This window comes from Eleginops maclovinus, chromosome 18 (genome assembly GCF_036324505.1).
Source record: "Eleginops maclovinus isolate JMC-PN-2008 ecotype Puerto Natales chromosome 18, JC_Emac_rtc_rv5, whole genome shotgun sequence".
Taxonomy (NCBI): domain Eukaryota; kingdom Metazoa; phylum Chordata; class Actinopteri; order Perciformes; family Eleginopidae; genus Eleginops; species Eleginops maclovinus.
In genome coordinates this window covers 19,882,323-20,026,501 of record NC_086366.1, presented here as the reverse complement: position 1 = coordinate 20,026,501, position 144,179 = coordinate 19,882,323, and the positions used below count along the sequence as shown (strand labels likewise).

At 38.0% G+C, this 144,179-nt stretch overlaps 1 protein-coding gene across 3 annotated transcripts; it reads left to right on the top strand.

The window, feature by feature from the left end:
* The first annotated feature begins 68,427 nt into the window (after positions 1-68,427).
* On the top strand, positions 68,428-142,390 carry cntn5 (contactin 5). 3 transcript variants are annotated; one of them, XM_063907825.1, is made up of 23 exons: positions 68,428-68,540; positions 78,195-78,401; positions 83,432-83,555; positions 83,665-83,840; positions 93,587-93,682; positions 97,421-97,624; positions 104,123-104,225; positions 108,792-108,973; positions 113,496-113,632; positions 113,774-113,903; positions 116,717-116,861; positions 121,752-121,879; positions 122,281-122,456; positions 124,455-124,575; positions 126,294-126,452; positions 131,148-131,297; positions 132,198-132,268; positions 138,181-138,415; positions 138,510-138,619; positions 138,921-139,107; positions 139,257-139,369; positions 140,904-141,072; positions 141,524-142,390. In XM_063907825.1, the coding sequence occupies exons 1-23, from the start codon at positions 68,486-68,488 to the stop codon at positions 141,625-141,627; spliced, it is 3,282 nt and encodes a 1,093-aa protein (XP_063763895.1). In that variant the 5' UTR covers positions 68,428-68,485; the 3' UTR covers positions 141,628-142,390. The 3 variants fall into 3 exon arrangements, with proteins under 3 accessions (XP_063763895.1, XP_063763894.1, XP_063763893.1); XM_063907824.1 differs by having other exon boundaries at positions 122,281-122,468; XM_063907823.1 differs by having other exon boundaries at positions 122,281-122,480.
* The last annotated feature ends 1,789 nt before the right edge of the window (positions 142,391-144,179 follow it).

Genomic DNA, 144,179 nt, shown 5'->3' with positions numbered 1-144,179 from the left:
GTTTTTGTGATCCTCCAAATACCTGTTTGAGGGTGAAGACATGTTTTTTAGTTCAAGGCTAGATTTGAGCTTAAGGTGAAGAATGTTTTGCAAAAATTAGGATCTTTTGAGACAGTTATAGTGCAATAAGCAATGGAAATACAATGTCAGCACTTTCTGTGGAAATTACATTTGCCTTTGTTTATTTCAAATGTGTTTGAACAATGTTTTGGTTTGATAAATATATATATCTTAAAAGCATACATGATTTGTGTAAATATTATTTCTCCGTTGTTAAAAGGACTCGAAAGGAATTGAAACTCAAACGGTAGGACTTGGGACTTGACTTGAGACTTGTCGGTCTTGACTTGGGACTTGACGCGGGACTTGCTTGTCTTGACTCGGGACTTGAAAGCAAAGACTTGAGACTAACTTGTCACTTGCAAAACAATGACTTGGTCCCACCTCTGTCATATACCATCATCATGTCCATTCATTATACAAAGCTACTGCTCACTTAGCGTAGCATGAAAACAGTGCAAAGACAGGGACCAAAGCTATCCTTTTTCAGTCTGGTTCCATTTACAGCTACGACTGAGTCCTGCATTTAACAATTTTGGTTTACTTACTAATTAATTAAAAAATGAATTTCGTTCAAGATGTATCTGGTGGGTAGGTTGACTTTGTTAGCTCTGGACAGTTAAATGCTGCTATTCTGACATACCTCTACCCCGACATTGAGGTCTAATTGTCAGAGTAGCGGCATTTCCATTTTTAAAAAAAATGTGCCACTACTCCGACAACATTTTTTCTATTGTCGGAGTTGCGGCACTTTATTTTTTTTCAAACATTCCGCCATGAGCATTCGGAGCGGTAGTTGACACTGTCAGACAGGCAGCGCCCCCCTCCTCCCTCATGGACGCTTCTGATAACCTTCCTCCCTCATGGACGCTTCTGATAACCCTCCCGAATCCACCGCCACTGCTCCTCCAAGTCTCTCCATCGTCATCCAATCAGCTCTGGTCTACAGTTCCACAGAATTGGAAGCAGCCTCGATGGCTTGCATAGCTTTAACTTTCTTTGAGTGACTCCCTTGCAGATCGGATGCAGAGTGCCAACCAGTCAGTGCATCCATTACAACAATAGGCTATATTATATTATACAAAATAAACTGAATATGTTAAAAAAGTATATATTAAAAAGACACAAAAACAAAAATAAAAGAAAGACGATGCCCCGACGCGCCTGGGTAGACTGTCGGAATGGCCGTACTAAAATTGTGTCGGAATAGGGGGGATGTCGGAATAGAGGTCGCCCCCCGTTTGGACAAGCTAACCGCTCCCTTTTGTTAGCTAACATAACTTGCTTCGTAAACTAATCCTGAATTTACAAATATATTCCTGCACTTTAAAACATTTACAAACAGATTGCAAAGCCAGATGTTAAACAAAACATATAATCTAAATGAATTTAAACACTCAGCCTGAGCTCATATGCAACATAGAAGCTCCACAAATGGCTAATTACAGCTTGTCCATTCTCCGTGCACGGATTTGAGCAATTCTAAGGCTAGGGGTTAATGATTCATGCAAGCTCCATGTCATTTAACTCTAATTTAATGTTCTGAGATGTGACTGGGCAGCTTTAAATGGCAGAGAAAAAAAGAGTCAAACTTGATTAATATTCGCGGTCTTCAAAAGCTATCAGCACACAGCAGGACTAATAAAATATCACTGGCTTGAATTTTTATAATGAAGTGTTGCCTGCCTTTCCCAACACACTAGGCACAGTGCATCCTTATACCTGCAGACCTGCCCGTAAATCTCACCCAATGCCTATTGCTATTCCTCTTAAAGATTGTCCCCATTTTGGGATTTCCATATAAGGCCTGGTTTATTATACCTGGCAAAACATATTAATAAAACAAAACCATTGGGAGGACATACAGTAGAGAAATATGTGAAACTGCTGAATTTCAAAAGACCTGAGAATCTGTGTTGGTACTGTGTTTATTACACAGCCCAGTCCAGCAGAGGCCTATAAATAAGTTGCAGATTGCTATGAAAATGCACAATGAAAATAAAAATGTATCAGCCCAAAGTGGTTACCAAATACATGGGTTTTCACTTTTAGAGCAAGAAACCAAAGACTGTCTAAGAACTGATTCTATTATTTGGTTCAAATAAAACACAAATTAATTCAGTTAACAGAAATATATCTTCTACAGGGCCCCTGCGAAAATGAATGTTAAAATCATGTGTGCTGTATGTATTATGCTATATGTATTTCTATATTACCGTATATGTACTATATTAGAGCTGCGGCGAATAGAAGTTAAAATGATCTGTCAAAGTATTATTATCATTTTGCTCAGAGGGCTATTGACTTCATGCTCAGGTGGCTGTTACAACTTTGCCCTTCTTGTTGTATAGGACTTGGTCATTCCTGTCGATAACAGACCCCCTAAATTCGGACAGAAAAACATTTTAAGTGAGTGTTCATCCCCTCAGTTTAGCGATAGGACTTGTGCAATAAATGCGGTTGCATTGTATACGCAACCTGTATCTGTACACTACAGTCCATGTGTGTGTGCCTGTACTGTAAGTGCTACATGAGTCATGTGAATGTGTTGGGGGTTTTAAAATTGTTCTATGGACTCTTGGGATGTATCAGCCATTGAATTACAGAGATCTAAATTATAAACACACATGCAGATGTAAAAAGCAAAAGTAAAATGTGTTCTTGAATCATGATAATTCATCATTTCTTTATGTTGTTTCATATCTAATGAAAAGAAAATGTATTGAACATGTCCCAGGATGTATTATTATGTCTTTATCTTTTTCACATGACTTAAAATACAGTCAAAAGTTCCATTAAACTCATTAAAACTATACAATCCTCTCTATCCTCCTAGGGTACTTAAGTCTGTTTAACCTGACACTGCATAATACCTAACACCTAGTATCCATTGACACTTAATAGTATGCCTTTGGGTTGGTATTATACTATGAACCCCTTCTGGTCATCATATTGTAGCATATGATTTGCTCGAAAATATTAGAGAAATTGTAGCTACCCGACTTCACACTTAGCTCTCACTTCCTCATTATACAGGCGGCCTCCTTCCTTCCATTTAATGAAGGAGGTGTCATACACGCTTTCCTTTAAATCCCTCTGCAGTTCAACTCTTAAGCCTCTAGTTGGACCTGAATGAGTAAAAATGAGATGCTTTGCTCACCCTGACCAATGAACATGCACATGTTTATGGGCATATTAATTTAGCTTGCAGCCTTTCTGCACCCAATATTCAGTTTTTAATTACAAAGACTAATTAAAAGTACCTTGTAATGAAGTCTGTGTAGGTTCCCCCCTCAGGGCAGTGCACTTTGTGTTATTTTGCATCATTAATGGAGACTACACTAAAGGATGACAAAATCTCTAAAATTGTAAATGAGACATTTCACTCCACTTGCTTTTGTAATGTCGGGAGCTAAGCGAAAGGGGGGCACAATGCTGGGGGAGTCATTTCACGCCCAATATACAGCAGTAATAAATGACAGATCATATAAAATTCATGAAAGTAGTAAAAAAGTGTTGTGGACGAGTAAAATAAGAGAAAGTGCGCTGAAGTCATTTTTCAACTCTGTCTTGTCCCTGCAGGAGGAGCTTTTATATGTATAATGCACATTCAAATTCACCTTTTCAAATATACAGACACATGGTCTCGTTTGTAACACTACACAGGGATGAAAGCACATTTGAAACAATATAAAATCCAAGTGTTTTGCAAACTTCCTCATGCATGTTTCATGTTTTGACTGCCTTTGTGATGTCCAGTGTGCCTCGCCGTGTGTGTGTGTGTGTGTGTGTGTGTGTGTGTGTGTGTGTGTGTGCACATTTTTTATCTGTAGCTTGGCATCTGTCTGGGTTTGACAGTGTTCTGCCATACAAATGTCAGGAGAGCATGAAGCTGCACTGGCACTCAGATAAAAAATATGGAGGAAATGTTGTGTTTGTTTAGTTTCTTTATTTTCTCTGCACATATGTTATTTAAACAAGAACGATATGTTTTATACCACAGTATTCCACAACAATGGAAATATTTGTACTCGCTTTGAGTCAATAGGGGAGATTGCAAAACCGAGAATCTCCAATTATAAACTTCAACCAATAACAGGTCATTATTTCTTAGGGTCATATACCTAATAAAACATGTTGGGAGGTAAAATAGAGCTGCATCTATTATTACAGTTGTAATATTAACATACACGTATTTCAGTTTACCCTTTATGGTTATTGTTGTGGTCATTGTGATTTCATTATTGTCATTGAAAGACATGACATCCTGTCCATCTGACAAATGTACACATATTATTCTTTTTTCTTTCCATCTCTTGTTTAGTCTTTTGATACAAATATCGGAGTTTATAGCTTCTAGTTTGACTTTCACTATATTTTGTATTTGTTTATGCTAGAAAGCAAGTACCATACTTAAATGTGCTGTATAATGAACTATGAGAAGCTAACTAGCTCCACAAACAAGATACTAACTTTTGTGACGATTTATTTGATTCGCTTCCATTTTACCATTTTGTTTTAAGACTTTTAATTATTTTAAGGTTAACAGGAATGTCCTATTTGAAGTTCTGTTCTGAGATTGCGTGGGTTTTTGCATTATTTGTACCACAAATCCTATCATGATCACAGGGGTATGATAGTTGAAGGAAAATTGACAGCACAAATAATGTTTGAATGCTGTCTGTGATAGCCAGAAGGAAAACAAATAAGTTGTGGGAGACAATGTTTCTGAGTCTTTTATTTTCTCTTTGCTTGTCATTTTATCTGGTATCCAAAGACAAAAAAAACAACACAGCAGAATGCCATGCAACAAACATTGATGAAGATAATTTCTTCTCATGCGGTGAAGCTAAAATAGTCTCTGTGTGTTTCTGCTGCTGTGTGGCTGAGTGATAAGGAGCAGACACTGATAAGAGACCTCAGCGGAACCACAGGCTGTCGCTCCCCTCGCTAACCTTGTACTTTCCCAGCAAGTGTAGTAATACACCTGTTTGTGTATAATACATGTCGTTTTGTTATCAAACCGGATCCACACATGTAGATTATGTATGTTTGCAGCAATTTTGTCCCTGCTGTACTCTGCAATGGTTATGCACATACAATTTTTTCATTCCGTCTCACACCCGCAGCTCATTGGCGTAACAAAGAAACATGATAACAGCACAATCTATGCCTTGGGAATTACCATAAAGTAGCCATATCTCTGTGAAAGAGCCTCAATGAAAAAACATTATGAGCTACACAAAGGCAGCGTTGAGAGGTATCTTATGGGGTTGTGTTACAAAGAGCTAATGCAAAAAGAAGAACACAAGGACAGATGGTTGTATTGAAAAGGACATCTTTAAACACCTGTAATGGATGACTAATGATATTGATTCAATCTAATTACAAATACAGGACTGATAGCCTCACTTGAGCTCCACTGAATTAGAGAAAAAGTGATGGACAGCAACAGCTTGGGGTGTTAGCGGCAAACAAGCTTTTAATTTACATCTACATTAACATGTACAACCCGTGCACCATACTCCCTATAGGTGTCTTGATCCGAATACAATCTCCATGAGTTTCGTGCTTATTTAATGGATGAAATATCAACTATAAAATAAATGATAAATATGTATCATGTGGAGCACAGCACATTCCATACAAGGACTGAAAAGACCTATGGCACACAGACAATCAGTGCTTTTCAACTCCAAAAGTCCAGAGTCAGGATATTCTCGACTTCTCGGATCAGGAATGTATGAAATTCCCTGCTGTGTTGTTCTCCAATTACTGCCACTGATGTTTACCCCTGAATTGGCCCAGACTCTCACAGCATGCCCTCTTGGTCTCGGACTCGTACAACTGCTGCCTGCAGCTCCTCACCAAACGGGGCCTTGACTCAGCTACACAACTCCGGGGGAACTGCCACTCTCATGCTCCATTAGCCCCTGCGTCTCCAGTGGATGAAGAAAAATGCATTCCCTACTGGGATGCTGCTACCACAGACATCTAAATAGCAACCATTCGTCCTTTGTGCCGCGTCCTGGGCGCTCTGGTTGACCTTGTGACTGGACCTGTACGTGTTTAAATCAGGTGAGTGTGTTTACAATCCCAACATGTGAAAATCAGATGGTTGACAATGATTTTATTTTCTGATATTGCGCTGAAAGATGAATCTGGGGATATTTCATGCAAACACAAAAAAGATGAACCAATTGTTAATCATCTCAAGCTGTTTTAGAAACGTTTGCAGCAGGATGATGGCATTAGGAGTCACTATGTAGATGTAGAGGTGGCCACGTAAAGCGGGTAGGATTTGCCATGGCTAAATCCAGAGGGAAATCATGGAGTTGTCTCCGTCAGACAGCCAACCCTGTGGCTCTAAATGGGATGAATCACAGAGCAAACGCTCAGGTCACTGCTGCAGTATTGATTGCCAATAGAAGATGTCTGATTCTCTTTCTCAAGTCTCACTCTCTCACGCCGCCACACACACTCAGATGCACACAGGCACGCAGCTGAATTATACTCAACTCTTAGTTAGAACTCATTTGCAGGAAATGCTTATGCACAAGTTGTAAAACTAATCCACCAAACAGCATGTACTGTACATGGTGATTGCTTCAAAACCCATTTACACTTTACAGAGTAAGTGTTTTTTGCGATGGGTATTTGTTGAACATACAGCATCATTCATCGGGCAGACATTAAATCTGAAAGCTTGGTGGGGTGTTTATTGAAGTCCTGACCCCGTCCTCCACTCATTAAATTGATTCATGGATTAAATAAGTGGGGCGCAGGCGGCAGGTGTGCATGTCGGTGTGCGCACTAGGCTCACGGGCATCCATCACACTGATCAGGTATCTTCAGCTGCCTCGCCATTAAACACTCTCACAAGACCCCTGCAGATGTTGCTGGCATACAGCCCAGCCTGACCTAAGGCTAAACCCTATGCAGGCAACAAACATCCTCACAAGCTTCTGTTTCATTACACTGACTACCAAAACGCCAAATGAGGTTAAACTGTGCTCTGGAAAAAAAGAGATCATTCATGTTCCACTGGACAATAACAGCCTGATCGGAAGCCTTGCAACTAAAAATAGAAATGATTTGAAACATGTTCAGTCTTCAGTGTACTGATTCGAGAGACTTTTTGATGTCTTGTTGCAGCCATCAAAGGTTCCTCCTATAGCTACAATATCCACAAACAACAAAGAGCATGCAGAGAAATGCCAGTTGATGTAATCACAACACCCCTGGGCTGTTTGTTTGTGTGTAAAAGAGAAACGTTTTATCTCAATTGAAAAGAGAAGTTCAGACTTTAATCTTTATGAATGATAATAATATTGATATTCTGCCTGTTTGGACAGCCATAGCATTGCAGCATGAATGTACATTTAACTACTTAAATGCAATCTCAAACATATTTGTATCACATACTGCATGGTCCAGTGTTCATTAGAGAAGACATGGCTTGAGATTTTACACTAAAAACATTCAGCAGGGAGGAATTAAATGCCCTGCGGCACTTATGCCAAAACAGCTTACACTGTACATTACTCACTGTCTAATGAAAACATTCTATGAAATCTTGCTTGTTATTTTCCTCATTAGCTTTGTAAAACCAAAGCTGGTGTTTACTAAAAGTTTTGAAAAATTCTGAACTTGTAACATGATTTATGCAATTGTTACCTTACTTTGTGCTGGAAAACAGTATGCGAAATGTCCAATCCCTGCAGAAAAAGGTTTTTACAAGACACTTTTATAATATATAATATTATATAATATTTTCGGCACATATTTTAATGAGAATGACTGAAAACGAACCAAAGACCAAACCATTAGGCTCTCCCTTAGCACCACCTTACCATTCAGATCGAGAATTAGGTAAACCTGGATATTTTACATGCAACAACGTCAATTATTGTTATTATTTATCTTTATTTTCATTCAGTTAAAGTTAGATAGAAACATATTGCTTAGTATCATCAATTAATCTTCTCATCAATTTTCTTTACAAAAGTCAAGAATGCTAGCCAAAGCCACCAATCACAGTGACAGCTTTTTATTAACAAACAGCTAATTCAATTCACTGGCGCAGATCTCCCTGATGGCTGCAGATTATCTTCCATTGGGCTTTGTTTGCCGTGTCCCTTATTCGGCAAGGTAGCCAGTGAGCTTCTCTTGCTGTAGCCCGTGGTGCTTACAGTTCAGCTTGTGCTGATGACTTGGTGGGATTGTACTTAGAACACAAATTGTGTTAGCTAAGCTTCAAACTACAGACAAGAAAAGGAATAAAAGATTCTCAAGATGCTTTTCATCTCTGGTGTCCCAAAGTACAAAGACAGACTGAATCAGTTTAAGGTCTCGGAAGTGAAGTTTATTTATAGCAACAGCAACAATCACATCACAGAAGAGGAGAGGATTTAAGAGAAAAAGCTCTCTCCTTAACCTCTAAAGCAGGTGTGTCAAATTCAATTTCAACAAAAGCTAAACTCGGAAATAAGAATCCCATCAAGGGGGACAAATAGTTTATTGACATGCTTTTATTTATTTTATATTGTTCCATTCCTCAGATAACCTTCTTCCATACAGAATTGTCTACATTAAACCCTTAAAAGTCAAGCAAAATGATATGAACAAATGTAGAGCCAAGTTAAGGAACTGGTGTCTAAATTATGGCTTGCAATCATCAGTAATAATCACTAACACCCTAAAAAATAATAACAATTTGCAGTCAAACTTAACTCACGTGTATTTCACAGATGTAAATATGACGCAATAATGTCGGCATGGTCGTTAGCCACAATGATTGGCTTATTTCCATACACCTGACATATTTTCTTTCACGCTAGTTCATCACTTCATCTTCAGGTACAACAATGCGAGGCAAATGTAGTGAGTACCCAAATTGATATGCGGGATGGATCAACATTTCTAAGGGGCCAGATTTCGCCCACGGCTCTTGAGTCTGACACATATGATCATTGGGATGATGAAAATCTGGGTTTGAGAGTCTTATCTTTTGTATGTCGGACCACTGCTGTCACTGCAAGTCACTGTCTACTCTTTGCCACAGGCACTCCATGCTGTGTATGATAGGCTGTAGACTGGAAAACCCACGGTGTCCTAATCAGAGCCTCAAACACCTACAGTGACCAAAGCTCCGGGCATGCAATTACGGTTTAAGGCAAGCACCGGTGTCCTTCGAGCATTAGGTGTAAGTCTCCCTCTCCCCTCTTGGATTGAACATGCTTGTGCTTGATTGCTAAATGTTGACATCATGTTAAAGTCGGCTAGCATTGTGGTTGGTGCAATCACTTTCCCCACTGAAATCTGTATGACGCAGAGGATGCAGGGTAAACTGAAGGGGCGTAGAAGGAGAGCTGGGTCCAGATTTATGGAGAAAATAAAATGTATGCCGTTTCTCCCTCCTCTCATCATGGGCAATGTAAGATCACTGGCTTATAATGGCCAAGCTGACGGTGTTAGCCAGGAGTTAGACAGCATATCTAGACTGTAGTTGAATGTGCTTTAATGAAATAGGCTGCACCAGGATATGCTGTCTCTGACAACAATTTCCATCGATTGCTTCCAGACTGTTTGCGCAACATTTCCAACAACAAATTTCCAGGGTTTTCTTGGATGGCTTCTGGACTTTTTAGGCTGACAAGGATTGCATCAAGAACTTCACCATGTCTTCACCATAAACCTGAGTCTTCAGATGTCCCTGTGCTTTGGAGTATATGCCCTGCCTCGGATGCTCTGCCTAAGACGCCATGCCCATAAATATGTGTGTATTTTATTCACAATGGTGCAACTGTCATGAAACCTAATTTCCCCCTGGGATTTGCAAGTTATTTGCATTGATTGATTGGAGGATTTTCAGTTCAGATTTCAGCTGAGTGCACTCGTCATAATTGTCTCTTTTTTTTGTTTTACTGCAATTTAGATGTAAGGAGCCATGCTTTCCTCACTGTCCCCCACATGCACCAACATATAAGACTCTCTGCACATTACAATTGAAATGTCATTGACCAGCTGAGTAATGCGAACACAACATCTTTTACTGAGGTAATGAAGTAACAACGTGATTATCAGTTGGAAAGTTGTGACCTTCCTAAGGGCAGAAGATGGAGGCATTTTCTGCAACACTGAATACATGTGTTTTAGAAAACTCTTGTATGTGTAGAAATAATGTCACATGTCTATATTGTAAAGGCCACTGCAGTGTATAATTATATATCATACAGCATGTGAATTTATATTAACTGTTTTACTATGTTGTGCATTCATGCATGTTTATTTTACTTTAGGTCTTTTTATTTACATTTTTTTGCACTGCTAAATGAAATTGGCACATTGCAGAGCAGAGACATGCTAAAATGATGACATGTGTGCAAGTCAGCACTAGTCAAGTGAGGATAAATAAGACTTCAAACGGATGACATCCACTAAAATTTCTAAACAATCAAAGTCCTTGAAAGTAAATACTGTAGGGTACGACATTCAGTTTTTTTCCATTTTGTTATGTAAATAGCGCCTCTTATAGAATATTTATTAAAATGCAGGCTGTGTTTTTAGGAACTTGGAATTCTCATTGGTTGTTCAGAGTCACATGATCAATTCAAATGTTTGCAGCCATTTTCCTGTCTAGCAAGCCAGAGAACAACATTGTTGAAGACCTCATTTAATCCTGTTCCATCTGCCTGTCATGGAAATGCTTATTTTGTGAGTAGTATAGTTTATCTATGCTTGTCAAATTTATATGGTAATATTCAATACATTTGTTTTACAATGTTTTATTGTTTATTAACACATTCTTCTTTTGCTACACACAAATTCATCACATATGAACACTGTGTCTTTGATAAATGGACACACAACGGAGTATTGACACTTTGAACTGCACTTTAGTGAAGTCTAACTCATTGCAATATTTGTTTTATGCTGTAAATATTGAAAACATGAATAAATAGAGGAAGTAAAGATTTGAATGTTGTAAAGTAAGTGGTCCCAGTTGCCCATGTGTTTTATGTGATGTCAATGCTGAAGCAATATATGATGCAGCAAGATTGAAGCTACCTAATGCTACTTCAGTGTTTTTTGCTCTCTGCTGATGTGTGCTACGGGCTTAGCTTGATTACATATGCTCACATGTATTGTACAGAGTTGTAACATGCTCACATTCTGAAACAGGCTATGGTACATCAAGAGAAAGCAGATGCAAATGACACTGGAAATAAGCTTTGTGTTGTATTTTGTAGCTAACAGCTAAAAGGCCTTGAAGCTAACAGGAGCTCATATCTGTCCAGGGCTGGTGTGGTAACCCTGGCAGTACTCTACTGACACACTTCTGGTGTTTGACAGACAACCTCACGGCTGAAACACCTTCTATCTCATCTAAACTGTGACTTACACTTTCAGCTTGGAGACAGCCCAGAACAAAAGGTAAAGAGAAATGCATTCATGCTCTTTGTGCGTTTACACCGTTTGACTAGCTCCAGGTTTCCAGCTCCCACGACTGAGGCATGGTTGACCAAATCTGACAGGCCTGTGCTGGATAAATTCTCTGTGCCGTCGGGAAAAATAACAAAGCTCATTGTTAATGCCTCTATTGTTAAAAATCCTTTCCTTGTGTATTTAAATCAAAATGAAAGCATCCCTCTGTGCTGTATTGCTGTTATGAGCCTCAGAGATCATGCACATTACATCAATCATTAATTACTTGATTTGGTTGGTGTAAGCTGATCATTTGCTGGCCTTCAGAGGCCAACAAGTAATTGTTAAACACAATTTCTTTTGCTGCATCTTAGTGGAGCAGCACTGAATTGTGCTCATCTGATTAGAGACTGTCTTTGAACAATGTGGGCATGACCTAATGTAGAACTATATCCTTAATAACTTGTTTTAGAGGCTGACACATTGTTACTGTAAGGCTATACCAGCACAAAAAAAAGCTAACCCTTTCAACACACAAACTAAACAAATATTAAATGTGTTAAAAGAAAGTTAAGTGTATTTCACAGTTCAGAAGCATAATGTTTTAAAATAAGTAGAATGGATGACACTGATACAAATTATATTTGAACATGATGTTTAGGCTGGACTGTAACGGGTTTATTGAGTAACAGAAAATGTTTTTACCTCTGAGAATTGGGGCTTAGTTGTGTAAATACTAACGTATATAGAGTAAAAAACTGCAGCATGCTCAGAAAAATAGTTTTCCATACAATGGGGTTTAAAGTTATGTTTTAAAGTGTGTATCATTTCAAACAGAATAGTAGAGTTTGTTAAGAGAAATTTGAAAGATCCAACATGTGTTTGAAGTAATGAATCTGCTAAAGCTGAATGTGTCTAGTGTTAAACTGACTTGCAGTTTGTAATTAACAATCTTTTTCATCCATATCTCACATTTTAAATGCAGTGTTTTATTCAGCAGAGTTTTCAAAGACTAATCGATGAGAATGTACATTTTGGATTCTTAACTTTATCAATATTCATGTACTTCTGCATACTCTGATATTCACATTTATTATCTCACAGCCAGAATAGAGAGAAGTGCATCTTAAATGTTAAAAGTAACATGGTTAAATTATTGAACTACTAGTGACAAATAAATATTGGTTGAACAAATTCGATCTAACTTAAATTCAAAATGATTGTGATGAATATGGAGTCAACAACAGCCTGCTTCAAAATGTATATGGATTTCACTCTAATAAAAAAAAAAAGTTTGGAGGAATGAACATTTTAATCAGAAATCCATATCTTAAAAAATGCAAATGTGGAGCTTTATGTGCATAAATATATGATCAAAGACGATAGAAATTTGAATTATTTTAATAAGAGGCAACTGGGGAGCTTAAAGGCAAGCCCTGATATGCAGTTTGACTGATTTTAGTGTTTAAATGCAGAAATATTACATGATTAAACATAATATTTTTATCTTTATTTTACTGAAGAAAGCCTCGGGTCAGGAGGTCTGAAATCAGAAGCGCTGCTAAATGTATTACAAGTCTGCATATGAGGAAAATATCTCTAAGTTTACTCATTAAATGACATTTCCACAAAATTGCTGTTATTTGCAAAAGACCATTGCTGTTTTCTCTGGCCGTCATTTGGTATTTGTTAACGATACATGAAACCACAACAGGACTTTTTTTTTTTCTTTCTCTTATATTCAGTGGTGGCCCTCTGACTTAAAAGCCTCATTCCTCACCCCAGTAACTGTAACATAAATGTCTGGATAACCATTATAGTTATTGATGGCTTTGATTGGACTCATCATTATACATGCTGTGGGCAGCATATGCTCCTCTAGTGCTCTTGAAAGTAGGAAGCATGTCTAGATCTCAGTGTTTACATCAAACCAATACTATGCCTGTATTTTCACAGCAATCCCAAGCATGTGCAATGACCTGTGTATTTAAACTCAATAAATCTATATGCTGCTTTGCTCAATATGAAGCTGTTACTGAATTGATATGTGCATGAAAATGTCACAAAATATCAATAGAATTAACATGGTTTAGTGTCAGTGTATCAAACCATTTTTTTCATAGATGAGATGTAGCACAATGACGCCACATTTTATAATAATATCATTTATTGGATTATAATTACTGATGCATTGTGTAACTTTAATGTTGCAACAGAACAAGGTGGAGCCACTTTGAATGACTTAATACTCTAGCTGCTTAGTAGCGTAATACATAATATAATTTTATCTTATTAAATTATTTGATTTTTTTATTTGAATATTAATCTGGATCTTCAACATCACTGAGATTATCATCTGGTTAGGTAAAAACACTGGCTTCCAAATGGTAGTCGAGTACATTTGTATGAAGTAGCAGAAAAAGAAATCTATTGTAATAAAGTGCGTAATTGTAGTTTACATCCACTATGCTTATTGATTTACTCTTGAATACTGACTGTCATTTCAGTAAATTGTGTACTGTGATCCTTAGCAGCATAAATAACTTGAATGCATTTATTAATGACATTCTTCCAAACAGGTTTCACACTTTGATAAAATGTCCTCATTTATCTGAGAAAATACTAGGACCAGCATGAGTTTGAAGTTTGCATCTTTGAGGGAGATGCATAAGCATCTATTGGACGTTTCATAAAATGTTCTACATACTGTATTTATCATGTCAACAGGAAGAATGAACAAGAATCACTCCTAACACTATGATGGGTAAAACGCAGCACATAAAATGTCCCCTCTGTTGGACGATTAAGGGTATATTCTTCTTCTTCTCTAACAGTACGTATCAGCACCACCTCACAGAACTGCTATCTTAACTGTAGAACTTGTTATTTTTCTAAGATATGTATATTAAATAATAATTGTATTTTAATTAGTTATTTTAAAAGTATATCGATCTTAAATTGTTGCTTGACCCCTGGCCTAACCATCAAACTCCTCCAGATATCATTTCAATGTGTACGTTTTTGAGATATTACACAATCAAACCATAAAGGTTACTGAGAACTCCTTGGCCATTTCCTATTGGGGAATAAATCTTTGTCCCTTTTAAAAAATGACCTCTACATTTTGTTGAAACATGGAAACAATAATATGACATGTAGCCCGTCAATCATTGCAGGATAATATGTCTGTGTCTACTTTCACGGTTGCTGGTTTTCAAACAGTTGTTCCATTGGGGAAGAAAGACATTGCAATTTCAAGCTACATTTGCTGCTAGTGACTTAAAAAAGCTGTGATGTTATGTTATGAGTGATCACTGTTTAACCAGGGATTTGCTGACGTGCCCCAAGCATCTGTTCCACTCGTCTTTCTAGGCGATATCTCCACTTTTGATTGAGATGTCAGATGTAAGCAATCCACTGCAGACTAATGGATAAAGCCGGAGTGAAGATTTGGGTATCTCAATCTGAAATCCAGTGGGGAAAGGGCAAGCATGGTCCAAAAGTTTTGGGATAATGTGCTTTCCCATTACAGAGTGAGCCACATGCAGCTGTGGTTTTAGTATACATTTATTCATAGGCCTCCTAACGGAAACATAGGCTTCATGAAAAAAACATTTCGGGGGGGGGGGGATTAATTCACTTTTCCTTTTAAACGCTCAAACAGCAACTTGACTTTGCTTTTGTTTTTCCATTTCAATTTTCATCGTGACATGGTCGCTGATCTTCCTCACAAGTACTTAACAAGTCTAAATGAATAGCAAATAATTTAATTTGCATATTAAGTGCAAAAAATGTGTCTTGAGTGCACAATGCTACATTAATGAGTATGACAGACGGACATTAGGAATTAGATTTTAATACATCTTAGCATAGTTGTGGCTTTACCACATCAGACAATAACAATTGAAGTTAATTTATTGATCCATGAACCCATGTCAATGATAGTACTAACATTGGTGTCCTCCAACACCTTTTAACAATACAACATTTAATTATAACACACAATACATTTATAAGAAACTCCTGACAGTCCTATATTTGTAGCCCCCAATATGTAAATAATAACACTCACCCTCCATGAAGCCACATGACTGTGAGAGCTGATCGCAGTCCAGCCTAGTCAGACACTTGGTACAACTGAGAATAATTCAGTGTTGCAGATGAGTGACATTAAGTAGTTTTGTCTCTGACAGAGGTGCCAGATGGGGCACTTTTTGAAGGTCAAAATCTATTTGTAGTTTTTTACGAACAAAGCTGGGCTAATAACACACTGTGTGAAATTGATTCTTGCCGTGGGTCTTAGGCTGGTGTCATGCACCAACTTTTAACGCTCTATGATCATTAGTGTTATGCAATTCTCCTGCAATAGTTAAGTTTAACATTCATGCAGTTCTGGGAATGTTATGTTGAAGCTAGCCTGCGGACCAACCTCATTTGTCTCCTACAATATTACTTATTTTGTTTGCAGTATTACATTTGCACAAGCGAAGACAGGTAAGAGAACAACATGCAAATAATCACTGCAGGTTTATTTATTTTTTAATCTGCTTGGCAAATGTTTTATGCTGAAGGTAATTCAGCATAAAATGATCTATGATCAGGTGTAGGAGGGACCATAGGGACCATAGCGGGAAACTTTCAACTCAGATGTTAGGTGAGACTTCATCAGGCCCAGAGGCTCTCCTTGTATGTCCATCCAGAACACAGTCTCCATACATTATTTCTGCAAGGAATATAGCTCCCTCTCCTATCCAAGAAAACACAAGATAGCATGGTAATAGGTGTCAAAAGTAACACCAACACAGACCTGCCATTCTCTGTTGCTGGGCCAGTCTCTCAACTCCTCAGCTGCCTCGTGTTCAGCTTCCGATGGTGATATCGAAAGGTGTGAAAGCCTAAAGGTTGGTTTGCATGAACCATTACATCAGCTCTATGGACCACTGAATGTTCAGCTAGGAGCACTGCTAAGGAACTTCATGAACCTCTAACTTTTCCTGTTATGCAATAACTCAAATTGGTCCTAGTTTTATGACTTAGTACAAGGGAATTGCATCTGTGTGTACTTTGTGTTTAGAAAATGCTAAACTCATACCTGTGCAAGCACTAACCTACCTCTACTTAGCCAGGGTTGCCAAAACCACACATCTGGCGTGTGACACACGCTTTCACTATCAATCTCATGCTCTCAAGCTGCCCAAACTATTCTCACTCCAAACACAAGATGGACCGGGGATTGCTTTTGGTTGGTTATTTACAGTGTTGAGTTGACAGCCGCTCAAGCTGTCGATCCACTCCGTTCCCTCCCCCACCACTCTTAACAACGATAACAGACAGCAGAGCAGTGGGAGCCGGTTGGTCAATCCCCTTTTTAACGCCAGGCTTTTCATCAGACGACGGCAAACTCTACTGAAGGAAAGGTGGGTTTGTACAATGCAAAGTGATATCGGTGAATATGTTTGAAAACATGATTAGAGTACGATAACCTATTCTATAAAAGCCACGTACTGTATGTATGTGTATATATATATATATATATATATGTGTATATATATATATATACACATATATATACACATGTGTGTATATATATATACACATATATACAGTGGTATGCAAAAGTTTGGGCACCCCTTAGGAAAACCACTGCATCAGTTTGTCACTTGCTGAGCTTTTGAAGCAGCAACTTCATTTTAACATATGTTATACCTTATGGTAGCAGAAACATCTCAGTAGTGAAATAACTTTTATTGGTCAAACAGAAACATGTTTATGTGCATTCAAACAAAAATAGGCATGTGCATAAATTTGGGCACCCCTAAGAAATAATTCCATTAATATTTAGTATTGCCTCCTTTTGCTGCAATAACGGCCTGTAGACGCCTCCTGTAGCCACAGACAAGTCCCTTAAGCCTGGCAGGTGGTATTTTGGCCCATTCTTCCACACAAAACGTCTCCAGTTCAGTCAGGTTTCTTGGCCTCCGTGCATGGACAGCCTTCTTCAAATAAATCCATACATTTTCAATGATGTTAAGGTCTGGGGACTGGGATGGCCATTCCAGAACATTGTACCTGTGCTTCTGCATGAATTCCTTGGTGGATTTTGATCGGTGCTTAGGATCATTGTCCTGCTGAAAAATCCAACCCCGGCGTAGCTTCAACTTTGTGACTGACTCTAGAACATTCTTGTCAAGAATCTCCTGGTACTGTAAGGAATTCATGTGGCCCTCAACTTTAACAAGTTTTCCAGTACCTGTGCTAGCCACACAGCCCCATAACATGATAGATCCTCCACCAAATTTTACAGTGGGCAACAAGTTCTTTTCATTGAATGCAGTGTGTTTTTTTCGCCATGCATACCTGTTCATGTTATGACCAAATAACTCAATCTTGGTCTCATCTGACCACAGTATTTTGTTCCAAAATGCTTCTGGCTTGTCCAGATGTGCTTTTGCATACCTCATGCGACTCTTCTTGTGATTAACACTCAGGAAAGGCTTTTTGCACATCACCCTTCCAATGAGCTCTTCCTGGTGCAAAGTACGCTGGATTGTGGAACGGTGAACAACTACACCATCAGCAGCCAGATGTTGTTGTAGTTCTCTGGAGGTGGTCTGTGGCTTCTCTGTGACCATTTTCACCATCCTTCGCCTGTGCCTTTCCCCTATTTTTGTCGGCCTACCACATCTTTCCTTCACACGGACTGTTCCTGTGGCCTTCCATTTCACAACTACGTTTCTGACTGTGGAGACAGACAGTTTAAACCTGTCAGATAATTTTTTGTACCCTTCTCCTAATTTATAATGTTGGATTATCTTAGCTTTCAGGTCAGTGGAGAGTTGTTTTGAGGTCCCCATCTTGCCACTCCCTAAGAAAGAACCTAGGCCAGGCACAGCCAGCTATTACCTATGTTAAATAGCCTTTTTCATGATTGATTCCACCTGTCTTTGTAATTGAAGGTCTAATGAGCTAATCAAAGCAATTTTGTGCAGCCACCTGTCAGCTATAAATCCGTACAGGTGTTGAAATGAATGCTATTTATAAGGGTGCCCAAACTTTTGCACATCCCATTTTTTGCATTTTATTTTATTATAATAAAACTATGTAATGCTACCCTAAGAATTTTGGTCTGGAAAACACTAAAACGTCTACATCTTTGTAGGAAAACAAATGTTGTTGCTGTGATCTTCTATTATAAAGGAAAAGCAAATTGTCATGAAATCTCAGAGGGGTGCCCAAACTTTTGCATACCACTGTATATATATTTATATATATACACATGTGTGTAAAGAGCTGGACCTACATGTATGGGAAACATACCACATACTAGCTGAGGCTACATGCTAGGGGCTTTGTTATGGCCACCACTTTAGGAGTTTAGTTATACTTTCTCATTAGCATATATTGAATGTTAGAAAAGCTTAAAAGTGAAATGTGGATATAGTAGATTAAATATTTTTGTTTCTTTGACACTATTTCTTCAATGCATTTTAAATGTAACCCAAGTATTATAAGTGAACACTAGTTACCTAATTACCTAACTAGTCCCTAATATTATAAACAAAGAAAGGTGGCTTAATTAAGGTTAATCGTTAAACCTGTGCTTTCCTTATTGTCATATGTCAAAATAGGAACAGAAAATCTTTATTTTATTTTTTGTAAAACCACAAATGTTTAATCAGTTTGAAAAGCATTTTATGCAATTCAGTTCGGAAGTGTTTATTTATTTCCTGGCAAAAAAACAACATAATTAGGGGAAAACAACACAATAACCGTGTTGTGATGGATGTGACAGCTAGTTTTATTACATTTGATGCTGTTTTTGTTAGCCATTATTGGTTTGTATAAACATGGATTTGTTTTTTTAATTGCAATATTGAGATAGTGGGGGTCCGGCATGCTTCATTGTTTTTTAAAAAAAAGGACTTGCATCACTAGGGGGCCTGCATAGCTTATGGACTTTGAATCAAAGAGCCCATTTGGTGCAGTACTGTATAACATGAGCTTTGAGGATGCAAAATAATATTAAGAAATCCATTAAAAAATTTCATCTTAGCAACCAAAACTGCATTTTTAAACAGTTTGCATAATTTCACAGCAAATCAGGGAATTCAGAATGAATGAGAAACATGTTTTATTGCAGAACGCTTTGACCCAGCAACAACTTCTTAAGCCTGAATATTTCTGAAATGCACAACATGTTTCTTAATTGAAGAGTTTTTGGTTTTTGGTATTTACTGAGGGTATGATTTACCTAAGTTCACAGTGTAATAGTTTCATTCCTGAAAAAACACTGACTTTACATTATAAGTTTTACCTCCTGTAAGATGAAAGCAACAGATAATTTAACAACACCAAGACAGGACATTTGAACTGAAAACGTTCCTTGGAAATAGAGATATAATACATACTACAGCAACACATACTGTATTTTTAGTGTGTCAATTTTGAAACATATGAAATGTTTGAATTTAAAACAGACCATTCATACATCCATATGATGCCCAGATATTGTAATCAGTCAATTATGAAATTCAAATAATGCCCTACATTTATAACATGCTTTTGTTCCAATTAATTTAAACTTTAGTATCTTTTTCTTCTCTTCTTGTATAGCTCTGTTATTCCCAACAGTTGTGGTTGATTATAATTAAAGACAAAGAAAGAAAATGAGGATAAGTTGAAGGTCTTATAAAGTGGAGATTCTTCAAAACCAAACCTATACACAGGGATAGTCAAGTCGAGGTCAAAATTCTGCTGTTTATATTTTCCCATTGTATGTACCTAATTCACACGTTTCAACATTTAATTGTCGGTACACAAACGTGATACCTCCTGTGAAGATGATGAAATGGCTAATTTTTGCTTCATGCAGAAGGCATGTCAAATTATGCGTTATTCAGGAACAATTCATTTTTTCATGGCTTTGTTTGGTTATGTGAAGTCACTCTGCTCTCTCTACACCTTTTTCTTTACTGTTCTGAAGGTTCTCAGTTTAATAAAACACCTTATCCTCCATTATTTTGGCTTCCTTGCCCCCTCAGATAATTTTATTGTAAAATAAATCATTACTTTTGGCCCAGTCTGGAGTTTTATTAGTTATGCCCTCCTGTTTGAGTCATGCTTTATTGAAGTCGTAATGTATGCCATATAGCCTTTATGCTTTGCACAGGCTTGAAATATTATTCTTGTTTTGATAACTCATTTCTGACTCCCTGTCTTTTACTGTGGCATGAGCAAAAATAAATAATTGTCTATTAACATAAGGTGATTATTTTGACAGTGGTGCTTCCAGCTATCAGCTCCTTTTTGAAGTAGTTATTTATCATTATATGCTCTTTTTATAAGCGCATGTTTGACAACATTCGCAGTCCACTAGAGGTGTGATGTTTCCCAAGGAGTGGCAGATTTCTCATGCCAACATAACTGAAGCCCCATTTTCTTGTTCAGTGAATTGGAAGTGGGTGGTTCAGCACTGTTTGCCAAACAGATCTTAGATGCAATTAGAGCAGTGTTGGATTCTATAGCACATAAAACTGATTGACAATCGAAGAGATGCATTGTGCTAATCTCTAAGCTATGGCCTTCTCTGAATGTGAAGACTTATCCTCGGAGCTGCAGGTTATCTTTCCGAAAATAATCTGCAAGCCCCCACAAGCTTTAGATTTAGTCAGTTGGGGCGAAAAAACAGATATCCAACTTTTGCTCAACTCCCACAGAATCCTATCACCCCCCAAAAAAACACAAATATGGAGGCCAATATTAAAATATGGCAAATACCTGGATTCACACATACACACAGAACACAATTCTCACACTTCATTTCCTGCTCTGTTCACTGCACAATTTGCATTGCGTGAGCCTAGGAGCCCCCTACAGCCAGCCTCTTTGATGTCGGTCAGCTACTGGAAGTAGCCCACTGATACTTATATTGATTGCTGTGAACCGCAAGTGAACATCCTGCTGTTCTGCGTTTCTATTCCTTTCTTTCTTCCCTGAGCTTAATCTCGATATTGATATAGATAAAAACAGACTGGCCTAAAAATTGCGAAGACATGCTTTTAACAGTCGAGTGAAAAGCCATTTCTGTTAGAGAGTTTTTCTCCAAGAAAGCACTTTGTTCCCCAAGTAGAACAGGTTTGAAGATTGAATGAGGTGTTCTGTTTATTATTTTCTTTTTTAATACCCTCAATCTACTGCCGACATGTCTTTTATGTTTTAGCACCCACTGAGGAGGGCTTTTTTTGTCAAGTTATTTTTCATGTCAAATTTGTATTAATAACTTATTAAGCCTTGTCAGTACGTAAACTTGTCTTCCCTGAACAACCTTGGGCTTCATTAAGATTTTTAACATTGGCTATGTTTTTTCTCGCTTGGTTAACTCTCTCCTCCGGTGCCGGCTCAAACTTTTATTTTTGTCCCTTTTGAGCTTCAGTGAGATGACTATCAACTGAGAGTGTACACCCCGACAGGTTTAGTTAAAAAAAAAAATTGCTCTGATGATTATTTATAAAGCGTAACAACCTACACTGAGAAAAAACAAAACAAGAACTTGTCACACATTATTGACACATCAGTTACACAGACTGCACATGGTGTTCCACATACCAGGCACCCTGTCAAGTGAAAATTCACATGCTGATAAAGGGACAACTAAACATGTTTAAAATAAACGGAATCAATCAGACTACATTATGGTTAGTAGAAGTTGTAGCTAAATGAAAATCGTGTTAGTGATATTTGAATGTTTAAGCTCAATATCAGCTCCAAAAAAGATATGGGCGCAACATTTAGGTCCTATGGTAATTTGGAACTTATCAGAACTCAAATATTTGCCCGTTGATGCTGTCCAGGGAAGAAAGGAACCCGAGAATGAAGAGAGACAGCTCTCTGCAGGCCACTCTGTTTGCTCGATACTCATGGGAAGTCCTAATACACACAAGTCAATAATGGAGGCACCAAAGCAGATGTCTGTTCTGCTCTGGAAGAGGCTGGCCTGGCCAAATGTCTTTAAAGAGAACGTTTTCTTCAAGCACCGTCACCCAAATGAAAATAAAATATCTATATTGTAGTTTTATTAGTGAGTTGTGTACAATAAGAACAAAAAGGGCTGCTATTAGTTTGAAATGGTCTGAATGGTTCCATTTAACTGAGGGGATATAGACGTGTATTCAATTTCTGTCGCCACAGAAGCTTAGTATGCTGCTCCTGGTCAAAAACAGGATGCACACTGGAGCGTTACCTCCATTCATGAGCTGTCAATCAATCAAGCTCACATCCCTTCAACGCAGTTGGTTAACCTTTTCTATGCCGATCTTTACAACAACCAGATAAAACACAGATGGATGTAGTGCGGTTGGCTATGATAGATGCATCAAGTATATGACATCTTTAAAATTCTATTTATTCTTTTATAACCTTAGATTTACCTTTTTTAAGGTGGTCTAAATGATGTTGAATATCTATTTGAAAAATTGTAACCAATTTAAACATATTTACTATGTGACAAAAAAAATATTTAGGGGTTATCAGTCTGAAAGATGATTGATTTTCAAAAATGATCGGATACATCCATTGTGTGTGACACATCAACACGTCATTACGATAGATCAAGAAGCCCCTTTCATTCTCAATAATGAAGGGTCTGTCTGTGTGGAGAAATGTGTTCTCTCTGCTGATCTCCGTGTGTTTGTTGGCCTATGTTTGTCTGCCGGACACCGGTAATCGTTTTAACAAGATATTATGATCGTGATAATTTAGCAGCGGAGCTCATGAAATGTAGCCCGAAGCCTGATGTTTACGGAAGACAGGAAAGATATATTCCGACTGTGATCGGATGTTTCTCGTCACCTCACAAGCGGTGCCAGTTCTACTGAAACTAAGTGGCACCTTATGGTTGAGGCAAATGTTACTTTAGCGCAAAAAAGGTTGGGGACCGCTGCTTTACAATACATGTTGGCACAAAACTGGTACTGCACATTTTACCTTTATTTATAAGTGCATTAAGAAATCATGCACGAATGACATAGGAGACACCCTAGCAAAACCTGTGTCAATTGTATAGAAGTCTATGAAGCAAATGACCCTATTTCTCAATCGATGACCTACCTCTGTAAACATTTTCCTAATGAGCTAATGGTCTCAATCATTAGTCTAAAGTAATTTTGCATACATCATAATGATCAAGTGAAACAGTTGGTAAAGTGGTGTATTCTTTAGGGGGAGTTTGATTGTGATTGACAGAGTGCTAGCACAATTTGGGTAGGCCTACTATGGGAAAACCAGGAAATTATTTTTCTAATAAATACACTTTTTGATGGCCACTTATCGGTCTATCTATGGGATAAACAGGAAATGTATTTTAACAAATGTATTTTTAAACGTTTGTATTTATTCTGCATTCAGTTGGAGAAAATAGAAACAGGGTAAATGTAAGTGAGAATGTTGATGACTTAGAATATGACTAGCTCCCTACATTTTCAGCAAAATATCACCCTGTGTAACATGCTAATTTTCTTTGAAAAATGAAGTAGTATCTCTAAATGAAAATGTATATATTATGTTGTATGACAAATAGCAGTCACAAGGTGTTTCACACTGTGTATTTATTCAGCAATATGTTGTTGTGAAGAAGAACACTTAACAGGGATGGGATTAATGTTTCGGAAGTCTTGGCTCAGGAGACACAACAGCTCTAAAATGAGCTGCAAAGCATTTGATGAATCATTCATCAGTCAGACCAATGCATTTAGTGGTAGCACTCAGTCTTATAAGGCCCCCCTGAGGGTGACTTCATTTGTTTAGTTTGCTGAAAAGCTGTGATATTGTACAGGAAGTGCTATTTAGGGAGTGCAATGGCTAACAGCCGCCAAGAGGTTAGGTTCAGGGATATCACTGTGTTAGCGTTCAGGGTGTTCCTCCATCATCTTTAAAATAAGACAGGACAAGAAGATGTGTATGGGAGTATCCACCTTAAAAGAGAGGAGGGAAGAGGAGATATTGATTTATGACCTCCTGCAGCTTTCCCCCCTCATTTATCATGCTGTCCCTGCGCACGCTGCCTTCACTCCACGGTAGCGAGCATCTCTTCCTCTCTGGAGCTGGCCACTCATCCTCATGTCTGGGTAACAAGCTGTGTGCTCAAAGACCCCCAGTAACCCCCTCTACCCCTCTACCCCCTTCCTCCCCGCTTAACTGTCACACTCCTAAACCCAGAGACGCACCATGACAGGATTACTCGCAACACACTAGGCTCGGAAATATGGCAGAGCCAGATATGTGGGGACGAATAACTCCTGTCATAACCCATCAAATAGCATTTTAATTCCAAATTCATTAACGGAAGGCTATGTTTGTCAGCTAATTTGTTTTACTCGATGTTGGTCATAATTAAATGATTGGGTTCAAACAGAATTGTGTCATTCCAATTGAGAATGTAGAGCTCTGTAGAGATAACGCATACAAGTGACATTTGTTTCCTTTCAGAGAGCAGCTCTTGGTTCCTGCTACAACAAGTAACAAGCCCTTAAAACAAATGTCAGCTACTTCATTATTACAGAAAAAAAAGAAGTGACAATTGCACCTGTGTGATACTGGCTCCTCTCATCACACTGAAGTAGTCTGATGCTAATTAGCACCATTTCTCTCTGCGGGAGGTCTAAATAATTTAATTGCTTAACTTCACAGCTACATTCAGAGAGCTATTTCTCTAAAAGGATTTATTATTCCCTCAAATTGTAATGACCTCCTTCAGAAAGGCATACACTTTTATTGCATTTTTACTGCTGCATTCATTAAAATAAAAAAAACAAACACATTTTGTGTTTTATTAATGCATTCGAACACAGAGGTCTGCAGAACGAGCTGCTTATGCATATTCAAAACGGGCTTTGCCCTTTAAAAAGAAAAAATAGAAGAAGATTGCACGGCCTTTAGATATGCTGTCAAGGAGAAAAAGGAGAGACATTTCTCCAGGATTATTAGAACACTGGGCTACATTCTCTAGTTGATCATTTTCATGCTTATTTTTTGCAACTAAAAAACACAAAATGTTATGAAGCAAGGTCCCGCACACTTGTTGTTCTTGCCTCTTGGGTCACGGATGAAACTAGGTTTGTCAACTCAGTTTGACGATGCTGTTTGAGTACAATCTTCCTCTTTTTTCCACGGCATGCCAGTGGCTGGGGTCATTTGCCCTTCACCATTTAAAAGGTTTCTTGAAAATGTGTTGCTTCCCTCACCTAACATTACCATTGCTTCTCGTATTCCATGAATATTATCCTGCAGCAGAGCAACAGCACATTCTCATTCCATTCCCTTTCCCTTCCTTCAAGGCCCTCACAAAGTCAACCCCAATTTATTCGCCAGGGATGGACTCATCATCGCTCTGGCCTGCCTCTCTCCAAGCTCCTCTCCGCATAGGGATAACACAGCCCTGCTGCTCATTCACATGCAGCTGTTCATACGGTATTTCATACATCTTGACTCTGAGTCACAATGATTCCTGTTCAGTCGGAGTAAATTAACAACAGCAGCAGCATTCAGATTACTTTAATAATTTAAATGATACCGTAGAGTAAATGCCTGCATTTAGTTGAATTTTACATGCCTTTAGTATATTTTTTTCCACCAAAAAACAACTATTGAAACGGCATTTTAAGAGTAGCTCCTGCTAAATTTAAATAAAACGGATTTCCTTTGAAGTACAGACAGTTTCGGTTTCATTAATCTAGACTGAATTTTTTTCTTTTATGATTCTTTACAAGTACATGAGCACCATAAAATACATTCAATTCATTCTCATTTGACTAGGGTGGAGGCTGAACTCTCTGAGGCTGGTATTTCAGAACTCAGGTGCAAATAAACAAGGAATATATGCATGGCCACATACCTCTACAAGTATCTCAGTAAATCTGTGGTTTACTTTTGTGATTTCCATGAATTGACCATTTAAATGGGGTTTTTTTTGTAGGAAAATCGAAATGTGTTTTCTGTCTATTTTCAATTTTCAATTTGCAGCTATAGAGGACTTGCAAAACGTCTTTGTAACTGTTTAGTAAATAACGTCAGGCTGTATATGTCTATCACCAGCACCGTGGAAAATAACATGGCTGTACTCCTCTTGACTATTCAGAAAGAAAACAGAGGAATGTCGAGCAACCAGTGGGCTGAGACCCTTCTCATCCTTTATTTACCTTTAAAACAAGCTTGAGTTGTTTTTTATCTGCTAGACGAGGCATAAGGGTGGAGAGGAAACGCAATTTCTCCCCAGGATCAACTCCCCTGGTTAGCATAAAACATATTTCATTTCCGCCATCACCTCGTGCTGGAACAAATCTTACTAGCTCCATGATTCTCCATACTTTTTTTAAAGTCTCTGAGCGGACATCATCAGGCGACAGAAGTAAACACATATTTTTGAGGGGGGGGGATTTTCTTTGTATTTGAAGACTGTAACTCCAGTTCTGTGCCTCACTCTTTGATATTTCCGTCTGAATAGCATCAACCTGGGCCAGCAGCTGCTGCTTCGAGATTTGCTGCATTGGGTGACTGATTCCATAGCATGAAAAAACATTCAGATCTTCCCCTGGATTTTACTGTACCCACTGTGCCCGCATTCCAATTCTGTGGGTTTTATGTCCTTCAAGAACAATTCTAGCCTGACTAATGAAGCCAAGCTGATTTAGAGCGCCCTGGGCTTTACAAATTGAGCACAGCTTCCCCTTTCATTCCATCTCCATAGCAGAAACAATATTCTTGTTAAAATGTATTTTGAGATTTCTTTTGTGCACTATTGTGTGACCGGACTCTCCTCTTGACAGGCTCCTGAAGCCAGAATGAATATGTTTGCTTTTTTTTTTAAGTGTGTAAGATCCAAAGCTGCAAATAATTGAATCTTATTGTGAGTGAATCCATTTTAAGGTGTGGTTCATCTTGTCCACACCAGTTGCCTCCCCTATGATGGAGAGCATGTGTCTGTGGCCACGCGTGCTGTCGAGTGCTCCAGATCACCCGCTGCAGGCGTGACCTTCCCTCTCTTGCTGCTTAACCTAATCAATTACGGTTCAGAACAGAAGCCAAGAGAGAAGGGAGACAGAAAGCCCATGACCTTGTCAGAGCCCTGAGGAGACTGTGAATAATTCCCTTTGAGGCCCATAAAGAAGGTTTCCATGGCAGGAGGACAAGAGTAAAGGTTGCTTGTTGAGCAAAAGAGAGGGAAGCTGAACAATAACATGTAAGGTGTTAAGGAAGCATCAGGAGCTGCTCAATATTCGGAGGAAACCTTAATCAAGTCAACTGTTTGGGTCTGATATTGTCAGGCAAACATTTGAACTGTGAGTTATTCTGCTTTTACTGCAACGGTCCTCAACCTGCCTCAGAAAAACCTGTTGACTTTATTTTCATGAAAGTTGTTAAAAGGGTGTAGCATGAGGCAGAGAGGATTACCGATTACATTTAGGACCATATTTGATTCCTGGGGTGGATTCACACATTAAGTTAAGCCCTGGTTTACATTATGAGATGGGGCTTTTTTCCTGCATTCACGTGACATTGGGATAATGACAAATAAATAAGTTCCTAACTAAAAATGTATGGAAACAGCTATCAATGTTTGTGGAACGCTCTTAATTATAAAATACCACACATTTACTCATGAGTAAGAACAACTACTTCCAATCTCAGAAAATAGACATCTATGCTGAAGCGAAAAGAGAAAATAAATCCATTGTAGTCCTTTGTTTACTTCCGCAACATAGTGACATCACTACACAACCCCCCCGCTTCTATTGACGAGCACACCAACACATTGTCTGTGATAGGCTAAGGGGCGGTACATTTCAAAAAGGTTGACAAATGAATAAAGCCAGACAGATAACTATTCAGAGCAGACCGGGCTCTGGTTTCAGACAGAGGGTGAAAAGAGGAGGTGCAGCACAGGCAGTATGAGAAAAATAAAGAGCTTTTTGAACATTAAAGGTTTCCTTAAGGTCTTTATTGTTTTCTAAGTCCAAAGTCCAGGAGCATACTGTATATGTTTCAACATTTCTAACAGTCTTTTGTTTAAGAGATTAAAATGAAAGATAACATTCACCTCAATGCCTCCTATACCTTTGCTTGAGAACATGTTTTGTGAAAATGCAAGCACTTTTTCTGCAGTGCTTATTTCACACTGAACTGGCCCCACACAGTTACATCTGGAGGCTGCCCAGTACAACCATAGTCAGGGCTGATATTAGCAATTCAGGGCTCTGGGGAACCATCTCAAACAATACCTCTGTGGTTTGTGTTAGAGGAATTTGTGTGGGGTTTGTAACCAGCAACCCCTTGCAGTCCTTATCTTCAGCCTACATAATGCAGCTTTCCCGGAGTCATCTGTAATGACTGCTTTGCTCTCCTCCACAACATGTGTAAAAGGCACTTTAAAGACAAGGGCAGAATAATGTGAGTTTATGGTTTACACAGCAGTTATCCATTTGAAATTGTTTGGCTGAAGGGTTTGGTGGTAATGCAACTTAGAGCTATTTCAACAGCTTGTCTCTGCGTGAATTCTTGTCTTTAGTGCAGCTTATTACCTTGTGCTGCTCTATTATTGCCTGGGGAGGACAGAGTGTTGAGTTTGCATTACTATAAGACATGTTTCTAAAAGGGTTTCAAACCCTTTCAGTGCAGTAGGTACTTTAAATCACCAAAATGTATTTTTAATAGACTAACGCAACACAAAATCATGAAGAGTGACATCGAATACAAACCGTGTCTTCGCACATGCAAGAGTATACTGACTTCCATCCTCACTCCCACCCCCTCCAGGACACCCTGTCCGGCTGTGCAGCTCCTTCAGTGACAGGCTGCTGCACCCACGGTGTCTCACGGAGAGATACCGCAGGTCCTTCCTTCCTGCAGCGGTCAGACTTTAAGACCAGCATGGCCCCTGGTAGACCCCTCATACATACAACAAAAAACTGACTAGTTGTGCAATAACAATTTATGTGCAATATATAAATAGAAATATACCATTATTAATAACTGTGCAATATTTACCTGGCTACCATATTGCACAACAGGATGTGTATTTTGTAAATTGTTCTCTATCTTCCGATTTTTTAATCGCATATTTTCTTTTGTAAAGCTGTCTTTGGCTCTGTTGCTGCTATAGCAAATTTAAATTTCCCCTCTGTGGGACGAATAAAGGGATTCTGATCCTGGTTCTGACTTGTACTTTGTCCTTTTGACTTGAAAATACTTGACACGTTTCCCCAATCCCAAATATCAGTGACCAGATCAGCGTTCAAGTACTCTTATTACTATTTTAGTATAAACTTAAATTGCCTTGACTTGGACACCTTTGTCCAACTAGTGGGTCTTGGTTAACCGATACATCCAACATAAGAGAATTATCACAGTGTCTTATGTGATAATGTATACATTTACCTGGGTTGAAAGGAGTTTTCACTAACGGATAGCTGAAGCTTATGAGGGAAAGATATATGCATGATGCATTGAGATGAATCCCTGTTGCTCTCTCTGTGTCAAACGGTGCTGATTCCAGATGCAGGGCGCAATAGAATTACAGGACATTCACCATTAACTAGTAACAGATCTGGGCTGTTTGGGCAGCAACTGAAATAATGAGTAGAATACGATAAGTGTTTCTAATAATATGTAGATTATTCTTTGCCCTTTTTATTATGGAGTGTGGTGTTACCCACTGTTACATCATAGACAAGAACTGGTTTCAAGAATGGCAAAATTATCCTTTTTTAGGATATAAACAGCCTTAAATCAGAAAGACATTGCACATATTGTTGAATGAATGCCCTGTCTGCTTAATTCTGCAGTTGGTTTACCTGCAGTTTGTCTGGCCTCCACACTGATTCTGGCAGCAGCTTGTTTGTTTCGAACGCATCAATCATAGTCACCTCCTAATGCCTTATTCATTAACTTCTCCAAAACACACATCTTGATGATGAGACTGGAAGGAGCATGTTTTCAAGACACACAGTTGCTCGGTCTGCAGTCAGCATTCTGTGGAATTAAAGCCACTATTAATCAATTTTAGTCGAGCTGGAACAGATCCCAGACGCATGATCCTAAGAGCAAACGACCGAGGGAGGTGGGGGTGGAGGGGGAGGAAAATTCAAATACTAATGATGCCTTGTAGACCACAACTAAACCATGATAACATTAGATAGATACATAGATACTGTTGGACAATCTGATTGAAATGTGGCTCGATGTTTACTTTAAAGATTCCCTGGTGATTCTACAGCGTCTTATCTGAAATCATTATTTTCATATTGGTGATCAGGAGCTTATTCCACCCGTATCCACTGGAAATCACACAAGATGAAAGCATCTGATGCATGGCTAAAGCGTTAGCTAAATGTGAAGTGATCGGCACCAGGCATCTTGCCTTTTGCTGTAATTTGTTTTCACAGCTCTGGGACAGAGATATTGCTGTGATCAAGCATGGATTCAAAGCATAGCTCTAGGACACAGAACGCCTTTGCTGAGCTTCCTGCAGGGAAAGGAGAACAACATGTGTCCAGCTGTCAGGCACAGCTGCTGGCCTCTGAAGTGTTACACAGGGTGGGTGCAGCCTGCAGTGGGTGGTTGCATCACAACTCATGAGGTGGCCCCATCAATTGGGCAATGGCACTGCTGCAACCCAAATATCAATGTGTCCTTGGATTTGTGCTGCTGTGCTGCTATTATTGATCATATATAATTGAAACATTATGGCTTCAGTGTTTTCCTCTTATGAACCAATCCATGTAATTTTGTGTAAAATTGCATGCAGCACAAGTACAACTGAATGAATACATTGGAAGAAAAACAGCTCTATTTGGATGAGGACAAGTGTTTCCAAAGCAGCAATTATTGTCCCTGTTTGTATGTTCTTTCACCCCCTAGGATAAATTGGTTAGTTTTTTCATTGGTTGCCAAGTGGAATATGTTGTTCTTGTCTTTGGGGACATAATTTTCATTGTTCAGACTCTCGGCACAGAACCAATTTCGCTTTGCCTTCAGTTCTCAAAAATGGTGCTGAGACAGCTTGACTTATAATATACTTGTCTCTGTGAAACACTGCCGATCACTTGACTTTCGACAAAGACTGCCACACATTCTCTCTGGCATATGCTCGGTTTATCATCTGCCATGTGGAATGGAAGTCACAGGTGGAGTGAGCAGTGCCTCTCTCATTAAAGTGGCTCTTGGCTGTGCTGTGACACATGGATAATCCAACAAGGAATCAATCATTAGATAGTTACCACGGTAATAGGTGAGCAAATATGTTTCCTGGTGGTTGTCCTTATTATTCTGGGGCTAGTGGGGCCCCATGAGACGGTAGAGCCAGATGGAATTGAGGTGTTGTCACTACTGAGTGAACAGGTAATGAATTACTCCAGGACAAATGGGCCGCCACATGAGAGATGAGGAATCCTCTCACAAAGAGTAGAGACAGAGGGTGAATGGCAGCATCCACTAACGCCCCAACCTCATTCCTGTATAGATGTTATTTTTTTCCTAAATTGACTCAGAAACATTGAATGGTGCGGGTTTGAATGGTTAGCAGAGCGATGGAATTGGGAAAGAGGCCTCTGAGATACAGACAAAGCGCAAGACAAATATATTTCCCACCTTTGGCATTCTAAACCCAATTTCAGATGCAACCGAAGGGATTTGGACAAGGCTTTATCAGAACTGCTTTGAAATGACATTATACATATGGTTCTGAACCTTTCCAATTATAGTGTCCAACCTCCTCTCCCTTTTCCTTTTTTGGGTTCCTGTTCTTCAAACCAGCTGATTTGTTATGACATTGGAATAATGGCATTCCTCTGGTGACAGTCATTGCTGAGGGATATGATTACACTGTGGTAATTATGATTGTTATTTCCAATCACAGCTGAATGGAGTCGCAGTGTGTTATTTCAGACAGTACCAGAGTGACTATCTGCACTAGATGATTCTGATGGGGGCGATTTGAGACACAAGCGTTCTGCTGGCACAAGCACTGACAAATGCATTCTGTATTTCTGCTGGGAGAAGGCAGACAATCTCTCACTCTCTGCAGGTGGATCTAGTGGTCGCTGAGGCAGCTGGATGACTTCGACAACACTTTAGTGAGGAGAGAAAGCCGCACTGGGTGGAGTGTTATCTCATATTTGACATGAACATGAGACATTGAGTTGTACTCTTTGATTCTGTGGCTATAATGCGTTTACACTACAAGAGATATCGAGATCCTTTTTAAGTATTTATTTATATTTGCTCAGATACGTTAGCATAATATGGAAATAGTACCTTTTAGGTTGATATGGTGCACACATTCGCACTTTTATGAATAACATTAGTATTTATTTTTAATATTGTTTTTCCTCCTGGTGAGTTCAAGTCCAATAATCTTCCTTAACTCTGTTTTGGTCTCAACCAAGTCCTGTGAGAATTATCATGAGCTGCCAAATGCTCCAGTATTTTCACCAGCGAGATGCTAAATATCTGTCTGCAGCATGGTGTTTTTTCCACTTAAAAGAAAAAAACCTGCTGTGGATAAAAGCGACACTCTGAGAGGGGTGAGAGTGAACCATAACAACAAAAGTCATGTCCCATTTAAACTTAATTAAAAAAAAAAAAAAAGAAACAGCTGACTTGGCTTAATCAGCCTAACTAGCTCTTTTACATTGAGTCCAAACAAAGGAGAAGAAGCACACCCGGGGACTTTAAATATGATCATTTGGATAAAGGATAATTGATGTTTTTGCATTATATACTGTATATACATATATTTCTTTTTCTCCCCAGAGTATTTAAAGAAATAATGTATATCAGAGAGCCTTTTGAAATGCTTTTGCTTTGTCTTTTCGTCTTAAATACTTGACAACATAACATGCTTACCCAAGAATAATACTAGTGTAAGGTTTAGGACATACGTTTTATTCAATTGATGCATATAATTGAGTTGATTCACTAAGAAACTAGTTATAATGCTCCAAGTAGATGCAAGCCAGGTGGTGACAACCAAGGGGTGGTGAGACCAGTCAGTTTCTTCTCAAAGAAGTTTAACAATTACCAACAACATTACTCTGTTATTGATAAGAAAGCGATGTCACTATTTGGGCCTTGCAGCAATTCAATGTGTATGTGGGAGCAGGAGGACCGATATGGTTAACCCAGATCACAATCCACTGACTTTCTTGCATTCTATGAGATGTCCAAACCAGAGACTGACGTCAGGCTTACAACCTTGACATTAGGCATATTAAAGACTCGGTAAATGTTATTGCTTATGCACTATCACGTATTCCACTGCACTAGTCGGTTACTAGTGTGGCCTTAAGTTTAATGGATTGATATTCATACTGTTTTGATTCATCTTTCTTCTCTCTGCCCATCTTCTTAAACTTGCTTCTCAGGTATCTGTGTTTCTGAATATTTGGTTGGTAGCTAAAGGCGGGGTTTGCAGTATGAAGGTTGTATATCAATATTGTTGTTCTCCTTGAAAATTAAGTAGTGGGATACATTTTGATGCTTTGGGTTAAACATTTGTCTTGGTTCGGCATACAACACCTTGCAATACACCATGCTCACACATTCACACCCACAATACTGATATTACTGACTAACACACCTCATTGTGGTAGCTGCCTTAGTTTGTTGATTTAATAATAATAAATATCTTTCTTTACATCGTGTCCTTTCTACATTCTTTTGTTATGGCCAAGAGCCAGGCCATGACAGTCCCTACATTTCAAATAATCTTGTATTTGTAGATTTTGGCTATAGTTCAGTCACTTGGGAAATAATAGAAACAAGGTACAATGTTGTTTGTAAGCTGATAAAGTGTGAGCAACAGGAAAAGCTGCTTAAAAGCATTATCCGTCTCGGTCCTGCTTTGTCTTCTCATTAGGAGCGATCCAACCACTGCAGTTACGTATATATACTGTGTTACGTCATGCTGAAAGAAAAAAACTCTCTTAACATGAATAAACTGTATTCTGCGATAGAATAATCTTTTCTCAAGGTCCACTTGAGCTTTCTTTGAGCTTGCAGCTGTCATTGTGTGACCTAAAAATGGACAGCCTGATGCTCCTGCACAGCTCGCTCGCCCAATCTGACTTTCAGTGTTTCAGCAGATATGTTATTGTGTTGGATGGTTTGCAGTAAGCCCTAGATGATTATATATCTCAGCCATGTAACTCCAAGGGGTCCCATCAAGATCAAGAAAACTGTGAGATGCGGTTTAATGCTCACAAAAATGTGGACCTGGATTTGAGACTGTTTTGATCCAAAGGACAAGAAAGTACTTAAATATTATGTCAGGGAACTGGTAATGTTTTACGGTGCTTTCAATATTAGCATACAACATACCCATGCAATTAAGAGTTTAATGATAAATAAAAAAAACTGTACACATGTCTTTAACACCGTGAGGAGTTCCAAACTATGCTCTGATTACTGTTCTTCTTCTTCTTCTTCTTCTTCTTCTTCTTCTTCTTCTTCTTCTTCTTCTTCTTCTTCTTCTTCTTCTTCTTCTTCTTCTTCTTCATCTTCTTCTTCTTATCACTTCCTTTTAATACACTTTAAAATGTTCCTCCCTCAATGAGACTTCAGGCAGCCACGTGCATACCCGGCAGATGTTGGTGTTACTAATAATGAAAGGAATTAGTCTACCAACCAAATTATAATTTACCACCTCTATCTAGTCAGCATCTGCTGAGCCATAAATATAAATTGCTTAAATTTGCTAAGCATGTAAATGTGACTCACCATCTGTACTAGTATACCTTTACGTTCTCCTGGCGCTTACACGTCCGGACACTGTGAAAGCCAGACAGATGCAAGACTTTAGCTCAGCTAATAAGCAACTCAAGCAGCTCTAGCAATTTAGAAATATTCTTTATAAACACACTTTGAATTAGATTGTAGCAAAAATGACACTGTTTTGAATCAGAAGTTGGTGCAGCAGTGTGTACAGTAGTGAAGTAAAGAGCAATGTAGCGCAACACAACACTTACGGTGTGTAATGAAGATAAATTAAGACGATTTGTTTGTGGATAGTGCTGTGTTTGCCCAAATGCTGAGGATTGCCATCTCCTTAGCCTTTTCTTGCTGAATTAGATTCAGTCAGCTGCAACATCACACAGCATCTTTCCAAACCGCAGGGATGTCAGATACTTGCGTAGTTGGTAGTGTAAAACTGTTCATTCCCACACACTGAGAGAAAGAGACAGCCTTGAATGAAGGCAGATTATGTAAAAAGCAGGTACTGCCAGGTGCTGTGATAAGACAGGTGTCTCAGACATGCTGTTGATTCCTATAAGACAGTACTACAGTAACTCAGAGGACTGAATGCTGTCAACACAGTTAGTTGAACTTGCATCTTAATTATAAAGAAGGACAATTTTAATCCTTATACTGTGCGATTCAGAGAACAAAATGTATACTATACAAGTCCAGCTTAGCAGTTTGTTCTCTGTTGGGGACAAGAAGGACATTTCTTTCTTATAGATGTCATGGTTCTGCGAGCAGCTTGTCAATTTAAACCACCAACCTCCAAAAAGGTTTGGTTAAGTTCCGAGAGTTCTTCTTTACAACACGTTTCAACGCTCATTATGAGAGGCCACGCCCTCATTTATAATAAATGCCTTGCTACAACGCACCACCTCTGTAATTATGAGACCTCTAATCTGTCATTTTTTGCATCTCCTAGGACAGTTTTATTTTGCATCAATGGTAGACACCACTTAACTTTAACAGAGAAAATGGAAGCTTTACCTACATATTATAATCCTTATCTGTAATTATACATCAGACAATATTTGCTTGCAGATGGTTACAAGTTGCAAAGTCTTAACATTGTCGGAGAGAAGAAAAAAAATAATGCAACTGTGTAAAATCAGCATGGGAGCTTGGTAAAGGTTGGCTGAAACAGTCACTTACTCAAATTATAACTAACATAGTATATCTAACACGTTTAAGGTTTTTTTTTCAGCCCAATGCTACAACAACTAATTCCAAATGAGTCACAGCAACTTCTAAAGACCATTTAGTTTCCATGGTAAGGTTTGTTCCAAATGTCTCAATCTTTCAGGTCCTAGTCTCTTAAGCCTTTTTGTTCCTAACAAAACCAAAGTTGGTGTGTTCTCCCAGGCAGTATGGCTGATTTGCTAAAGAAAGAGCAATGCTGCAGTGGACTTTGATGTGTGAGCAGGCTTGCCCTCTTGTTCCTGTTGCCGGGTTAACAAATGTATGTGATTAGTGGTGCTTTTAACATGTGGATTTAAGAGGTCATGTTTCTGGTTTATCTTCAGTTTAATTACACCTTTCTTTATCTTATGTTCGCAGTAGGTGTAGAATAACAAGACAAATCATTTACAAAAACAAATCAATGCACTAAATCTGTTCCCTGGATGTGCAAAGACTGTTGTTTCCTTCCACATTGTAAATCTACTGCATCCCAAAAATATTACTCTAGATGCAAAACATATAGTGTTTTAGTCAGAACAGCAGTATGGCTGAGAGAACAGCATATTGATGTTTGAGGATGATTACTAGTAGTTTGACTGCTTGTAATTTCTGCTTCGTGTACTTTTTTACCACCTTTGCATCAACAAGAAGAGGACTGCTCTGCTGGATGGACACAACTAGAATAATTGTATAGTTTTCATTGTTTTGAAACAATAATAGTGAACAGTTTATTTCCTTGAAGTGTAATAGTACAAAACAAATTGAATTTATCACATCCTTCAATCAAAAACAATATTCAGCACTGGGAGGTAGAGCTTAAATAGACTACGCTTAAGGTAACAGATGTGAAAAATGTTATTCCTGTCTGCTGAAATATATTGCACCATATATACTATGAGCCAAGCTCCCCAAACAGTATTGATGTCAACAAGCAAAGCTGTAAAAACGACCCTCAAGATACTGCTTTTAAAAAAGATGCCATCTAAGAGCTGATAAGAGCTACAAGCATTGGATTGGATCAATTGTACAATAGGAAGAGCACTCAGTCATGGGTTCTGTTTAATTAATGATGAGGGATAGAGATAGGCTGTTAGCTCCATATTGTCAGTCAAATACTCACAGCAGAGGGTGGCAATATGAGCTGTGTAACTGATACACGAAACAGAAGGAGCTAATCTATACTCTCCAGTCTAGTACCATCAATGTTTTTTCTTAAGATATCTGCTGCATGAAACACATACACTTTTTAATTATATATAAATGCAGTAGAACAAATTCACTAATAACAAACATATTGAATTTTTGTTTCATTCCTTTGTTTCAAATCCTCCTCACTGGACCTCCGATATACTGCCTGTATTTCCATGCATTGTCATTTCAACCACTCCTTTGAATATCCTTTTTTTTCCCGCTACCTGACCTGCTCTTGTCTATCTCACCTACTTCCCTGTTTGCCTCATAACGGGTCCAATTTCATTAGTAATTTGCAATATGCACTAAGATCAACATAATTAATTCCTTGATCCTGATTCCTGATTCTTGATCCTACCTGTTTGTCTGAACCTCTGCCTTTATCCTGGAATCTGATTCCCTGCCTGTTCTGCCAAGGAAAAGTTTACAGTCTCGGCTTTAGAATAGTTTGGCATTTCATCATTTGGTGTTTGGCCATTGAAATGTTTTATTGGGTCCAGCATTAACCAGGAGGGTAAAACTCTATGCTAAACAAGACATTTTTAGACAATATGATTTTTTGCAATGAACTTTCATGAAGTCAAACCACAATGTTGAAAGTTTAAAGTCCTGAGATGAAAACACACAGAATACATTTAACCTTTAACTCAAATACATAACATCAACAGTTTAGGTTAGTTGAAAGCAATAATATTAAGTTCAACTTAATATTGTTTCTTTTTTTTTTTTTACAGTTTTGTAACATTTGTATAATACATTTATTTAAAGTCCACGTTTCAGTTTTTGCAGAGCAGACAGAGTTAACAGAAGTTAAGCACATGCACTAGACTAGAGCACACACTGGTTTTGCTGTCTATTTTACTGTAAATCTGACACATTTAAAAAAAAAAAATGAACATCATTCTTACGAAATACTTAAAAACAAGCAATGTATTTAATAAACATATGTTTAAAATATTTTCTCATTGATTCATAAAAACAAATTTATTTTCGCAACCAGCACAGTCAACCCCCTGGCCATTAGAATTGATATTTAGAGAACTTTGCAGGATGCTGCCTTTTTAAGATATTGTGGAATCTTGCACATTCTGTCAGTGAACCTTTTTCTGAGATGTGAGGAAAAACGTTATAGAAATGAAATCAAAGGACTGTTCATCTATTTTTTTTATCTAGTCCACCCTTTTTCACTTAAACAGAAAACATCCCACATTTTATTCTTGACATAACCCTTTATAATGGTAAAATCCAGAACAATCAAGTAATCCAACCATTTAAAAAAGTAACAACTCTTTAATTGAATCTGCCGCTTCACCTTTATATTCAACCTCCTCTTTGTAGGACATGACTCATTGTTCTTTTTGTACAAGTCTCTAAGTGAATACGTACTGTAAGGTTGAATAAGCGCTCAGCCCCCCCTTCACGCCAAGAGAACTGTTTCAAAACAAACAAATAATTAAACATAGGCAACACATGGGACAAGAAAGAAACAAAATAAATTACCAAAATGTTTAAAGCTTTTGACAAAAGTCCTTTCCATCAAAGAACACTCCATATCTGATTTTGGAGATCAATGGGGCAGTAAAGTGGCCTATTGATTGGGGAGGCATGTATGGATTTACAGCCAATTGTGAAGATCGATATATCCTTGTCCTGTCAAAAATCCTCAGACAAGGAATTAAACCCCTACTTGCCACCCCTAGACTAATAAAAGTGAATTAGATGTCTACAGCTGACTTGTAAAGATAATTTGATAATAAACCAAAACGTGATGGTTGGAGAAAGGTCACATTGTCACACAATGTTCCAGTGGTCACACTTACCTCTCTATCCTTTCAGAATGTTTGATGACTTGATGTTTGCCATTTGGATGTTTTCAATGGAAGTATCATACATGTATTAAAGAAGTACTATTGTGTTACTGTGTCTGCCATTATAATAAGAGAGGACATTAGGCCTAGCTCTATCAAGTGTCTCCATATTGTAATGTTAGCCTTATTACCATTGATGTGTACAGCTAATAAGCTAAGTCTCATAAGTGATGATGGCCATCAAGCCGGCATCAGTGAAGCAATTGTACAGTATCATACCAATACTACATTAACCAAGCTGCCAGAATCAAAAGTGAACTACAAAAAAGACAATGGCATGCTAGCACTTAGATCACCACTCTCCTTAGTAAGCATAACACAGATGTTGGCAAATACACTGAATATGTATATTCTGTAAATAGTCCTAGTCCTCATGCAAAAAGTATTGGTATTAATAATGTATACGTTTGTTCGGAAACATTGTTAAAGAAGACATAATGCACAGCTAGCAGGCTTAAATATTGAATCTGTGGTAGAGATGCTGAAGACTTCCTGTACCCCTGTGGTCACAGGGAGTACAACTGCATGCCACTAGCTAAAAAAGAAAGACAAAAAAAAAAAGTAATAATTACAACACACAGGTAGTTTGGCACTGGACTTATAGACCACTGCTCTCTAGCCATTGGTCAGACTCAATGGTAGCATAGTATAAATTCCAATTATCATTTTTAATATCAAGAGAACGGTAGCCACGCACTGTGACCACTGGAGGACACTTGTTATTATAAGGGCTGAGATGTATACATATGGGTTGTTCATAAAAACAATAATTAGAAATACATTCACCTGTATTTCAATAATAATACATTATATATATATTTAGTTTTATGACATCTTCAAAGTAAATGTTAAGTTATTCCTTCAGACTTTTGGGGCTCTTTCATTGACATGAATGAAAAAGCCCTTTGATAAAAATAATAATAATTGACAATTAGAACTAAGGACTTTAGGCAAAGGGTCAGGTTAAGTGCCCCCCTGAACCCTTATACATGTGCCCTGGACCTGGCTTTTCTCTAATCAGCCCATGGCTGTATAGATGCAGTTAAAATTATTAACTTTATCTATAGCTAAGGTTTAAGTAAAGTTTATTAACTGATGCTACTACGTAAACTTAGTAATGGTTTACTGTCCATGTATTCCATTTTGCTTACCAGTTAAAATGTGTTTAATTTCTTAAATTAGCCAAATTCAGCCGTATTGACTTGAACACGTTCACGACACTTTTTGCTCACGGCACAGGTTGTTCTCGTTTTTTGTCTTCTTTTTTCTCTCATTTAACCAACTTTTGCATTATCAAAGGCAACAACTGGCAAAAAAAACAACACACTGACAAATTCATTCCTTTAGAAAAATATAACCCTGGCGCTACGCTGTGGCAGAAAGTGGTGTGATGCCACTCCTCATAACTAACTAAGGGCCACCTTTTTTCCCCTCAGCAGTGAGACGGGATGCTGCGCTGCAGGGAGAGCGTCAGCCGGCTGCAGCGGTGGAGGCTGACTGAGAGGAGACCAAACCAAAGCTCCGTGTACCACGACGCACAGCTCCGACGGAAAGCTCCCTGAAGTGGAAGGAAAGGTTTGATTTCGCTCGAGCGGGGACGAGGTGGTCACCGAAAGAAACAATGTCTTTGTATTGCTATTTTTTTACTTGAGGATGTACTGTTTACGCTGGCTAGCCAGATAGAGCGACAGAGACGAGGACCCGGACTTGATACTGTTAATACCGCTGCCATTCTGCCGTTTGGGTCGGGAAGGAGAGACACTACCGCGGTCCCCGCAAACCGGATCACCTGGGAGCGAAAAGAAAAACAAAGAAGAGAACGAGTTTTTTATTTCTGTGAGTAAAGTATTTTACTTTCGTGTTTCCTTTTATGTCCATATTGTAATGCAGCCACAACTGTGTGAGTGAACGCAGGTTGTTCATAGAGAGACAAGTTCTCCTGGTAATGCTGGTGATGATGATCTTAATAATACCTCCTGATGATAACAATCGGAATAGTTTGTTATGGTGTCATTCATATATTACATTTTTAAAGTTTTTGACTGACAACCATAATGTTCTTCAGTCTGCCTCTTGTGTTCATGTAGTTTCCGATAACTTCTGCCTTTTCCTAAAAAGTGACTGGAGTCAAAGTAGCTAACGCATGTGGGTGATGAAGCTTTTATTTGTCAAGATGCCCATCACAAGGTGTTAAAATGAAAACATATTTGCAGTTTATTATGCCTTGGGAAAATAATCTTTACAGGTTCAAATGATATGAATCCTCCACTGAGCCCACACAGCAGCTTTGAAAAGAGACACTTTGAAATGTATTTACACTGAAGTGGGGTTGAGGTCTAGCTGCTTTTGATAGGAGCTCAAAGAGATCCATGGAAAATATTTTTTTGTGTAAGAAAAAAAGCTTGCCTGCAAGGTCAGAGGCAGGTCTTTTTTAGGTATTTTTTGGGAATGCATCTTTGGGTTAGCAGAGCAGGAAACATCTAACACACCACTTACCACACAAGTAGACCCACAGGAATTATCTAATCAGAGATATGCTAATTTCCCACACTCTAATTTTGCAGCTTGCTGCGGTTGAATGTTTAGTATAATGCTATCATCTGAATGTGCTGGTGACAGTGGGGTTGTGCATTGTGGCTCGAGGGCTTGCAGGCTCTTGTTTGATCTTCTTAATTTGGCTTTTTCAGGGCTGTGTTTGGATAATGCAAAGAATATTATTAAACCATTATTCTTTTAGGAATATTATCAACGATTTTTAAAAAAAAGTTTGTTTGGCTTTCTTTTTCCATGACAACAATTAGCAGAGTAGTGGGACACAGAGCAGAGTCTGCCAGAGGAAAATTGTACCTTTAAAAAGTGTGTCTGCTGTCAGTAAATCCCCCTGCTGCTTTTGCGTCTCTTTAATACAGGTCCACTCAGAGGCATTAAGAAACATTGTACTATTTTAGGCCAGTTACTAATTCAAAGCCACTAAGTATGTCACTACAATATTCAAGACTCCTGAAGATTCAAACCATGAACCTTTGAACTAGTTTCAGTTTCTAAAAATACAGAAACTAATTTGTGCATACTTCTATCACTATAGATTTTGACACAAATTGTGCTCAAATATAGTGGTACTTTAGAAACATTGCAGATGGAATCATCACTGATAGAAACATTATCACAACACAGGACCGATAGAAACCAACATGTGGTTTAGAGGCGCACATTTCACATGAAAAATAAATGAAAAAACAAAAGAATGGTACAATGTAATATTTTTTTCAGCAGATCTTTTTTTGCTATTTTAAGAATTTAGATGTTCAAAATAGTTTGTGTAGAAGTGAGAGTGGGATATGGACAGAGGAAAGAAGCCTACTATGTCTTTTTTGCTTCAAGCACAATTCCATTCACATCCTTTGAAAGACTGCCAGTGGAGCACATCTATATTCAAGCGTTATGTCACATACTGTACTATAGTTGTACTATATGGTTTGCTACATGTACGCAATCAATATTCAATTTCCCTCCAATGTAAAGACAAATATAGCTGGATCAGCAAAACATTTTTCCTTTTTGTTTCTATAACACACTGCTCTCTTTACATTTTGTCAGTTCTCAGCAAGAAGCACAGTATAAAACTTTGATTGAGTACGTCAGCTTTAAAGTCATGTAACCTACGTCTCAGACTGCCACAGTTTCCTGTTAGTGTTGCACAGTGCAGCATCCATTAAGACTTAATGATGGAAGCCTTACTTGAAGGCACGCTTGTGATTTTAAATGGGCCATAATTTGCCATAATGTTAATCTAGATATATATTTCATGAGACTTAATGTGCTTAAACAATTTTTAATATTAACCCCTTTTCACCGCTGACTTTAATTTCCTGGGATCATCTGAAAATGGTCCATCTCACCACGAGACGTATAGTTAAAGTCGCCAGGCACGGTCCTAATCAAAAGAAGCTTCACCTGCGTATCAGGGGAATAGATGGAGGAAGTGAACAGCTGTGCTTGTTTCTCTTGGCACAAATTAGAGGTTACCCCTATCCTTATCGAATGGAAATCAGTTATTTGCTTGCAATACATGTTTTCAAATGTTTGTACATCCACTTTGGGGCAGGTGTGAGACGAAATGCAAATTAGTAGATTGGCTAACCTTGATGGAAATGGAATATGTCTGGAAGTTACAGCTGTCCAATCTTCTTAAATTAAATGATTATTGACATGGGCCAACAGACATGGGTTTAGAGTACAGCTAATTGGAAATGACAACTCTGGTAGAGGCCCTTGGGACACTTGAGAAAAATGCATACCAGCACTGACAAGAGAGAGGCTGGAGATAGGAACTGGCTCACCAAGACAATGGCACCCAAGGGATTCTTGTTTTCACTGACAAATCTGAGACTAATAAAGGGAAAATGGAGATCCCATTTGAACACATTGTGTGTGGTTCATACAAATGTATGAACAATTTTCTTGGTTCTCCTAAATCTCTCTCTCTAAAAAGAAAAGTAAATAAAACCCCACAGTTATTAATCAAATCCTTTATAAATACTCCAGTACACCTTAGGATCTTCATTTGATTATAGTATATTTGTGTTTTTTTATACTCAAATTTAAATCGCATTTGTAAAACAATTTGTTGATTTAAAAAAAACGTTTAACTTTATTTTCTTGTTAATAAATCTCCCCACCATCCATATAGAAATAAGAAAAAATAGCAAAACTAAGAAAACATTGATTCCAGAAATCACTAGGCACTTAGAAAATAACAATTCATTGTTGCTATGTGAACCAAAATACGAGGGGAAATATATTTGTATATGTTTTTCCACAAGAGGACATAACGGTAACTAAATATGTTCAAAGACAGTGATACACAGCACAGGGTGTATGAAGAATTCCTGTAATTCTTATATGCTGACGAAAGTGAAGCTAGGAACTGTGAGGACATTGCTGGGCATCCTGAAATCTGTAAACAACATGTTTGTTGTGTCCAGTGAATGCGAGGGTGGGATTTTACTCTCAAAGAGAAAACAGTGACTAAGAATAGGATCTGAGCATCGTTGCCTGGTAAGAATTGAGATGACACATGTTTGTTAGATTAAAGAGAAAAGTTGTTAATGTTGAGAGTGACTGACCCTTCCTTGGCTGCCTTCCTATCGTGCACTTTGTTTGTTAGGCAGGCCCGCTGGTTTCGCAGAGCCTGGAAGACAAACGTCCCCCAGGACCCATCTGACAACTTAATTTATATAATTGCTTGAAAGCATCTGCGTACGAAACACTGACTTTCCTCACCCTCCTCCACTTGTCACTGTTATGAATGACTGGGATTTGATGTCCAATGATTCAAACCGTCAATCTCAAGTCACAGTGGTGTTGTCACACTCATCTCCAAAAAGAAGCACTGTTATTTTGATTACAGTATTCCATCCATCACTAGGAAAACAGTTCCTGCCAACATCTTCTTCGTTTTGCTGTTTTTGTAAGTGTGATCTGGCTCTTGTGATGCAGCCAGCATGTTGTACAATACATCTTAGCATCATGACAAATGTGTACATATTTTAAGCAGTAATCTAATTAGGATGAGTGACATGACAGCATCAGCGTGGGGCCTTTCTCTCTTATTTTTGTTTTACTGCTTCCCACTCCTTCAGTCGTAAGCAGCTGATCTCAATGGCTGAAAAAACTTTTTTTTCTTAGCTAATGTATCCCACAGCCTCAGGTGGGTTAATAATGCGGCCACATTATCTGTTTGTCTTTGTTCTGTCCTCATTGTGTTAACGTAGCACAAGTCATCTAAAGATACCTGCAGGCGTCCTCTGTGCCACTGCCTCGAATGGAGCTTGTAAAAATGTTTAAGGTTATTAATTACATGTATGGAACAAAGCAATTGTCATATATAAAAAAGGAAAGCATGCACAGCACTGATTGAAAATACGTGGCCCCTTGTAACGATTTGGCAGTTATATGGACAACAAATTCTCTTGTATATTTGAATCTGAACAGTTGCACCATTTTCACAAAATAGTTCTGGCTGAGTCACATTACTCATGTGTTGTAATGGTGGTTGTAGATTTGATTTGTCTCTGGAAATAGTTTGTCAGTGAAGTGAGCACCAAGTATTTGTGGAGATGGTAGGACTGAAGGAGAAGTGATGATGGTGATGGTGGGGTAGAGTCGGGGGATGGAGTGTTTTTCAGCAGGCAGCTCCTGATTTTATGTGACAGTAAAGGGCCTTATCTTCCAGGGCCATGATGAAGCACAACACTCTTTGATTTGTTATCTTCCCTACGTCTAACAATCTCATGCTCTAGACAGATTAGTGAGATGAAGGTGTAAAAAACGGGCAATGCAGTTTCAGGGGAGTTAAATGCAGTCAAATGCGGGGCCTGAAGCCATATCTGCATCATGCTGATAGTAAAAAATGAAAGATTACCTGAAATTACTCGCATACTTTTGACCTTGAGGTTCAAGAAAGTCGAAAATTACAATTCCTCAAATGGCATGATTTTTTATTATTGTTACGTCAGTTAACAAAACTACATGTAACGGCTAGTAAATAGGATAAAGAGGGGTGCAAAAGAAAAAAAATGGCATAACATGCAAAGTTTTTGCAGGATCTTTAGTTCAACTTTTAGCAAAAGCATATTTCTGTTCCCTTATTTTTTGCAGTTTGTTTGCTCAAATATGTTTTATATTTTTATATTGTTGTTAAGATGTCAGTCGTTTTTGTACTCTGCATTCATTTCTGCTTCGCATTACCATGGAGAGGGCATTGATTCTGCGAAATAATACATTTTGTGTGTTTATTTTATCCCACTTAAAATTCACTGGAGCCCAAACTATTCCTTAACAAGTCTCTCACTATGTCTGTGCTATCTTAATAAGCGAGACCTCCAAAGACATAGAGAGTTACTCCGGGCCAGCATCAGCAGTGTAGACAGAAATCAAAGGCACCTCGAGAGATCAATGAAATTTCACGTAACATTTGCTATCATACCCGATTATGTATAATTACCTTTTTACAATTTGATCTTTAACCCTAATGAAAATGTCCTTAGGCCGTGTTGGTTAACAATCCTCATTGCTTGCTCATTAACGTGAAATTGCTTTTTAGCCTCTTGTAAAGGCATGTCCTTAAACAAAGAACTCGCAATGTCCTTGCAGATTATGTTCTTTATAATTAACTGGATCCTAAATGTTGTTTGTTTCATCGTTTATGTGTTTTTATTGGAATTCTATTCTCACACGCCTTAACACCTATTGTTTGTGTGTTATGGGTTTCTGTTAGATTGACAGACTATTGAAAAAGTTTTTTTTTTTTTTTTACCTGAGCACACCTTTCCAAATGTAAGACCTTTTTGCAATCCATAAAAAATAACCTGTAAAATGTGGTTCAGTACTTTTGGATGTGTTTTAGTTGAGGCCTTCTTAGTGTTCACTAACTCATGGTGAAGATGCACAGTGATGTCTCTTGTGACCCAGTGAGCATTTTTGAAAAGAAAGCAGGAATTTCAGACATTAATAGAAGAAGGGAGTGTTTTAGGGTCACCTTTCTTACAGCACTAAGCCATGCATCCTGCAGGCTCATGATGAGTTGCTACGTTCCACTCTCATGCCTCCTTTCTCCCGAGAGATGAAATGTGTACGGTGGTATCTGTCAGAATGAGCTGCTATGCTTAGCTGTGCTTGTGCAGAACCTCCCTGTTCATCGCCATGCGACAAGCACTGGATTTATTCTACCAAACTGAGGGAGAATCATTTCCTCAATATCATTCTGTTATGCCATGAATGGATAGTTATTGATTTTCATGTTTTCTACCAGAGACTTTCTGATGAAAATCTTGATCTGATACATTGACTCTACAAAAAGTGAATCATCAGTTTAATGTGAGCTGGCGATGTTTAGCAGAAAACGGCATCAGGAATACATCAGTATACAGAATGCATTCCTTATACGAATTGAGGACTTAAAACCCGGTAAAATGCCCCCCAGATATTAGGATGGTGTAAAGCTTCATTAGGCATTGAGATAAGATCAAATCACTGATGGATTTTACAGGAAATAAAGAAAAGAAAGCTGCTCTATGGAGCTTTCAGTGAAAGCTAGTTTTGTGTGGGGAGTGCTGATGTTTGGTTTCACACAACTCCAGCTGTCAGTTTGCTGTGCATAGCCTCATGGCTGCAGTAAAAAAAAGAAGAATAATCATATCATAATATTACGCCGGTTTGTGCCGTCATGGTATAGGCCTGTGACTATGATTTTAAGTTATTGCTCTGCATTTCATGATAGCTCTGCCATTATTTCAATATGCATAGTCATTTATCTGCGATGTTGACATTTTAATTCACAAGTCAAAGCTCAACCTTCCTTGTAACGTCTCAAAATGATTGTGTCTTATTAAACTGATAAGGTAAGCATCCTGTGACCAATGGGTGAGAGGCTATTGAATTGTCTCATTTTACTGCTGTCCGGAAGATCAATATATGTAATAGTTAACTTAATGGGAGATTAATGGGAGACGTGACAGCAAGGGATGTCGGTACAATATTGTTAGCAGCAGAAATCAGAAACAATTGAAGCCCTTTGCAAAAGTGTACCTAAAAATGCAGATTTTAGATGATTCAGCTGACTTGCTAAATACTCATCTGAGCCTTTGATAAGCAGCTTCCCATTGGTCAGCTGGGGGTTTGTAAAAAATCAGCTTCTTAAAACATCTGCTGCACAGATAAATATGGTGTTCTGGAACAGACACATATGTCGCAGTATTTAGTTAGTTTTATTTCAATGGAAGAACATTCATGTCTCAGATGGTTTGAACCCCTCTCTTTTGTTTTGATATTTTTTGTTTTATCCTATTAAAGACAAATTGGGCATAATTTGTGGTAAACCCTTTCACATAGCCCTTACTGTATGGTTCAGATGTGTGACTGTGCTTTACATATATTTTATAGTATGATATGAAAATAATATGATAATGATCCTGGAACAGCTAGATTCAGGAGTGCTGAGACTGTTTAAGGTGCCCTATGGAATTTTTGCAAGCAAACAGAAGTTTATGTTCAGTGTTACCAGGCAAAACACATTATGTCTATCCTTAATGTCTAACAATATGCAATATCCATTTGTATAAGCAAGAGGAATATAAAGGCACAGTAAAAAGATTGCAATGGAGTTTATGGCATGATACAGACCTGTGCTAAAGATCAGAAGTGCTACCAATTATTTTCATTACGTTTAGGTTACGATTATTACAGATACATTACAGATTACTATTTTGATCTATTAAGTTTCAAAGTCCAATGTTAGAATTTTACATGTCTTGTTCTGTCAGTAAGATACCCAAACATATTCAGTTGTATATGATATAAAGCAGTTTAAAACCAAATACCACATTTTTTATATTTCGTCAATGGACTCATTGATTATCTGTAAATGAGGACAATCGGGCTAATTTTCCTTATATTCGGTCTGTATGGACTGTATGCTAAAGTTTCTGGTGCTTTACTGCACAACAGTAACCAACACATATTTAAAGTACGAATAGAAGAATCATTTTATGGAGCCTTAATTTTGTGTTAATGCATACTACTTCTGTTCTAGTGGGTTAAAGGTCCAGTAAAGTTTCTTGACTGTGGTAAAATGTCTTCAGTTCCAACTAAATGCTTTGGTTCTTAAGTGATTTTAAATGAGCTTTTGTGTTGTAAATACAGCCAAAAGAAGAGTTACATTTCAGTTAAGTTGATTATGTTGTTTCCCTCTAATGTAATGGCCTAATGTCTATTGCAGTTTCAATGGCTGAGTCCTGTTTTTGAATCTGAGAGTTTAGGATAAGATTTATTTTAATTGCATATACATGAGTGCATCTTAATCAGACTTACCTTGATCAGTTGTTCATTACAAAAATCAATGATAAAAAAAATGTCTATCCCCAAATCAGTTGTTCATGTTAACAATGCGGCGAGCAACCTCACTGTATTCTCCACAGATGAAATGGAGGCACTTGATCACCTAGGGAGCCAGACAGTGGAGATCACATTCAAATACATTGAGAATTAATTAGATCTATTTATCACTGCCACCAATGTGCCATGGGACTGTACAGAATTGCGATGCGGATGAATGTGCTACATGGGAACTCACAGCTACATTTCAGTGGCTGTTGTGCTCCGTTTTTCAGCCCTGACTCTTAAAGTGACCAAACGTTAGCATTGCTGATCTCCGTCACAACACTATCATATTTCTATGTCAAAGCCTTTTTGAAAAGGAGGAATGGACAGTGCAATGCTTTCGAAAAACAACCTGTATGCTGTAGTTAGCATAGCAATGTGTGACCTTCAATTTAAGCAGCAAAAATCAGGTCAAACGATGTCTACTTCAGACAGGATCTTTGCTTTAAAACTAATTTAAAAGATGGTTTCCCCTTCCAACCTGCCACTCAGTGTGCACCTCTACTTCTTACCTTAGATGTCTGCATTCTGCCAGATATCAACATCTTTCAAAACATAACTTATTCAGGACTAAAAAGCATTTGTACCATCAAAGCAGGGAATTTTAAAAGACAATCTGTTCTCGTTGCCTTCAGTATATCATCAGGGGATATCTTAGTTTGCTCCTCTGCTATTGCATTGTTTTATGGATTTTGGAAAAGACAGATACAGTAGGAGTAAATAACATTGAATAAAACAAAAGGAAACAATGTAAAATTCAGATAGGATTTTGAAACGTAATGGAAAGAAAACTCTACAAAGCAACCAAACGCATAAAGGGAAAATGCATACATGGACCCGCAGTTTCCTGATCAAACAGACTGGTTAGTTTAGAAAACCACCTACTTCACTGTAATGCAACCTTTGATGCGTCCATTTTTTTTTTAACAAAATATATTTTTAAACATGGTGCCTGGGTCACAAACGCTCTCATTTTAGGGATACATATCTTATGAATTTTACTAGTTTTTCTTTCTTGATGTTACAAGAAAAAGTCTGAGACCTAGCTATTTAACATCGCATCTTAGCTAGCTATTCCTCCTGTTTTTTTTTTCCAACATCATCTTCTCTTCTTTGTTATGTATAGGCATACAGTTACATCCAGTTAGTTCCCAACTTTTTGCTGAACCGAACTTCCTTGCCTGGATTCAGATGAATTCATTTTAAGAATGCCTGTCACTTTTTAAGTTAACAGTGTAACATTCATGCTCAAGTGGTTGTATTAACTGTGCTAACCCTTAGCTGTTCAGATCCAACAATGAGCCTTGAGACAGTCCCCTCGTGTGCCAGATCACACTCATTAAATCTCAATTTCCAACAGAGCTCACACAGTGCTAGTGTGACACTCAGACCTGTGTTCGGCGTTTAGGCAGAAATTCAAGTGCTACGCTTCAGGTGCTCAAAACTGGAATGTGTTTGCCGCAGCCAACGATGGCCAATCTTCTGACACTGTGAAACTGTGTAAAGTGTGTGCACAGATGTGAAGTAGATGCTTGAAATACCCTATGTAAATATGACCTATATGATGCGTCTGATTTCATGTTTGAAGGGATCATAGGTAACAGTTCAAATAACACATCACCAACCTTGAGATATATTACACAGTGATATTTGAGTTGGTGGGTTGTTTATTGTGGGTGTATGCCTCTCTCTGTATTGGGGCTGGGCGACAGAGAAAATAAAATTACCATTATATCTTTGACCAAATACCTCAGTATCAAATGTACATCACTATATTGTATTACAGCCTTTGACACAGAAGTTTTTTTATTTTCGTTAAAACAATTTTGTATCACATTAGCTAAAAAGGTTCCTTTATCCTAACGGTATTGAATTAGATGGATCATCTGAAAAAAAAACACTCAACATGCCGCCTGGGTCACAAACACTCTTTTTTAGGGGCTTTCTTTATTGGATATTTCCATATTCCAGATCTAGGACCAATCTATTACCTTTACAGTAGGACATTGATACAATATTGACATATTGCCCAGCCCTAAGCAACAAACTGTACATTATCCAAGAAAAGAAATTGTCCAACACCTTCAAGTAGCATAATGCCTTGAGGGATTGTGCCTTTTAGCAGACCTATGTATCATACTGGGAATGTATTTAATTTGAATTATATGTATTTCAACATTTAATTGATATCAGGCTACATTGCATAATCTACAAATTGGCCGTAGCAATTTATTGAGCATGAGCAGATGTAGCCCTGCAAGCTATTTTAGAGCCGGTTAATTCACCACATTGCATGACCTGTCTACCCCCCCTTAATCTGACAGGAAACTTGGATTTTACTGAGATTTCAGTCAATGTTTTAAAGTATTAACACACCGAGCAGATAGCCAGCAATCAGGTGCCTGTGGGCCTCAGTTGATTATCTATGGCTCTAGTGTTTTAGAGAAAACACTTTTACCGGCTGACATGCTTATTATTAATGAATACATTTATAATTCAACATGAAATTTAATGTGACATGGTTTGTTCTAGACTGGTTTCATCTCTCTGAGCCTTGTTCTGTGTGAGCCGTTTCTCTCCACAGTCAAGTGCTGCCCTTTTGGTTGTCAAAGGGCTCCAAACAGCTGAGTTGGCTTATATATCGTCTCTGATTTGTACAGCAGTTTCTTATGTACAGAATCCTTTCATTGTAAAAAAGGGTCAGCGGTCCCATTACCTTTTCATCTATATGAAAAGTATTAGGGGGAAATTCTTTGGTGACCTGGCACATGTTAAATATAAGCAATACTTTTTCTCAAATATTTGCACTCCCAGGACGAGATGTAGCACCCGATGTAGAGATAAGAAATAGCAAAGCCATGCATTCATGTGTTGTGAGGAATGAGCCTGGGTTGGTGAATCAGATAGAGCAAGTGTTCATGGTGTAATTTCTATTTACAGAATACTGACTCCACAGTGGATCAGCCATTTACTCAACAACTATTATGTGCTAGTTAAGGCACACACCTGCTTTCATGCCGTTTTCTTCCACTTGTGTTATTTAGAAACACTTTGCCCACATGCTGCTTTCTGTTAGTGTGCTACCACATACCTTCCACTTGAATCTAAACTTTGATTGCTTTTAGATGTTTTCAGCTCATATTTCAGCACTGAAACAAAAGCCTTCTAAGAGTATACTACTGTTGGAGTTAAGAAGAAAGAGAGCATTTTGTTCATCTTCCTGAAACTAGTAAATATGACGTGTTGAAAGATCCCTCCGGAAGATGCACCACTCTGAGATGTGGGAGGTAGTGCTGACAAACAAAAGAAGCGTGAGCGGTGCATCCTCCCTGGGGAATGTCTTTGACTCTAGTGGGCATGCACAGAGACTGTAGATTTTTGTAAAACAGGGTCTTAACGACAACAACATTGTGCAGGTTTGGAAACTTCTTTTTTTTTTATTATTGGATCAATTGCTTTGGTTCAGCTCATATTCTGGAATAAAAGTCTTGTTTCAGACCCAATGATAAGGTTGATATGAAAGTTGTAAGGACGATTAAATGCAACAATGAAAAAAAGAGGGGATAAAAATGAAATGATTGAAGAGTAACCTAATTGAGAATTCCTAAAATGACTTACCAGCTGCTCATTTGATCCAATAAACCAAACGAATGCTGTCTCCTCGATTAGACTCAGGTGTGGGTAACCAGGCTGTGGCTGGAGGTAAACACGTGTCATTGACGACAATGAAAGTCTTTCGTAGCACTTGCCACTTCACAATCTGCTTTTACCGTGTCACAGATGTGTAATCTAGTAAAATAATCTTCCAACCACAAATGTCATCTCTAATGAAAATAAGACCACTTCAGCTGGACTCATTCTCATCACTTGTTCACTCTTAACAGAATCTCTGACATCTGTGAGAAATGATCCTGTTGGCTGCATTTGTTCACCTTCTTTTGTTGGATAGATTATAGTGGAACGATACAATTAATATTGCAATAAATGATGATTGATAAGTGAACTGTATGGAGGGATGCACAATTTTTCTGAGCTCCTTTTGGGCACTGCTGCTGTTACTACTACTACGACTACTACTACTACTACTACTACTACTACTACTACTACTACTACTACTACTACTGCTACTACTATTACCATCTAAGATAGGGAAGGTGTCTCTGTCCAGGACAATAGGGTAATTTATTTGCTCATATAAACATTATGTTTAATGTTGCTCCTGGAAAAAATGTGAAAATGTATCAACCTGCCCTTCAGTCCCTTCACTGGACTTCTACCATGACTTTATTTCATAGAGTTTTACGGCACTAGTATTAATAATTATTTAGAAAGTCTTTGATTTTGTTTAACGCTACCAGGATCAGAAATGACTGTGATACAGGCGTAAATCCTGGATTGAGTTGCACCAAACTGATATAACGTTATGATGTCCTTAATCAGGATGTTTATGTTATGCAGGAGCAACACCATCACTTTCTGCAATATCTGAACTTCCTGCCCTATTGATACTGTGCATGTCCATCACTGTCAGAAATAACAAAGATGCGTGAAGGCTCACTCGGAGTAAATTCATCCTCTAAGAAGAGGTTAATGTTATCCAAAGGTAGCAAAATGTCCATACAGGGTTGGTAATATACAGCTGTTCAGGTATTGGAATTCATTTTGAGGACATGTAAAATAGTGTCAGAAAGTTTGCATTTAAAAAGAAATACTATTTAAGACTACTTCAAGTTTAGCTTTCTTAACTTAAATTGTGTATGAGGAAAATCATGTCTGATAGCTGGTATACTATATGTTTCTTAGTGGAAGAAAGCAACACTATGCCATTCAATTTAACAAGAAACTGCTTTGGCAGAACATTATCTTGTTTTTGTCAATGTACATCTTGAACACAATAACTTGTTTTTACTCAGGTGACTTCTCAACAGTTGGTTGAATTTTTTAAACTACAGCAGCAAAGATTTCTTTTAATGACTGATCTCTGCACAATAAAAGAGCAAGACTTGGTATTTGTTGGGAATGTTGTTATCTAGTGCTTGCTTTTAAAGAGAAGATAGCTGAGGAAAGCGCACAATGTTGCCCTGCCACAATAAAATGGAGTGGGTTGGGTGTATCAGCGTGACTCAGACACAGTAGGTTCCAAAGAAACTTTTCCTCAAAGGTTTATTGATCCGTTTCAGGATCTTTTTTTTTTTTTTGTAAAAGCACTTTGAGTAGAGAAAAAGAACAGTTCTACCTCAAATTTCAAATCAAGACTGTTATTTTGGAAAACATTTTGTATTGGATTTCAAAATGAGCTTTGTCTGTGTTTAATTTCATGGGTTGACATGAGTGTCATCAATTTTTCTAGAAAGTTAGAATGCTGCTGCATCCTTTAGTGCTAAATTGCTTTAACATATTGTAGCATTATTTTGCACAATGGGGCAATTTAGTATCATGAATGGTATTGTAGATACAGCCTTAAATAAAGTTAAACATAAGCATGTATATATGTGTGGACAGCACATAAAACAAGGGAAATCTGTTTACCTTTCATTATGGTTCTGAAGACTTGGATTCATCAACCATGGAAAAGTAGATAGGTGCATTTTCTTTGTTGCGACTGTTAAACACTGCTTCCTGATAGTATGTGCTCTCTTGGCAACTGTCTCTCCCTCAGGTCTGTGTATCTCCCTAGGTGGGCCCTGCAGTGAATATTACATTAAAATGACTCTACATCCCAATTTTTCACAATATATTCCATTGTTTAGAACAGGGAGGCGGGTGAGAAAAATGTGACGTTTTAAAATATATCAAATGTGAAACTATGGTATGCCATTGTGTAAAGTAAAAGTTTTTTAAATAACCCGACTTTTCCAAAAGCATCAGAGTTTTTCATTTTTTGTGACATGGATTTGGCCATCTCTTTATGCAAATGACAAATAACAGTTTTCCTATCCGATAATCCCCAACAGCTGCAGAGATGATGATCACTTGTATGGCTTCCTCCTCCCTCGGTCCAGGAAATGACAGTCTTTTGAGCAGCCTCAGTCTGCATCCCGTCATTGATTCCTGAAACAATGATGGATTTAAACAACCTCAGACAATGCATTTCACAATGATTTAGGTTTATGGGCTTTGCCTCATTCTTGAGTGCAATGACAATCTGCTCAATTGATAATTTGCGGACTGTGAGGCAATGTCCAGAGAATTTCCAAACTCAGAGTAAAATTAGTTTCAGTTACTTTACAAGAGAGTGAAAAATCACAGTCCCTCTTAACCTATTTTCAAACTCATCTCCGCTTGCTCTGAATTCTTCCACATAACTTCATGTATGCGGGCCACTTCAAACAGTAGCACCTTGATCATTTTGCTTTGAAGTGTCAGTGTGTTTTCATATTCACTCTTCTTTAAGGACACATAAGCTTTTCAGGCACATAAGTCATGCTCACTTCTTCACCACGGCAGTCGCCACAGGCTGCACATGTAATTTTACCACTGTGAACGGTGCTAGCTCCATTCAGGTGTGCTCTATCTCGTGTTGAACACAATAATTGCCTGTGCTGCTCCTCTCTTTGGTAATTGCCTTTTGATTGAGGTCATCAGGACAATTAAAACCATTGAGGGGTGAAAAGTGGAAGCGAGAGACCTGAGACAGCTACACTAGCTGGTAGACAGGATGAACAAAACGGGGAGAACACATAATTGTGCGTCGGGAGTCTTACCAAAGTCAGGACAGGGCACTGTTCAGAATGGCTATGTCTGCAGTGAATAAATCATACCTTTATTTTAAGATCTATTGAAGGTAGCAGGAGGGTGTTATCAGTGATCACTGTATTCATTCTCACTTTTTAAGATGTCACGTATTCACTTAGCTGAATGTGAACAAAGGTTGACTCTAAATGATCATGATCTGGTGATGTCCCTCTAACATAATACATAGAGCTGCTTTGTTGACAAAAAAAAGCTGTCAACTGGAAATAATGGCAACATCCACTTTGTTTCTACAGTTTGGAAAACACAATCACTTCTGTCAGTATGGGGACATTTCTCATGATGATTTACATCTCTACAAACGATGGTATGTCAGACGAGATGGGATATGTTATTTCCCTTTTTTGCTCAGGGGCCCTTTAGGCAAATCATTGTAATTTTGTGAAATGCGGGTTCTTAAGTACACTTCACTCAGGCAAGTTTTGTCAAAATCTGGTCAGTAGTCTTGGATGTCGCTTGCAACGAAGGAGCTAGAGACAGAAACACTGTTCCAATAATGAATAGGAAAATGTTTCTGAACATTCAATCATGAAAATCAAATTTGTTATTTAATTCTTATCCACACTAGCCATTCTCTGTGAGTGTGTACCAGTGAAGCATGGGCAGAACAAAGTTGTCTCTCCTGTCTCTGTGTAGGAGATGGCTGTGGATCTGCACTAATACACACTAAATGGTGTGAGGGTGTATGAGGAACATCTTTCAGGGCCGAAGTTTTGCGGTTTTCTTTTTGTCATGACGTATTACAAAAAATAAAATATAGCCTTAATTGTCTGCTTTAAAAAAGCAGATCCAACCATCCAGCTTACAATTTCACTCCAATTTACGGGGTTTGGGGGCATGATTTGACACAAACTTCTAGACATCCTTTCCAGCTGAATGGATGGCTAAGCATCAAAAGCAGCAGTGAGCAGATACACGATTACACCAATTGAAAGCAGCTCACTGAGGCTTTAGGATGTAGCACTGATGTTTATTACATGACATACTTCACAAAGACCAAATAAATAACCAAGTGTTTACCCCAATTAGAATTTCATTAACCATTTGGATAACCATCAATGACTCGATTTCAACACACTCCATTTCCTGGAATTGGGCTGAATATTGTCTTCAAGGGTACGGCCTGTCTTTACACTTAGTGAAGAATTGTTATGCATAACTAAAAGGCTTCGAAGTGGAAAATGTCATCTCTTGGGGATGCTGATAGCTACTATTGTTCCATTCATTTGTGTATATCTGTGAAGCTTATCAGACACAATACCACTGATCAGGACTATTCATGTTGTTCTTTTTAGACTGGATGTGACAGCGTTATATCATTCTCATCAGTGTCGGACTGTAAATAAGGCTGAATATGGGCGTAAATCATTGTTGAATACCAGGTTTCTGATTCTCCTTATACTTGTTAAGGTTTGTAGATGTCACCAGTATTATTCTTGAACACCATATTCAGTATCTTGAACCAAATGCTGTATATCTGAGCATCAAGGCTTGATTCATGACGTCATCAGGTGACCTTTTTGGAGCTTATCCAGCGAGACTGAATTAATGAAAGTTGCTTGGGGCTCAGAGGATTCTCCTTTTAAATATTGCATCCAAATGAGTTTTATTTGAATATAGGGCTTTCAGCACTGATTCAGAAAATGTCCCTGTGTCCCAGAAAACTCACCATGGGTACTATCATGGCTTCCCGGGAGTTGTGTCATTATTCACTGTCTGTGAGAGCTCCAGGATCTGTCCGCAGATGACATCATCACTACAACGTGACTCTGCTTTTCAAGGACAGACTGTTCATATTCAGTTTATTTAACTGTCGAGGCATTATAGCAGAGAACAACATGTTTGAAAGGTGTATGTCTATTTCAGCAGTCAGTAAATTAAAGGCAGATAAGGATATTAATAATCAGTAACAGCCGGCTTATGATCCATAGATAAAAGTCATTTTAGGACACTCATTCATCGACGTTTGAAAGTTTTATTGTGTTCCTAAATTTTGTCTGCCAATATAACTTCTAGATATGTTCAAGGATCCATAAAAAGTAGGGAGGGGTGTTGGAGTTCTAAAACTGAATGACATTGCAACACAAACATCCATGGTCTTGCGTTGTAGTCTGACTGCCTGTTGAGCTCATTCAGCAATGTGTGTATTGGTCATCTATATTAAGTTAGTTTATAAGAGGTTGATTAATATAACTAAATCTATCTGAGGGTTCTTTAGTGTGCTTCTAAGTGATTTATTAGAACCCATGTTTTCAGGTTTTATTACAATGAGCAGTTAAGGGGATTTTGGTAAGATATGCTTTTTTACCTGGGTACTGAATGATTGTCATTCTTTGCCAAACACACACACATACACACACATACACACACACACACACACACACACACACACACACACACACACACACACACACACACACACACACACACACACACACACACACACACACACAGATATCCAGATAGTCCTGCTTAGTTTTTCTTCATCAATAACAATAAAGTAAGCATTTAAATTATATTTGCAATATTCTTCATAAAGATAGAAGATATGTCGTATTGGTAATATTAAATTATCTCGAAGCCGGTTCAGTGTAGTTCTGAATACCCCAAAGATCATGTGGTAATTAAATAAACTGGTTACCTTTTAAAATTGTTTCATTTTAGTTTTCTGCATGATGTACCTCTGGTCTGCCTCACACTGCAGATATCCACAGTCATGTTGGCATATCAGTGCCATATCAGAGGAAGCTTTAAGCAAAAGTATTTGCTTCGTGCTACACTTGTTGACCTTGCTTTGACGATTTCACCATGCATCATCATTTGCAGTAATTTTAGTAAACTGTTTTGCAATACTCTCAACTTATATAGTTTTTCCTTTTGATCACTAACCTCCATTGTTTCAAACACCACTTATTATTTGCGCTTTACTTTCTACACATCAGAATACCTTTATTAGTCCCTCAGAGGGGAAATTTAGAAATGTTACAGCAAAGAGTCAAAGACAGCTTAATATATATCAAGAAGCATGCATGAAATATATTTATTTTTTTAATAAAAAAACTAGAATGTACACAATTTATAAGATACACATCCAGTACCAATAACAGTTTAGCAATATAGCAGCGAGGTGGTAGTATAAATTGGACAGTTATTTACGGTGTTTATATATACGTGTGTGTATTGCACATAAGTAAAATTGTGTAACAGAGTGTAGTCTTTGTTGTTATATGTGTGTGTGGGGTCTACAGGGGCCGTGGTGGTTTTAAAGTCTGACCAATGCATGAAGGAAGGACCTATGGACCTAAGTGTTTAATGCTAAAAAAAATCCAGCATTTATTATCATATTCCCACATGCTTCAAAACAAATTAGTAGCGCCACTTTACTCCATATTGAAATACAAACACAATTTTTTCCAGAGCACATACTAACAAGTGTTTTACCGTACATTGCTTCACAACATTTTCCCTTCACTGAAAAAAATACATTTCTAGGAATTGTCATTCACATAAATAACTAGTTCTAAGAATAGCAACATGTGAACATGGCATTAAATGTTTAATGAGTCATTCCCGTATTCAGTAACGCTGCTTAGATTACTGTACAAGGCAGTTGCAGGAAATTCACTTTTACATTAATGCAGGTCTCCCACCGGCCTTCATAGTCCAAATGCTTGCTAATAATTGATGTGAAGAGTAGGGTCTCCAAGATGACACCCTTGTACTAAGAACATATAATGAATAACTTAACTTGAATGTATCGGCGACCTTCGAGGTCTTCCTTCTCGATAGCACATCCAATAAATGCAGTGGACTTGAGATTTTTAAGCTCAACTCTAGTCAGACCTAATTAGAATGTTGAGAAGAAGTGAAAACTTTTCTAATCTATGAAATACTATATTTGAAAGCATTTTCCACAAATCAATAATGCAACAAATTAATTTCACCTCCCACTGTTTGCCTGCAATTGGCTTTTCTATGATTTAGCTGCATTGAATTTCCTGGAGGTGTGTTTCTGATATGGGCTCAGTCTGGTGGACACAGTTAGGGACAATGCTTAAAATACAGAGCAGAATGTGTAAATATGCGGCAGACAAGACTTGTTCTGAAACAATATTAACGTTAGCATTGCCGCAGATTGGCTGCATTCACCACCTGCCTCTACAACACCTTGCTGCTCTATGCTGTTTTTCTCACCCACAGGCTACATGCTATTTTCAAGCAGACAGCTCATCAAGATGAGTGACAGGTGAAGGAGTGGGAACTTGACCAACTGAGGGGGCAGATAGTGGGACAAATGCTCCAGAACCTGCCTCAAAGACATGCTCAGCTATAGCTTAGAAACTATTTTTAATCTGGAACGGATCTCAATTGTTGGCCCCTGTGAAGTGCCTTTGGTACAGTTTGTGCTAAAGAAAAGACATCAATTTAAGTTACACATCAGTGTTGCCCTGTAGAGAAAGTGAAAATCCAATTTAAAAAAAACATTCATTATCCTCTCCTGGACCTTTTCCCTGCTATTAGTTGTTTTTTAAGAGTTTGCTTTTGCTTAAACATGACTTAACCTGGAAAATGTGTCCATTTAACAAAAGGCTTGTTTTGGTCAAAGGAGTGAAACTGTGGTGAGAGTAATCCCCGTATTACCATGTTTTTATTCCATCCCCTTGCACTCGGATTAAAACCTCCAGGGTGTGTAACAAGACTCATTCTAAAGAGCTAAGAAGCTTTCATAGGCTGAAAGCGGAAAAAAAGCAATGTTTGCCGTGTTTTTAAATGCACATTTGAAAAAGTAGATTTTAGATTGGATTAATTATGCAGCAGGAGTGCTTCTGAAATGTATTTAAAATTGTACTTTTTATAAACTGTATTGCACAGAAACTACATTTTGTCTGTGGTAGTAGCTTGTAATCCTCAACATTTTCAACATTTAGTACATCATTTCTAGTCTTTATCAGACTGACATAACCTTGTGTGCTTTACCCTTGCTGCTTCTGTTAATGGAGCCAAGACAAATCGACTCTGGCTCCTGTTTGTAGACAATGACCTGTACATTTGTCTTAACATTTACAAATGAAAATATGTGTGGAAAGGGACAGAGAGACCCTGTATTGTCCGGGCTTAAGTGTCACTATAAAATCAAGTTTTTGGAAGTAGGTCAAGGAATGCTTGAGGGCAGCTCTTTAAATGAACCCTGCTATACTGGCATGTGCTGCTTCCGTGTCCACCTAGAATACAGACCATTGTATCGTATTGTACATTATTGTGTAAACAATACTAACACATTTTCAATGAAGTACCACATTACTATGTAGTAGATACAGCAAATGTAAATCTGACATTCCCATTAGTAGCGACAAATACAATTATATTGACGAGGTCATCGAGTGTTCATGTCACAATATCCACAAATCGAGGATATAAGTAGAGAGCAGCAAAATGCCTTTTAATTACTACTCTTTTCTCTCTAAAATAATTTATTTTAATGGTTATTGAGGAAAAAGTAGATGTTTGCTCATATGTACTTGTGCTCCTGCTATTGTAGCTTTACAGAAGGCTACTAGAGCTATGCTATTACTATCATTATCACCACTGTAATCACAACTACCACTTATTATTGTAATTAGTGGAAAAGCAGTGGATGAAAGCGCTTCCAATCAAACAATCGGAAGAACCATAAGCCAACATCATGTTTTTAATTTATTATTGTTTAATTTACTCCTTGTATTTCACATAGAATCACTCAATAACGCAATTTTTTGCAAATAAAAATACTTGAAGATTGTACAAAAGCAACAAAAGAAAATAAATAAATATAAGAGCTCCTTATGGAATCTCGCAAAAATGACAAGGACAATTTCTTTCCGCTGATTTGTCCACTTCTATTTTTGCTGTTGGTTTGAAGCTGTGTGCAAGTGTGTGTGTGCACATGTCTTCAGTAACAAGTGCTGTGCTAATTGGAGTTGGTGACAAGGTAAGATGAGGCGGTGTGAAAACTACAGTGTAATTATAATCAGGATCTTGGTTTATCTGGGTATTAGATTTGTCAACCCAGCCCACGCTTGCCTGTATGACTCAACCTCTGTTGCTCCTATACCTCTGGGGGAAAGTAAAAAGGTTTGATCCATGACATGTTTGTGCCTAACCGTATAGAGAAACCAGTTGTTGAATAATCCATAATTCCCTCAGAATTACACGAAATGTCACTGCTGAAAATCACGAGACATACAGTATGCTATGCCAAGTTTTGTCAAAATAGGGTAACACTGCAGTGATATCTTTCATTCATGCTGCTGTCAGATGCACATTTCTACAGTATGTGGCTGTCATGTATTTTGTTGATACTACACAATGGGTTGCTGCGAGTGGCTGATGAGAAACAGCTTTTCATATCAGCCGATGTTTACCTGGTTTGGTTTAACCATGTCTGCATTTGTTACATGTGTAACAAGCTGTGGAAACACAGACATGAGATTAAGTAGAGGCATCACACTCGGAGCTGTCAGTGCACCTTGTTGCTCCCTGCACACTGCCTCATTAATAACCATCTGGCTGGGCTCTGACCGCCTGGACTGAAGTGTGGCACAATCCAGCTCCACTGTCCCCGAATGTATAGCATATACACTGTTATCTATATACCACACATCTGGACAAATTGCAGTTCACTATATGAAAGACCAAACAAAAGATTCCTGGTTCAGAGAAAACTGCGACATGAAACTAATCTCTAGGATACATGATTCCAGTCTGGACCATTTGACTCTGCTAAACAGTGTGTTTGCATTCCTAAAAATGGTAGAAGAGTGTCAACGTGATATATATTGAAAAGTATTTTCAAATTAGATTAATTTGTCCAATAATTGGTGGAATTGGAAGATGGAAGGTGTCTCTGATTATAAGGGGTGTTTCACATCTTGAAAACAAACTAAAACAGTTGAACTATATCTTAGAAATTCATTTATTTCTTTGTCAGAAATGTAATTTTTGAAGTTTGTATTTTTTATTAAGATATTATCTTTTTCCAACTCACAGAACTATCGGAAAAACCTAAGCACAGGCTTTATTCGCAGATTAGTTTCACTTATAAACACATTTATGCAGTTAAAACAACCAGTGATCTTAAAGAACAATGGCCAGGAGCAATGTACTGTATAAGAAAACACATTTTGTACAAAGAAGCCTAGTTAGTATGCAAAATGCTAAGAAATGCATCCACTATTTCATTTTACAGAAATATTCCAAAAATGTGCTTTTTAGTCAAAGGTTGTCAGTATACTCAATAATAGAGAAGTGCTGCTCGAAGTCCTGTGCTATGCATACAGTAGGATGTCTCTTTTATACTTTTCCTACGTATAAAGTATATGTTTGACTGGAAAGTGTAAGCTGAGAGCACAAAGGAGATGTCTGGCAGAGTTCTGTGAGGCACTGAGCAGTGAAGGAGGGTGAACTTTACATTGTCTCAGTGCACACCAACTTTATTTGATACACACGAGGGACCCTTGTTCTCTTGAAATACTTGACAGTCCACAAAAGAGATTCACTCACTGAACTTCAGTTACTGTAACTCCTAGGTCACTAAATAAGTAATATTTTAGGATAATACATGTTGTCTAAACGTGGTCACGTCTGATATTTTGTAATTGATGTGCTAGGATATGCTGTATTTTGTAGTTTTGCAAATACAAATATAATCTAATCAACTTTTTGGAGGAAACTGCAAGGAAATCACGCCATTTGCTTTTTTTTGACTTTTTTCCTGCTTGTATTTGTATTTGGATACATGTTCTTGCACAAAGGCTATGACCTCATTTTAATATGGATTTAAGTACAATATGTTGACTCACTGACTTCTTAGCAAACAAATCTATCTCCGGGTCCGGGTTAATGCGACCCCGCTCAGTAAACTGTATTTAGTGTATATATAAATCAGTGTCAAAGCAATCATGCACCAACATTTGGGCTTGTATGCTAAAGACTCTCTGAGTATTCTGCAGGATGTGGATTACCTTTATGGCAAATCCTGGATGAATTTGTTAACTGGGGTGAGCAGTCTGTCTTCCAAATAAATATGGTGAACACCAAAGAGACCTTTATTGATTTTGGGAAAAGGACCCTTCCCCCTACCCTGCACTCTGTGTGAGCCAGTTGAATCAGTGCAGCAATACAAGTGTTTGGGCACCGTCAAAGAGGAGATGCGTTTAATATGTAGACAGGTGACCTTTGTCACCTTTATGAAGTTAGGGTAATTTCACAGGCAATTACTCCTCTTCCAGGCCCTCAACATGCTTTAGATGTTGGGTTTCGCTTGTTTCAACGAAGGCGAAAGGTCAGTTAGCGCTAATAGAAACAGATCGTCTTTTGTGCATCTTTTTTATGATTCACGGTGACTGTAGGAGATATGGATCTTGTGCTGTGTTGAGCAGTGTGTTTGATGTATTGCATGTATTTGTCTTGACTACTGTCCGTAAAGCAAATGTATCTTGCATATCTAATGATACTGATACCATTCCATGAGATATACCAGTAGTATTTATCTTAAGCAAATTATTTCTTGCTTTTTTTTTCCAAAGCATACATATATATAATAAGCCATTTGCACTGTCATTTGTACTGTCCGACTAAAAGCAGTGTAACTGATTACTTTTAAAAAAAGCTGTTCATGAAGTGCATTGTTGATAAGTGATGTAGGAGATTGACTAAATTGTAAGCAAATTCTCTACATGGGAAAAACAATATCAAATGTTTGTACATCTTTTCCAAAAGGTTTGGACACATTTGAGCTCATAACATCTAATTTCTGTTATTTAGAACAAATAAATCCTTTCTAAATAATAATAAATAGTGTCAGTCAAAACAGCACCTGACACCTAACATAAACTTTCTAACTTTCTAATAAGCACTTGGAGTTTTTCCTTTTTACATTTTTTCATGATTTATATTCTTGTTTACAGTCTCACATTATAAATAGCATTTTTCAGATTTTTTGTTTTTGTATTTTGTACTTGTTTTTACTTTTTAAATTGAACAAACAGAACCTGCATAGTTGACAGTTTTAAAACGTGTTGTTGAAATAATTGTATCTTGTGTTCTGCAAAAAGACACTGCTGGCCAGAGATGATAAAACAGAGGAGGTGTTCGTGGGTTTCCGTAGGAAAATATGTTTTTATTGAACACAGTTTCCAACTGAGCACTGATGTACAAGTTGTACAGTCCAACACATTCCCTGCTGGTTTGTTTAACAACAAGCTGACCTTTGCAGCCACATTTAGACTGAAGTGCTAAAAAGAAGACAGAGAAGGCTTTCTTTTCTGGAAGGGGACTTGTGTATTCTAATGTATGCAAAGGGACTCTCTTCATGTACTATCAGTTATGGTATATTTTATTGCTATGCCTCTGTGTAAGTAAAAGGTCATATTGAGGTTTAAGGAGGTAAGAACTTTCCCGACAATGAGCCAGCGTGTGCAGACTTATGTCTAGACAGTAGACCTTCAGCTTAATTCTTTGTATTGGTGAGAAAGAGAGGGACCATCACAGGGTGTGTTAACATGTTTCCAGCTGTAGAGAAAGGCTTGCAGAGAACACTAGCAGATTACATATGGCAACCCAAACAGCTCATATCACAAGGAGGGAAATAGATAATGATGCTTGTTTATCTCCCTTCTTTTTTCTCTCTTTGTTTCTTTCTGTTTCTCGAAAACAAATAGCCTAATTGCTAAATGACTAATTGTGTAATCCACAAGTTTTACTGCTGGTGCATTCTGGGAAGATAGGGAGCAAATGAGGTGAGGCAAAGACAAGGAGGCATAAAGGATTAATGAGAGACGACTCCTGCTGGATGTGGACATGCTTCCCTCAACCCACAGTGCTGTCTGGGCCACTGTATTAATGAGACCGATGACAAGTTAAATGAAGATGAGAGAGCCTGTTAGGAAGAGAAGGGAGGAAGAAAGAGAGCACCCATTCAAACATGTTGACTATAAATATCAGATAAATGGAAAAATACCGCTCTTTGTGCAAGATGAATGGCACTGAAGGAGCATTTCCAGGTCAGCTGGTCTTACTCCATTTATATACACATGCAAAGTATTCCATTAGCATTGTTTCAGATAGAATTGCATCCATCACTACGACATGTTTTGCATGAATCCAGTGTTTGTCGCTGTGTTCATGTTTTGATGGTGCATTTATATGGGTAATATTGAGGATTATAGCAGTGAAATATCATTACAACTTCAACTTTAGGACTCAGCATTTATTTGGATTTATGTGCTGTTTTTTTTGGATTCTCAGTTCAGAACATAGGAGGGCCACGGATCGTTTACATTAAGCTATTTGCTTATAAACATGAAAATAAATAATATATGGCATGTAAGACATGTTTATTCATTCAACTAGCACAAATAAAAGGGTCAATAAAAAGTGCTTTTTATACAATTATAAGTGACCACAAGAATAAAAAATCCATGCCATTAAAAAAATGTTGCTTGATACGCAGTTAAAGTAGTAAGCTTAGCTTAGCTTTTTTATTTATTTCCCACATACTTGCTAATTTGCCAAGACGGATTTTTGTGCGATTTTCTAAAAAACCTCATAGCAATGATTAATACAACTTTGACTTGGTGTTTGAAGGGGTATTGCAACACATTATAATATATAGTTGTGTTTGTAACAGACATGTATATATATATATATATATATATATATATATATATAGCCCCAGAAAAAGAGACCACTCCACATTTTTCTTAAATCTTTATCTCTACATGTATGGTAGCCATTCGAGTGTTTGTTGAATTCCAACACAGAGAAGAATTGTCAGCAGTTTATAGAATACAATTAAAAAATATATATAATAATTTAACTCAAAGAAATAGCTATAAATAATAAAACAAGAGAAAATGATAATGCTGAAGTGGTCTCTTAATTTTTTCTGGCCCTGTATATATATATATTTGATGGAGGTTGTGAAATGCAAACAACAGAAACCTAAAATGACTGGAACAGAGAAGGCAATGGGATGATTGTGTGTGGGCATGTGGCAGTGGTCAGTTTATAGGTCAGGTGAAGTGACTGTCAAAATATATTAAGGCATCCCTGTCGCTGCACAAGCAGCTGGTGTTGTCATGGTGTCTGCATGGATTACTATTCTAACTCAGTGTGCACAGTGTTTTCATGCAGATAAATATAGCAAAACGAATAATGTAAAATGAACCCAACCACAGGATAAAACTATTAAAAACTTTAAAAATGAAACGATGGATGACTTTATCGATGACAGTGGTACATGTTCAGTTGTCTCTTGATACAGATTATAACAAACTCAGGCTATTCTGTTATATAGAAGCTCCTCAAGGTACGAATTGTACAGATTATTTGTATCAATTTAAGGAATACCTTTTATTAAGAAAAAGGTCTGGAATGTTTGTTCAGTGTCATTTATGTTTAGAAGCAGCAACTGATTTGCTATAAATCCATGGACTATTTTCTATTCACAAAATACATTCATACTAAGCAATAAGCATACATGTAGCATTAATACCATAAACAAAAAAGGCCTTGTGCTTGGAATTGTGTGGTTGTTTGTGATTGTAATGTATGTAATTCCTCTACCATTTCACTTTTTACCTGCTTTGAAGTAAGTAATCATCCTAAAGCAAAGCATGTGTGTAAAAACGGAACAGTTGCTGTACTGTAGCTTTCTGTGTAACATGTATTCAAACATGAGGCATTACACAGAACAGGTGTGTTTATGGTTGTTGATAACATTTTCACATCATTGCAGAGCCTTTTTAGTGCTGTGGATTACATAATGTAACTGATTCTGTGAATTGTGTGAGATTCCTCTATTTAACAACCGGTATGATGTATTTGAGAATACTGCAGGTCGAGTTCAGGAAATCCCATGGAAAATGTTAAATATTTATAAAATATATATTTGGAGTAATGCTTTGAACCATTTACCGTATGTTCTTAGAATAACAACAAATACGCTGCTTCGGTGGACTTCACAGGCCTCTCCTTTTGATTTATAAATTATTTCAGAGGTTACAAAAACTGCTGTTCAATTCTGGATCACCCTTATGACCCACATGTATTGATCCAAACACAAATATGTCATTTAATGAGATTAGGGTGAGTGTGTGGAGTTTACAGTGTGCTTCTGGGTGTATGTGATAGCAAGATATATAGCCTCCTTACCATTGATGTGTTTCCCTGTCTGTAGGCACAGCTTTAATGAAGAGGCAGACCTGCTAACATTCTTGCAGAAGGGACCCACTTCAACAAGTATGGGGTCACCATGGAAACCAATTCTCCTCCTGTCAATCATCAGTGGCCTTTCCGGTAAGAAATTCAAAAAGCATTGTTGAGAGATTTTGAGATATGGTTGTACATAATATTTCATCTTGAAGCACGGACATTAGATGAAGTAGACAGAGCACGGCGAAATCTGCTGTAATAACATGACAGTAGTGAATGTCACACAGCTGGGGGATCATTATTTATGCATGTGAGAAGTGTCTTGTGTCTTTTCACTCTTGAAGAGGAGGAATCCACATCTGTGAAATGAGGACTTTTGCATGATTAGAAGTGAAGATGCCATGGCTCAGTGAGCATTCCCTTTCTGTTAGGCATTTGAGTCTCAGATATTTGACAGGGTTTACACACCTTTTCAGAAAATATCTATGGTTGCTGTAAACTTAGAAAAAGCATCAGCCAGTGACAAGGCCACAGACCTCACTACTTGCATAACATAATTTGAATAGCAGGGTTGATAACCCTGACACATACTGCTAGATAAGTAGAAAAGGATTCTCCATTAGTGCCCAGTATGTATCAAAACCTCAACACAACAGGACTCTGCTTCTTCCACTGAGTTCTCTGTTTAAATATATGTTCTGGTGCGATTAGCAGTGAATGCACAATTTGAAGTTCCAGATCAAGTGTCTCTCTTGGTCAGTCTAGTTCATGTGTTTGCCAGTCTAATGGATTCTGTACTTTTTAATGGTTATTTCAACCCACCAGAGGAGGGTTCCAGTACTGTGGCTCTCCAAGCTTTGATTCTGGGTGTCAAACACTCAGCTTGTCTGCTCATTAAACCATACTATTAAATAGAAACAACTGTTTCCTAACTTTAAAGCCTTGTCTTTAGAGACTCTTATATTCTTAAAATAATGTGAACATTACTAGACTAGATAGACTTTCATTGCAATGTATGTTGGGAATGACACTTTGGAAAGGCAAAACTGCTATAATAACCACTACAAATACGAAGAGGTTAACAAGGTCCCACACTACCATACCTAACGTTGCCAAATTTTGAAAGGTGATACTGCAACATGTTTTTTAGCCTGCTGTTTTGTGTTGTTGTCATGGCAAGCATCACATTGGCATCACTAATAGCTCACTAAAGTCTTTTAAAGGGCAAAGTCAGTATGAGGTAGTACTAAGGTTATTTATTGTAACCCCGGTTCTGTGGAATCTCTAAAAATGTCACACAGATGTTCTTTCAGTCACTACCTTTGATGATGCTGTCTTTGTGAAAGACAACAATTATTGTTTTTTGTAGGAATGTTTGTAATCCATATTGTGTATACTACAGCGATTCACTTTCATCCATGTCTTTGTAATTTCATTGGCATTTCGCTAAGCTAATATTTGTTTTCTCAAGAACCACAAATAAGTTATACTGTACCTGTTATCAGTGTCCTCTCTATGATTCATGGTGTTTTATATTCAAGACTCAGATACCTAACTTGTATTGTTATGGCTTGGACCATTGGGTCATAGTAATTGAAATATTCCTGCTAAGACAGGATAATAATGCAATGTATAAAAAGCAACAATGCAAAAACACAACAAGCTTTTTCACAGTGACACATCTTTGTTCCAGGATAAGGAGCTGTGTAAGGCCTTTATAAAGTAAAACACTTGTTTTGAAAGCTGCCAGTGTTAATCTAATTTGGCATACCATGCTGCATGTTGTACTTTGTATATATTATTGTCTACACATACTCTAAAGGGATCACAGGCCTGTGGTTTTGTTTGGATAAGCACTTGATGTTGTATAATCGTGAGCATTTTGTCGTTGTAAATGTTGCCTCCCCAAGGACTTTGTGGAATTGATTCAAGAAAGGAGAGCTGTGCAGTAGAAATAGGGAGGCTACATAAGGATATCTTTCAAATGTATATTCACTGAAAATGGACTATAGTGACAAAACAAGAAACTTAATGTCCATATTTTTTTATTATCCTCCACTGTCATATTTTTTATGTCACCCCTACTTACAAGGACCATCTGGCTCCAAAGATAAGGCAGACATAAAACATTGTGTTTGATATAAGAACATTTAAAGTAATTATCTAATTATTACATTTGCATTCCTTTAAGACACTAGGCAATTACCGCGTATAGCTACAATAGTGGCCTCCAAAGAGTATGGAACAAAGACCTTGGATGTTTCTTGTGGTATACAGTACTGACAATTTAACTCCTCAGTCCTGGGCGGTCCTTTAAGCGCATCAAGGCATGGTAGTCTAACATTGAATTCCTCAAGGGAAAGCAATGAATGCCTTCAAAGCAATGAATGCCTTCAATGATGCTTTGATTGACACGTCACCATCTTTGTGCAGCCACCATCAAGTATCAAGTATAAAGAAATTAAGGAAAAAGATATTTTCTTTTTGTGTCATTCCGCATTAAATTGTTGAAAATGGACTTAAATGGTTTTGATCACATTATGTAAAAAACACATTCAGTCAGTCCAAGTCAGTCAGACTGAAGAATGACTCATATACTGCCAAATACATTAAAATAAAATAAAAAATCCTCTGCAAAGTGCAACAATATAAAAAATGTTCAGACTTACACAATCACTTAAGAGATCTTTAAGGTCCTGTTGCTCTGTTAAGTACGGATGGTAATTACAGTACGGCGTAACTCTTCTTATTATTTGCATAAAACTGGAAACATCGTGAAAAGAGTTGAGTTTTTTTCTTATGAACTCTCAAAGTTCATTGAACCTATATAAAAGGGAAACACCAAACATTGCATTGAACTTCGAATAATGAACTGAGCCTAACATTAGCGGCAAGCTTGAGGAGTTCTGTGTATCAACACTTTAAGTGGTTTATAAAGTTAATAAACAGAGTCTTGGTAGCTTTTGCAGTCAATTTGTTTCAGCTGAGTTCATTCTGTCCATTGATTATTTCTACTTAGGATTTGCTTCTGTGGTACCTTGGATGCATCAATTTGACAGAATTTGCTCCGTCTGTTCATTAAAGGTATCTCACTCCTCTTATATTGGCTCCTGATGTGTGCTGCTTTGCAATATAATTGGCTTTATATACATTTATTTGGATGTTTATTTATTTATTTTTCCTTCCTTACATTCGAAACTCCTGTAGAGATAAATACATGACCATGTCCACATTTGTCCTCAGAATGTATCCTTCAGCCAGTGTCAGTGTTTGAGACAAACTGGTTTTGAGTTTTTATTAAACCAATAAATGTTCACACCTGAACCGTTGGTAACAATAATACAATTCCACTAATGCACTAATTCATGGTCACAATATCCAGGAAATAAAAACATAGAAGACTATACAATTTCATAGACATAGCACAAAAATAAATTACAAACCATTCATCTGTATCGTCCTTAGGCATTTGTGGACTTTCACCAAGAAATGGCATCTCTTAACTACTTCCTGTTATATTAGACGGATGACTTTCAGTGGACCTTTATCAGATCTCCCGAAGAAACTTGTATTTTCATCATCCATCCTGCCATTAACAGTGGAGCACTGCCTTATCAAACTAACAGAACACATCCGTCAAATTAGTGTTGTACATTTCGTTTGCATCAATGACACCATCATGAAAATGTAGTTTGTTTTATTGTGAGAAAAAGAGAGTGTTATTTACTTTACCCAAAAATAATTTCTAATGTTGGATCATAGGTAAGAAGGAAAATCTATAAAAGTTGTGCTTTTCCACTTCAGTCAAAACAGCGCTTTGAGCTGAGTATGCTTTTAGAGATCACAACTGTCAGAAAATGTGTCACATTTTAGTGAGAGTGCCGCACTTCAAACTGGTTTCAATAATATCAGCAGCAGGAGCGCTGAGCAGCCTCTCCCAGGGGTGTAATGCAGTCTTTGTCTGTTATGATACTTCTGCAATGACGGCTTGTGAAACGGATTATTGACCTGCTCTTCTCTGAATATTCTGAAGATGCTCACTTTAAAGAACATTTGGGAGGTTTTTTTTCTATCTGCTGCAAGTGTCTAAGGACAGAGTGTGTTGTATGGTGTACATAAGGCATCTTGAGGCACATTTATAATATTTGCTATTGTGCTAAATGGGATTGATTTATTAAAGTCAATTGCTACCAGTTCTATTTCATTTCCCTCTCTACCTGCCTCCACTGGTCATTCCTTATTAATTCAGATATTTAAATCACGCAGTCGCAGAGAGGCAGCACAATTAGATTTCTCTCATGTTAAAGTGGGCTGGGCAGGAAAGATGTCTGGGGCCATTTCTTTCCTCCCCCCAGTCCGCCTCTGATTGAAATACAATGTAGCTCGGAGTGTTAAGCGTGGAATGGTAATTCAACTGCTTCTCAGCTAATTCTGAGGTATCTCAATATTAAAAGTGGGTTGCAGGGAAATTTAGATGTGTGCTTCTGTATAAGTGATGCATGAAGTCATTTTCACCAAGGGCAAAAGAGTCGCGCTTTAGAAATATGGTTGCGTATAGGGAAATGGATGAGGATTTGCATGCACTACACAAAGCTGGACCATGCAATGAATATATTGCTGTGATTGTATTTCTTGATAAATACACATAAAAATACAGAGCTTTGTTCAAATTCACTCCCAAGCAAAGAGGTTAACTGCAGTTCCCAATGGCCCAACAGCCTACTAACCCACAACACATAAACAATGCCTAAAAGAATGATAAGTACTTGCAGGTTTTTTATTTGTGTGTGTACACAAACTTTGGGATCTATTTTTAGGGACCACCATTAGGAACGAATGGATTCTCTCCAACTGGCAGGAGAACATGAGTTGCAACCGCCTCTCTTACACTCACAACTTGAGCCCAGAAATGGAAATGAAAAAATGAAGAAATACTGTTGATTTCTGTAAGGATGAGAAGTTGGGCTCAACAATCAAGTCTTGGCAGTAAAGCGTCTTTGGTGTGTTCAGTGATCAACACTGTAATGATTACCCGGGGATTTTAAATTTGGCATTTCATTGTACACGATTACATAAAGTAAGCCTGTGTGCTGACGCCAAAGTCTTAATATTAAGAGCCACAAAGCGTGAAGGCAATAACAAACGTTTGTGGTCAATGATTCATGTTTTTTATATGAAAGGAAAGTGTGTGACATCAAATTTTGCTTCATTTAACTGCAGAATATATGTTGAATATCAGCTATTGGCATTCAATTAAAACAATAAGTAACAGAGCAAGCTGGATTATTTTTATATTTCCCATTAAGAGACATGACAGCATAATATTAGAGCTGCAACGATTAGTTAACAAATTGATTGACAGACAAATAACTGGCTACTTTTTTGATATGAGAAAGTGGTTTTAATTGCTGCTAGTCATTTTTCATGCAAAAATGTCAGTAAATTGTTTTTTTTAAATATATAAAATATGTAGATTTCCATATTTTCTGTTTTATATCATATTAAACTGAATACATTTGGATCAAACACGACATTTCAGAACACCACGACATTTTTTAAACTGTTTTCTGCCATTATTAGACCAAACCATCAATCATGAAAATAATTGGCAGCTTAAAGGATAATGAAAATAATGGGTAGTTGCAGCGCTACATTATAGCATACATCATAGTGTGTCTCTATCGTAACACTGGCAAGGTTGAATAGCTCATGAAATCTCAATTTTACACCACGGATCAGGAAAAGAGACAGGGTTTTAGTAAGTAGTCAGCTGTGATAGGAAGTGAGCTGAGGTTGCATATGATGTATGGATTGTTCTATCTGTAATGATATTCTGCTGAATAAATGGTCTCAAGCATAATCAGCTTCAGTCAATATAATCTCCCTGTGAAGGTCTTCATTAATCTCACTGGCTATGGATAATCATGTCCATCTACTTTAGTCCCCATGAGCGTCTCACCTACTTACTGTATGTTATTCTAATTAATTTTTTCCCTCTATGGCCTTCCATAGGCTGGAAAAAAAGCCAGAGACTTGCAGGTTGTCTCCTGAGCTGTGCCAACCCAATGACCTAACACAAGTAGATGAGTTTTTTCACTGTTCCCCCAGGTCTTCCCTCGGTCTGCTTAAAACATGTCATCTTCCCTTAGCCTCACCTTCACCTCTGCTGTTAGTTCAGATGTCCCTTGTCTTTGGGCCCTATAAGTCTCCTCAGTCGGTCATGCATTTGTTTATCGCTGAATTTCTGTAGAATATCAAAAGGTCATCACCATTTGAGTAAACACACATTCTAACATGATAAAGACAATGGAACAGGATTGCCTGGCTTTTTGTTCTTTGTTCGAGTATAAAATGGCCCTTGTCTCCTTTGGTGATGTTATCGTGAAGGGTGGTGTTAAGACCTGAAACGATCACCGATGGCATTGCTCTAGAGCTCCCTAAAACGCGGCAGGTGCAGCCCTTTCAACAACAATGAGTGTTTCTGATTGTGCACCCGCTGAAAGATAGAGATCAGCGGGATCTGCAAGGGTCATTGCTTTTATCAGATGAAGGTGACAGCTGACAAGAGCAAGTGCCTGTCGGCTTCAGTAGTCAAACAAATAAAAGAGACTATTTCTTTTCAGTAGGCTGTATTTGTCAGGATTTAGCCCCAGCCTTTGAAATTTGTTTTCCTGGAATAAAGGAAAAGAACCTTTATGACTTGCACAATATGCTAAATGTATAAGGTTATGTTTACAGAATAACCCCGTATGAAGTATAAGCAAAGACTCATAGAATAATAAATCGGAAGAATGTCATTGTATTTATTATTTATCAACAACATGGAATAAATGGCCAATGCTTCGTAAAGTTATTTATTTATCTTCAAGATTCCCTCATGAGTTGAATGTACATGTTTGTGTGTACACAGAAATGCTCTAAATCTTGAGTGTTTTCATTGAAAAAAGCAACCAACAAAATGCTGTATAAAAAATAACCGGCATATTGTTTAATTTACTTTTCTTTGTCCAATGTTTCTTCGGGGTTGGATTCTTAAAGTATTCATTTGGCCCTTATTCAGGGTGCAATGATTCAATTCAAACTAAATGAAACTTTTGCCCTGTCTGCATTTTAAATACATAAAGTCAGTTCAGCTGACGTCTTTTAACAGGATCGATGAATTTTAACAAACGCTGTTACCCTGTCATCTGCTGCGTAGTTCTGTATGACATCTATACTGTACATGTGCGCCACAACCTGCTGCTACTCACATATTCAGTGTGAGAAATGGGATGATTAGCAAGAAGTGTTAAAGCCCCACAATCCAAATGTGCATGGCATCTTGAAAAGTTAAGTCAAACTATAGGGGACAATTAATGTTGAAGAATGAATAATTTATTTACCATGATTGTTTTATCCTTTTTTTGGATTATGCACCTAACCAAACTTCAGCAGTGGTGAAATGAACATTGTTAAACTAAATAAATGTGTATTATGTAAAATCAATAACTGTGTTACCTCCCCTATTTTCTGCTGAATAGTATTCCAATGCAGAGACATAAAAAAGTTCCCACTGACATTTTGGTAGAATTTTGGAATGCAGTGCACTTGTCTCTTGGGAGCAGGCCGATTGCTTGGACTGTGGTATTGCTGATTGCAGCTTTCTCGAGAAGTTCTCATCCAAACAACTTTGACTGCTTCCTGAGCAACACACCCGCCATTTGTCAAGTCGATAACATTAAAAGTTGTCAAGACAATCGAAAGACACAACAGAAAGACAGACAGGGACTGCTACCAATCTGTTAAGACTGTGTCAGTCCTGCACTTTTCAAAATAAAATTGTGATTGTGATTTTGGTTAGGATCTTTCATTTTCTTACTCTACATTTTTTATAATTGCAGTTTGTTTTCACAACATCCTTTAAAAATGGACCTAAATAGAAGGTATAGGGCGCAAAACTGGTTAAACTGAACTGCCTGAAATGTGCCAAAATGTGAAAGACCATGCAGTGAATCGGCATTATAATTCTCAGGAGGCCTTTACATTGCAAAAGAAAATCTGCAAAAACAAAAATAGGTTAACATTTTTTTAACAACATATGTAATGTAAAACAATCATTTACAGAAAACAACAATAAAACACATTCAAAAGGAAAAGAGCCTCTACAAAAAATAGGGAATTTCTGAAAATTTAAAAAAATGTTTTAGTCAACCATGAACTAAGCAGCAGAAAAATAGTCGACACCTCAATCCAGCTGATTCCAGCAAGATAAATGATTAAACTGAGTGCCAACTAGGTACTAATTGCTTTGCTTATCAATTTTCAAACTCACAATACCTTTAATTTCAAACGCCGTTCCATATTCTGCTTCTCCCCATAATATGCAATACAGTAATTGCCTGCTCCCCATTTGTAGATAGAAGTACTTTTGCAGCTGACAACTCCCCAAGGGCACATAATTATTTCTCAGTTTTGTTCAGTTCTTTTATAGCACTTTATCATGTAGTGCAAAAAACACTCACACCACGCCTTTACAGAACTCTGATTAGACTCTTGCTGGGCTTCCAGCTTCTAGTCTTTTGCATTTTGTTTAAGCAGAATTAGTTCCATATCACCAGGGAGTTCTAGGTATTTGTTTCAGCTGTATGGCGCAGCCGCTTTTGGAAAATATGTACTGATGATCAGCTGTCACGGCTGGAATAATTGTGCATGTAATCTTGAGTTGTTACATTTATAGCATCATAAAAGACAACACACTGGCACATTAGCCTACTTAAAGTGGATTGAATACCTCAAAAATGAGTAATAGAAGAATACAGTGACAGAAATCTGCAGTGACAGCCTCAAATGTAGTTTACATTTCAGAGAGGATTTTAATGTGAACCTCCGGTGACTCTTACATTAAAGGATGCCGTTGCTCATACTGTTTTATTCAATTTGAGGCTTTGATGACAGTGATTTTCAGAGTCATCAAAGCCGCATGTTTTCACCTAAGGAATACCTCTAATGGTGACTATATGTTGCTGTAGATGCTCCAAAAAAAAGATGGAATGTTTGGAAGCCGAGCGGAGAAATACTCCAAGCATTGTTAGATAAATGAAAAAATATATATATTTACAATTTGAGGTATTTATTGATCATTACAAGTCTTTCAAACAGGTGTTCATTTGGAATACTTGTCAAGTGGATGTCATGCTTATTAAAGGAATTATTAAAGACTTAACGAGGCTTCAAGGCTTCAAATCTTCACCCTTTTGCCTGGATGTAGATATGTATTCAGAAATCCTTTACATCACAGATACTTTTTCCACAGTATATGCTTTTTCTGCAGACTGCAGGAAATGATTTTATGCTTTTCCACCTAGCTGTCTCTGAATTGTGACACCTCCTTATCCTGCTGTCTCTACTCTTTGTTTCTGTTCAGCAAGATCCCTGCATGTAGAAAACTATTTGTTGCAAACTACTTCTTATATAGTAGCTAGGTAAACTGGATGGTTAAGAGGACTATATATCACAGAGGCATTGGCAGAACTATTTCTTTTCTTTTTGAAGATTAATTTAAATGACTTTTCCAAGAAACCATTCTTCGGACCACTTTTGACTAGTAAACCATTTTTACTCAAAGACGAATGACTATCTGTTTAGAATATGAATCCCTGTTAGTAGACCTTCAGTTTTGATAGGCCCAAACACAAATGTTACCTGAAAAAAAAAAGGGAAAAAGCATCTGAGGAGGGATCACTCTCCCAGGACAACAAACAATACCAAAATCACAGAATATTTGATCTAACTCATCACTGTGTTTCTTTTTTTCTCCAGACTTTGCAAGAGCTGTTGCAGCGCGGCCTATATCATATGCAGCAGTATTACGAATGAAAGCAGACAGCTCTTCAGTGCTGGGCTCGCGCAGCAGACCTCGACAGCATCGCAGTGGTGGGCTGGGGACTCCTGACTGGCCTGCTTTCTCCAGTCATCCCCTTTCAGCCCTGAGTCTGCTCAGCTCTCAGGAGGACTACAGGAGTGAAGGTAAAACTAATGGTGCGGGCAAACCTCCTGTTTGTTTGCTCTTGTCTGAACCAAAATAAAAAAGTTTTGGGGGTTTGTTAAAGTTTGCACTTACTAGCACTTTGCATAAAATAGTTGACTAATACTTAAATGTGTAAACTTTCTTTATATATCTAATTTACATCTCAAGCCAAGGATAATGAAGGCATAATTGGCCAACTGTGGTGTTCATTAGTTACGAAGGCGAGGCGAGGAAACTGAATATAATTATCTGTTATTGTGTTAAGAGTTATTGCTATCTTAAATGTCAACATGTGCCTCGTCCTTCGAAAAGTGGATGTTCCTGTAATTTCCTCTTATAAACCCTGGGATTTCGTTTTCTGGTTACAGGAAGTGAGAATAGATAGTGTTTCTTGAATTCAGATGGCATTGTTCCGGCGTGCCAAAATGAACCAAAGTAAAAGAGAGGATACTCCAGAGTTGGGGAAGAAACACACTCCAAACATGATTGGTGTTATGGCACTCTGCTATCTCTGCCAACACTCTGCCGCCTCTGCATTCAAGTCATGTGTGCAGGCTTCCTGTCTGTTAAGATTGGTCTGGAAATGAATATCATCTATCCATCATCACTGTGCATGGTCTGCAGTGACCAGGGTCATGCCCTCTGTGAAATTGAGGTGGGATCATGGCAATATCCAGCTCTCTCCGTGTTCCTGTCAGTACAGAAACTATAGATATGATGGATATCTTTGTCAAAATGGAAGATTTAATATTGAACCGTGGAATCACACTGTCATAAATCTACCTGGGTCACATCCTGACTTACAGTATGAATAATTCTAGAGGATATAATGACATGTTGATAATTTAATATATGATTAATCACGCCATGCTTATTGTATCCCAAGTGCTTCATTAACGGAAATCTGAAGTCGCTGCTGAATTGGCAGGACACATTTGGAGATATGGGTTAATCACAATTAAAACAGGAAGAATTAAAGAATCAAATTGTTTTATTTTTCTCTCTGGAGTTTCAAACTTTCACTATTTCTAGCTTTTTGCTGCTACCCCAATCTTCCTGTCTTTCTGTCAGCATTATCACCATGGAGCTATCAAACGACTTACGTCTCTATGACCAAGGTGAGAGTAATGTCTTGCCATTGTCAGTGGTGACAAGAGCATTATACCATAGCTCTGGATTGATGTTCCGTGGATGAAATGGATGCCAAAAAGTAATACACCTTTCGCGGCTTAAAGGGAATATTGCTTTTTTGGGCACTGTGACTGACAGATGGCCATGGCACTTGAAGTTAAGTGATGTGTTTGTAGTTTGTACATACACACAAACACACACAGACCATGTGTCCTTTAGCAGCGATATATGACTCTTTCATCTGGCTCTTTAATGTTTTCAAATGTTAACAGATGTATTGTAGGTGGATACAGTTTCAAGTGTCCTAAAAAACTGAAAATAACAATGACTTTGTCAGCCGCATTTATTTACATAAGGAAACATCTCCTTTGATGGAAGGTAATCCAAAACGATTCCTTTTGTTTTTCAGCTACAGCAAAAGCCGTAGCTTTATTCATGTCTCTCTGCAGTTAATCTACTAATTTAGATGTGGTTCACCTATGAAGAAAAACAGGTATTTAAAAAAGGAAAGAATAGGACATTGACCAAAACGTTGTAGGAATGTTTGACCTTTTTAAGCAACATCCCCCAATGTTTTTGAAAGAAATCAATGGGAAAATATGACACAGAGTGTAACTGAAAGTCCTTGTATTTAATGATATATAATTATTAACAGTTAATGACTGCCTGCAGCCTATGACCCGTGGACATCAGCAGACACTTGTTATCTGCATTAGTGATTCTCTGCTGTGTGGTACCTTTACTTGTTCTTTGTTTAACAACTTAATATCTGTTCATTTTCCTCCAATCTTATTTCAAAGCATTTTATTTCTCAGTTCTCAGTTAATTGCTGCGAAAGGGTTGGTAAGATGTACATACCCTGACGAAAGAAACAAAAACATGATTATTTTTATCATCATATTATTCCTAAATAGGAGAACTACTTAAGAATGATGATATTAATGCCATTCAACCCTAAATGCTTAATAATATGATAACGTCTTTTAAAACAAACACATACTGCCTGAAATTCCACTGCTACATCATGCTACCGCGAAGAAAAAGACATATCCACACATTTTACTGTCTGTTTACTGGGCTTATATTCTTCATAAATTATATATCCTACAGAGAAAGATTTCTTTTGAAATACACAAGATGCAGCTGTCTAGTAGAAGCAGAAACTCTGAGGTGCAATATAATGTACCTAGGAACAGGAAGCCTTCTACAATAAGTGCATCACTTGTGTGTTAACATCTAGATCAAAGAGTAAAAGCACTCAAAATGAGCAGAAGAAATTGCAACAGGGACTGTCAAGCAGAAAATACTGGAGCAGCAAGCGTATCGATATGTGGGCGCATTTGTGTTGAAGAGAGTTAGAATCTTACATGAAACCACTTCAAATGGCCAACAAGGGCACCTTAGATCAGGACATTGCACGGCCTAAGTGTACTGATACTTGTGATGTAGGTCTTCAACGCACTTAAAACATGTTACATTATATAAGCCAGCTTTAAATGGCCTCCTGCAGCAAAAACATATACTAATAATATACTTTTTACCACATTTACCATAATGCATTTTAGCAACTCAAGTGATTTATTGCTACACAGAAAGCAATGTAATTTAATTCTTAAATGTTTATGTCTTAGTGTAAAGTATTTACCAGGCCTTGGAACTTATTTCCTGTTTAATCTACAGTAGAATTGTGTGTTACTTTGATTTTTTCCATCCTACTGATATTGTATGATGTCTTTAATTATATATTAACACTTCCACAACCATGATTTAGTACTTACCAGTGTAAAAACCAAATTGATGGTGTCTGGGATTATTTATGTAGAGCTCTCCCTCCTTTTCTATGCCATTAAAGCCTATTTTATGAGATTCTAGTAAGCATGTACCGCTTTTAATGGCCATGGTCAGTAGCAACTCCTGGTAATGTATCACACTATTTCCATTTGGGCTCCGAGTGCAACACAACCTTCCAGCCACAAACAAAAGTGTGTCAGCACTTCCCTTGCCCACTGTATATACTGTTGCACAATTGATAATGATTGCATCCTGTGTCTTAAATTACAATCTCTGTACTTTTGAAATACCTGCTATGATATACAGTAAACGCTATGAGAACCACACTAATAATGCCCAAAGATAAGAGCCAAGTACCAGAAAGTCCCAAATGGTGGCAATTTTACCACAGGCTTGTTTTTTTCCTGCGATTTTGCCTGTAGAGTTAGTAAAAAAAAAAGAAGTCTGCCACAGAATGTTAGGAGGAGAGTAAACAATGTTGGAGCACTGACAAAAATAAAAGATTGGATTACTGTAACATTCCCTTCCTGAAAAATAAAAAACAACATATTGTCAGTAGTATGTCGGCAAAATTATTCTTAAGATGAATCCCTTATTATTGTTTCCACTCACTGGGGTTCACACCACTGTTTGAACATGTAATATACTGTCAACTGTGAATCTGGGTCATAGTGGGAAACAAGCCGCGTAGAGAAAGATGTTTTCACCCTCAAACCTGGCCAAGAAATATTACTTCAAAGCTGGAACACAGAGCATTAAGACCCTTGTTATTAGCGTTGTTGGCTCATTACCCGGCACCTCAAGGCAAACAACAGTGAGCCCAGAAGATGTAATCAGAAAGTTATCAAATGACACCTTTAGGCTTGAGATACTTTTGTATCTTGTATGTGACATTTCCAAACATATGACATGTCCAACCAATAGGAACGCCCTTGAACGTTTTGGTCAAGACTGGCCTACTATTATAAACCTATACATGTATATATTATAGAATTCAATTTGCCGTGAAATAGTATAGATGTATATATATGTTTTTTTTGTCTTCCTTAAATTACTGTGTGAGGAAATGTTCTCATTTGTTTGGATTAACTTGTTGATAATCATAGCCATTCATGCATAACAATAAGTTCAACCTTTCCAGTGTGCAATTGGTGGGTTTACAAAAAGTGAAATTTGTGAGGGCTGATTGTTAATTACAAATATAAACGAGCTAATACAAGGAAAATGTACTATAATGGATAAAGACACCTGGCAGTATGAAAAGTGATTCAAATTGTCCTTCAACAGCTGAAAAATGTGAATCATGAAAACATTACATTATCACTAATCCAGCGAAAATATAAATACCACTTTAAAAAAAGGAGTATACATTTGTACTTGTACTAAAGAAATGTTTTGAATGTAGATATTGTTAAATGTTAAAAGACTTAAACAAATGTTTCCAAATAAGACACCAGATTTATCTGAATAGCCAGCAAGCCAAACACAAACCTTGCCAGTCATCCATTCTGTTTATGAGTGAACCACCAGTTGAACTGGTATTGTTAGGCTCACTGGGCCGTGCTCTCCCTCCTCTCCCACCTCTCTGCTGCCAGTGCCTTAAGACTCACTAGGCTGTGGGCATTTATTGGCAACAGCGCAACATGAATAATTCGTCATTTTCAAACATTTGGCTGTCTCAGCCTCAAGAGACTTATACCTCTTCTATCTTAGATTTTCAGCTCCACCATTATGGGTTTTTTTCTCTTTGTTTCTCAGTCTTGAGCCCAGATAAAGTAAGCATGGTCAAACCAAAAGTAACTGGCTGGGAGAGAGAGGCTGACATTATATCCAAACAACCTCCAACCAGTAATAAACTAACAAAAGTCAAAAAACAGGTCTCTGAGGCTTTAATGCTACCTATACTTAAGGCCTTATCGTTGTTAATAATTGCATCTCAGCATGGAGCCTCTTCTCTTGTTACCCATAACAGATGTTGGTTTGAAATATGCACTTGCACTAACCAAACTGGGGAATAATAGATATGTAATTGGATGTTAAAACTGAGCGGCACTCATGTTGTGATAATTGCAATCATCCCTGTCTTTATCTGTGTTTTTCTTCATAGAAAGTGAAGAGTTTGGGCCTGTTTTCATCCATGAGCCAGGCAATGTTATTTTTCCTTTGGATTCTGATGAAAAGAAAGTGGTGATGCACTGTGAAGCACGGGGGAATCCACCACCCACATACAGGTGTGACATGTGTTTGTCCGTCTCCTGATTGCTCTTGTTCCTATGCAACACATTAGCGCAGCATTACTCACAAATGTATTAAAATATCCTATTCTCATTATTTTTCCAGTTGGTACATCAATGGGACTGAATTGGATACAGAGGCAGACTATCGTTACAGCTTTATCGATGGAAACTTAATTATTACCAATGCGAGTGAGATCACGGACTATGGGAAGTACCAGTGTAAAGCAGAGAACAGCTTCGGGACTGTCCTCGGTCGAGAAGCTCTTCTGCAGTTTGCATGTGAGTAGACTCTTTCCTACAATCCAATAGTATATGATATAGTTCGCTGTACAGAAGCATGTAGCCCTCTGTCCATGTTGGAAACGTGTATGTTTTCCTTTGTCAGGGGGCTGACAAAAAATCAGCTCAAAGCTCTTTGTCTCTCTGAGTTAAAACAAACCTGTTTGGTTTCAGGCGTAAATAAACACTTGGCTGTCTACAGTAAGATTTTAGTTCCCATCGGCTCAATCTGATACTGTTGGGTTGCACTGCTAACAGGTATGTGCCCTGAAAGGCCATGTCTCAATGGTAAATGAGTGCAAAAAGCACATTTCTTCCCGAGTAATCTTCTGGCCTAACTCCAAAACAGCATCACAGGCTAAGGTGGCACACACACAGAGACCAGGGTTACTCTACTCAGAGGGAAATGCATTGAAGGTTTTCTCTACTGTATCCTCTAGAGCAATGACCATAATTGCCTTGTTGGTGTGTCTTCAGGGAACATACTGTTCGCACTCCTTGAAATGTTGCTAAAAGTAAAGAATGTGGTCTCATGTGTTGTAATGGGGACTTGCCGTCATTACAGGAATTACAAATGGCTGGAAAAGCCTGAAACAATGTTGAGAGAAAAAAAGAAAGAAATGGAGTTCTGCTTTAAAGCACTTCTTTCTTCAGGCAAACACAACAAAAGTAGGTTTTTTTGGTCTTAGTTTGTTTTCTTTCACAAAGTTTCAAAGTTGCATGATAGAAAAAACCAGAAGAAGACTTAAATGAAATATAAGCAAGATTGTGTTGGCACTTGGCAGGCAGAAATGTCCAGATGGTAATGCTGTGACACACGCTTTAAAATATGAAAAAAAGTGATGCTAGTTTCTGAAGGACAGAAGCTGCACCTCAACATGTACTCTTATCTGTTCTCTCAACTATCCAGATCCCTTCCTCCCCCTCTCTCTGCTCAAGTTGTCACATTTGTATGCAAAATAATGAGATTAGCCTTTTTTTCTGATCATTTAACTTGGAGCCTGGAAATGAGCAATAACATACAGAAACTCATTTATCAGTTCAATCAAGCTGACACAGGCAGCTATTTTTGGTTTTGCATAAATACTGTATTTGCTTTACAGAATATCATCCATCAGATTCAAAGTAGGGATATGTTTTATAGTAACAATTCCAACGCACTTTTTTTTACTGTGCATTTCAGTTGATAGAGTTTACAATCCTGTAGTTTCTTTTCACTTCTTTACGGTTAGACCAAGGTGATGGCAGTATTCACAGGTGAGTATTTCACAATTTTGTGTTGTTTTTTCATCACGCCCCCAGTGTGTAAAGGCCTTTAGTCTAGCACATTAAGATGCACCACCTGTAATGGCTGCCTGATCCTTGTTCCAAAGAAACTGAATATATTAGCGTTATCAAAAACCCCTTTTCCGAATCCAAATCAATTCTTCTTTCACTGTTTAGTCCAAATGTAATTGTGGTCTCTACAGGCAATTCTTCTTATTCGCCCAAGCAGAATCTTGATCTAAACATATGAAGGCTTAGGCAGAGGATGTGTTTGGGGTCATGTTGGTTGATTGGCAGGTGTGTAAGCTTAGATGATAGCCACTTATTTGTCACGCATCAGCTTCTTCCAGCCCACCTTTCCACAAAATTTGATTTTCTAGTTCTAATGACAGACCAGTCAGTGTCCTTTGGTTAAGGGCATGACAGGTTGTCATGTGAAGAGAAGCAGCACAGTCAAAGGTAGCACAGCAAAATTCTCAGATAATCTGCTATAAAATGATATCATTAATATTCCTCTCTGTTGCTAAAACATATTATTTCCATGAAGCGTGGCACACAATAATTTTGCAGCCACAGCCCACTAGCACTAACTGAATAAACATCTCATACTAATGTGTCAGCAGCAAATCTAACATTGTTGTGTTGAGATCTGAAGGACCAGATTCTCTGTGTAATAGAGCACCACAGTCTCCTGTTACTGGTAACTAAAAACGGTGAAATAATAATTTGTTCCATTTGTGTTTCAAATTTACTAAATAAAAGATGTGTATCATTTGAAATATAATCATTTCTGATTGCAGGGCAAATCTGTATATTTTGGCTTATTTTCACGAAAAATTTACATTTGGATATTTTGCATCATGATTTACAGAACATGTGTAAATGTACACATTTAATTTAAATTTGTGCCATTAAAAAACATTGTTTGAGCTTTACATCAGTGCTCAGTAGTTGCCTCATAAACGTCCCTCAGCTGTATTCAGAAAACCTGCAGAGTAATTTCATTCCATGACCAAGTGTATTTCCCTATAATTGGCTATTACTTGTGTGAATGACACATCTGTGTGACACTTTATTTAGCTTCATGCGGTAAAAATATTCAACTGCATCAATCTGTACTAGTCTCACTCTCAGGCTACATTTCTTTTAAATGTGACCCTTCAAAAGGCTAGCCACAGAAACAAAGAGAGGTGCCCTGCAGCACACATTTGGATGCAGAAGCTTCCTTCTCTCTTTCGGCATAACAAATGGCGAGCATTTATCACCCAGCGTGGAGCTCAACTTTTTCCTCCCTTTTCTTGTTGGCACTGCACATTTCCATGCATTGACACAGTTGTGGACTGCTTTATCTTCTTTGGATGGACAATTTTTTCCTTTTAAACAAGTAAAGTTATACTCTATATCACATAGAGTCAGCAGGCTCTCTGTAACTACATTTTTATTTTGGGAACATTATGAATAATTCATATTTTCAAAATTATAGTTTTAGCAAATTTACCTGAATGGTTAGGGAAAGTTAGAAGAATACACACAATGCTTTTGTTTTGATATGTTAAGCAATGACTGGCTTGTGTGCATTTTTCTTGTTGAATGTTGAGTATATCACAAGGGTAACATTAATGGAGAGTATTACGGGTTTTTTTATATACAAAGTCTGTCTAGGTGCTTATATGCTAACTCTCGAATGAACAATCACATATAAATATTGGAGAAATAATTGATTGCTATTCGCTACAATGCACCCATATTTTAATTCCAATATTAGACCCATGTCTAACCATTATTTTAAACCCTATTACACCCATATTGACCCATGTTATGCTATTATTACACTTATATTACACTGTTATTAGACCCATGTAACTGCAATACTACACCTATGTAACACAAACGTAAAACCAATATTACACCGTTATTACATTGTTATTACACCCCTTTGACACATGGAGACAGCTTGTCGAATGACTGTATCCCCAATGATACTGAACCCATTCAAGGGTTAATCATAATTGTGTGTGTGTGTTTATAAGACATGTTTGAGATTTCATGTTGAATTTGTCTTTGTTGAACTTAACCTGAAGAAAAACATGTTTGTATTGGTTTAGTTTGTCTTGAATTACATTTCAACACTGGTTGTAGCCCTCTGGGGTTGAGAAGACAAGCTGTCGAACAGAAAACAGCCCCGTTTCATGCTAACAGTCAACATTTATTAATATAGCACTCTTCACAGACACCAGTCAAAAAGAGTTTCAAAGTCAAAGAAATACACTCAGATAGAAGGAAATATACTGTATAATACAAAGATAAAACACCAGTTTAAAAATGCAAGGGAACAGACATCAGACACAATGTTAAAACATTAAAAAAATAAATACTAAAATAACATACCAAATGCTACCTGAATGACGGATCAGATGGATTATTGGCTGTTTATCAAAAATAGTCTACAAGCCTTTAAGTGAGATTATTTCAAAGCTTGGTTAGAGGACCTAAAAGCTAGGCTAGTGATGTTGGTATGAAAATTGTCCATGCTATACACAAACAGTCTTAATATAGTTCCAGACTTAAAGTGAAGCTAGTGCAGAGAAGCTAACATAGTTTTCATACGTGACCATCTGTTGGAGCGTGGTGAGGAGTACAGGTTTGTTTGTAGGTTGACACAAGCACAGAACACAGAGTATGCAAGAGAAGTTTCAACATGGACTTTAGTTAAGAAGTGACATAGTTCGGGGTTTTGAAGCATCGAGCTGAGCGTTTTGGCCTTCCCCATCTTGTTTTTTTTGCAACCAGAGGATATAAAAAAATATATCTGAACAGTGGAACATGATTTTTTTTAGGCAAACAAGAGGTTAAGATTAACTTCCATGAACTGAAAAGCACTGTGAGAGGTTAAAGTTTAAGATAAAAACACAGGAAGCACCATGTCAGCGTCACTAAGTAGCCATGTCCTAAAGCACAAGCTGCTTTATCTTATATTTTACTTTAATTTGGTAAAATTATATTTAAAACGAACATCATGTTTTAGTGAAGAATACCGAGCCCTGAAAGTGACATGGAGAAAGAAAAACCCCCCCCCCAAAAAAAAAACCCTACTTAATCTATAAATATTTTTGCGGGATGTCGCAAAAGGCAAAACTTTCACTAAACTACGGAGGGACACATTACGTTTTACTTTGAGCTTGGGCTCGAGTACACTGAAATTAGGTCCGCTTTGAAAATGAGGCATAACATAACAGTAAACAAGACATTTGAAGAGGATTCTGGCGGAAATGGGACTAAATCGCCGGAAATATATTGCGATCTGGGGGTCCTTGTGGAGTTCATCCGAAACTCAACTCCAATACTCTGGACAGCTTCACGGCTATAGGTGGATGTACGCGAAATGCCGGGATCATGGCCTACGAGTGAGGAAAGAGGATGTACGTCTCGTCTTGAAGGAGCTAGACCCCATAGGCGTGACTCTAAGGCAGGCAAGACGGATTAGCCTGCCTCTTTCAATTAGTGAATGCAGACTCCGGACACTAGCGACGTGTCTGTCAGCTGATTCCTCAGCATCTTTTGACAACTAGCCTACTAGGGACAGTTAAGTTAAATTCAATGGTGTTATGGTAAAATGACATACGGACTTGTCGGGACCGAGAGAAACACAAGTGCTATAAGAAATGCGCATATAAGATTGTGATTGTGAACGAGAGGCTAGAACATTTTGCGAGATCTCGCAAAACATATTGACAGATTTCGCTTAGGTAGCCTACTTCTTTTCTTTTTTTTGGTTCAATGTCCCCTCGCAGCCACCGTAGAAGAAGTTGTAAAACTAGCGAATGAGACAATAAACTCATCAGGAAAATGTTCACATAGGCCATAAACAAGTCAGAATTAGCTTATTTTCTCATAGACTTCTATAGAATTAGACTTTAGACTGGTTTGCAACCAGAGAAGTCCCCTGCTGGATGTTCGAGAGAATCCATGTTTGGGGAACTTTTGCATTTTCTTCACTTACATTTGCAAATTTGGAGGCTGCTGCTTGATTTTATCGTGAGGCAGGGGAAGCAGGAAAGGGATAGTCGACACATAGACTTGCAACAGGATCCTTGAGTTCATGGAACAAACAAGCACTGATATGGGTAACAACAAGGAGAGCAATCTTTGTTTAAAGCTACAAAAGCTTGAGCCTCGAACAACAACCTGGCAAAGAAAGGATTGATGAGCTAATTTGTAGCCGGATGTGTTGGTAGGCAGGGTCAAGGTTAGCAGATAAACACTAGTACAGAAAGGGTAATCTTGGACATGAAAGACACAAGAGGAGGGGGATACACACAGAAACAGAAGGAAGACACAGGGGCACAGACCTGTTGGTGATCTGCAGGGCGAAAGGAGAGTGGATCGGCAGGACTGCACTGAGAAAGGTTCAGACAAGTCTCTCTATATTCTACCCATTGGTTGTGTTCTTTGCTCCAAAGATGTTTCAGTAGGATGTTTTTTTCTCTCTTTGTTTAGAAATTTCTAAGATGCTGAACTCAAACTTGGGCTGTTTTTCAGGCGTGACTTTGAAGGCAGCAGGCAGAAAGGAGGCCTCTGATCTTTCTCCCAAAAGAGTTCCCTCTCTGCAGACGTGTGTCTGGCTGAGGTTCAGGTATCGAGCCACTCTATGCAGTAGCCTACAGTTGTAATGAAATTAATGGGATGCTTTGACTTGAGCATTGGGGAGATATACCCTTTCTCTCTCTCTCTCTCGCTCTCTCTCTCTCTCTCTCTCTCTCTCTCTCTCTCTCGCTCTGTCTCTCTCCCACACACACACACACACACACACACACACACACACACACACACACACACACACACACACACACACACACACACACACACACACACCCTTTTGAAATGTTCCACTGATCTGTAATTGATGCCCATTGATTGAATTAATTCTGATCTTGAAATAACTAATTTGCATTGAACACATGCTCATGTACTTGCTGCAAATTTCATCACACCATGTCCGGCTTTTAAACATTTATGCGGAGTTGGCTATACAGGTTGGCGAAGATGACAGGGTTTCTGAATGATGACAGAAATCATTAATATTGACTCACTTACATAAGTGTAGTTTGCAAAGGTAATGCTAGGCCAGAAACCTTCATCTCCTGGTCTAAAACATATAATATTTTTAATTGATGATGATAAAGTGGGAAATCTTAGTATCTGCTCGGCCTTTATTTTTATTTTGTTTGCATTTACGTTTGCTGTGGTCCTTCTAGATTTTAATTTTCACTTGACCATCAAGCAGCACTGTAGGCTTTTGTAAATATTGTTGTTTGTGTTATGTTGGCTTTTACAGCATACTAACCATGATTTATTTATTGCAAACAACCAGATGCTGCCAAAAATGTAAAATGTGAAGAAAAAGTAATACTGTGCCTGGAGATGTTTCCCAAGAAAGATCCTCCCCTATTTTCTGGATGTATATTAATATGGATGCACTATACTGTAGGTAGAGTTGTTGTCCTGCTACAGAAGTTGTGTATACAGATTGAAAACTGGAAATGCATTCAGATGAAAATGACATTCAGTATGATTTGAATTAGGTAAGCCTTCCAACAAGACTAATATGTCCCCTATATATGAAGCCTGACTAAGTATTTGAAGTGAAGGAATATCTGCTGAAACACACACACACTCACATCTAGCTGCTGCCAAATAAACAGCCGTGTTGTAGGTCACTAATTACAGTTTGATGTAAAAACAATAGTCCTTAGACAGCTGGTGTATCTGTCTTTGTGTTATTTGTTCACTAATTTACCCAGACATTCATTTCAGTCCTTTATAAATAGCTGAAAAATCAATTAAGCCCACCTTTCGTCTTTTAAAGCATTCAAGCAACAGCACAGAGATCATTGAGTTGCACATTATTTAAACTGGATTTATTTATGTTTTCAAGAACAGAAGATGATAATCACAGTAGTCACAATATAGACATATTGACTTGACCTTCACATATGACGACAACATTCTCCATAATATTAACAGAGAAGAAATAATTTACAACACATAAGGGCATTTATATAAATGTAATAAAAAGGATCACAAAATAATTTTGAAAAATAACTAATACATGAAATATGTGTAGTAAATACAATTTGAACAATACAAAATTAAATGTGCAGTATTTGAAAAAAAGGAATATATGATGCAGATGGTAGCCACACTGACAAAGAGAGACAGGGTGTTGACAGCTGCTGATGAATCAATAGTGAACACGGCCACAATCAGGGGCCCTCCATCCCTATACTCTGGTGGCAGGTTGTTAGCTCAAATACATCAGCACTAGTCACACACAGCAAATGGGCCAAGATGATGGGATTGAGTATCACAAGGAAGCAGGCCGAGCTGTCAAGGTCCAGTATTGAAATGCATTACAATACGTATTACGTATAAATTACAATTTAAGGTAATTGCTTAAATCAATCAAAGTTACATTTAAACCTATTGGGAGCCGAGGTAAGGTATCTACAGTCATCTGCATTACAGGAATTTTAATTTAGTGTGTTGTTGTATTAGCATTGTACGCTCTCCAGTGCTAATAATCTGTCTGTTCAGTGTTGGATATGCCTTCTCTCAAGTGCAGGAAGTCGACATGGTGGATTGATTTCTTTTGTGGAGCGAAGGCTTAAAAAAACGGATTGTATGACAGGCTACTCTCCTGGTTGAGTTTACTGAGGGAGCGCATTGAACAATTGAACCACATGAAATATTAACTCGTCCTCATCTCCTTTTTTGACGAGGTTAAGGTTTTTCTTTTTATTAACTGGTTCAAAATAAACTTTTGATTTGTAATTATTGTGTGCTTTTTTTCCCGTCTTTTAAACCCGAATGATTTTTAAAGTATCATTACCTGTGCACAGAAAGGACACACTGACTTTTGGAAATACATGAAACACACTAAATAAATTTAGTATAAAATGCTAGTTTCACAAGTTGCTCGGAGGCATAATTATCCTACTGTTCCAGGGTTGTGGTAAACACTTCCTCTCAAAGTGATAAAATGAAAGTGGTGGAGACACAGAGATCCGCCCAGGGTCAGCAGCCTGTCGCTTTATTTCCACACTTTGGCATCGCTTCAATTAGATATTAAGCAGGCAGCATCAGGACCTAAAAGGCTGCAGTTCTGGGATTTCAGATTAAACATGCTTACTTCCACAGATAAAGACACAAAGTGAAAACAAAATCTGCCACAGTAGCACATTAATGTAAAGCTATTAAAGATTTTGGTTTAGTATTTAATGATCAAATTTGATAATTTCCAACTCTCCACTTAAACACTAGTTAAAAGAAGAACTGATTACAAATGTTCGTTTTAACAACATCAAGCGTTTCCTGGTTTTCTTGTGCCTGCCCAGGCTTCTGTCTGTAGGTATGATGATATTGGACAATGTTGATGTGCATTATCTGTATGAGGATCAGGAGGAGTTGCTGGTACAGCGACAATCTCCAGAAGCAGCAGACACAACCATCTGTGCGAGAGAACGTGACCAAGCCTAAGGGACTGCCATCGGGAATCAGATGGAAGACAAAGGCTTTATCTGTGTGCCAGCAACTCAAAATGTTTCCAATATTTTTTATTGAGCCAACAATTATACGTCAGCACATCTTTTGTCAATGCTACTTTCCATCTACGCAAAAAAAAACGCATTCATGTCAAGTCACAGAATGAACAGGATAAAGTACACAACGCGGAATTGTATTTGTTGGAAGAGTATAAAAAATAAATAAAGGGGTAATGGAAATTAATAAATAAGATGAAATATGTAATTCTAAATCCACAAAAGTCCCTTTTATTTAGAACATAGCTTATATAAATCTAAAAGAAAGAGGACACATTATCCTTACAAACCCACATGTTAACTGTTATCTGCTGCTTCTTCAATGTTTAGGGATGGGAATTAAAAGATAATTACTTAAATCCATTTAATATACAACATTTTCTATCGATTCCTTTATCAATGGCTCATCATTTGTTGGCTGGAAAAAGGTTTTGTCACTGCAGTCTAAGTCATCATCTTTTTAAAAGTTCATTTAGGTTTTTTAATAAGAAATAAAATGGCCCTGATATTATTGTAATAAACACAATTTTTCCTTCAGGAGTTGGACCAGGCGACACTATTGGCAGTACTGGGTTGAGGGGATGAGATCGTCACACGCAGAGTATCAAAAACAAGACATTTCTGCCCTTATAGGCATGCTGTGTTGACAAATGCTCAGCATATTGCCAATTTATCCTCCCTTCGGAAAACAAAATAAAATATATATGAATATTATATAACAACTTTATAACAAAAAAATTGGACCAGTCCCAGACTAACTGAAGCATGACATTGACCTATGTCATTGCACATGAAACGGCAATTTATGAACCGGTTCTGTGTTATAAATCAGAACTGTGATATATTTTTGCTGAAAAAAAATGTCTTTGTGTTCTTTTCCAGATCTCGGGGCTTTCAGTGGGAAGACCAGAGGCGGTGTTTCTGTGCGTGAAGGCCAAGGGGTGGTACTCATGTGTACCCCTCCTCCTCATTCACCAGGTAAGAGGTGGACCTTCAGTCCCAGCCAAAAGAAAATCACATGTTTTTCTCTTCACTGCTTTAGTCAATAAACCCATTGTTATTCATCCAAATTTGAATAACAAGTAGAAATTATTTCACTTATCCAGGGTCAGTTTTTCATAATTTTGCTTTTTATTCGATATTTTGTTTTTGTATTCATCTATGTCGTTCAAACGAGAGCTATGGCCAAAATAGAGTGATAGCGAACCGAGCCAGAGCATGGATTCTCTGAGATCAAATTTGCTGGATCATTAGAAAGGAAAATACATGTTTCACAGCCAATTATTTCACATATAGACATAGTGCATCACTCTTTAATGGTATATCTTGAATATCCACCTCTGCAGTTGTCCTCTAATGCGGGATCTTATGTGAGCCATGAATCATCCAGGCTTTCTGTTTGCATCAGCTCGTACCGCTGCACTGCACCCGCTGGAATGTTTGCCAACTGCTCTCCAGCCCTGCTTTCTGGATGCTTTTTGAAACACGCTTTCAACTAAAGGCTCACTATGTCATGAATAACGATTCATGATTCATGATTCATGATTGACAGATTAAAATGAAGTACAGATGGTTCTCTTCCTTAGGTTCTTCATCCATCACACCACAGGTGTTTCTTTTGCTCACAGTGGATGCAATTCTTCACACTGCATTACAGGTCAACCCACAGTACATACAGAACATGCTGTCTACCCACATTTCATGGTTGGAAATGTGATTGACATAAAATTGGAATCGAACACTGCAGATGATGTTATTGAGTGAGATCAGTATAATGGAAATAATGATTTTCTGTCATTAAGGGTTTACAGTCTTCCTGCTGTAAGCTGTAAAATTGACCATGGGTCAATTACATACTGTAAGACCCTCATGTTACCTTGCTGGTATTAGATTGAGGGACTGGATCAATACAGAATATGTTATACAAATAATCATTCAACCGCTGAAATTGCATTTAGGAATAATACATTTTAACATCATATCAGTAAATGACCTCAATATATAAAGTCTAGTGTGATGAAATAGTGAGTGTAGTGAGCCATTGTAATACTTAAATCCTTGCTTTTGCCTGGATGAAGTAGAACAACATTTTGTGACAGAGGTTGTAAAAACACTATTTATGAACCAAAGTCAGTAAACGAATAGGAAGAGACGTGAAAGGTCATGTCTACAAATTGACACGTGTGGCACCTGAAGCCAAGAATAACTGCCATGTAATAACATTTTGACTTTAACAAATTGCTATCAAAGGGTTCTGAAGCTTTCATAGTCCATTTTAAGTGTTGTTTTGGGATGAATAAAGAGCATTTCAGGTTTAAAAGCTGGAGAATACAAAGTACTGGACATGGTACCTTTGGCTAACATTGTTGTTAGGAATCAAGTATTCATATTTTACAAGTTTAAATGGTTCCTCACCCAAAGGGTTAGAGTTAGGAATGTTCAAAATGTGTCTCTTAATGTTAGTGCTGCCTGTATCCATCCATTCAAACAGCGGTCTTAGTATTCATACTACAATCAGAAAGTTACAGCGCTTTGTTCAGGTTTGTCATATATATAGAATATTTACTTAGTGCCTATGTTAAATGGCAGGCTCTGCTCAAGGGGGTGTGAGGCTTTTATTTTATTACCTATTCCTCATGTATAAATATTATGCTCAAATACACAAAACAGGTAATATTATAATTTATTTATTCAGTGTTGTTGACATGAAAAAGAAAAATGATCTACAGTACAACAGCAAACAAATGATTTAAATAAAATGCCACAGCCATAACATTTGCAGGTGTGATGAATGTGTTGGTGAGTCCGACCGTGTCACAATTGAAATTCACATTGTAGAGGGAGCGTTAAACAATGTTTGGGTTAAATTGGTTGTGGGAGGATTCAAAGACATTAAAATGCCACTTAAATTAGATAGGTCTCATGAGTGAAAACAATGTGGAATCACTGGGATGTGAACAGTGTAATATTTTCTATTTCATGGCTTTGAACGCTCGTAATCGCTTTTTATGTGTCTTTGGTAAATAGTATTTTGCTTTTATGACACTAAAGTAGTTTCAATAAAACCTATTGGACCTCTGGTGTCTTTGATAATTGTAATTCTCCAAAAAAAACGTCATTTATTATTCTATAAACTATATTTTAACATTATCTGTTTAGCACAGTTGGTTCTAAGTGACTCTCTGGGTTAAACCTGTGTGCCTCAATCACTGCGTCCCTCTCATTAGATTAAAAGAGCCCTATTATGCTCATTTTCGGGTTTAATAATTGCATTTTGCCTCTACTGTGACATGTTTACATGCTTTCATTTTCAAGAAGGGTTGGAGTGTGTGAGAGAGAAACTCCCTCTGGAGGGAACTTTAGGATTTGATCCTTTACAGAAGATTTACATTCACAAAAACCTATATGAACACTACAGGAAAGATACACTTGAAAAAAATAGCCTCTTTAAGCAAAGGATGCTGCCTTTGCAAATTCATCTGTTCACTTACACTAAAGGAAAAATTATCCTGAATTTGATTTATATTTCAACCTAATTGTGTCACTGACTTTGAGCCCACATTGAACACAGCATTTACCTGTTCAGAGCATCTTTGAAACATCAGTAAGTTATCATTTACGAATAGACATTGATTATCTAAAGAACCCAAACCGTCAAATTTTCCTCCTGAATATATACATTTTGGATACAAAATCAAAGAGTTGTAAAATATTGAAGAGATTAACTTGTCCCTGACTTTAAGAGTCATGTTCTTTATATAAAATGATGGATGTGACTGTGTAGAACTATGCAGACCGAAAAGAAAAACAAAAAGTCTGCACTGTCTTCACTTATTGCATTAATCCATCCATCTATTTAATTACCCACTTATGTCCTATTCAGGGTCACTTAACCACTTAACCAACAATTTCTGGCTCTTTTTTTTCTTTATAGCCATGTTTCTTCAAACCCAAATGTTGCTTTAAGCACTTGTTCATTAATTATTTGTTCATCAAGTAGGGTAGGCACATTACTAACATAAGCACATACAGTATGTTCTGCCTATGGATCAGTTATATAATTGTCCTCTATAACATGCTGTTAGTCATGAATACAATATAAAAAACTTAACCTAGATGCAGTTACTAGTCCAAAAAGTTTTTGTTATGAAGTTAGAAAACATGTCTGTGCTTTTTTTTCTGCAGCTTTCTGAATTCATTTCACCCTGACACTCAATTATTATATTCCAATTTCACCTATTCAATGGTTCAACCATTCATTACATAACATAGCTGCAAATACCAGGCTCATTAAAGCATGCTTATATGTATATGCATGTACTATTCTGCATGAATTGTATTTTCCACCTATTATTAAATCTTCAAGGACAGACTATTTTGACTATTTGTATATATATATATATATATTACTGACTGCTGAAGAAGAATTCTCTCTTTCATACCTCACTCTGTATTAGTCATCAGGGAGTGAATTCTCTTGTTAATGAAAGAAGTGAAATAGTAAAAAGGTCTATGAAAAAAATGACCTTACTTCGAACTACCCTATGTGGGGCCCGGTGATCTTAGGTGCCATGAAAAGGTTTATTATTACATTTTCTAAAGTCACTAGAGATTATATGCTAAAAGAATGAATGCATGGAAGAAAACATTTAAATATTACCACAAAGATAGCTTATTTGTCACTTCTAATCCGTTCGTCTCCACTTCCTTTTAAAGAGATCATCTACAGCTGGGTGTTTAATGAGTTCCCCTCGTTTGTTGCTGAGGACAGTCGGCGCTTCATCTCCCAGGACACGGGAAACCTGTACATCTCGAAGGTGCAACCCTCTGACGTGGGAAGTTACATCTGTCTGGTGAAGAACACGGTGACAAATGCCAGGGTTCTAAGCCCTCCAACACCTCTAACACTGAAAACCGACGGTGAGGCTCTCAGATTTATTGCACCTCTCACACACTATGGGCCCTGATTTGTACAAATGCCCCAGGCGGACAAATCTAATGGATTATATTGGATAATCCACACGGAAAGTATTGCACTCCTCTCTCTATTCATTTAAAAGTATGATTTTGTTTTTGATTTATTTTTAGATCTATTACAATGCTTCCTCCCTCTAAACTTGTTTAGTGCAGATGAAAATCTAAAAGCATATTTTGTATTCGGCTGGTGCATTTTATTGTGTTATAATGCATTTGGATAAAAAAAGTCTGATCAGATAGGCTTATAAAAGTGGGACGGTTTTCTACATTCCGCTGAGCCTCATGTTAGTGGAGGACGTTATGAATTCCATACACACCGTAAATAGATAGTGAGCAATGCTTTAACATTAGTGTGGGGAGCCTTCTTCACTCACAATGTGCTTTGGCGAAACTACCCGTCAGGGAAATCATTTTCCGGCATAAAATTAACTGAATCAATGGCCCTTGCTGTGGATGGGATTTCGTTCTTTTATACTAGCCTCTCTGGAGCCATGCTGTGGAGCTGTTTGTCGAATTCAGGTGTGGATTTCACCTACAGGCTCTCTTACATCTGACTACACAGAGAAACGTCCATCACATCACACAGGTGCCTGTCATTGTCAAGGTTTCAAAGAGCCACTGAGATTACATCCCCAGTGAAGCTGCGAAAGAGCCTCTGTGCCTTGGAACCAGGTTTGTTCCAAATGCCGAAACACACATTCACCTCATAAGGATTACAACCCTCCTAGCACGATTCCCACTCAGTATTTGCATAACTTCGTGTGAAATGGCCCTCAGAGACGTTCATAATACTGGCCATATAACTGTGCTAAATTGGTTTTCGTCTCTCATGAACTAGGATGCAATACAGACAGAACAGCATGTGGTCAGTCTGCTATCAGCATTTTTATGTTGTTAATAGCTAACAAAAATATGCTTTCTTTTCATTTGTTCAACAATAAGCGATGGAACAAGAACTTACAGCATACATATTTGTGTTTCTATCCATAATGTGGCCATTATGCTTGGGCTAAAGGACGCCACGCTCACCTGCATCACAACACGGCCATACAAATCTCTACAGCTGTAGGTCCACTTTGCCAGAGAATGCCTTGGCGTCGCTGGCCCTGCAAACCTCATGATGTTCAGCAGGCTTCTATGTTGGGTCTAAAATGCTGAAAATTGCATTGGCACATAACACAGCAGACACCAAAATGGTCCCGCTCTGTGTGTACCCCTCAGTCATTGGAGTCTGACCAATCAGACAATCTGCAATCTGTTCCTCAGTAAAAGTGAGTGATTATTACCCAGCAGACAGTTCAAGCTGGATCTGTGTGCGGCTCACCACTGTCAGCTCCAACCCCGACTCTCTTAATCAAAAGAAGCATCTGGGCTCCATTATACCCTGCTGGAAGCCATTGATCGTCAATTCACAATCCACCTTGAGCCGAGTGGAGCTAAGCACTGAACTCTGCGCTAATGCACTGTTTTAAAGCAGATATACAATTCATCTAAGCAACACGCTCTCTTTGATTTATCTGCTTTGGGTAAATAGAAGGAGTATTTTACTGTGGATATCAGTGACTTTGCAATGGCTCTGAACCTGAAATTGCTGTGTATTAAATTGAATTACAAATCTGATATTTGCTATCATCTATCAGTTACAATAAATTTATTTTAATTAAAGGAATAAAAACCCTCGTAGAGTTTAACCATTTTAATGTTTTAAATGATGTGTGCCAGCAGGTTTACTAATAGTGACGTGGCTCAAATAAGCTATTTTAATGCATGATTATTAAATGGTCACTATTCCTTATTATTATTAAACTGTTAAGAAGAGACAATGCTTTTGCAGGCAATTGTTTATTATACACATATTTGAATGCAAGCTTAATTAGGGCTTTGGCATAGTGCAATATGATATTTATAATCTGTTAATGGAATAATGATGTGTTGCAATATATTGAGATTTACACTGAATTTATATATGCATGTATTCTCTATAATTTGATTGAGGGTATCATGTTCATTTACATTTCATTTAATTGACATAGGATTAAAAAGTACTAAAAGACTCACATTACATTATGTTCAGACATTACATTGAACCATGTCATCATAGAATATCTTGATCACTACAAATGTGAATGAAATAAAACTGCTATCATTCTAATTTGATTGACAGGTAATTTAATACATGAAGTAATAGTAAATCACCACTAAATCTGAATTACATAAGGACTGTTTTTGTAGAACTAACTGATATGAATTATCCATCTATGAATACAATTCCTGATTTACTCTGTGTGAATATATCTCAAATAGATTTTGGCAAAAAAATGCAGGTGGGCTTTGCACCTTGTTTGTACACACACAGATAAGTGGTAAAGCTTCCAACTGGACTGCAGTACTCGTAGTGTTATTGTTGTCATGAAATATTCTCTCTCTCCACACGACAGAGAAATCCGTGGAGCATAATGTTTGCAGACACATGTCATCTCCATATGGACATGTTATCAGTACTACACTATAAATAGTTATTGAAGGAATAGGCCTGGAGCCCTACTGGATGTCAGCATGATTATTTACTCAACAACATATTTTTAGTGTTGTAGTCAAAGCATCTCATTGTCCACCAGCTTACGGCTTTAAATACAAAACCGTTATTATAAAGAACAGCGTAATTGATTTGTGTATTGAAAATATGCAACTTGACAAACTTGTAAACTTGACATGTTGCCTAGCTTAACCCCAAGGAGTTAAATCTAATCATCAACAATCAATACAAAATAATCACATTATTAGAGATTGTCTGGTTTATCACAACATTCTGTGTAATGTTAATCATGTTCCTGGTATGAAACATGGCTGTATTACTGTTGCAGTGCAGATGGAGGATCTATGCCTTTAGGGCCCCATTGAGTACATCAGCAGGGTCATGACAATCCAATTATAAAGAGGGAAACCAGTCCAGCTGTCCAGCAACAGGCTGCACCAATTCAAATGTATGGAGAAAGTAAAACAAAGTTGTTATTTACCCAGTACAAGTCTTCAACTGGACAGGGAGATCTGATTGTATTATATAAAGGTCACCTATTGTGCAAAATCCACATGCTTTTTAGACTTAAATATGAGTCCCCTAGTGTTAAGAGATTTTAGAATGTTCCAGGAAAAAAAGAGTAGCTCTCTTTTTGTCCTGATCCATTTACTGATTTGATTTTGGCCACTTCGTGAATTCACGTTTTTTTTATATATCTGAGACCTAGAATATATTGTTGAAAATGAGTATAATAGGGGACCTTTAAAGGACGGTATGTTTGTGAATTAGCCTCCCATCAATTTCAGACTGCGATTCCCGGACAGACCAGTGTTCTAAGAAGATAACAGCACCAGTGGATATGACAAAGTTGTTATTTTTTTCATTTACTGTTTATAGCATTTTTTAAAGCAAACAAAGTGCTTTACAAAGACATAAAGATACAGTATCTGCATGTGGAAAGGAAATGACCAAAATCAAAACAACTAATCATGTCTTTCATGTTTGCAAAGCACTTTGAATTGCCTTGTGTTGAAAGGTGCTATATAAATGAAGTTGCCTTGCCTTAAAAGAGAAAAAAAAGGTTTAGAATTCAGGTTCATTTAAGTTCACCCTCATATATAAAAGATCATTATTGCATTTCTTACGAATAATCAAAAGCAAGTCACAATTTATCCAACACAACCTGGCATTATTTAAAAGTTTCAAAAGTTATCTGAGACTGATAAAAACACACTTTTCCCATGATATAACCTCGCTGCCAGGAAATCTTAAAGAAAAGGCATTTTACTTTGTTTCCATCACAAAGCAATATAAAAATGTAATTTCCATGTGATTAATAAATTATACTGGGACATAAAATGTGCTGTTAATGTTTTAGCTCAGCAGGCCATGGCATTATTTCTTTCAATCCTGTCAGGTCCAGCCACTGAGACTGAATATGATATTGAATATACTATGGCATGAGCCAGTGAAATATTGCAAATTCATTACATGGGAAGGGCTTCTTTGGAGCTATAAATGTTGAGAATGAGATTGAAATTGAAAAGTTCTTTGAAACAAATATCATAAAACTCTTTTCCCATACATAGTGGGCCACAACTCAATATGCCCACTCCTTCTTTCCTGCTGTCACATAAAAGGTGGCAGGTACACGTAGGGGCAGTAATTATAGTTTCCTCAAATGTCATGCTGGTCATTTGTCTTGCTGATCATGTGCGTTTCGGTGTGTCGAGCACTGCTAATGCTCTGATATGTTTTGTTGTGAATTCAGCAAGGTGCTGGGGTTAGCTGTTTGTTCACCAGTCATGTTCACATGCAATAATGGTGTGTACATTTAAAATGCCTCTGTAAAGAGAAAATGCTATTGGAATATTCATACGGCAAACTCCCATTTAATAAGACCGATAGTAGTAATTACATCCAAGATGATGGTGTTTTCTTTTGTTACTCCAAATTTGCTCAATGCCATCTGACTTATCGTTGTTGCAAATGGATATTAATAGCCGCCTCAACATCCAGAAGAATAAACAAAGAAAACGTATCTTCTAGCTGTGACTTAGAGCGGAGGTGTTAGTCATAGTGGCGCTAAGCAACACTGATAACAAGTTATCACTTGTGTCCTGCTCAATGTGTTTGGGAATTGTGGAGTGACTCACTCATTTTTGAGGACAATACACACATTTTCCCTGTTGTCTGGGGAGATATTTGTTACAAGTTCAGTTAGTTCAGCATTCTTATAGTTTGTTTACGAGGCTTGTTTATCCGACATTTCTTAGCTACACAGAGTATGGCTGACATGACTGTATTTTCTAACTGATTTGACAACATATTAATAGGTGCTTTGCAGCAATTCAACATGATTAATCATCCTCTTTCAACAGTATCATATCGTGATGAAATATATCATTTAATTAATGAAATATTGTGATGCAGATGTATAATTTCCCTTGAAACTTTTGTGTTAATTTTGAACTAAAGTTATTTCAGTTAGACAAATATTGTGTTTCTGTGATATGTTTTTTAGGAACAGTGTATAGTTTGAGTTTGGCGTCTAGGCTCGGGCCTCATCTCTCCACAGATTTACATAGAACATTGAGTGAGGATTAAATAAGTATCCCCCCCGAGCCTACAGGTAGATGCTGCGGTGGTGGTGGGTCAGGCGAGCATCGGCAACATGAACGCAGCGAGGTGAACGCATTAGCAGCGTGGAAGCAGCAGTAGCGGCAGCAGCAGCATTAGTGAGGCAGACGCAGGTAGATCTGCCAGCTTAAATAGAGCAGAAAGTTTAGGAGAAGGTTTGTGGTTGTTTTTTAGAGGGACGAGGCGCGTCACGTGTAAATGTATGATTGGTGCTCGAGTTGGCTGCCTGAACTAGCTCGCAGGCTTCGCCCCATTGATTAACTGAGAACATCTTTATTACTGTTTTGTTTGCCATGGAGTAAACCAAAACAGGCTTTACAAAATGACCTGTAGCAAAGATGTTGGCCCTATAGCCTGGCCCTAATTAAACAACACAATACTATAATACTTGATATTATATTTATGTCAGTTTGAGTCTGACATTTTTCTTGCATCACAGAAGCTCCATTTGAAACATGGACAAATATTAAGACACAAGGCAAACAGACATTTAACATACAGTACCATTACATCACTGAAGACAACATTGTTCAAGACCCTCAGACGTCCATTTGACCTTGGATTACACTAAGGAGTGCTTCAGTTTAACCTTATTCATTTGTGGGACCCTGTATCGCACATCTGATGGTAACAAGTTATATGCACTGTTCAGGCCATGGTTGAGGCCAGAGAAAATGTTGTTGGTCAGCATCAATATGGAGGTTAATTCATAGAGTTTCTCACAGGTTCGACCTAAAATATTTTTGCTGGTTTTCAGTTGGTGGAGCAGTTTTGATTTTAAAGTGGTAGAGAACCACCTGCATGTAGTATTGCACTATAGTCATATGTCCTGTCCAGTATATGCCTTATTCCATCATGCTACTCTGTATGAGTTTTCAGTCGCACAGTATTTGACATACCAAAATTACTAATCCTATTAATAGTCAGAGTATAAACTAAATGTGGGCAGTTAGATACTCCAAATATGTTCAGTGGCACACTGCGTCATTCAAAGAACCTTTGGCCTCTGAAAGACCTTTACACCGAGAATCCTCACGATGTTTTGATCTGCTGCTTCATTATTTTTTCTATACCAGTTGCTTACATTCTCATAAAATAGGAACCGAGGCAATAGTAAGAGAGCCTCCTTATTATTTTTAAATCACTGTGCCCGGGCTATGTGCAGCACACTGCAAGAAAGGACCAAAATGATGGGAAATAGGCAGCGGGGGTTGGGGGATAAGTAGCCGTTTCAATCTGCCTGGTTCTAATGTCTGCAATTCCTCTTTCTTAACCTTTTCCAGGTGTCATGGGTGAATATGAGCCCAAAATTGAGGTGCATTTCCTGACATCTGTTCTGGCTGCCAAAGGACTCACTGTCAGGCTGGAGTGCTTCGCTCTGGGAAAGTAAGTAAACAAGGCCACATTGCACAAATATAGGTAGTTGTTTATTACTGCGGCATCATATTAATCACCAGCAACAGTAAACCACAGCCCGCCCTGTTGCTGAGAGATCCTTCAGATCCTTGTGTGTTTTCCCTCTTCTTTAAATTACATTATTCCATTACCTGAAAGGGAACCAGGCATATCTTGTCTTCAGGCAGGATGTTAAGTGAGTGTAGACAAGTGCAGCATCGTAGCTCGGCTGTTAGATTGCATGTTAGTGCATGGGGGGAGGACTGAATAGGGAATTCAGCCCAAGGGACCCATGTGTTCTTATAATTGAGAGCCCAAATGTATCTGTGTTTCCTGGGTGCTTTCAGGGTCTTTCATGAAAGTAGAAAGCCAAGGTTACATCTTCGGAAAAGATGAAATTGGTAATAGTTGTCTGACAGGAGGGAAAACACACTTTAGTCCACAGAGACTTCAATCCACTTACCACAGTTACTAAACTTAGCTTTGCAGGCTCCATATTAAACGAACCGTCTCCTTTAAAATTGAAAATCTTTTTAAAACATCCATTTATTTTCTCCAAAGCAAGGTTGAAGTTGTGTCACATTAGGAGAAATATGTTTACTTGAAAAACAAATTCATGTGTCATCCCCACTCCATTTTGTTTGTAATTATTAGTCAACATGAATTATTCATTGCTGACTCCTATCTTAAGTGCAAACAGTCTCTAATCTACAGAGGACTAAGGGCCTGATAATTGTTTTCCTAGATTTCAATTAAGCATACACATTATGGTTAGTCATTTCTTAAATATATAGACTCTGCATTATCATATCACACCATTTTGTTTTCCCTATCAAGCCAAGCAAGCGTCTTTTGGATGCTTGTAGAACACCCAAACAGAGCCAGTCTTTGCTCTGTGCTTTTTCCTCAATGAAGTCGATGCTTTCACTCAGACAGTGATACCAGTCACTTACCCCTTTACAAAGAGATGAATGATTTATCAATGCACCTACTAAGAAACGCCAGGCTTTAAATAGCCCTGAAAATGAACTTAAAATGGGTTTTGTTCTCCTGTTGTTCAATATTTATGGTGGCACTACTAGTTAAGACGTGGCAGAGGAGCTCTTTGTGTGTGAATGCCGGAGCTCCATGATATGATTGCCTGGCATGATATTTACCAGTTACAGCTTTGTAGGCCACAGTCAAGGGCATATAGAACAATGAGACCATAACAATGAAAGTGGTAGCAGTAAAAAAATAGTCCAATGCTTTCGTTAGTCACAACGTAAAGTTGTAGTCTACAGTATTTTCTGCAAGACGTATTTTTATTCATGATTCTGTATGTTTGTAAAAATTGATTATCTTTAAGGATTTTTTATAATTGTCAAAAATGGCGTTTCTAATTACCTCAAATATGTGAAAAGAGACAGTATTAGCACTTTTTGAATAGACTGAAAACATTTGTTGTAGGTTAGCTGATGTGACACAGCTAGCCAGCCAATTTAAGTTTATGGGATAATTCATATAATTTACAAACAAAACAAATTCAATTCAAAACGTTGTTGTCTGGAAACACAGGAAACAGGAAAATCTGGAAAGTGATGTGCTGTTAGCTGCATTTGTTTTATGGCAAATTGGAGTATGTAGTTCAAAAGGCATTTCACTTTTTATGTGTTACACATTCGCCCACTCGTTTCCACTTAAAATATAATATGTGACATGTGGTGGGTGCTTTCATCCAAATTGCCCTAGAGTGGTGGATATACTTTTAGTTTCAGAAAGGGAGTCAGACTCTTGAAACCCTTGCAGATACATCCCTCTTTGAACTATACAGGGCCACAAAGACCACATTGTCAGCATCAGCAGAGAGTGCCTCTTAATAAAAACACGTTAGATGCTCTTGTTAATGTCTTTGAAAGATCATACAAGTAACAACTTGCCTTGTGTTTTAACTAGATTCTCCCCTAAACATTGAATTTCATGGAGGGACCAAAACCTTGAGATATCAGCAAATTAGGTAAATGGTGGTATAATATGGATATCTTAATGATCTGAAGCAAACCAATTCCCCACAAAATGTTGGTATTGGATTTAATTTCCGACCTTTAAATAGAACAAGTCCAGATGAGGGCACAGCAATTGTGTGGCCTATGGGCACTTTGTTAAATGGAAAACGATAACACCTTACATAAACTCCAGTGTGTTACACATTTTGCGAGTATGAAAAACTCTGTTTGTAGACTTTTGACAAAACTGACAACAACTTCGTAGTTGTGGAGTAACTGCCCACAGATTCATATGGAAGACAATAACAAGCAGAGCTTCTTTTTTCTGAGAGCGAGCTTATTCCCTCCTGCCCGCCCCCAGTCCTGTGGACACGTACAGGCCTGGCGCTCATTATACAGCCTCCAAAGAGAAATCCAACCACGGACTCAGGAAGATTCACCCTCATGTTCCAGCCCCTCGAGGTTTCTATAGATTTGCTTGGTTCTCTGGCTCGTCCAAAGGTCTCTCACACAGTTCTCTATCAATAACGTGTAAGGAAGGGCTTCGACACAACTGCATGCCGTATTCATGAGCGCTCATTCAATCATTTTTTGTCTGTTGTTAGCATGTGTTTATGTTGTTCCTACAGCCCACAGGCACATTGGGATGAAAATGCCAAGTACTAACAAATGGACCCACATTAAAAAAAACAGATTTAATTTCACCTCAGGCCCCCCAAATGTTGCCCCTGGTAACAAATCTGTATGGGACGATGTGTGCTGTAGATTCATCTGCCTTTTAAAATGCATAGATTTCTGTACTGCAGACGGGGAAATACTAGTCTGTAAGATGTACAGTAACTGGAAAGAACCCTGAGGCCAATTTGTAATTTCTGATATTAGGCTATATAAATAGAACATGTTTTGATTTGGCCAGTGAAGACATGATTTGAATGGATTGATGTATGACTGGAACTCATGTTACATAACTTCCAACTAAAGTGACAATTCTGTATCCATCTTTTAGAGGTTTGATTAGTTTTCTAACGGACAAATATGATTTCTTCGCCCAATCTAAAAAAAGTATTTAATCAACAGATCTCCTCAAAGAATTATGCAATGTTTAACAGATTATTTTCCTCTAAATGAGTCTATCAACATGACTTAAACAATAAGAAAATAACTTATTAAATGAAGAAATGTTAGCAGACAAAGAGCAACATAACCAAATAGTGATTGAGATGGGGCAGCTTTTTTATGTTTGAAAAAGGCATCGTGTATCGTCATCATCAAGTGTACATGATATTAACTTACCACTTGCTTTACTTTACTTTATTTTTTTGTTTGTGATCACACTTCATCCCTGAATCCAAGGGCAAAAATGTGAGGCTCTAATAATTGAATAAATTCCTTTTATAAGTCTCAGTAATATCAGGACACCTAAATGTATGCAGTTAAGTAATGAGCTAGCTATATAAAAAAAACGTGTGACACAAAACTCCTGCTTAATGTGAAAGAACGTACATGTATGAATTAAAGCTGAGTATAATAGAAAACACACTCTGAATCCTTATTTCAGTGCACTTCAGCCAAAAGCTCTTCAATGTCCTTGTGTGAATTTAGAGCAGATAAAAAAGCTCTGGGACGTAACATTTCCATCTTGGCTAAATGATTGATGGGTTCACTGGAGGTTTGTATGGTGTCACATTTCCATCTTTCAGACACCTGTCAAATCTAGTTGTCATACAAGAGCACTACCGATACTGAGCGCCTAGTCAGACGCTCTCTCTCCGAGCGTGCAAGTCATCTATCATACGGATCTATAGGGCAACCCATGAATAAACAGGGATGAATGACGTTGCCTGAACACTAATCATAAAAACCTCGTTGGCAGTTAATGGCCTGATTTGAATCTTGTCCCTGTCTCTCTGGAACCCTGGGGTATAATGTGTGGGTCATTTGGTATAGTAAATATATCACGAGGGGTCAAAAGGTTAGTGATTCACACTTAAATACTCATCATGACGTGTCAACACGTAATTACAAATGAAGGACTTCTGGAAACTAGGTCATTGGCGTTGTATGCTACAGTTTGAATGTTATTATATTATAGTAATTTCATTATTGAATATCCTGATGTTTCTTTTTTTTAAATAATCATAAAAGATCAAATGTGACAATATCGACATCAATATCCAGAAGCCCACATGCGCGTCATGAAATGACATTAGGTTAGCATTAAACTTGAGTTAAATCTATAATAGCTCACACATCCAATATAAGAAAGGGACTGAGGTGTAATTTGTTTTCCTTTTTTTTTTTTTTCTTTGTTATATTGTCCCATAGATGCGGACTAGAGAGAATCTGGACATAAGTAATCTATAGGAAATTGCATTAAGAGGAGGGTACATGAACTATCAGTTTAATTGTTGTATCAATGTCATTGAAAGATGACATATTCACCATGAATATATTTCATATTTATCTACTGTATCTAACAACAACCTTGCAGATTACATCATTCTGTGTGTAAGTACTTCTTTTATAACTCTGTACCGTTGACTTTATATTTTCCCCTCTTCTCTCCTCTCAGCCCTGTGCCAACAATCACATGGAGGAAGATAAATGGCAACATCCCCAAAAAAGCAAGACTCCGGAAGTCCCAGGCTGTGCTAGAGATTCCCAATATTCAACTGGAGGACTCGGGAACATATGAATGCAAAGCTGAGAATCCAAGAGGAGGCACTGCATTCAAAGGACATCTGCAGGTTTACAGTGAGTCGTGTTTTACTTTCCATTAGCCATCGGACATCATACAGGAGCAAGTGTTGATTTGTTGTATTCTAGGAATATTGGTCCTAATAAAGTATTCAAAAGCAGCAATTTGATATAAGCTGTCAAGAAGCTGAGTTTTTAAGTATTTTTCATGATATCATTTCATTGCTTATTGCAATATTTGTTTTCAAAATCAATGCTGTTGACTGCCCCTGGTCCCTTTTCAATTTGCTGAACTGTCCAAGTACTAATATAAGTAAATGGCAGATAATCCATATATATACGACACAACCATGTTTGTAATTATTTTGTTACTACAAAACTGTTCTTAGTTAATAGTTTGGACAAGTGTCTTTAATTTAGATGACACATTCACAATAAAATCATTAAAGATTGTGAAAATCAATAATCAGGACCAAACATTCTAGACCGATAATTCCTTATATTGTAATTTCCTCATGTAATCTTATTAGTAGACATCATAATTATTAATATTACAAAGTATAAGCTTATTACGGTAACTAAAAACATTGCATTTTGTACATTTATAAGATTTTAAATTCCAGAAAGAATTGCCTTAGAGGACAGTTTTTAGATTTCTAACCACCTTCCAATTTAAAAGTGTGCTGAGTTACCTTTGTACACCGTGGCAGATTTATCAATGAGGGTGCATGTCCACCAGTCTTCTCTGCCTGTGCCGTGTGCAAGATTCCTAGGATAATGGACTGCCTCAGCCTTGGTAGGACACACAGCCAAGGCCCTGCACTTCTTGGCTCCCTCCATTCTGTTGACATCACAAGGAGAATAGGGGGCTAATTTGTAGCAACCTCACGCTAAATGTAATTTACACAGGTCCTCTGGAAGCTTCAGCTTGCATTGTGATCAAGACCTTGACCATAATCATTCAATCAAACCACACACAAAAACACATTCTACTAAAGGCGCCATATGCAAAGTGTAGCAAAGAACGTGTTTGGCATGTTGCTGCAGGAGAAGCAACTCAGTGGTGGAATTTCCCTCCTTGCTACTGACACTGTAGAAGGAACACAATGCCATGTATATCATTGGATATAGAAAGATGTTTAGATGAATATCTGTAACCATTATTCACATTCACCTTCATAAATTGGTTGTGTTGTACTGGTTGCATATGTTATTTCAATAATGTAATACATTTATAAAACTATTTTTTTCTTATTACTGCTATTTCTACTTCGCTTCACAAAATACAACAGTTGATGTTCCCGTATGCATTTGTAAGTGCCTCATTTGAACATGAAAGCACAGAGCAAAAAGTATATTGTAAAGGAAATTAAAATAAGAGGAAAAAGGCTTGAGTGAGCGATTAACATTTCTTCCCCTATACAAGACCGGCGGAATGATCCTTCCCCGGGTAAAAGGCTCTTACACATTTTAAATATGTGTAAATGTACTGTTATGGAAAAATACCTAACCATATGCAGCATAGGACCCATTAGATGGAAAGAGACTACAAGATCAAAAGAGAGTACAGGCAGCCTATACAGTACACTGCTCAGATCTTGAATTGTGACAGAGTCTTTGCAGAATGTGAAGTGGAGGGAAAAAAAGGAAAAGAGAAAGAGGTAGGGGTTACAAACGCAGTTGCTGAGGTTGTCTAAGGCATGGATCAGCCATTCAGAGGGAGAAGAAAAAAGAACGTGTACAAAAAAAGAACATGTTCACGTGTCTGATAGAAAAGCCATACTCGTTCTTTCTTTCTTTCTTTCTTTCTTTCTTTCTTTCTTTCTTTCTTTCTTTCTTTCTTTCTTTCTTTCTTTCTTTCTTTCTTTCTTTCTTTCTTTCTTTCTTTCTTTCTTTCTTTCTTTCTTTCTTTCGTTATTTAATTGCACATAAGGCTGTTCTGTAGTGTCCAATGTGATGGACTTGGAAAAATTCCTTATACATAAACTCAGCAACATATATTTTTGGAGCACCACTGAGAACGCCTCCATTAATTTCCAATAACAGCCTGCCCCACCTCCCTAAAGTCATTACCAATAAAAAGCTGTTCCTTCCCATGCTAAAAGAAACGTCTAAAAAGAAATCTCAGGAAAATAAAATAGCAACATAAAATAAATACACAAATAGTTGGTAGCAAAACATATCCAATTTGGAGAGGGGCTTTTGTTCTGTGCTGTCAGATATTTCTTTAAACTTTTTTAAATGTGCGGTAGCAAAACATCCCATATTTTAAATGATCTGAACATGACAGTATGTAGCCTTTATCCATTTTTGATACAGGAAGTGAAACCAACCTCAGCCTTGTATGGAAATGCTCTATTCATATCTGGAAGAATATTAATAATGTGATTAAATATATTGCATGTGTTGCTCCTCTCAATAAGCATTTTTCTGGTATGTGGTGCTTGTTGTTTTTACTACTGTATAAAGTATACTTAAGACAAGCCCTTGATGTATAGTTCTCTACACCACTTAACACCTTCCCGCCCCTTTATTTGATTTCTGGCTGTGAGCCAGCACCTGATTAGAAAAGGTGGCCATTTTCACTCAGTTCTTCAAGGTCTAAATCCAAAACAGAGGACATGAAAAGGAGATGACTTATATATATGTGTGTGTGTGTGTGTGTGTGTGTGTGTGTGTGTGTGTGTGTGTGTGTGTGTGTGTGTGTGTGTGTGTGTGTGTGTGTGTGTGTGTGTGTGTTACAGTAGATGCAGTGCAAAAGTACAGAATAAATTAAAGTTATTTTGCCAAGAGAGGATTCAAGGGTTTTTCTATAAATAACAACTAAAACAATTGTGAAATACCACTTTACCACTAAAGGAATACAAAAAAGAACTTAAATATATTTATACATTCATTGAAGGATTATTTACAAGGCCTAACAAACGCAGAGCCATTGGCCTGCCCTTGGAAAATGTAAATTAAAGAGACACCAGCCAACTGAGAAGAGACTCATAATAAACACAAAGAAACATAAATATTGTAAAAGTGACTCAAAACACCTACGGAGACATACAAAAAACTACAAAGAGACACAAACCAACTACAGACACTCAAAACATCTATATAGAGACACAAAACAACTAAAGAAGACAGAAAAACAACCACATAGAGACACAGAACAACTAAGGAATATAGAAAAACAACTACAGACATAAAACTAATACATAAAGACACGAAATGACTACAAAGAGACATTTAACAATTATAAATATAAACAAAACAACTACAAAGAGACACACAATAACCCTAAAGGTACGTATTAATACTTATAATTATTCCAAAAAGGCTAAAGACTTTTGATTAAATCCAATAACAATTCATTTATTTTATTGAACTGTAATTTTTATTGTATTTTATACCTGGGTCGCAGTATATCAGCTGGTTTTATTTTATGCTTTTTAAGGATTGTTTTTAGATGTTTCTGAATGCCGTTTGATAACTGGATTCTGCTGCACTACTTCTTAATGCTCTTAATGTTTTTCATTTTTGGTAAAGCACTTTGAATTGCCTTGTGTTGAAAGGTTCTTTATACATGAACTTGCCTTACCAAAGAGAGGGGAAACAATAACAAGAGCACTTTATAGAGACACGCATTTACCTCAAAAGGACACATGATTTCCTCAAGGCTCACAGAATTACCAGAGCGACAAAATAAACACAAAGAGACACACAACACAAAAAGACTTCAAGGAGACACAATAAAACAACACAAAAGAGGCTAAGTTAAGGATAATATGCCGTGAGCATGTCATTTCGGGGTCTTGATCACACTGATAGGGTTCCTTTCGCTATAATAACCTTCATATTATCTGGCCTATTACATCGCTGCTCACTAAAAAGATCAATAAGTTCACACAACATATTGATTTAAACATTCTATTTATTTAAAAATAATCTCTTTTCTTCCACTTAGAAAAGTATGTTTTTTAGAACTGCTGCAATAGCATTGTATCTTAAACATTTCTTCTTCATTGACCAGTCCTTGAACTCTGCCAGAGCCCATACTGTGTTCCCTTGTGTTTACTTCCTGCCTGTCTTCCTCTACTGATTTCTCTATCGCCCAACCTCCTTCCTTCTCTTGCGCTGTTTTCTCGTTCTTGTTCTTTTTTCTTTTTTTACTGCCAACAGTTGAGCTGTCATGAATTAAAAGTGTCATGCTCTTCAAACATGAATATTCAAGTAGTGTCCCTCGATCAAAGAGTTCTTAGCAACGATCTGTTATCCTTAGTAGTGGTCTATCTTCAAAAAAGAGCAGACCACAAAATGTCCAAATTGAACAATCAGAATCTAGCATTCAATGATGCAATATAGTATAACAAATACCTATAAAGTCTGCATGTTTTGCTCCTATGTAAGAGAGTTGTCGGGGCCTTTCGTATTATGTCGACTGTCTCAAACACAACGTCTTACATTGTGTGTGGGATTCGCAGTGTATTTGTGGTTGGCTGTTTTTCTCCTCCAAGTCCAGGCATGCCTTGTGTGTGTTTCAAGGATATATTACTTATACTAAGTCTTCTTCTTTTTTTCTATCTGTAAGCCCTCCCTCAGTGGGTCAGAATGATTAATGATACCCAGATGGATAGTGGAGAGAAGCTCCAATGGGAGTGCAAGGCCATGGGGAGGCCCCGGCCCACCTATCACTGGCTGCGTAATGGTTTGCCCTTGACATCCCAGGTAAGTTCCCTTGTACACACTACCCTCTCCTTTTTGTTGATTGCACCTGATGGAACTGCATGCCCACTATGTGCTGCATAATCACTATATGTATGTCTATATTTAGATAGGATGTTCTCTAATGCGTTTTTCTTGTTACAGAGTCGTATCGAAATAGTGAATGGGGAACTGACCATTCACAAAGTGCAGCAGACGGACTCGGGAATGTTCCAGTGTGTTGCGGGAAATAAATACGGGTCCATCTACTCTAATGCTGAACTCAAGATTTTGGGTAATTTCACATTCGGTTTATTATATAAACAAGTCCAAAACGGGTATTTCAATCATATTTTGTGTTATTGTTATGATGCCAAGGACATTTCTTGATACTTTCCAATGATAAGAACTGCAGACTGAGTATTGGCATCTGAAAAAGGTGCTGGATGATAGGTAAGGGAGATTGAAATGCAAGTGGGGAACGCTGAACTATGAGGTGTGCTGATTGCCAATCAATGGTCCCTGATTTAACCCAGACAGGGGACGGCATGAATAAAAGAAGGACTCTCATGGTTATATTCAATGAGGTGCCTGCACGTATCAACTTGAGGAGAGTCTGGAACAGTTCTTCGTTATATCTGAGGCGAACAAAAAGCAATGACTTGTAGATATAGATTTATACTAATGGGAGCAAACACTAGAGGAGAGACATCAATGGATTCTTTGATGGAGTTTAATGACTCCATTAGGGTCTTATCTCCGCTTTATCGTTTGTCATCAAAGCACAGCCTCCATCACAATTACTTCGCAAAAACAAACCTCTACTTTAGGCATGACTTTTAATAGGTAGTTAGTAGCCAGTGTTTGTTAATAGATCTGTACTTTCATCTGTTTTATAATTGTTAGTGTGATGGAGACTAAGTAATGTTTTTAGGGTGTGTTGATTGTTATGTGTGTACTAGCCCAGGGACTATTGGAAATACTAAAGCTAAAACCTGGAGAGTCATTTTTCTTATTTACGTTCATTTTTTAATAAAGGGAAATAAATATTTATATATATTTGAAAAAAGAAATAATTCTGAACATCATTTGTATCATTTAAAAAAAGCAGAACAGGAGTCACATGTACTTGAAAATGTAAGGGCACTAAAAGCCAAGGGAACTGTGCTCTTTAGACGCACATGTATGGCTCCAGGCTGAAAACATAACCGACTGTCCAATGTTCTGTGCTGATGCACTATTTTCTCCCTGTCATCTTCTATACCCGGATACGTCTGGTGACACCCATTCCCCTTTCATATTTCCCAGAGGGACAGTTTGATTTACTGTCTGCGTGGCATGCCCTTTTTTGAAGGGGAATCTTTGGCATTTTAAAAATCTTATTGCAAATGGACAATGTTTTTGGAAAATCTATAAAAGCTTTGTCCCTCAAAACATTAGTTTAGAGAAATTTTAAATCAGCCACATTTTAGTCTTCTCGATGTGATCTACACAAGTGAGAAGTTTGAGTTTTTAATACGTTTTATTTGACCTGATGAGGAAGTGCTTTTCCCTTCCATAGAGTCACTGTCACAATGATGGTATTTGGTAGCTGGTGATGAATGTTTTCATAACTATGCCCCCCAGGCATGTCTTCCAAGTGACCTGTGCTCTGGAGAGATGTCCATAAGCAAACACTATCAGGACAGATTACATGGCTAATACCAGCCTGCAGATGAGCGATCACTGGAGGCTACGCGGGGGCAGCGGCTGCCCTCATGCCTGTGATCGTGTCCCAGATCCAGCTCTTCTGGGAGGGTGGCGGGTGAAGCAATAAAGGCACTGCTGCCACCAGCTGCAGGCCTGCTCTTATTTTGATTAAAACAAATACTCACAGCAACTGCTCTGTTTTCTGCTGCTCTCTGTGTCTAGAGGGACCTCTGCCACTCAGGCAACTACTCAGCCTCAAAGACACAAATGTTTCAGGGACAAGGGGTCAGCCTGTAGCTACACATGGGATTGAATTGTCATTGCAAATAATGTCACCTATAAAGCATCATTCGGGATTTGAATAATCACAGTTGACAAAGCCTCGCAGCCTGTGAATGGCCTTGATGTGTAATACAGCTGTATACCACTACCACTTCGACTTAAGTGCCTGAAGCCTTATCCAGACCATTAGTGCCTAATTTAATCTCTCGAGCTAGCTGTGAATGTTAAAATAAATAAATATTTATTTATTATTTACTCAAGCGGCCTTGTTAAATATGGGTTAAAAACATAAAGCAGTACAAATCATCCAAGCATGTCATCATTAACATTATGACAGCTTTTGAGTAATTAGGCGGCACAATGGATTTGTAGTGGGTACTGAATTAGCACAGAGATAACACAAAGTATATCACAATATACAGTATATTAAAAGCATGTTTAGCCATTGTTTGTATAAAAGCATGCTTTGTAATTATTCACATGGAAAATCTGGTTATTACTTTATAACAAATTAGCCTTTTGATCAAGCAGCTTTATGAGTCATGATGTGTCAGTTAAAACCCTCAAGCATTTTTTAAATAATTACTTTGAAATGCCACAGTTGAAAAGGCGTTGCAAATGTGTTTAAACACATATTACATTTTAGCAATTAAGTAAAACCACATTTAAAAAGTTAGTTTGTTTTATGGTTAGGAGGAAGAAAACAAACTCACACAAACTGAAGCTAGGCCGGTTGTGTTCAGGTTCAGTTGTTGCCATTGTTTCTTTTCCCTTGAGCACAAACATACGGTGCAATTTACACTGCGCTGAAACAGCTTCTCACATTGTTAAATACATTTCTTTCTAATAATAATACATGTTATTTATATAGTGCCTTCTGTTGTTGTCAATTAAGCCACTTAAGATGGATTTAAAACAAATACATGTATGATAGGACTTATCTTACAAAGAAAATACTGGACATAATTCCTATCATCATATCTGAACCATGCATGCTATGACAAGTGCCAAACTTGGAAATAAAACATCTCACTTTATACAGTATATATAGACGTGCGTGGAACCTGATGTGACTTCATTATGTTCTGTCTTTCTCTATAAATGTGATAAAACAACATTTGTGTCTGTCTTTCACAGCATCGGCTCCTGTCTTTGTCCATAATCCCGTGCGAGTCATTGCTACACTTGGAAAAGATGTATCACTAGAATGTAAACCCAAAGCCTCGCCCAAACCTCGGATAACATGGAGGAGAGGAGACCGGAGGATACAGCAAAACAGAAGGTACAGCAACTCTTAAGAAGCATTGTGAGACACTGTAGTAGCTCAGAAATTGTGTGTGTGTGCTGTGCAAGTGTGTGTAAGTTATAATGCTTTGTTAAATGATTTAATAAAAATGCATTGTGCTATTGATCCGTGTAGAAAAAAAATCTCCATTTAAAAAGCGAAGCTGTCAGGGGATACCCAGGGTTTCTGCAAGTCCTTAAAAAGTGTTAAATTAAATTGTCTGAAATTGGAGCCTAAAAAGGTTTAAAATGTTCTTAATACAATTGTTTAGTTCTCAAAAAATAATGCTCTACTGTTGTGTTAAATTTAAATAGTAAGGAGAGGGTTGTCAGGATTCATTTTTGGCTCGGCCGGAGAACTGAAACACAATGGATAATTTCCCACCAAAAATTAAGGTTCTGCTTCCTGCTCATAATTTCCTCGAGCATCTCCATGAAGCATGTCACACTCTCCATGGAGACTGTCATGCTTTAGAAATGAGATTTAGCCAGATTTAAACTTATATTGCTGTATCAATAAATGTTTGAACTTCCTGTAGCGCACCATCATTTTTCTTTATGCTTCTGACAGTATGAATGGGTATGTAATCAAATATAAATGAGTATTCAAGTTCATTCTATGTGGTCTTGAAAAGGTGTAGAATTGAACTTGAAACCTGCAGAAAGTGTGGAGCCAGTGTTCTGTACTTCAGCACAGAGTCTACAGACTTATGACCTCAAACCGAAACATAGCTCAACCTCAAGCTGACACTTAATTTACAGCTCAAAATGTTGAAGACAATACATAACGAGTTCATAGTAACATACTGCATATTATTTCAATCAGGAAAGACTTCATATTTTTGTTTAAATAACATTTATTGACACATATGATAGAAATGTTAATAGTCTTTGGCGATTAGACCCCGATCATGATGTCGCATAGATATCTCAAGGGAGAAATGCAGCCGTGAGCATATAGGAAACCCCCCCCGGGGTCTAGACACTGGCGGTGATGTTGAAGATCTGGATGATGAGGAGATGGGATGAATAGGGTCCTATAGATCTGGAGGAGGTGTGATGAGGTCTTTGAAACAGCTCTCTTGGGCGATGGATATGATGAATGGAGGTGGATTAGGTCGAGGCGGGCCTCAGCAATAACACCAAAAAATCATAGTAGAGGCAGCAGAGGGAGAACAATTCCTGAAAGAACTTGCGTTAAGCTTCATAAAATAGTGTCGTTTTTATTAAAGCAATAGTATAGCTCCAATAGATCAATGGCAAGCCAATTTACGGTTGAACTTGTGAATGTAATATCTGACATGTGTCTTCACATTGGTGCCATGAAGCAGTCCTTATCATTTACTTGTAACACTGTCTGCTCTCGTTAAAATAACCAGATACATTTTAAACATGGTATAATCATTTTTAAATACACAGTACATCATCACATCCAAGCCTCTGTACTGGCAAAGGTTCATGATCCTAAAAAAGTAAAAGACTAAAAAACTAGATCACTTCCCTCCATGAAATATCTCTAAAGTAATGATCTGTTTTAAGCTTTTTATGGGCATCCAAAATAGCAATATTTAGACTCCCTAAAATGTTGACTCCCCCCTTCAATTCATTGGGATAGATTGTGTCATACATGGAGCTCTCTGTTTTAAATGGAATTACTTTTTTTGTTCCTCTGCACAGTTTAGAGAAAAGAACGTTATATGAGAAAGTTAATTGCCGTGTAAAATATGTATGTCGTGAAAAGTTGGTCTTTCCCAATAGATTGTTTTTCATCTTAGTTCCACTGCGTGACTTCAAGTGTTATCATTGCGGCTCTCTCCCATCAGGAATTGCATACATGTCTTGTTGTAACACATCACAGTTTCATTACTGTAACCAAAATTAAGTGTCACTACTAGAATAAAACACCTTAGGAACAGGAAAGCTCTGGAGACACATCCACAACCCCTTCCTTCTCAGGGATGCTGACAATTTAGACCGTACAATTGCATTTGGAATTCACACGCAGTTTGATGCATCATCTTTTATGAGAAACATCTCTCTGTCGCTCCTAGAGGGGGCTTAGTGGGGTGAGGGTCCATCAATCAAATTGAGCGACACCACTGAAATACTCAGTCAGTGCTGAGCATCCCAAGTTTTGAGTGAGAGAAGAAGACCTTTGTTTATCAGCTTGGATTCAGCTGTCTGTTCCACAGTCTCGTAGCAAAAAGCCAGTTGATAATCAGATCTGTGAGTGTTACTCCTTCAAACAACCAGCAACTCAACTTCAAGGCAAATGGAAAAAATGAGTATTCAAGTTTTAGTTGGTAATTTAAAACTTAATTTTCCATTGAAGAAAAGTGGTCCTCGTAACTAATTTTGAGTGTCTGTTTTCGTTAATAAAAACTTGGCTTCAGTGAAACTGATAGATGTGGTTAAGTCGGTGACTGTGTTGCCCCTAAATGGTGATTAATGACCTTGGCTTGTCTCAATCTGATAAAAGCCTTTGAGGTATTTTTCAAACTCTGGCAAATCTATTTTTCAGTGGTGTTGGCGTGCACCGCGGGGAGATTCATACCTGTCTGAAAAACACCTTGATCTTGTTTTTATCTGACTTCAGATAAAGTGGTGTCTTAAGAGAGTAGAAAATAGTTCACAGACATTATTGGTAAGTAGTTAATTTCTTCCCCTCAGAATAGTTCATCATTCACTATTAGGTGCTGGCATTGTATACAAGTCATATGTGGTCTAGTTTCCTCAAAATCTTAAAGAAAATGTTGTCATGGATTCCTTTAAAGCTGTGTTGCTTTTATACCCAAAACATCCAGAATAGAATGTTCGACACAGCGTAAAGATGATTCTGTATAGTGAGTTAATGAACTGGATAACACAATGTTTAAGGGGTGAAAGCTCATCTGGAGATCAACATTGTGAATGGGTGAATTGTATCTGAAAAAGGTGAAAGGAACAACCTTCTTAGGTCTTGGCCAGGGTGACTCCTGCAAGGATTTTCTGCCACTAACCATAGTAAAGTGAAGAGTTTATGGATGGAGAGGCGTTCTGTTCTTAGTAGAGCGGGGGAAGAATCGAAACAGCTTTACGTTTATCTGGCATTGACAGCTGTGCTGACTTAATGAAGGTTTGTAATTAACATGGATTTCCACTAATGTTCAGGGCTTTTGTCTCTTAAACAGAAAGTATTAATCCCATTAGTTTGAGAGAATGTGGCAGACTCTGTCAAAACCCACGGACTCTTTGTTTAACAGTCAGACAGTACATGATTTGGCAGTTTGTATAAAAACTGAGAAGTTGTTTAAAAATGTAATCCTGGTTTTAAATGTGAAAAATGCAACTCTCTTGACTTCACATCAGAAACCTTGCTCCATGATTGTGTGATCTTCTGATGTTTCCTTTAAATTATCCTAAGGTTGAATGTATTTGCATATTTTGTACACCCAACAGTCCTTCCGTGTCCTTTCTGCCACGGTGTCCTTGTTGAATGTGAATTACCTTCTCAATTTGAAAAATGTCTCCTGGCTGCAGATTGCTTCTGAATTGTCTGAATGTGTGGCGTGATTTTGCCACGCCTTTGTGAGTTTCTCTGTGCCAATTTCAATCACCTTGTCCATGATCAAACGGCTTTGCGCAGTAAATATAAATGCCAAACAATATGAAGTAGAATAAAACACATCATAATCATTTTGACGGTTTGCTTTTGAATAAAAATGATTTACTATTAAAAACAATACTTTTTAAAATATCCATTACCACCTCTGTATGCAATGCATGAATTAAATGAGAAATAAATACTACAACAAGAATGAAAAAGGGGTTGCAAGGGACACTTCACTTCACCCTATGCTATCCATTATATACGAATGCTTTTTCCTAAGCTATTTACAAGTCTGAGCAACATGTTTATACAGTACAACATTCCTTTTGTCTCTAAGTTGCATAAGAGGCTACTTATGAATGCAGGTGTGGTGTTGTTTTTTCTCTCTATTAAACTACTTTTTTCCCCTCGGGGGGGAAGCTCAATGATATTCACTTCTTGGTTTGACAGCTTTAGATGCACTGAATGCAGCAATACTTATGGTCTGTCGGGTGGGTTCATAAACAGTGTGTGGGATGAATGCGGAAAGAAACAAATGAATGTATGGACATTTGAATTCAGAGGGACAAATAATCAAAACATCCATTTTATTTTAACTTGTGTAGTGCTCTCCACAAATGTTCCTCTAATGGATTTTAAATTACACTGTAATTACTCAAATAGAAGCCCATTGTACTCTTTCAAAGGCACAAGATCAGATATAGTGCATCATTTGACCCAAATTGAATGTCAGAAGAATACTGAGTTTCTTTGTTCCAAACATCAATGCTTTGGTGTCAGTTTTTTTACCTGAACATGTGTCCCCATTACCTTTATATATCTTATGTAGAATCAGTGTTTTAATCATGTTCAAGATAGGGCTACTTAGTGGTATCTGCAAATCAGATTCATTAACATATTCCAATGGTTGATTGATTCTTAGTGGGAAGGGTTTATTTCCAGCTCTCTTGTTGAAGGTTACATACAAACACTTCACATCCTTCACACACCCTCAGTCCTCTGAGTGTTTATTTACACAAACAACTTACTTTCGAATGCTTTTTTCGTCCTTCAATTCAGTGATAATAATTTGCTAGCTGTAAACACTATTTTGTTTTATATTTTCCACTGCAATCTCTAGTGGATGATCATTTCAAGGATGTCTGAGCAGTTCATTTTAACTCATCCCAAGTAAATATTGCTATTCTGTAACCCAACACGACCACAAGCATAAAACATCATGCCTAAACGTGTAAAACAACTCTCCGTACCTGAATTTGTTTTTCATACCAGTATTGATTGTTGTGTCCTTTCTCACAGGATTATGTTGCTACGGAACAATACTCTAAGAATTGTTAACTCCAGCCGAGCGGATGAGGGGAACTATGTGTGCCAGGCAGAGAATCAGTTGGGCTCGGCGGAGATGACTGCCATATTGTGGGTAAAAGGTAAGTGATGCCCTGGGGGCCTTTATTTTCTGCCAAATTAGCACAAGTCAGACACCAGTAAACAGTCCCCAATGTCATTTTCCCCCCCTCTACCTTTGCTCGGGTGCCAGGAAATGTATTGTGCTTGCTCAACCGTGAACCAAGGGCTCTCACATTCAAGAATCATATTACAAGGACACACTTTTACACCGTAAAGGCCTCAGTCTCATAGATGCACTGCACAAACTCAAGATCAAAGCCAAGCAGGATATTCGTTTGACAAAGGTGATGGTTTCTTCACCTAAGTTGTGGTTGGCCCAATCGTGACTGCGCTGGCAATGATGTCACAGTGAAGCGCAGCTGCTTGACGCTATAGCTTCTGGTTAGCCTGAGGTGACAGTGTAGCAGCTTTGTGCTTCCAGAGGCCATGCGTGTGGAGCTTAGCCCAAACCGAGTGGAAGTGACTGTGGGGGAGAGCGTGGTGCTGAGCTGCAAGGCTGCTCATGACACGTCGCTGGATGTGGCTTTCCAGTGGTTCTTCAACCAGAGACCTATAAACTTTCAACAAGATGGCAACCACTTTGAATACATCCAAACAGTAAGAGCAAGAGTAAGAGCAAAAGTAAGACTATGAGTAAATGTATTATATTGGTTATGTCATATCTATGTACCTGTCTATCCATCTTTTTTGGTTCATCTAGTAACCCTCCTGTCAAGTTTGTTTTTCCTCCTTACTTTCATGTTCCTGATCAAATTTGACAGTCTGTTTTAACTGCTCTTACATTCACACAAAAACTATTAATCATCAGCACATTTTATTTAACACCCTTTTAAGCTGTAAACAATGTCTCAGAACATTGCTTTATTTGGATAGCTGCAGTAATCGACAAAGGTTAGACACGAAACATTTTGTCGATTTGTGTACTATCTGATGGGGGAACATATTTGAGGAGTACCAATTCATGTGACTGGGAATATCATACGTAGGTGTTGTGAACTTGACTAAACTTCTCAAAATTCAATGAATCTGGTGATCCAACCCATCGTCCTCAGTCTGCCATAAAAAAAAACACAACATTTTTTTTCCAAAACACGACAGGAGGGTTAAATGTTAACAAATAACATCTGTGATCAGTAGCATAATCATGTATAATAAAATATATTGTTTTGAATTGCAACTGTACAGTATCTTTTGTGAAAAATGAAAAGACAAATAGAGACTCATACTGGCTTTGAAAAAAATTATGGCTTGAAAGACACTCAACAGTGGTTTTAAATGACAAATAGAAAGGAAAATAATAAGGACAATTATGCTAAAATTGAAACTTCATTATGTTTCTATTAATCAAATCACGGCTCTGTAAAAACATGGAAATGAATCCATTCACAAACAATTCTAACAATAGTCAGGCCCCTCCTGAAATGCACGTCTATGAGTCTGATTGTCTCTTCAGTCGTCTTGAAAAGGTCAGAGGATACAGGGTCAAGGATCCTCTGAGGAAGGTGTCGCATACATTTTCCCAGCTGAGCAAAATAATAAATCCTCCCAAGCAAAAAGGCATTTAACCTTTGACATCCTCGAACATAAGGGTCGCATTGTTACCTTGCCATTTCACCTCTACCTTTTCCCTTTTTTTCCAGCGCCCTTTCTGAGGTTTTCTTTTTCTTTGGTGAACTGTATTATGAACTGCACTGAAAAAACGGTAACATTGACTTTAATTAAAAGTATTATGTCAACAAATGTCACATAATGTATGAGGTTAGTTGAAAGCAATGATATTGAGTTGAACCTAATGTGTTTTTATTTTAACGTAATATTATTGCTTTAAACTAACATAATACAGTAATGTGAAATCTGTTGTCATAATACATTTAATCAAAGTCATTGTTCAGGTTTTGGGCAATAATGAGTGGTTAAACAAAAAAGACATCAGAGCAAAATATTATGGTCACATATCTTGAACATATACATTATTATAGGCTCAACTGAAAATGTTGTGTCTTTTGGATGTTTTCCTTTTAAGATGCATCATTTTGAAACATAAAAAGTACATTTCCAGTTTGAAGAAACGTAATTTATTTGTTTATTTTTACAAAGAAACATGTTACATTTCCCATCTCCATAATACAGAAACTGTTAAGCACAAAAACCAGAAAATAAAGTTGAAAACGAATTTACAGGAGAGTAGGGAGTCCTCTTTATGTCACTATTCCTTCAGTGGATGTTAAAATCACATCTGTCCTGTGCGTCCTCTGCTACTACCAATGCTCTGGAGAGAAAGTATTTGCAGTGACAATCCTTTACACAACAGATTCCTGGCTGATGCATGGTGTGTAATTTTAATCAGGTTTCTTGCTAAACAGCTGCCTGTAGACCTTGAATTATTCCCAGCGTTGCCTTAGGCGATTCTCATTTCAACAGAGAAAATACGAGTAGCTGAAGAATGTAGCAAGCGAGCACCTGAATTAAACAGGAATCTCTCAAGCCACATGAGCCTCTACAAGATGTAAAGGCATCACACTTCTTTGTGTCAGGCACATTTAGGCTTGCTTAATACCTAACCTTTTTTTATATTCTATTCTTTCCCAATTGCAGCAGTCCTCCACAGTGGACCTGATGATCAGGAGCATTTTGTTGAAGCATGCTGGGAAGTACGGGTGTCGGGCCCAGACAAGCGCAGACACTGTGTTTGCAGAGTCTGAACTCCTTGTGCGAGGTGAGCTTGTCATGTGTCAGTAGAACAGTACTGTGTCGTCCTGTTCACTCTTTAGCGGAGGCAGTGACTCTCTGCCCCCTTTAAACTGAATAACTTAACAGAAAATCAAATGTTTTCTTTTACTGAGTAATACTTAGTAAAATGGACACAACACTGTGAATCTAGGAAATTGGCTCTAATTTGTGCCGCTGCTTTGGGAAGTTTTTCTAATGACATCAGACATTAAACTCATGTCTCTTGATGGACACAATTGGGCATCACTTTTCCACGTTATTGCCCCCCTTTTAACCTTTTGATCTTGACTCATTTTTTATAGTCACTGTGAGTAAGGCTGGACAGACGGTCTGTCTGCATGAACACATGTAATATGCACTGTTAAACAGATAAATGGCTGAAATGGCTAGTGATAAGATTCTGTAGCTGTTTCTGATTGTTGCTGATAATGTGATGAAACGGTTATCATCCACCCAACTTCAGGAAAATAACTCACACACTGTATACTTCCTTTTGAGATGTCATGACTGGACATTTGTGAATGTCTTTTTTATTTTGCTATAGGCAGTGATACTATGGGCAAAACATGCTGATCAATATTTCTTTCCAACTAGTGAAAATAAAACATCCTTTTTTTTTTTTACAACACTTCATTTTTGCCATATGTAGATTACTCTACTCTCAAGTGACCAAAAGTAAGAATAAGATAATGATAATGCTTTGTTTGCATTTTTACTTTTCAGAAAATGCGTAGTTCTAAACTAATATTGTGATCAATTGGAGAAATGTGATGGTGATTTTTTTCCTAACCCTTTTCACCTGTAGTCAAAATGGACAGTATATTCTGAATGATTATTCATATGGGTCATGTTGGTGTTTGTACATTATGTCATTAAACATTAAGCTCCTAAACGAGGGCAGGACAGATGCCATGGTTGTTTTGTCACTCCTTCTTTACCTATAGTGTTGGAGGATCTTGGGACTTAAGATGTTCATTGCCATTTCTACTCTGTAGCTACTGTGCATGTGACATTGAAGCCTTTAAATTTAATGGAATTTGAATTGAGTAGTGACACAAAATGAATCTTAATGTCCAGGAATGCAAATGCACCTTTCAGTGCTACCTTCTAATGGGCACCTTTTAAGGACACAGTTCATTACGTTTCAGTGTGCGCTCCAGCTGCCACCTATTCATTTACAGCTGTTCCTCCTTGAGTCCTTAGTTGTTTGCTACATTTGTAGATTACATTTACTTCTGAAGAGGTAAACATATGTTCAGCTGTATTAAAACACATGAAGGTCCAACACACAGTCATGCTCAGCAGGATTGGTAAACAGCCTTTGAAGACCCCAAAAAAAGAAAGCTTCAATATTCCTGAATTGGCATTAAATCCTTGGCAGCAGATCTGTGTCAGACACAAATCCTGCTTCAGTTTAGTATGTTCATGTCTGCTGTTTGTTTGTGCACAGATTACAGCAGAAAATTAATGTTGTCAACATATGCACACAGCTGCACATCCTTCTTAATGCTTGCATGGTTGAATCCATTAGTGTGTCTAATGGCAACAATGCATGATTAATACATCTCAATATGCACCAGCTTAGAATTGATTCAAACAGCAGCAGTGATCATTTCATCCCCCTGTGTCTCGACAACCCTGAAACATTTGTGGTAGCAGTTGAAAGCTGTAATTGAATCTGTCTCCTAACTCTCTTTCCACTAGGTCCTCCCGGACCCCCTGGAGTGGTGATAGTGGAGGAGATCACTGATACCACGGCCACCCTGTCCTGGACCCGTGGCCTGGACAACCACAGCCCTATCAGCACCTATAATATACAGGCCCGCAGCCCATTTTCATTAGGCTGGCAAACTGTCCAAACAGGTAATCAATAAGGAGCAAATTGCAGTCTCTAGATCTGTGAGTTTAATGTGGCGCCATACTCAAAAGCTTTAATACAGCTTAAAGTGATGTTCGGGGGTTCCTGATTAAGCAAAATAAATAATTTTAATATCTGGTGGCAAGGGACATTCATATCTTAAGGTTCTCAATCGATATTCAGACAATTACTATAGCAGCAAACAACTATTCACAGTATTAATATGTTTAGTGGTCAACGCATGGAAATGCTGACGGATAGAAACATTACTTGAGGTGTAATTTAAGAAAAAAAATGTTGTGTTTTTTTTTACATCTAGTGTTATGGAAGTATCCTCCAGGAATATGACTGATTGATATATTAACCCTTGTATTATGTTAAGGGTCAATTTGACCCATTTCAGTTTTTGTGTTGACCAAAGTACTGGTTATCCTTTCTTTTTCTTGATGAAATTTGGTGACTTTTCATCATCTAGGGTCATGAACTGGTGTGTAAAATCTGGACACTTTGATGTGTAGTGGAATGTCTGTGCAGAGTTTGTATACAAAGATGATGTTGCGGGTCATTTTGACCCAGACCCTTTAATGTGGGTAAATAGCTGTTCAGATCCAAAATAAACATGTCTCTTTGATGTACTTTTTACTTTGATGTACAATTGTTTGTATTTTGATTGCCTCTGAGACCCAGAGCCAGGTGTGTGAAGAGAGGGAACTTTCTCACACTTGTCCTTGTCACTGTTCTCATGTCATCTCTTTGACAAACTCACCAAAAATGAGCTCCAGAAGGACGGCAGCTGAGGAGGCTTTATCACAGATTTTGAACTGGGATAGTGATGTAGAGGAAGATATTTCAGAACCAGAGGATCTTTCAGAGACAGAGGACAATGTTATTGCTGGATTCAGAGGACGAGTCTGCCGTTGTTCCTCCAACAGATGAAAACCAAGGAATGCAGCAATCATCATCCACAGAGGGGACATGGGCATCTAAGGACGGTAATATAAAATGGTCAACATCACCACACCCAAGCCGAGGCAGACTGTCATCTTCCAATGTGATCAAAATGACTCCCGGTCCTACAAGATTTGCTGTCACACGAGTTGATGAGATTCAATCAGCATTTCAGCTCTTCATATCCTCACCAATAGAGAGGATTATACTGGAAATGACCAACTTGGAGGGGAGACGTGTGTTTCAAGAGAAATGGAAGCCACTGGATCAGACTGACTTGCATGCTTACATTGGAGTTCTGTTATTAGCTGGAGTGTACAGGTCAAAGGGAGAAGCAACTGCAAGTCTATGGAATGAAGAGAATGGAAGGCCAATCTTTCGTGCAACAATGTCTCTGGAGACATTCCACATGATATCTCGTGTGATCCGCTTTGACAACCGCGACACCAGAGCTGGTCGACGTGAAAGAGACAAACTAGCTGCGATCAGAGATGTGTGGGATAAATGGGTTGAAATTTTACCTTTGTTGTACAATCCTGGTCCCCATGTTACTGTAGATGAGCGCCTTGTTCCATTCAGGGGGCGCTGTCTTTTCCGACAGTACATGCCCAACAAGCCCGCCAAGTATGGCATCAAAATATGGGCAGCCTGTGATGCAAAATCCAGCTATGCATGGAATATGCAAGTATACACTGGAAAGCTACCTGGAGGAACATCTGAGAAGAATCAGGGGATGCGTGTGGTGCTGGAAATGAGTGAAGGGCTGCAAGGTCATAACATCACATGTGACAACTTCTTTACATCCTACCGCCTTGGAGATGAACTTCAGAAGAGAAAGCTGACCATGTTGGGAACAGTCAGAAGAAATAAGCCAGAACTTCCCACTGAAATTCTGAAGATGCAGGGCAGACCTCTGCATTCCTCAATATTTGCTTTCACCTCAGGTCACCCGACCAACCTGCAGCCTCACCCAACCCAACCTCACCCAACCAACATCCAGTGGACACAGGTGGAAAGAAAAGGAAAAGATGCCAGGTCTGTCCCTCCTGAGAGGACAGTAAAACAAGTACCTCTTGTGTGAAATGCAAGAATTACATCTGCAGAAAGCACACAGTAACATTCTGTCCATCATGTGGAGAACATTGAAAATGTTGAAGAAAAATGTGGAGAACATTGAAAAGTTGAAGTTCGCAGGGATGAAGTTAAAGTTGAAGTCAAAGTTAAAAAGAAATGTGTTCATGAAGAGGGAAAAACGTAGCCCTTGTGCTTTCTTTGGTCAAGGAAGGAGGAAGGGAGGAAGGATAGAAGGTAGGAAGGAAAGAAGGGAGAAAGGAAGGAAGGAAGAGAAGAAGGAAGGAAGGAGGAAAGAATGAAGGAAGGAAGGAAGGGAATAGAGGAGGATGAACAGAGAGAAGGAAAACAGGATGAGAAGAAGGAAGGAGAGAGCATGGCAGGAGGAAAGAAGGAGGGAAGAATTATCATTTTGACCCGGGAGGAGGACAAGAGGATTAGACTAAATAGTTCTTAAATATAGTGTTGGAATTAAAAATGTATTGTATGTCACTTTTCTAAATGTTTATGTAATCTAAAATAAAGTTGTTATTGGTTTAACCTGTTTTCTTGACTGTTTTGAGTGCATTTACACAGTATGGGTCAAAATGACCCGCAACACAATCAATGTAATTTTTTTTCAACATAATACAAGGGTTAAAATCATTCAAAGTCACAATCTGTTAAACTATCTGAACTAGTTTTCCACGTTACATTTACATACCAAAATAGTCAAGTAACTGAATTGAAATGAAACTAAGCTTTAAGCTAATTCTCTTGCTAAGCAAGAATTGAGCATTCTTTTACAGAATTATCATGTCATGTCAGTGGTGAGTGGGAAATGAACCTTTAAGGCATGGATTATAATACTTATTTTAGTTAAGATACGCTTTTACTGTTTAAAAATGTCTAATTTTTTCAAATTACTTCGACAGAAAAACTATAATGTTAAAAGATGAAGGCTCGCCAAGCATTGTGTGTAATCCATCTTAATATGCCGTGTGACGGCAGAGTTTAAGGTGTGATAATGATTCATCCCCACAGATACATAAATCATACTTTGTATACACTCCTCTCACATCATGTCTGTTCAACCACATTTAATTCGATAAAGCACAATTAGGACTCTGTGATGTATTGTCAGTGTTGAACTTGTTAAGATTAGCATAAAGGGGGGTGATTGGGCTTTTCGCTCCCACTCCTCTCAAACAGAGTTATCAGCTCATGTTTGAAGAGCAGCTTGCTTGACAGAGTGGTCTCATTGTGAGCTGCTTTGGATGATAAGAGTGTAAGCTCCTCAGCCTCACTGAATGTTGCTTTAGCATACAGAGACCTCTGGTTCATTTGTGACACGGATATGCTTTCAGTCAATGTTTGTTTGTTGTTGCGGGATCAATATTGACAAAGCTTGATTATGGGAGCCCTGAAGAAACTAGATTAGTTGTGTTACCTGCTTGTAATTCTGTTCAAAGTACAGTCATAAATCTAACTTTTTTTCCGTCTCCAGATGTGATTTACAATTACGTAGCTATATAAGTCCTCTGTGGAAATTGGTTGGAATCAGCTTCCCTGTAATGAGTTGTACTATAATGTGCTCTAAAGCTGCAAGTAAGCTGATATTTAGACACCGAAACAACATCATATGCCAAGGTTTCAAGTTAATTGTGTATAGTCACCACCTTGTAGAAAAACAATATGCCAAGTCACAGTATGTCTGTAGGGAAGCTTTAATGCTTTGCAGATGTCTTAAGTACTAAGACAATGTTTTTTTTGTATTTTGGTGGTTCTCCAGCTTACTGGATTTGAAATGAAAAAAATGGCTTTAAGGCTAACTCCCAGCTTTGACACACAGGCGTAGGAATTATCCCCCAGTTTTAGGGAACAGAAGGTAATTCCACAAATTGTCATAGTCTAAAAGGGACACAGGATTATTTTTATGTTTATACTTGGCTTCTGGGTTTTTATTACGACATGTTTACATGTTTCTGAAATGTTTAATTTTAGTGCCTGTCTCTTTAAACCAGCCATTTCAAAGGTACCTCTAGTGTATTCTAATGAAACCATATGGGACATAGGAAAGAGACCCAAGCTTTAAAGGCTTGCTGACCATATTGTGTGACCTGAGGCAGCCCACAAAAAATAACAAGTCTGTTGACATAAATATCATAGTTTCTGGGTTGGAAGGGACTCCGTATTCCCAAATGTATGTGAATAATAACTAATAAAGATAGTTTTTTATTATATGTAACCTTAAAGCAATCATGAAGTCATCAAATGTATCTTATATAATCAATTTTAGTTCATTCCTGCCTATAGACTAAAGCTCAGCTACATCAGCAGCTCCTTGGTTTTTCTAGTGATGCTCTGCCAGACCTCTTTACTTATTGCTTGTTTTTACATTAGCCTTAAGCAGGGAAACACCTGTTGGGTTATTCAGGTCAGACTGAATGATCAGCCATAAAAAATAAACACAAAAAATGTTGACTGATTGCCTTGTTTTTGTTTTAACCATAATCACTATGCTGCAGATTTCTCATTCAAACGTGTATGATTCGAACCGTCTTTACTCAATATGGATCGAACAATCTCAGACACCCTTAAAGCTGTAAAGTCATTTCAGCTTGTGTCTCTACAGAAGAACAGTAACTGTTATGTGGTGCTTGTCCTGGTTAAATAAATACACGCGACACTCTTTTCTGCAGACCCTGACCCAGTGACAGGAGACCTGGAGTCTGCCATGGCTGTGGCGCTCAACCCCTGGGTGGAATATGAGTTCAGGGTGGTGGCCAGCAATGCCATTGGGACTGGAGATCCAAGTGCACCTTCAAGAGGAGTGAGAACTAAGGAAGCAGGTAAATTCCCTAACTATATATAATTCTTGTTATGCACTACATTATATTCACATTATGACAAACATAAGCAATCACCCACAGTCCTGAGGCCTGGACACCGCAGAATGCGTTTGTGGTGAGCAGACAAATGTCTGAGACAGTCTTGATCAGGCGAGTCGCTTCACTAACTGCTCGTTCATCGTCTATAAAATGTGATAATTACAAAGGTCAGTGGTCATTTAGAAATGGCTTATTTAATATGTCCTATCTACTCAGCATAATTAACAGACTAATTACTGTATCTGCACACAGTTGTGGTAATTTGTCTTTAAAGTCATGTTCTTTGATCCAACAAAAGAGAGCAAAAACACATCACCGAAACCTGCCATCACTTTCAATTTGATTGGCAGGTATTTTACTGCAGTCGCAAACAGCAAAAAATAATTGAGTTTTTGATGTTTTCGAAAGCTGGCATACATAGGTTTGTTTACTTCAGCAATGTTTTTTGAGGACATCATGAAGACTGTTTATTTTGTGTTTTTTCAATGAGCATAATAATTGTGACTTTATTGACAATAAGTCCTAACTAACAATACAACATTTATTTTTTTTAAATCGGAAGGCTGAAGATTAAACGTATTATACCTACAATTTTTTTGTGGGTCATATTTCAATAGTTAACCTTTTATGATTTAAAAAAAAAAAGAATCATATCTTAGTTTTAGATGTTTTTAGTGTTAACAACCTTATTTTTTAACCTTTTAAAAATAATTGATAATGAAGCTGCACATGCCTGACTCCTTGTTGCAACCATTCCAAAAATAAAAAACGTATCCTCTTTTCTTTATTTCAAAAAAGTGTTGAAGTGATTTGTGTGGTGTTCGGTCACTGATGCATTGTTAACCTTTCTGCCTCACACAGTCCCGAAAGTGGCACCATCGAACGTCAGCGGAGGGAACGGCCGCAGGCATGAACTGGTCATCTCGTGGGAGGTAAGGTCCTCTGCCAAACTCCCTCTGCAGCACAAGCGTAACAACATATGTCCAAAAAGGCAAATGTCACAGTGGGTCTGGTGTTTTAGTTAAGCAAACTCAGTTTTTTTATTTTTAAATAAACAGGAGTCACGATGCTTACTTTACAGAACATTCTCTCGGTTTTTAAAGAAACAGATGCAGAAACTGTGAAAGGTCGTGCATTTATTATAATGGAATTAAAAAAAATTCTTATTATCATTACTAAGAGTGCACTAAAGTGTCCGGTATAATTAAGAATCGTTGAATGTGAAATGTGTGTAATTTAAATAAAAATCTGGCAGTTCCATTCAAAAGATAGTATCCTCATGTGGAGTGCTGAAGATGCTGGCTTATAGTAAACCTGTGTTGAATGTCAATGAGTTGCATTATGTCAACAGATGGCAGGACAATGTTGTGACCCTAACTAAAGATGTTACCAGTTTTCACAGGAGATGTTCAGGAATCAGTTGATCTTACTATTCCACAGGTAATGAGATGGACAAGACTTAAAGGGGCCCTATAATGCTAATTTTTACGTTTCATAATTGTTTTTTCTGCCTCTACTGTGACATGTTTACATGCTTTAATGTTCAAAAAGGTTTTTATTTTTCTCATACTGCCTGTGCTGCAGCACCTCATTTCACCCTCTGTCTGAAACCAGTCAGCTCTGATTGGTCAGCTGGCCGGCTCTGTTATAATTGGTGAACCACTCTGAGATGTACCGCCTCTTAGCCTATCACGTACAATGTGTTGGAGCGCTAGTCAATAGAAGCGTGAGTGTAACATATTGATGTCACTATGTTACATAAATAAACCAAGGTCTATGCATCCTTGAACAAAAAGCATTCAAACCCACTACAAGAAACGGAACACCTTTAATGACATGGTTATACATATGAGACAGAGATCAAAATGTATTTATAAGTTATATTTTATTGATACAGCATGAATCCCCTCAGACCTTTAATCTTGGGCTCAACTAAATCATTGTACAGTATAGTTTGCAGCCTCTGAAACAAATACATTCAGCCGCCCTTTAAGTTGTGTAATATGTAGCATCACAGTTATGTAAATAATTCTCATGCTGAATTCAAGGTAACATAATGCGGGCTGAACATAATAAACATAAAGGCTGATTTTCCATTGTATGATTTATGAGTTTATTTTCATCAAATTACCATGGTGATCCTTTCCAGCATGTGACTCTCTGAAACAGCAGTAAAACCCTTGGCATAAAAAGAAAATAATGACAATATGTGTAGGATTTTCTTAATGATTAAATTAGGAAGAGAAAAAAAATACAGGGTTTGAATATTCATCATTAAATTCGAGAAAGTTACACTTCCTCTGATTAAACACATGATAATAAATGTCTATGTTAAGGGAATATGTCACCTCCCGCTGCTAAGAACAATTCTGAACCTGCATGAGAATCAGTGTTATAAAGTGTGAAAACAAGGTTAAAATTAAACATCGGTGCTGAAGAAAACTTTCCATTTCCCCTTAGGAATTGAACTGTCACTAAGTTATAATCCTGCATGTGAATTTGACTTAATCATCACGTAGTGGCTGCTACAGCATTGTGAATTCATTAAAAACCTTCTTTTTTTGTTGCCTGGGAATACTTGTCAGACATTATTAAGGGGTATAAAGCATGGTTGATGGATGATGCTAGTCGTTGTGGTTCTAGAGCTTGAAGGAAACGGTTTAATGATTTTAAGATATACAGATGATTGCATTCATTTACAGTCAGTTGCATTCACTTGAGGTGAGATTTGATGAGTAGCTGCTGTTTTGGCTCAGTGGGTGCTGGGGACCTGCGTTTGTTTGCAGTCCTATTCCCAGACCCATCAAAGTGGGATCTAATTAAAACATATCGAGAAGTTTCAGACACTGAAGAGAAAAAATGAGCAGAGTCTGGAGATGTTCTTGAAGGTAGGAAGATAGATATATTGAGGGATTGCTGGAGTTTTTTCTAAAACAGGAGGCTGGCATCATCTGAGCTCTGACCATTTCAGGCTAGTTTACATATTTTACATTTCATTTTATAAACAAATTGACAATAGGATTGCATAGCTGTTGTGTCAATTTAACTTGCAGAAATGAGACAAAATGAAATTACGTAAGTATCAATGCACCCTTAACTGTGCTGCTAGCAAATGCCATCTGTGTGCTCTTGTGCTACTTTTGTATTTGTTTAACTCTGTAATATGCATATGGTTGGCACAAAATGTGTATGCAAATGAGCCTGATTGCAAAAACAGTCCAATTCACCAAGACCAGCTCTGGCCACACAACGTTAATTTAATAGCATCTCCTGAGAGCTGGTGGTAACTTAAGCACAATACTGACACACTGTAATATTTGAATAGTATAAATTGAATGCAAAATGATCTAAAAGGATAAAGTGAAGACAGTTTGGACAGAGATACAAGTAAACAATAAAACAGTATGAATCTAGAAATATAATAAATCATAATAAATAAAAGGAAAATTAAACTCACTGTCATGTAATTAGCCCAATATCTTTAGTGATTCAGTCAGGGTGGATAGCAGCTTATTGAAAACACAGAACCATTAACAATGAATTTACTTAAATGAGAATAAATGCATCGAGTAGTATTTTTTCGGATACAAAATATTTAAATATGAATATTAATAGACATTGATTGCGTTCTTGATCTGGGAGTGTTTCATTTATATCTATCTAATTATATCAATATAATTACATATGGTTCCTTGTCACCAGCATTAAATATCCTAGCAAAACCAAACATAACTGCGAATAATAAACTGATATGTTTATACAAACAACGTTTCATAAATAATGTCTAAGTTGTTGCATTGAGCAAAGCTTGATGTTGAGATACAAGCTTCAGTCTGATTAAAGCAGTTTTTGAATTGGGGTTAAGTCAGCGTTTCGTATCTTAATGTGTTGCTGAATGATTGTTCTAAATTTGGAAAAGCAAAGACTCAGCTTATAAAGAGAGCAGACACACAGCTGTTCCTTACTGTAGCATTATCACTGTAGCAATCGTTTACAGCAGACAACAGGTCAGCACCACAGCTGTAGAGACAAAGGTAAAATAACACAGGTCTACAATAGGTGAACTCCCAGGAAGCCATGACCCTTCTGATGGAAAAAGGCGAGATAGATGCACATTATATCCAGAGGGATAACACAAAGGTGGGGCTTTTAGCCTTCACGGCTACATGATACTAGGAGAGAAGATCTTGTGAGCTCAGAAGAGTGTGCATCATTAGGGCAGTGACCTTTTTTTTCCATTTGAGAGGGAAAAAGCATCTGCTGCAGTATTCTACATCGGCAGGATGCTTTTCCACAAGATCAGAGATTGAAGATGTTATTGGAAAGGAAAAATGCCTCTATGAGAAAGAGATTTAACTATATTGGCCCCAGGGGAAATAAAGTAGTGGCAGCAGCAAAGAATGTCATACGTGAATTTTATCAACAAGTAGAGACAATGAAAACAGATACAACAGAAACATTAGTGTTATTATTTAAACGTACAGAGGCATAGCGATTCCTTGACTGTTTATGGCTATCCTGATTGTATGTCTGAGTTTGAGGGGCAAAACTTGTTCATCATTGCAGAATTTGCTGACAAAGCTTGAAGAAGGCCAGCTGGTCCGTGTATTAAAACACAGCCAGTGATTAAGATGTGAATTTCAAATTTGGTCCCACCAGAGAGGCAGAACGATGATTAACCTTGAATCCCTGAGCCATTCCAAATGAACCCAGGGATGTTAACGAATAACTGTTTGTAATTTAAATCTTGACGATGGCTCTCAAAAACATGATGTCTCCTACACCAAGTAAAGAGGATATTACTGTGAATGCTCTCCAAGTGGACAGCTTGGCTCTAAGCCAGGTTCAGGGCACAGCATGTACAGAATTGCTATGAGCGACACAGAGAATTTGCAATTGAGATCAGTTGAAGGATACATTAACAGGGGAACAGTGAACAGATGTGGAGGCAACTGACAGTTATTCTTGTAGTTATTAAGTATGGGAGCCCAACTGCCACTGGGAAGATAACCTTCACATAAGGGGAAGTGCCCCTCAGTGGCACATTATGGGGGATAATGTCCATTCCAGATGGGAGGGTGTTTGGTGGTACACCATTTCCTGTTTTTAAATGAGAGTTGTATGATATAAGGAGTGTCATTAAAGTAGCTAGTACAACATAATTTCAACCTCCTCATAAATAAATGCAGGACCCCATGTTGGATGAATAATACCTTAAGTTTGACCATGATTGGTGCTTGGTTGGACAAACAACCCAATCAAAGAATCCTTTCAAGCCATGCATACATTTGAAGCACAAAACAATGCCATGTCTGTGATGATTCTCTTGATGAGACTCAGGAAGTGGCATACAGTATCTGCAGCATTTCAGATGCAGCCCTTCACAATTGCTACAATTTGTTAATCCAACAAATGCCACAGAATAAAGAGTGAACATTCTGCTCATTTGTTTTTTTAGGCATTTTTGCTGATCAAATCACTTCTGAAGAGTACTGTAGAGAATATTCTATTCTTAAAAAAATGTGTTTTTTCATTGCCAGTTGTAGGGCAGAATAATTGGTCACCCAACAATAAGTCTGTCAGTTTTCAAGTGCGTCAGGACACTTCCATTAGCTTTGCCCTATTTCTTTTCGTCTCTGCTAAATGCTCTTGGAAATAAATCAGGACTTCATCAGTGATCAATTGAGATGGGAGACGGAGCAGGAATGTTAGCCCTTTTTGGCAGTCAAGGCATGCAGGCGCATGGCAGTTCTGCCTCTCCTATCATCTGTGGAGAGTTGTCAGAGCCTGGACGGCCATGGTGGGCAGTGTTATTAAGCAGGATGAATGACTAAACAGTCTCTGCAGCTTCATTCAGCCGTCTCATTATAGTCAACGATGAGAGACTGCTTTTTCTCGGGGAGCCATCGGAACAACCATTTCTGATGCCCCCACAGTCATTGTCACTGAGCCCAGCAGGCCCTGCAATTTCCTTCCCAAGACTTACCTCAGTTATCACGCTGTGTCCATACTTATCCATGACTATCACAATTCCTAAGCCCCTAAGTGTTTCTAGACTTAACTAGCTAATTTGTACATGCTGCTTTTTAAAGACCCATATTCCTTGGCATATCTTTAAGAGCATTGCCAGCTCTGATAATAACTTTGAGCTAATTCATTTCCACTGATCATCCCTGTAATTAGGCAGTCATAGTGATTGGTTGTTATTGAATGAAATGTGAACAACATCTCCATCCACCTCTGTAGACTCAATCGCTAATTTGTTGCAGCCTTAAGGGGACAATATTACTTTGAAGCCTATTCAGATCAACACGTGCCAAGGTTTTTGTTGCCAAAAACAGGTGTACAGGTGTTTGTCATTTATTAAATTTAGCCAAAGATTTAATCCCTGCAGCTCATATTTTAATTAAATTTGAGCTCACTTAATGAATTGGCCCTTGATTTGATTAAGCACGGACCAGCTGTGGAAGACAGCTCCCAGTTTCACCACTTCAGGAAAGCTACAGATGAGCATTGAAGCCAGCATAAAAATCCTGTGTCCCAAAAATCCTCAGACATGGGAGATAAATAGCAACATAATGGGTACAACTGGGCCAAATATGATTCTCAAGACTGACTGAATCTTTATTAACACTGGCAGACAGAATTCGGGACAACCACGGAATTAAATGTTGTGTTTTGTTCAATTCCTTGTACACAGGCTATTTAAATGATAAAATGATAAGGTAATGCACCTTCAGCCAAAGAGCTGCATAGTACTGGTGAATTGCTATTATCGGAAATCATGTTTGGACTTTATCTCAGTTAAAGATACGTTAGGATGATTTTTCTTTTACATTTTCAGCCTATATCTGAGGAATTCCAAAACGGTGAGGGCTTTGGGTATATCGTTGCATTTCGTGCCAACGGAACCAGAGGCTGGAAGGAGAGGATGGTGACTTCAGCAGACTCTACAACGTACAAATATAGAGACGAGACCTTCCCTCCCCTTACCCCGTTTGAAGTGAAGGTCGGAGTTTACAACAATAAGGGAGATGGACCATTCAGTGAAGAGGTCATCATCCATTCGGCAGAGGGGGGTGAGTTAACGTTTGTTGTTGCATTGTTTTTAGATGAACAGAGAAGATGGTTTTTAGAATTGTATTCATATCACCATTTTGACTGGTTTCACAGAGCCAAGGGAAGCACCATCTGATGTGAAAGCTTACAGCATTTCTTCATCGGAAATTAGGGTCACGTGGAAACCGCCTAATCCTGGCCCCGGAAGACCAAGAGGATATGAGGTGCTTGTAAATTGTGTGCTTGAGCGCAGTTGTGCACATGTGTAAATATACAGTACATGCAGTAATTGAATTTATTTGACGCGTATACATTTGTGCATGAGTTGAAGTTTGAAAACAGTATATGCTTGATTTTTTGTTCCTTACATGTTTGCCCTATTTTTGTTTAACTGTGCTATGTGTTTGGGTCAATGCGCTGCTTGCCTTGGCCAGGTCTCCTTTGAAAATAGATCCTGCCTCTCCATTGGACTTTCCTGGTTAAATACAATATAAAAAGGGTAAAATCAATAATTTATGTTAACAGCTCAGCTACTGGAAAGACATGGAGCAGGAGGACTTGGGGAAAAAACAAAGAACTTTGAAAAACGAAACATCCATGGTCTTGACAGGACTAAAGGGCAACAGTCTGTATCTCATCACTGTAAAAGCCTTCAACAGCATCGGCGAGGGTCCTGCCACTGCTGCCGTCACTGCCAACACCAGGAAAGCCCGTGAGTGTAGCACTGACACCTATCGTGCTATACTATATATGGAATAGACACTACCTGTTAAGTTTGCTCTAAATCCCCTAGTAATTGACCTAGTTGGTTGAAACTCTGTTTAAAAGTCTGTTTGAATTGAGTTTGCGCTCCCTTCTTAGCTCCTTCTCAGCCTCCAACCAACCTCATGTGGATTCAAGAGGGCAACAACGTGTCTTTAAACTGGGAGCCAGTGAAGGCAAAAGATAATGAATCTGATGTCATCGGGTACATGGTAAGGATCAAGTTAATTTCCTAACATCCAGACATATATAAACATTTATGCAAAAACTATAGATTTGCTGGTTGGATAAAGCAAATAGTTCCAGAAGTAATTTCACCACTATCAATAGAAAGACAGGATTATTTTAACCAAGTTTTTGAGAAGTTATGCTTCTACATGCTTTTACTGTTAAGCTCTGAATAGTACTTTACCCATGGTTATTTTAGCTGGTGAGAGTGGCAAATCTGAACTGTTGCAAATTGAGAACCTTTCATCCTCACAGTTGGAAACAAAATATCACACAAGGGATGTAAGATTTATCTGACATTGCTAAAAATGAATATGTTTATACTGCTTAGTATATTTCAAGGCCAATTCTGGAATCTAAACCCTGTCTCCAGCTTGCTGTTATCAGTATAGGCATTCAAATGATAAATATACAAATATTGAGTTCAATGATTGGACATTTTTAGCTGCTAAGCCCCTTGGTGATCATTTAATTCTCTCCTAATGTGCATGCATACAGTCATTTATTTTGACTTTGTCTTTAAAGAACCAGAAATGTGATTGCTCATCCCAACTCTTTGCCGATAATTAACCTAGACACTAGAGATTATTTTGCCCATCTTACTGTTGCTGTTACTGTAACTGTTACTGTTTAAAGGTTCCATATACGGAATTCACAGTATTAAAATAACAGAAAACAACTATTTGGTATTTGAAGACGCAAAAGTAAAGTCATCCTGAGTCCAAACTCCCAGATGTAGCCTGCCGCATGTGCATGCTAGTGCGTGTGAGTCCCTGTGTGTGTTTCCCTCTTGCTATCCAATGGCCACCTTTCCACACTGTGCTCATACAGAAGTTACAGCTCAAATGTTACGCCCACTCTCCAGTTCCCCCCCCAGGTTAACACTGTTGCCGTTAATGGCACTGTTCACGCTGTTAGCAATGTTAACTTCTAGCAAGGTTAGCTGCTGCCGCAGGCTCAGCCGTCAACCATGTTAAGAGCAGTGTGGAGGTGATCCTAGAATCACAGCTTTGCTCCTAATCCATATTGAGACCCTTTCAGAGGAAAATAAGTTTGTAAATGTAAAATGTGTAGGATTTGGCTGTTGTCTGTTGAACACAACATTATAAGTTGACTTCTCCTTTTCAGCTAAGCAACACAAGCAAGCCAATTTAGCCATCTTCAGTTTAGCTAGCTAATGGGCATAGTATTTTTGTTCAGACAGGAGAATTTAGCGAAGCTTCCTGAGCTTCCGGCTCAGACTACACCAATTACAGTGTCAGCCAGGGCAGAACAGAGCCCCAGGGGAGAGAAGGCAGAGGAATGGGCAGAGAATTGCCCAGAAGCGTCCCGAACACAGCAAAGTGAAACAGGAAAAGTCAATAAAGGCAGAGGGCTCTGCAGATACAGACTACAGACACATTCATTTAGTGGGCTTCTATAATTGTTTATTAGGAAAAATCTTACACATACTACTCATTTAGGCTAAATATTTCATCATATATGAACAATAATACTCTTTGTGCACGTCTCCTGCAGGTGTTACTTAAACAGGAGGGCAAAGGCCACAACCAGGTGACAAGAACCATCAACCCTTCCACAATGCTCTCACTGCCCGAGGGAGGAACCTATATCATTGAGGTGCGCGCACTCAGCGAAGGGGGAGAGGGGGCAGTCAGCTCCCAAGTTCGAATAGTCACCTCATCCGGTAAGCCGAAGCTCGTTGCCTCGCCTCTCAGGCACACACTCAATTAGATGACTTCTGATATCCATCTATATGCACAGCATGTTTTCTTTTTGTAGCGATCTTATGTTCTGCCCCTAATTGAGTCACCACAGCTGTTGTGCCAGCCAAGGTTTCCTTGGCTAATACTGTTTTAATTACCTCGCCCACACCAACCCTTCTAATCTTGCACAGCCAATTAACTTTTAAGCAACACGACCAAGAGAAAGTCCGTCCTGGTTGTGACTTTACCAGCCAGCTTTAAAGTGCAATGTTCACTGTCTTTCTTTATTTTGCAAAATAAGTCTATTTCTCCCCAGCTAAATAAATGAAAAGATCAGTAAAGCTATCATCAAAAATGGTTGCAGTTCCAGCATTTTAGTTAATTTAGTTTTTGCTTTCATCTATAATGACTGTTCCCCCTCCCTTCTCTTAGGTGTTCGAGCAAAAAGCAACCAGTGCTCGGTGCACTGCATGCCACAGAGCCTAACATGGACAGCACTGCTCCTGGTTCTTCTGGTGCCTTTAGCTTCCTGGTGAGGCTGCTGTGCCAACCTCATTTTCATGGAGGGAGCCACCAGTCTTCTGCTCCCTCCTTCCCTCTGACTGCCTGCTCGCTTTGGCCTTACCCATCCCAAAGGGTCCGAGGCCTGCAAAAGGGGGTTGAGTCTGCCCGTTATCATACAGCTCTCCAGATTTAAACTTTTTAAGTTTCCTGTTTCTTTTGAAGCCCTGGACGATTAATTTGCACAGTTCTCTCCAGCATCACGATAGTGTTGTACTGTAGTGTACAGTGTGTGGAAAGATTTGTTCAATCTTTTACTTTAACATGTGTTCCTCTCATTGAATGGCATCTAACCAATTCCAGACGGCTCCTACAGATCTGGGGCTCTACAGAGCATGAACAATTCCTCGAAAGCTGCTGTGGTAGTAAGACTGGGATCAGCCGGCCTGTTTCTTTTCATTACTTATTTGCATCAATTTACCCCTTGGCTGCCTAACAAGCAATGCAGCAGAAGCTCAGTAGAGATAAGTGCATTGTTTTCTTATTCACTCATTGAGGAGGAAAGAACATTTTTTATGAAACCAAGAATCTTACTATTTCGAGACTTGCTTTTTGTACATTGTGTTACCTTTAGAGAAAAACACAGTGGTATCTGTCAGCTATGTCAAATCTGTTTTTTGGTAGTGATAAAGCAATGCTTGGTGATACAGTTGGATGTATGGAGGTAGGAAACAGGTTCTTACCTGTAGTGCTTGAACACATCAAAAGAGAAAGACAACTCTGTGCGAGACTCTTGGTGTCAGTACAAATAAATGTGATGTATATTTTTTAAATGGTTGTTGTTTGTATTTTCTAACCTGAAAAAAAGATATATATCTGACAACACACTTTCCTAACCAATAATAATTATTCATGTTATTGGTCAATGAACCGAGTCTTCATACCATTTTCTTTCATACATTTTTTCCCCAAAAACTCCCTTGTTCAGTGCAGGTATACATACATTTGGTTATCAAAGATGCCTACAAGCCCACGAACTAGGAAATTAGACGACCCAGTCCAAGGTTTGTGGGCTGCCTCGGACAGAAATCTCTCCTCACCTTCCTTCCATGTCATATAAAGGCTCATTACAATATACTCTCTTCACTCTGAGTATATCCACCAACAGCCTGAGAACTGTCTTTGTAATTTTCGTTGCAAGCCAATCAGAGCAGACTGTATTTTTTTTTGGTAAGGGGGCTTCAATAGACAGGTGCTAAAACCGAGAGTTTGAGCAACAGGGTCAATACAGGAATATCGAGACACGGAGAATGAGAAAAACACTGTATTTTTTTACAAATAGACCAAGGTAAACATTTTCTATTAGACAGCAAAAACAATATTTGAACCAGAAAATGAGCATAATATGTCCCCTTTAAATTATTTGCTTTGTCCAAAGATATGTAATGTACAGTATATAAAAAAAACGTTAACACAATACAATATATTCCTAAAATAAAGACTTACTATGCCGCACTACTTCATATTTCACCTGTAATTGTTTCTATCTGGTCCATCAAACAGTTCAACACTTTGAGAAGTCTTTTTCTAAATGTTATATAAAGTATAACTTGATTGAATTCCACACAAATTATTTGCAAAAACTATAGATATAGAATTATAGAATTAGAGGCCACAATACTTTCTGTGATAAAATAACCACTGCAGAGCCAAATAGGGCAGCATCAAGAGTATCTCCTCTTCTCTCAGGCTCCTCTCTTGCTTGTCTGCAGTAAAAGCTTATCTCTCACTGGGCAGAAATCCAAATGAATTTGCCTCAAGTGTAATTAATGTTAGAGTGAAGAACTGTAGTCCTGAAAGCCGCATGCTTGGGCAGACCTTTTGCTTGCTCTGCCTCCAGCTCTCTGGACGCTGAAAGACCTGGCTCACCCGCTCAGGTTCAGAGAAGGGTAGTAGCTCAACCGCAAGAGATGTGACCACACGGCAAAAGAAAGGACAAAAACTGCCACAAGCAGTGTCTGTCCCATGGATACTCCTCTTTTTTCAAACCTGTCTGTTTTGAATAAGTTCGGGCGGAGGGGGGGGGTAAGCGTGGTCTCCTCTTTCTAACTTGTGCATCATTTCCGTCTGTAGTGCAAAGCATTAGGCTGTTTAATGTGGATGGAGGGGTTTGCAGTGCTTTTAGCCTGTTCAATGACGTCGGCTCAAACACATACCTCCACACAAGTGCTAATGTACCGACCTTTAATTATTCATGCAGCACCTGTCTGTGTTGGCGCATCTGATTTATGATAATGGATTATGTATCCTGCAAGGGGACCCATTTGGTTCAGAGAGCCAGAAGCTATAGTGTCAGCAATTAAAACATGAACTCCCCCTAGGTTAATGTCAGAGTCTGTGTGTATGTGTGAAAATGCACTTGAGTGTGTGCTGGGTTTTACTGTACATTTAACTTATCTCTAGTATTATTTTAGATCATTTTTAGTAGGGCTGCACCAACAATAATTTGTTAATTATCTGTCAATTATTTTCTCGGCTCTAATTTCAAAGATGATGAATTCTGGTTAAGATCAACAACATGTCAGTT

Excerpts from the sequence above, each read along its gene's own strand:
- cntn5 (XM_063907823.1), top strand. The coding sequence starts at position 68,486 with ATGGGGTCACCATGGAAACCAATTCTCCTCCTGTCAATCATCAGTGGC. Across the intron at positions 126,453-131,147 it reads CTGGCAAACTGTCCAAACAG|ACCCTGACCCAGTGACAGGA; the intron begins GTAATCAATAAG and ends TCTTTTCTGCAG. Across the intron at positions 132,269-138,180 it reads AACTGGTCATCTCGTGGGAG|CCTATATCTGAGGAATTCCA; the intron begins GTAAGGTCCTCT and ends TTACATTTTCAG.